This window comes from Engystomops pustulosus, chromosome 1, assembly GCF_040894005.1.
Source record: "Engystomops pustulosus chromosome 1, aEngPut4.maternal, whole genome shotgun sequence".
In the NCBI taxonomy this organism is placed as follows: Eukaryota; Metazoa; Chordata; class Amphibia; order Anura; family Leptodactylidae; genus Engystomops; species Engystomops pustulosus.
The window spans coordinates 32,710,399-32,854,577 of NC_092411.1; the positions used below are offsets into that span (position 1 = coordinate 32,710,399).

At 42.6% G+C, this 144,179-nt stretch overlaps 6 protein-coding genes and 1 long non-coding RNA gene across 12 annotated transcripts; 2 read left to right on the forward strand and 5 right to left on the reverse strand.

Moving 5' to 3' along the window:
• Window positions 1–417: 417 nt before the first annotated feature.
• CENPK (centromere protein K) lies at window positions 418–26,255 on the reverse strand. Its single transcript, XM_072137229.1, has 11 exons — window positions 26,008–26,255; window positions 21,740–21,766; window positions 20,143–20,271; window positions 13,756–13,812; window positions 11,709–11,781; window positions 9,613–9,659; window positions 6,861–6,943; window positions 5,250–5,348; window positions 3,587–3,722; window positions 2,481–2,534; window positions 418–746 (listed from the first exon to the last, which is right to left on the reverse strand). Exons 1-11 carry the CDS (start codon window positions 26,008–26,010, stop codon window positions 588–590), a joined length of 867 nt encoding a protein of 288 aa, XP_071993330.1. The 5' UTR covers window positions 26,011–26,255; the 3' UTR covers window positions 418–587.
• On the forward strand, window positions 9,723–41,215 carry PPWD1 (peptidylprolyl isomerase domain and WD repeat containing 1). 2 transcript variants are annotated; one of them, XM_072137216.1, is made up of 11 exons: window positions 9,723–9,840; window positions 26,891–26,993; window positions 28,805–28,905; window positions 29,630–29,750; window positions 30,959–31,406; window positions 32,825–33,015; window positions 36,383–36,572; window positions 37,888–38,069; window positions 38,220–38,301; window positions 38,517–38,699; window positions 41,023–41,214. In XM_072137216.1, the coding sequence occupies exons 2-11, from the start codon at window positions 26,938–26,940 to the stop codon at window positions 41,164–41,166; spliced, it is 1,698 nt and encodes a 565-aa protein (XP_071993317.1). In that variant the 5' UTR covers window positions 9,723–9,840; window positions 26,891–26,937; the 3' UTR covers window positions 41,167–41,214. The 2 variants fall into 2 exon arrangements, with proteins under 2 accessions (XP_071993317.1, XP_071993310.1); XM_072137209.1 differs by lacking the exon at window positions 9,723–9,840 and adding an exon at window positions 26,013–26,378 and having other exon boundaries at window positions 41,023–41,215.
• Window positions 41,216–50,397: 9,182 nt separating this feature from the next.
• Window positions 50,398–63,140, reverse strand: TRIM23 (tripartite motif containing 23). Of its 2 annotated transcripts, none has more exons than XM_072137245.1 (11): window positions 62,992–63,140; window positions 59,259–59,421; window positions 58,278–58,399; window positions 56,518–56,796; window positions 55,647–55,829; window positions 55,291–55,506; window positions 55,062–55,196; window positions 53,629–53,758; window positions 52,856–52,966; window positions 52,645–52,769; window positions 50,398–50,755 (listed from the first exon to the last, which is right to left on the reverse strand). In XM_072137245.1, the coding sequence occupies exons 1-11, from the start codon at window positions 63,040–63,042 to the stop codon at window positions 50,576–50,578; spliced, it is 1,695 nt and encodes a 564-aa protein (XP_071993346.1). In that variant the 5' UTR covers window positions 63,043–63,140; the 3' UTR covers window positions 50,398–50,575. The 2 variants fall into 2 exon arrangements, with proteins under 2 accessions (XP_071993346.1, XP_071993341.1); XM_072137240.1 differs by lacking the exon at window positions 62,992–63,140 and adding an exon at window positions 62,535–62,606.
• TRAPPC13 (trafficking protein particle complex subunit 13) lies at window positions 63,090–86,391 on the forward strand. Of its 4 annotated transcripts, none has more exons than XM_072137261.1 (13): window positions 63,090–63,241; window positions 68,470–68,538; window positions 69,529–69,628; window positions 71,306–71,390; window positions 72,447–72,574; window positions 72,660–72,732; window positions 73,066–73,110; window positions 76,098–76,115; window positions 81,030–81,163; window positions 81,722–81,920; window positions 83,288–83,388; window positions 84,220–84,367; window positions 85,864–86,391. In XM_072137261.1, the coding sequence occupies exons 1-13, from the start codon at window positions 63,196–63,198 to the stop codon at window positions 85,969–85,971; spliced, it is 1,254 nt and encodes a 417-aa protein (XP_071993362.1). In that variant the 5' UTR covers window positions 63,090–63,195; the 3' UTR covers window positions 85,972–86,391. The 4 variants fall into 4 exon arrangements, with proteins under 4 accessions (XP_071993362.1, XP_071993352.1, XP_071993371.1 ...); XM_072137251.1 differs by having other exon boundaries at window positions 63,091–63,241; window positions 84,217–84,367; XM_072137270.1 differs by lacking the exon at window positions 76,098–76,115 and having other exon boundaries at window positions 63,091–63,241; window positions 84,217–84,367.
• A 7,361-nt stretch (window positions 86,392–93,752) lies between these two features.
• On the reverse strand, window positions 93,753–120,996 carry SGTB (small glutamine rich tetratricopeptide repeat co-chaperone beta). The gene is made up of 12 exons (XM_072137291.1): window positions 120,887–120,996; window positions 116,535–116,666; window positions 108,683–108,786; window positions 105,747–105,825; window positions 105,128–105,227; window positions 103,357–103,461; window positions 101,174–101,312; window positions 97,691–97,753; window positions 96,403–96,440; window positions 96,026–96,109; window positions 95,285–95,406; window positions 93,753–94,570 (listed from the first exon to the last, which is right to left on the reverse strand). Exons 2-11 carry the CDS (start codon window positions 116,632–116,634, stop codon window positions 95,295–95,297), a joined length of 924 nt encoding a protein of 307 aa, XP_071993392.1. The 5' UTR covers window positions 116,635–116,666; window positions 120,887–120,996; the 3' UTR covers window positions 93,753–94,570; window positions 95,285–95,294.
• A 5,211-nt stretch (window positions 120,997–126,207) lies between these two features.
• On the reverse strand, window positions 126,208–127,244 carry LOC140069428 (uncharacterized). The gene is made up of 3 exons (XR_011848793.1): window positions 127,090–127,244; window positions 126,747–126,881; window positions 126,208–126,611 (listed from the first exon to the last, which is right to left on the reverse strand). It is a non-coding gene; the product is annotated as an uncharacterized lncRNA (long non-coding RNA).
• Window positions 127,245–127,359: 115 nt separating this feature from the next.
• Window positions 127,360–140,176, reverse strand: LOC140117637 (microtubule-associated serine/threonine-protein kinase 3-like). Its single transcript, XM_072134987.1, has 19 exons — window positions 139,917–140,176; window positions 132,654–132,755; window positions 132,427–132,526; window positions 132,064–132,131; window positions 131,705–131,790; window positions 131,144–131,349; window positions 130,886–131,024; window positions 130,646–130,778; window positions 130,380–130,545; window positions 129,839–129,940; window positions 129,347–129,469; window positions 129,108–129,199; window positions 128,911–128,990; window positions 128,704–128,792; window positions 128,201–128,323; window positions 127,952–128,052; window positions 127,755–127,834; window positions 127,548–127,636; window positions 127,360–127,379 (listed from the first exon to the last, which is right to left on the reverse strand). The coding sequence occupies exons 1-19, from the start codon at window positions 140,142–140,144 to the stop codon at window positions 127,360–127,362; spliced, it is 2,127 nt and encodes a 708-aa protein (XP_071991088.1). The 5' UTR covers window positions 140,145–140,176.
• Window positions 140,177–144,179: the final 4,003 nt, after the last annotated feature.

The following is a 144,179-nucleotide window of genomic DNA, read 5'->3' on the forward strand; positions in this document are numbered from 1 at the left end:
GAGTTTGTCCCAAGAAAATAGTTCTGTGTGTTTTAGGGCTTTCCTGGACCGAACCTCGTAACGCTAAACTGAACTGACATGGTTCGGTCTGGGAAATCCTGCAAATATATGGAGAACTCACTCATGGGCAACCAACCTAAAAGTGGAAGAGATGGAAAAGAAGAAGGCTCCAGACTGGTCCTTTAGCCATCATTGTAACAAGGGTCCTTCAGCTGTAGCTGCCATTGGTGGTCCTGTAGCAGGCACATCATGGTATAATTTATTAATAAATGTAAAGTACTGACATTTTGGCACTCCAGATAATGGCTACCAGTTCACACGCACTCTTTGTTTGCCTTGTACCATCCTCTAGATGCAGAAATCCTCACTTCATACTCCGGCCCGTCTCATACTTCCATGTAGTTTGTGATGCACAAGTTAAAATTTAAAGAGATCATATTTATTTTACGATAAAACAATTTACAGTCACAAAAATAGGTTAAAATATCACCAATAAAAAATACACTTTCTGTATAAAGACGGTATTAAAAACTTAAAATGAAGGCGCCTGATATATCATTAAAATAAAGTCTATAAAACAGTGAAGTTCACTGATGAAAAGCCTCCAGGCGAATGCGCTTTGCATCTGCTGGATGCCTCAATGCAATTCCATACCGGAGCAACAACTCGATGTAAGGAGGCCAGTACTCGTCCTGGACCAGAATGTACGGGTCGTTGGGTGTGTTCATGAGCTGGTTGATGAGAGTCTGAGATGTAGAAAGGAAGAAAAAAAAGCTATAAAATAATTGACAAGTTTAGAAAACTATTTTTACATTCTTCTGGGGTCTGGTTTCTGGACCCTCAACACTTATAGGGTGTTCCCATTGCAGCAAATTTATGTTATTGTTTGTATAATAAAAAGTTTCTAATATACTTTCTGTATTAATTCCTTGTGGTTTTCTAGATCTCTGCTTGCTGACCATGGTCACACAGGTGCACGCCACATTGGTATCACACAGCGCTGATTACTCTTTGTGATACTAACGAGCCGTGCACCTGTGTGACCATGGTCAGATTTCTGTCCACTGGAAGCAAACACAGAAGCTTAACAAGTAGGGCACGTTACCAGTGTAAATCCTGACAGGACTCTTGGGTGAGTTATGATTACTCTGCCCGTGCAGAGTGACTACCAGCTGAGTGTGAGTTGACAGAAAGCTTTTTATCATTGTGTATGGGACGGAGTAATCAGCGACTCTCCCTGTCAATTACTGTGTGTGGGCAGAGTAATCAGGGCTCTTCTTATCAATCACGTGTTGTGGGCAGGGTTATCAGGACTCTGACTGTCATTCACTGTTTGTGGGCAGAGCAATCAGAGTTCTTCTTGTCAATCGTGTCAATCACTGTGTGTGGGCGGGGAAATCAGGACTCTCACTGTATTGTATTCTGTTTTCAATCAGGAAAGCAGAAATCAGCAGGTTAACATTAAGCGATATAAAGTTACATTATGTATTATTATCTTTATTGTCTTTAGTCGGTCAAGCAGATCCTGAGATTCTGCTCCGATGGTCGACAGTCAGGAATGTAGAACTAAAAGCGACTGTTCCCAATGATTACATGTTTATCAACTAGAGATCTGCATTCTAGAATAACTGGTTTTATATGACTACATCATAAAAGGGCATTTTCCCCTGGAAGATGTGATTACACATTGCATAAGGTTCTGGTGTCCTCCTGTTAATAGGCCCATCACTCTTCTCAGGGTCTATGTCACAGTGACCCAATCCTTGGTGTCCAGGAGATAATGTCTGGAGATAAAGTACTTAGTGACTATCATACTCTATTTGGATGAAGAATGTGTAACGGATGAAAAACCTTCTACAATGAGAAAACTACTCTGCGATAAGGGATCTGCATTTCTACACTACAGGGTGAGGCACAAGTCCCAGGACACCCTTCTATATCAGAAACCAAGCAAGTAACGGTAGGACGTGGCCTATTGTTTAAGCAGTGTCAGGAATGTGGCCGCCATCTGGCATCAAGGACAAGTTTTTATAATGGGAAGGAGGCCCAAGATCAAGATCTCTTGTGCTTCAAAAGTTATCAACACAGAAATTTGCGCCAACAACCGGGAACGTTCCCTGTGATGCACAGCTATGTGCCGCCTTGTCCCTGGCGCTGCACACAGAGCTGAAGGCGCTGGATCCAACTGTTATGAACCCACCTGAGAATTTGTGGAGAAGCTCGGTGTTAATAACTTTTGAACAACGAGAGAAATTACAAATATGACGCCAAGCGATTTCTGGTCTTTGACCTGATACACGACCACCTATTGGAAGAACTTGCCTATGTTTGGCTCTCAAGATGGCAGCCATGTTCCTGACAAACCTCAAAAACAGACCCCTCCCCCATTACTTGCTGTGACATCAGACATGTCAAATTAACTTAAAAATTCTGGGGCTTCTGCTTTACCTTGTATTACAGTGAGACACCATATAACTTACCTCTAAAATAACATGTAGACGTATCCACTGCACACGAGGCTCTTCAGAAACACCCTAAAAGTGTTTTAAGAGAGACGTGGGTAGCATTAATGTGTCATATATAACATATTCCTTCCAAGACGATCACATTACGCATAGGTTTTTGCAATGCATGTATACTTGTATGTTAGGTAACAGGATTTTGTTGTCAAATATTATAACCCCTTTTCCATTCCACAACTACGTACAGGCGATTCTGTAAAACCAATCAATGACACTACTTACACGAAATCATACTCATGCTTTAAACATAACTAAACATATCTTTGAAAACTGCTATTATACAGCAGTGGAACTATCCCTATATTGTTCCTCTCCATGACTGTAGGGTTCCACATTCCAATCGCTGAATCATCATCTATGCAAATGACCCCATGTCTTATCGTCTTTCCTCTTAGCTATGTCCTGCACAGTCACGTCCTTCCTGTTCGGCCACTCCTCCTTCATTCATCCCTCCCTCAGAAATTCTCTTCAGTGAGTCACACAGCCAGAGAATGACTGACGAAGCAGAGACGAGTTAATTGAGCTGAAGAGAAAGCAGCCTCCTTGTAATTCAGGAAGCTGGAGGCGTGGTTGAGCTGGAAGAACATGAATGAATATGTATAGATAGCATAGATGCATAGATAGCCGCTGCTGACATCATAGAATGTGTGCCGGCAGCGACAGGTCTGGTGCTGACTTGAGAATAAGCAGAGTTTGGGTTTTACAGCAGATTTTTTTATGTGAAAAACTCAGTTCCGCTTGATTATACACAGTAATAAAACAAAATTAAAAAACAAATTGCAAAATACCCGTTTTATTTCGTTCCGCTGCAAGAAAAAGTTAAGAAATTTCAAGTATCATTTTATATTTACCATAAAAATTAACACATTGGAAAAATACAAATGTTACCGCAAAAAAACAAGCCCTCATATGCCAATGCCAGATACATTTCTTTTAAAAAGTTATGTCTTTTGCAATTTGAAGAGGGAAAAACTTAAAAAGGGCTGTGTCCTGAAGTGCATTTTAGGCCGTGTCCATAAGGTGTTAACCATAGGAGACCCTGTTATGAATCTTTCCCCACATACCTTTTTCTTCTTGATGCTGTTTTTATGCTCCTCAGGAAGAGGGAAGTGCTCCTCTAAGAACTCTCCAAATGCAGACAGCAGTTCCTCTCTATAGGCTTTCACTTTCTTAAGTTTATTTTTCAGTTCTTGAAATGCACTTGGAAGAAGAAGACAAATGCAGAAAGTCAAGACCAGCTCCGACTTTTATTCCATTGAACATGAGCAGAATGCAAGGAGGAGGATTATACCACTGTACCCCCAGCACCAGGGATATCCTGGAGGACATACAGTGTATGTATGTTATGTGCTGGATATAATATCTATAAAGACATACATACAGTACATGCATGGGACCATCCTATACAAAGATATACATACAGTAGGAGCGAGGTAAGTTACTATATAAAGACATACACTCACCGGCCACTTTATTAGGTACACCTGTCCAACAGCTCGTTAACACTTAATTTCTAATCGGCCAATCACATGGCGGCAACTCAGTGCATTTAGGCATGTAGACATGGTCAAGACAATCTCCTGCAGTTCAAACCGAGCATCAGTATGGGGAAGAAAGGTGATTTGATGCCTTTGAACGTGGCATGGCTGTTGGTGCCAGAAGGGCTGGTCTGAGTATTTTAGAAACTGCTGATCTACTGGGATTTTCACGCACAACCATCTCTAGGGTTTACAGAGAATGGCCCGAAAAAGAAAAAACATCCAGTGAGCAGCAGTTCTGTGGGCGGAAATGCCTTGTTGATGCCAGAGGTCAGAGGAGAATGGGCAGACTGGTTCGAGCTGATAGAAAGGCAACAGTGACTCAAATCGCCACCCGTTACAACCAAGGTAGGCAGAAGAGCATCTCTGAACGCACAGTACGTCGAACTTTGAGGCAGATGGGCTACAGCAACAGAAGACCACACCGGGTGCCACTCCATTCAGCTAAGAACAGGAAACTGAGGCTACAATTTGCACAAGCTCATCGAAATTGGACAGTAGTAGATTGGAAAAACGTTGCCTGGTCTGATGAGTCTCGATTTCTGCTGCGACATTCGGATGGTAGGGTCAGAATTTGGCGTCAACAACATGAAAGCATGGATCCATCCTGCCTTGTATCAACGGTTCAGGCTGGTGATGGTGGTGTCATGGTGTGGGGAATATTTTCTTGGCACTCTTTGGACCCCTTGGTACCAATTGAGCATTGTTGCAATGCCACAGCCTACCTGAGTATTGTTGCTGACCATGTCCATCCCTTTATGAGCACAATGTACCCAACATCTGATGGCTACTTTCAGCAGGATAATGCGCCATGTCATAAAGCTGGAATCATCTCAGACTGGTTTCTTGAACATGACAATGAGGTCACTGTACTCAAATGGCCTCCACAGTCACCAGATCTCAATCCAATAGAGCATCTTTGGGATGTGGTGGAACGGGAGATTCGCATCATGGATGTGCAGCCGACAAATCTGCGGCAACTGTGTGATGCCATCATGTCAATATGTACCAAAATCTCTGAGGAGCTTCCAGCACCTTGTTGAATCTATGCCACGAAGAATTGAGGCAGTTCTGAAGGCAAAATGGGGGTCCAACCCGTTACTAGCATGGTGTACCTGATAAAGTGGCCGGTGAGTGTACATGTCATATTATGAAAGACATAGGATGCTCAGGGTTTTATTACAATCACCTTTTCTGAGAAATATTTTCACTCTGATTCTTCAGTTCCTGTAGTTTTCCTTTTAGTGCTTCCAAAACTTCCTCCTGTTCGGCCAACCAGCCTTGTTCACTAGGGAAGATAGCAGAAACGTGTAATTTTAGATTCCTATTTAAACAGGTCTGCCCATTATTCTAGAAAACCAGGGTAGGCGGTTCCGGTGTTGATCCGTTACTTCCGGTCCATGGCCCTGCGCATGGCTGGTAGTTTCAGTGGTTGATGGGACCTGCTTTTGGCCAATGAGTGGCCTCCTTAGATGTAACGTTGTGTACCAGAAGTTACATTTCGGGGTGCTAAGAAGCCACTTCTTAGCCAGAAGCATAATCCATATGTGAATGTTTTATTTATACCCCCAAAATTTTCAATTTCTAGACCGCACCTCCATTTTGTTTTAACCCCTATAAAACACATAAAGTGTTAACTAACTTCTTAAAAGGTAATTTTCATAAGTTTATGGGTGTAGTTTCCATAATTTATGAGTCTTGCTATTATTTAAGCCTCTCACAGTTCAGCAGGTCCCTCTGAATACAGATTTTTGCGCTTTGCCAAAAAATGGCACCCAAAATTTTAAGCCTCATAACATTGTAGAAAAATAACCACATCAACAGAAAGCAGACATTTGGGAAATGTAGGCTATGAATTTATTTGGGTGCTATGACTATCTGCTTGGGTGTTTGCTGCAATATGTCCGTGAGCCCTCCCCAAACACCCACAGCCAACACGTGACGCAGTGATACATCACACATTGTTAAGGGGTTAAAGAAAATCCATCATCAAAATCCATTATGATAATCCAGGGGCACTCACAGATCTAGGCACCATGACTGTGGTCATCTTCTTATATATGTTATCCACGGCCTCCTTCCATCTAAGATCAACTTTTAAACATTATGTTATCATGCCTGAAGGCCTCTGGGGGTGTTCCCAGAGCCCCTCCATGCTGTAGTTTCACAGACTTTTACACTGTGTAACTGCAATTCCCCTTCCCACTCTGTGCTGAAACTTCTTCTCTTGCTGTAAAATTAGATCATGTAAAGAGAGGGGGGGAAGTGCTGAGGAAGCTGGTGGGAGGGGGAGACAGTGTAACAGCCTGTGGGTTCTCGGGGTGTTAACAGCATAATTTTATAAGTTGAATTTAGAAGGAAGGAGGCCATGGATAACAAATAGAAGAAGATTACCACAGTCCCGGCGCCTGGATCTATGAGTAATGTCCCTGGTTTATCATGATGGATTTTGATGTAAGATTTCCTTTATTTATCATTCTTTGAAAGATAAAAGGGGAACAGTTCATTAATTGAGAATAATGTAAAATATTGATCCACTGAAGCAGAGGACAGATCATAGGATCTCAGTAATGAAAACCTGTAGACACGTGGAGAACTGTACATGTGATGTAAGTGATGGCTGATGGAGGACACGTTCAGGGTATGGTAACCATATGTCCAAGGCTTTTCACAGAAGTGAGAATTTATCATAGGATGAGGCTACTGGATTCCACAGAGATCAGTGGTTTTCTCCAGAGGGGTCTGTAACACATTGTACACAATCTCCATGTTCTCAGAACGACTAGAAGACAATTCTTACTTTTCCAAATCGCTCTTCAGCTTCTTGTTCTCTGACCGAACAGTGGAAAGCATCATCTCCAGTTCTCCATCTACATTCTGCAACTACAAGGAGAGAAGAACGTAAAAATGACATCCAGTAACTTGTATACAACTTCCCTCTGTGATAAACTAACTTATCATTGCACCTTAGAGAGGTATAATGTTAGAAGTGAGTCGGGGATGCCATACACCCATGATCATTGCATTAAAGGGGTTATCTGGAGGTGGAAAAACATGGCTGCTTTCTACTAAAAACAGTAAATAAGCTCCATTCATTACTGACGACCTACAGCAGGGACGGAAAATATTCAGACCCCACGAAAATTTTTACTCTTTGTTTTATTGCAGCCAAAAATAACAAAAATTTTATTAATTTTAATTGAACTCATATACCCCATAGCTGTAAGGATTCGGCCCCCGGCCATAAGGATCCGGCCCCCGGCCATAAGGATCCGGCCCCCGGCCATAAGGATCCGGCCCCCGGCCATAAGGATCCGGCCCCCGGCCATAAGGATCCGGCCCCCGGCCATAAGGATTCGGCCCCCGGCCATAAGGATCCGGCCCCCGGCCATAAGGATCCGGCCCCCGGCCATAAGGATTCGGCCCCCGGCCATAAGGATCCGGCCCCCGGCCATAAGGATCCGGCCCCCGGCCATAAGGATTCGGCCCCCGGCCATAAGGATTCGGCCCCCGGCCATAAGGATTCGGCCCCCGGCCATAAGTAACCCCCCCTTTTTTCTTACATAAAGTTACTAAGGGGGTGCACACCGTAAGTGCTTTCATAATCTGAACACACAACGTTTGTTCACTTAAAAAAAAATTGAAAGGGGTTTGAATACTTTCTGTACCCATCTATAGGTCATCGGTGTATAACATAGATGTACATTGAGTGGAAGCTCCATGTATTGTCAACCAGTGGTGTCTGGGAACGTCAAAAAATACATTGTGCCCACTGAGCTGTCTGCTGTGAGATAGAATAGGAAGGGTGCGTGGCTGAAGGAGGGAAGTAGCAGGACTTGCCTTATCAGACTGAGCTGCCTGCTGTGAGATAGAAAAGGAAGAAGGCATGGCTGAGAGAGGGAAGTAGCAGGATTAGCTGTATCAGATTGAGCTGTCTGCTGTGAGATAGAATAGGAAGGGTGCATGGCTGAGAGAGGGAAGAAGCAGGAATTGCAGTATGAGACTGAGCTGTCTGCTGTGAGAAAGAATAGGAAGGATGTGTGGAGGAGAGAGGGAAGTAGCAGGACTTGCTGTATCAGACTGAGCTGTCTGCTGTGAGATAAATAAGAAGGGTGCATGGCTGAGAGAGGGAAGTAGCAGGACTTGCTGTATCAGACTGAGCTGCCTGCTGTGAGATACAAGAGGAAAGGGGCATGGCTGAAGGAGGTAAGTAGCAGGACTTGCCTTATCAGACTGAGCTGTCTGCTGTGAGATGGAAAAGGAAGGAGGCATGGCTGAGAGAGGGAAGAAGCAGGAATTGCCGTATCAGACTGAGCTGTCTGCTGTGAGATAGAAAAGGAAGGAGGCATGGCTGAGAGAGGGAAGAAGCAGGAATTGCAGTATCAGACTGAGCTGTCTGTTGTGAGATAAATAAGAAGGGTGCATGGCTGAGAGAGGGAAGTAACAGGACTTGCTGTATTAGACTGAGCTGTCTGCTATGAGATGTTGGTAAGCGGCAGAACTTGCTCCAGCGCCTAACAGAGGAGCTAGAGTTTGTTTGTGCAAACTGTATACTGCTTTTATAAGTCCTGCACTGAAGAGAGGCTTCCGTCGGCAAACCCTCCCATAAGGACGTGACTGGTGGAGGCTGCAGTGATAGTTGACTTTGTGGAACTTTCTCTCATCTCCCTCCTGCATCTCTGGGGCTCAAACACAGTGATCCTAGGGTTCTTCTTTACCTCTATCACCAAGGCTCTATTCTACCTGTCCCCTCTATAGAATGTGCATATCTCCTTGTACTCCCCACTTTATAATTTGGATGATTTTTTTTCTTAGTACTGGGTATTTTGCCGTTCCTCTGTTATTCCCCTTGGAAGCACGTCGACCTGTCAACTAGGCATTTCTTTGCCAATGAAACGTGTAGCCGTGAAACAGTTTATTGACTATGGGTCATGGTTGCATCAAGTTTCCCATACAAGTTCCAATAGGAATAACAGAGGGACAACATTTTGTAAAGTTGCAAGACAACACATAGCAGCATTTGTACTGCAAAGCCGAAATGTCAGGGTTGTTGGTGCACTTTATATAACATTTTGGGCATTTCACCCCTTGTTAAACTGCTTCTGTTTACCCCGGGCAGGAGCTCCTGGATCCAGACCCTGCAGCAGGCGCTGGTTTTGCAGCTGGTAAAGTAAAGTAACTGTAGCTAATAGTAAATAAAAAGCCTGAATGTGAACCTACAGGAATGATATCATAGGCGGTGACGGGTCACAGGTTTCATCAGGTTATTTCCAGTGATAATAAAAGAGAAGTCTATTTTTATGAACTGTGACATGAGCTCATGAAACGACGGCATTAACGTGTCGTGTAGCATTGTTACACCGCGGCGCTGACGTCAGCCGGCACAGTATGTTTTCTGGACGCTACAAGGAGAGGAGGGGGGGGGGGATGCGTCAGTTTCTACTTACGGAAAACACAACCTAATCAATAAGTATTTTAGCAGGAAAAAAAAAACCTTTGCTCCGGCTGCCAATAACACAGGCTGCTTATGGGAAATCCAATGAGAGGGTTACCTCTTCTTTTCCAGCGGCGAGCAGAACATCCTGGTTGTTGGAGATTACTAAGAGACATAAAACAAATAGTAGTTAATGTTTGGCCTTTCCATGGCAACATATTGACAGAAGACGACTTCTCAATTTCCTTTGCTGTCTGTGAGGATCAGGGCTGAGCCAAGGATGACAGCACCGGCCGCAGCGCTGGACAAATTAAGGATTTCAATCACCCCCGAGGTCTTTCCTCTGGTAGGTAGCCGAGATTTTCCAAAACCACGGGATTTGTGATGAACCAGGAAAAACTGATTAATGTGATTTCTCGTTTGCAATCGCTTAGAACGGTGGAAGTTGATGAAACCCATGTCTCGATAAAAGCCATTACTGTCTGCAAGGACTTATGTGTATGGCAAACAGGTTAATGACACTGAGGTCATCGGAAGCCGCCAAAGGAAAGGGGGGAAACAAGTCGCCGACCCGCAGAGGATAAAGACACACATGGGGCTAAGAGGAGCCGTCACCTTCCTTATCAAATGATAGTTTGTTGTGTTTACCTCTGTTATTCCTCCTAGAAATGTTAAGATTAATGGATGATTTACACTCATCAGCAGTCAGCATAAGGTTCAATAGGATTCATCAAGCTAAAGAGAAACTGGTGACACTAAATTGTCAAAATGTTCATACACTTCCAGCAGGAATAACAGAGGAACAATACAAGGAAATTATTAATATTTCATAAATACATAATTACGAAATCCATCATCAAAATCAAGCATGGATAAACCAGGGACACTAACTCATAGATCCAGGCCCCGTGCTAATCTTCTTACATTTGTTATTCATGGACTGCTCCCTTCTAAAATCAACTTTGCTCTGGATTTGTTGCCAAAGCCGCTATGTGCTGCACAACACTGTTCAGGAGCACTTTCTGTCTACTACTGTGTGAGATTACAGCAGGTAGAGGGGGGATTGCTGAGGGAGCAGACGTACTCCTGCACAGTGTAATAGCCTGTGAAGCTACAGCATAATTTTAAAGGTTAATTTTAGAAGTAAAAAGGTCATGGATAATAAATTAGGAAGATTACTGCAGTCACAGTGCTTGGATCTATGATCAGGTGCCCCTGGTTTATAATGTTTGATTTTGTTGGTTATCCTCCTTAAAGTTAACATTTCAGGAGAGGCGAAAGGTCTACTTTCAGTGTGTCTTGTCTGTGTATTATGTGGTTGGTTTAGTGCTCTGCGCCTTCAATAGAATAAAGTAGGGGTGCTGGACCCCCACTCCATCCATATGTTATCTATACATATATATTTTATATTCCGAGCAGCTTCATTGTGATGTGGCCTCCTATTTCTTATATGTGTGTATTGAATCCATCTATATAAAATATTGAAGAGATTTTCGTAAAGTCACAGTTAGTAATATGAATCCAATTCCTGCCCTTTTTTCAATGCCTGTTTCTCTGGTTCTGAAACATAAGACTCTTATCTTAAATATAGAACCATATCGCTGTAGGTACCGTAGAACCGAGCATACAGGCATTTGAAGTGACACTTCTCCTGCAGCCTCTAAACTTGACACATCTCCAAAATATGACCTGTCTCTGCTCATTTTCATAGGACTTTGAAGGACATTTATTTTTTTTATAGGTAAATGGACAAGATTTCACTTAAGAGATGGAATTCTATAAAGCGCCTTCATTCCCTACCTGTGGGTGCTGGTAGTTTAGTTTAATGGGGTAAAAATTGGCTACATGTTCCTATTCCAGCACTGTGGCCTGTGACTGGCTGACCTCTATAGAGAGAAACCAGACCATAAGGACTGGCCAAATAAAGTTGGTTACCCACAAGCAAGTTTGTTTCGACCAACGAACTCCATGCACTTGCAGGATTTACCGGACCAAACCTAGAATCACTGAAATGAACTCTGCAGGTTTGTCCGGTTCTGTGATTGTAGGTTCAGTCAAGTAAATACGATAAAGTGTATGGAGCGAGTCTGTTGAACCAAACTGCTTATGGCCACCAAATTATTTGATTTGTACAATTTGTATTCATTTGTTTCTGTTGTTTTATTCCCAGAACCCTTCCATGGGGTCTTGTACATTTCTCAGTGGGACACTTACTCTCGGGTGACTTCTCCTTCCACTGCTCATATTCGGCTGTGAGGGCCTTTGCTTTCGTCATGAGTAGAAACAGCTGGAAAGAAACATTGACATCAAAAATCAATATCAATAAGAAAAAAATAAAAAATTTATAAATATAATATATACACATACATATATATATATATATATATATATATATATATATATATATATATATATATATGTGGTTAGACCTCATATCCATAGGATAGGTGAGAAATACGCAAAAAAGACCATGAGGCCTATACCTATATTATATATATATATATACATACATATACATACATACATATACACACTCACTGGCCACTTTATTAGGTACACCATGCTAGTAACGGGTTGGACCCCCTTTTGCCTTCAGAACTGCCTCAATTCTTCGTGGCATAGATACAACAAGGTGCTGGAAGCATTCCTCAGAGATTTTGGTCCATATTGACATGATGGCATCACACAGTTGCCGCAGATTTGTCGGCTGCACATCCATGATGCGAATCTCCCGTTCCACCACATCCCAAAGATGCTCTATTGGATTGAGATCTGGTGACTGTGGAGGCCATTTGAGTACAGTGACCTCATTGTCATGTTCAAGAAACCAGTCTGAGATGATTCCAGCTTTATGACGCATTATCCTGCTGAAAGTAGCCATCAGATGTTGGGTACATTGTGGTCATAAAGGGATGGACATGGTCAGCAACAATACTCAGGTAGGCTGTGGCGTTGCAACGATGCTCAATTGGTACCAAGGGGCCCAAAGACTGCCAAGAAAATATTCCCCACACCATGACACCACCACCACCAGCCTGAACCGTTGATACAAGGCAGGATGGATCCATGCTTTCATGTTGTTGACGCCAAATTCTGACCCTACCATCCGAATGTCGCAGCAGAAATCGAGACTCATCAGACCAGGCAACGTTTTTCCAATCTTCTACTATCCAATTTCGATGAGCTTGTGCAAATTGTAGCCTCAGTTTCCTGTTCTTAGTTGAAAGGAGTGGCACCCGGTGTGGTCTTCTGCTGCTGTAGCCCATCTGCCTCAAAGTTCGACGTACTGTGCGTTCAGAGATGCTCTACTGCCTACCTTGGTTGTAACGGGTGGCGATTTGAGTCACTGTTGCCTTTCTATCAGCTCGAACCAGTCTGCCCATTCTCCTCTGACCTCTGGCATCAACAAGGCATTTCCGCCCACAGAAGTGCTGCTCACTGGATGTTTTTTCTCTTTCGGACCATTCTCTGTAAACCCTAGAGATGGTTGTGCTTGAAAATCCCAGTAGATCAGCAGTTTCTGAAATACTCAGACCAGACCTTCTGGCACCAACAACCATGCCACGTTCAAAGGCCTCAAATCACCTTTCTTCCCCATACTGATGCTCGGTTTGAACTGCAGGAGATTGTCTTGACCATGTCTACATGCCTAAATGCACTGAGTTGCCGCCATGTGATTGGCCGATTAGAAATTAAGTGTTAACGAGCAGTTGGACAGGTGAGCCGGTGAGTGCATGTATATATATATATTTTTTTTTTTTATTAGGCCTCATGGTCGTAGTACAGCTCTACACCAATGAGTATTAGGTTATTTCTGAGGCCATTGTGGGTTTTTCTTTCATTAAATGAAGGGTACTAACAATTTTGTCCACGTGTGTAGGTAAACGGGTGAGATTTCATTCCCTACTTGAGGGGGCTGGTAGGTTTATGGGGTAAAACCTGGTGACAGCTTCCAATTACAAAAACCCGCACAGTTCTGAATACATATTGCCTTCTTGTTGTCCAAGGTTACGCACGATCAAATTCAGCCGAAACCCAAAGGATTTACTCCTGGCTGCCGAATCTACATAATCATGAAAATAATGGATAGAATGTCTTTGTATGGCAGCTCACGTTCACATTGCTACAAATTGGAAAACCCCTTATCAGTCGCTCATCACCAGGATGACCAAATGCATGTGACTACATATTTATTATTTGTACACAAACACACTGTACACATAATAAAAACAGTCCTAAAATATACATAATATAACCTCACCTGCACATCAGTATCGGGCAAGACCTCGGGTTCCATCACCATGATCTGGTTCTGGCACTGTCCAACAACAGAAACATAGTCAGTACAAGATACTAAAGATAAAAGAGGCAAGTTTATTATTATGAATGTTTTGTTCCAACCTGTAGAAATACTTAACATGTCTAAGGCTCCTTACACGAGAATGTATGTGGGCTGTTAATACGGCCGCATCACAACCCCCATACACATCCAGTATATTCATGTTCCTCCTGCTCAGCTGTGCCTCCAGCTTCCTGATTGGCAAGACATGTGCTTTCTCTTTAGCCGAGTACTTGGCTCAGATTCCTCATTCCCCCCTCCCTCAGGTATGAGAGAGGCTGGCTGTATGTGACTTGCTGAAGAGAATTACTGCGGGAGGGGAATGAGGGAGCAAATTTCTCTTCAGCAAGTCACACACAGCCAGCATCTCTCTCATTCCTGAGGGAATGAGAGCAGAGTACTCGGCTGAAGAGAAAGCACGCCTCTTGTCAAACAGGAAGCTGGAGGTGCGCCTGAGCTGGCAGAAGATGGTCAACTTTACAAATGGACTGTGGAAATTTACAGACCTGGAGAGGAACAATATAGGGATAGTTGTTCTACTGTATAATGGCCGTTTTCAAAGATATGTCTAATAAGCGTGGGTTAGTTTAAGTAAAACTACGTTTGACTTCAAGTTAAAATTATTAACACTGGAATAAAACTTCACCCCTAAACTAAACCAATTTTTCGTTACAGACAAATCAGAAAACTCAAAAAAGAAAATTCTCACTTCCTACAGAATGTAACAGTTCAATCTTTAGTTTTCTTTCCTGCCTCCCTCAAACATATGTATCATTGGTTTGTTCATACGGTATTGTGCAATCATAAAGGAGGATAAAAGAATCGGGGACCCTCATATCTGCCATCAGAAGGGAATCAAGACAGAGTCGGGAGGCCCTGTAGACATAAGGTGTTCAACTGAACGAGCTGGAATCGGCAGGTTTGGTGGGAAGTGTTGGTGGTCACATGACTGTAGTGGCCAACCAGTGAAAGAGAAGAGAAGCAAACCAATGATGTGATCGTTTGCCCTGTAAAACTTCAGCGATCATGTGATTGATACTTTTGGCCCAGCCAGGGGTCAATAGGACAAAGAGCAATGCTGCAAGAACCGTAAGCTACAGCTACTTGTGAATCTTATTCCGTTGGATTTTCCGGCTTGATCCCAACTCAAATTAAAAGGGGTTGTCCACTTTAAGGGCATTACAGCAGATATTCAATATTATTTGTGTAATAAAAAGTTATACAATTTTTCAATATACCTCCTGTATCAATTCCTTACTGTTTTCTAGATCTCTGCTTGCTGTCATTCCATAGGAAGCTTTATTGATTACTTTAATGATAAGAATAAGTGGCAGACTACATTCAGTATGGACACGGGTATTTATTCCAATATTCTTCTGTTATTTAAATTGGTAGAAGTTTCTAAATGTCAACTGGGATAACGCAGCTCAGATTTGGTAAAGAATCCCACTGATTTTATTACATTACATCATTTTTATAGTATTTGGCTCACAATTATTTCATTCTGCTAAAAAAATATTCCAGAAAGGAAATTGGACAGCAACGCACTGGACATATATTCTTTGCAAGAGCCAAAGCCCTTAACCTATTGCAGGCGAACGTCCAGAATGATGACAACTTTACAGTCTTATCACGGCAGGTGTTTTTCTTCCAACAGTACCTTTGTTAAAGGAGTTGTCCAGTTTTCATGACTTAAAGGGAACCTGTCAGGACTCTATATGCAATCTGGTCACCTACTTCTATCTGCAGGCAGCATGTTATAGAGCAGGGGGAGCTGAGCAGATTGTACAGTGTCCTATATGCAGGTAGCATGATATAGAGCAGGGGGAGCTGAGCAGATTATACATAGTGTCCTATCTGCAGGCAGCATGTTATAGAGAAGGAGGTCTGAGCAGATTGTACAGTGTCCTATACGCAGGTAGCATGTTATAGATCAGGAGGACCTGAGCAGATTGTACAGTGTCCTATATGCAGGCAGCGTGTTATAGAGCAGGATAAGATTAGCAGATTGTACAGTGTCCTATCTGCAGGCAGGAAGTCATATAGCAGGATGAGCCGAGCAGATTTTCCTTAATGTCCTATCTGCAGACATCATGTTATAGAGCAGGAGGACCTGGGCAGATAGGACACTATGTACAATCTGCAGGCAGCATGTTATACAACAGGAGAAGCTGAGCAGATTTTATATAGTGTCTTAAATGCAGAGAACATGTTATAGAGCAGCAGTAGCTGAGCAGTATCTTAGTTATTTGGAAGTCTATTTTTTCATATGACAATGTGTCTGTGAGGCTCATTGCATGTTTTGTAAGTTTTTCCATAACAGTCTTTGTTGGATGCATTTAAATAATATGACATACGGACATAAATAAAACCCCCAACATGTAGAAACAACAGAGATAACACACAGACAAAAAATATATAATAAATGAACTGCACATTGCCTCAGTTTTCTGGATAAATCAAGGTTATAGCAGACTTTCAGGGATGGCAGAGGACATGGGCTGTGAATTATCAATGTGCATAAGGTCCACAGCAGACATCTGAGGGAGGGGGGAGAGATGGCACAGGCTGTGCACCAGTGTAGAGAGGGAGGAGACAATCTGGGCCAGAATCTTCTGTGGGAGATAGAAATCAGGCTTGTCCTCCAGTCTATAGCCGGTACAGTGGTATCATCGCACTTGGGGTACTGAGCCATGTTTATTTTCACAGAATATGGCAGGCATCCGGCTTGCCATTATTGAAACCAAAAGGAATGGGTGGAGCCGCACAGCAGTATAGGGGTTTGTAAACAAAATTCGGGTGCAGGCCTCAGCAGACCCGACTCACAGGTAAGCAGACGAAAACTCCAGGTAGCACTCCTGATGTAGAAGAGGTGTTTATTCACCCAAAGGGAAGGTGTAACGTTGCCGCTCCTCACTGGAGATATTTTTGAGCATTCCCTTTATTGGTGTTGGTACTGGAGAAGGCAGATTTCTTTAAAAAAAACTGAGTTTATGGAGGTGGTTTTATATATTCAGTGCCAGAAGATTTGGACAATTTTTCTGGAACCAATACCTGGGATAATGAACATCATCACGAGTGCCGTTACTGACATTTTCCCTCTTTTATATTACAGGGGTTTTCCAAAAAACAAGAAAAAAAAATTGATTCACTCCATCTTTCCGGGAAATGCTCCCAATGTATATTCTCAGCAGAGGCAGTAGAAGCCTATGGGAAGCAGATGCATCGTATTGCATCCCTCCCCGCAGCCTTGCTGAGTGGATACATCACTCAGCAGGAGGGAGGACGCCCGTGATGTCACTGTCCATATAAGGACTACACCACATACATTGGCAGCAGCCAATCATGGGCTGCCTGCACTGTTCATATAGGCCAACAGACTAATGATCCAAGTCTGGTGCAGCAGAAGCAACAACATACAGGGGACTGCACCTGCTACATAATGGCCGCAGAGATTTTCCAAAATGTAAGGAAATCTTCATAAGAGATTGTGTGACTCTCAATAAAACAGACAAGTTAAGTCAATGCGGAGGGAGGGGTTTAGCAGCACTGCCGTTATGTCTCTTTTCTGTCTTCAAAATTGTTTCGGCTGATGTGCAGCAAAATTGTGACTTTTTGAGGCAATCCACATGTTTCACTTCAGGGAACTTAACCCGTTCCCACCGAGGCCCTTTTTCACTCTGCACATTCAATAACTTTTTTTTAATTTTATCCATGTAAAGAGCTGTCTCAGTGTTTGTTTTCTGTGTAGCAAATTGCACTTCACAGTGACGGTACTTAAAGTGGTTATGCGGGTATAAGAAGTTACTTAGGGCCAGGCTGGGGCAGGCTATTTAAAAATGTGTACTTTAACGTGTACTTACCTGCTCCAGCGGTGCCGATGTCCCGCGCCGCGGTCCGTCTGATCCAGGCCCCTGTTTGTTTACAGGGGCACAGAAGCCGTGCACAAGGAGCTTCCGTTCCACGATGTGGCTGGCTCTTCCCATCCGTCTCGATCTTTCAGCATTGTAAGCGCTGGGAGATGGTGTCGGATGGGAGCTCCCGGCCGGCCAGAAGCTCCCTGTGCACCCTTGTAAACAAACTGCCGCACAGATCATATGGACCGCGGCGTGGGACATCAGCAGCGTCGGAGGCAAGTACACGTTTATTACTTTTAAATAGCCCGCCCCTGCCTGGCCCTAAATTATTCCTAAGCTCGGATAACCCCTTTAATATGTGTACTGGGAAGTGGGAAAAAGAATTCTGAAAAAACACATTTGCAAAATTTTCATGTTTTCTTACATTTTTACGTCTTTTATTGTGCTCCCCAAATGACTTGTCTTCTTTATTATTTGATCGGTACGATTACGGGGATACCAAATGTATATCGTTTTCATTGTGTTTTAACCGGTTAAGGACCGGGCCCTTTCCTGTTTTTTCATGTCCATTTTTCACTCCCCACCTTCAAAAATCTATAACTTTTTTATTTTTACACGTAAAGAGCTGTGTGACGGCTTGTTTTCTGCGTAACAAATTGCACTTCTTAATGATGGTATTAAATATTCCATGCCATGTACTCGGAAGCGGGAAAAAAATTCCAAATGCAATGAAAATGGTGAAAAAACGCATTTGCGCCATTTTCTTGTGGGCTTGGATATTACGTCTTTCACTGAGCGCCCCAAATGACATGTCTACTTTAATCTTTGGGTCGGTACGATTACGGGGATACCAAATTTGTATAGGTTTTATAATGTTTTCATACATTTACAAAAATTAAAACCTCCTGTACAAAAATAATTTTTTTAATTTTGCCAACTTCTGGCGCTAATAACTTTTTTATACTTTGGTGTACGGAGCTGTGGGTGGTGTCATTTTTTGCGAAATTTGATAATATTTTCAATGATATCATTTTTAGGACTGTACGACCTTTTGATCACTTTTTATAGATTTTTTTAGATTTTTCAAAATGGCAAAAAAGTGCCATTTTCGACTTTGGGCGCTATTTTCCGTTACGGGGTTAAACGCATTGAAAAAACGTTATCATATTTTGATAGATCGGGCATTTTCGGACGCGTTGATACCTGATGTGTTTATGATTTTTACTGTTTATTTATATTTATGTCAGTTCTAGGGAAAGGGGGGTGATTTGAAATTTTAGGTTTTTTTATTATAATTTTTTTTTTTTAAACTTTTTTTTATTTTTATTTATACCATTTTTCAGACTCCCTAGGGTACTTTAACCCTAGGTTGTCTGATCGATCCTATCATATACTGCCATACTACAGTATGGCAGTATATGGGGATTTTCTTCCTCATTCATTACAATGTGCTATCAGCACATTGTAATGAAGGGGTTAAAACGAAATAGCCTCGGGTCTTCGGAAGACCCGAGGCTACCATGGAGACGGATCGCCGCTCCCCGTGACGTCATCCCAGGTAAGATGGCGGCGCCCATGCGCCGCTATCTGTTTGAGGCTGCCGGCAGCTTTGCCGGCAGCCCACGCTGCAAAAACACCCGCGATCGGTGCTAGCACCGATCGCGGATGTTACCGGTAAGCCCGTGAGCCCTCTCCATGCAGCGCGACGCGACCGCCGCCGTGAATACACGGCGGGCGGTCGCGAACCGGTTAATACACTTTAAAAAATGAAAACATTCTGTACAAAATATCTTCTGGCGCTAATAACTTTTTTTTATACTTGGTGTATGGAGCTGTGTGAGGTGTCATTTTTTGTGAGTTGAGATGATTACATTTTTTTATATGTTGCAAAATGGTGAAAAAGTGGCGTATGATCAAATGCTACAGTGGTGTATGATCAGACCAATAATCAGAAGCTATACAGCCTTGGGCCTTACAAAGACTTGAAGCTGTCATTGCAACAGATCATCGGTTTGTGAGGACGTTACGAGAGCGTCAATCGAAGCCAATAAGGCAGTGCCCATGTGGGTGGCAATGTGCAGCAAACACCCACCTTGTATGGAGAGCGCTCAGCCTGTGAGCCCTCTTCTTACAGCGGGAGCCAACGCGTGACGTACTAATGCATCACACATGGGTAAGGGGTTATGGGTGCAAACCCACTCCACTTCTTCATTGGTGCAGGGAAAATTTTGGCACTGGTTTGTGACTTGATAGTGAAAAACTCACAAATTCTCTTAAGACATTAAGACCTCATGTGCCAAAATGTACAAAGTACACAACAAGGATCTAAAAACAGTGGAGCAAGATACCTGCCCAACAACCTGCCCCAAAGAGTTGAGATCACAACGATGTTATCTCATCCTGATAGTCGTGTCAGTAATGGGATAGTCCCAGGAGTTATAGATTTACATACCTGCCCAATTTGTGCCCAGATTTCTTCACAACGTTGTAACAATTCCTCGCTGCCTTGCATGGAAGACGTTTGTAAGTCAGGGGGGAGGTCATGCTGGTATGAAGACATGTGTCTTGCAAGATGTTCAGTCTGCAAAATTAAGACAACAGTTTATGTGTTGGTTTTTATCAAGCATACCACACAGTACTAAGGCTGTGCGGAGCGTTTACTCTCACAGCTAGTGCCCGCTGCTCATGGCATGTGGCCAGTTTCAGTGTGATGTGTTTAGCATCAAATCTGGTGCCCGGTCTTCATGGTATGTGCACAGCTTCTGTGTGGCATGTTTACTCTATGCCGCTGGTCGTGGCATGGGCACAGCTTCTATGTGGTGTGTTTACCATCACAGGATGGTGCCCGCTATTCAAGGAATGGGAAGAGTCTATGTGTGGCGTGCTTACTCTTACAATTGGTGCCCTCTATTTATGGTATGGGCATAGCTTTGGAGTGGCGTGCTTACTCTCACAGCTGGCACCCGCTGGTAATGGCATGGGCACAGCTTCTGTGTGGCGTGTTTACTATCACAAAATATATGTACAGGTAGTCCCCTACTTAAAGGGGACCTACCACCACGATTCTACCTATAAAGGTAGATCGGGTGGGAGGTGGATGAATGGGACGTGAGGATAGCCCTTTTTGGGCTAATCCTCACGTCCCGGCTATGCTTTAGTAAACTTTAATGCTGGTATATGCAAATTTTGTTAAGCGGCTACTGGGGCATGGAGTAGCCGGACATGAGGCTACTAGTCGCGGCTACTCCACGCCCCAGTAGCCTTGTTCCTCCGCCTACCATGTAATCTTCAGCGCGCAGCTCCTTGTAGCTGCGCGCCCTCGTCCGAATAACCTGCAGGCCTACAGGTGCGCGCCCATAGCTCCGAGGCCGGCGCTACTGCGCATGCGCAGAACGCCGGGTACTCGGTTGATGGCACGCAGCTACGAGGAGCTGCGCGACGAAGATTACATGGTAGGCGGAGGAAAGAGGCTACTGGGGCGTGGAGTAGCCGCGACTAGTAGCCTCATGTCCGGCTACTCCATGCCCCAGTAGCCGCTTAACAAAATTTGCATATACCAGCATTAAAGTTTACTAAAGCATAGCCGGGACGTGAGGATTAGCCCAAAAAGGGCTATCCTCACGTCCCATTCATCCACCTACCTACCGTTCTACCTTTATAGGTGGTGGTAGATTTTCTTTTAAGGACATTCGACTCTTTTAAGGACCTCTCTGCCCACTGTGACCTCTGGTGAAGACTGCTATGATCAGCCATTAGGTGTCTGTAGTGAAGTTTTATTGATAATCCTTGGTCCCATTACAGCAAAAAATGTTAAACTCCAATTGTCACTGGGGCAAAAAATGTTTTTGTCTGGATCTACAATTATAAAATATACACAATTGTAGCTTTCCCTGTAATGTACTGGCGAGTCCCCCTCTAATAACAGCTTATAGTAGGGATGCTGCCATCATCTTCCAGTCTGCTTGTGCCAACCCAACGTTTCCAAGAAGCGGAATACAAGCAAAAAGTGAACGTAACAAACTAGATCTACTAATAACGCTTGTACCTACCTCTTTTAGAAGGTTGTCCAGAGGGTCCTGCAAACAAATAAAAATATAATATCAATGCACAAAAAGTGACTGCCTTCTCATCCTATTGTATTGTGTCTACAGCTCCAATGCAGATCTAAACTATCAACAGCTTCTATATTATAGACTTGTCTACCTCCGTCAACTCCATAGAGATAGACCCTCCGTTCTTGTGATCTGTGAAGGTCACATCACTGAAACCGCCACCAATCAAAAACTTAGGTCCTTACTTTAAAGGAAATAGAGGTAGGACCCCCTTAAAGGAAATCTACCATTAAAATCCGGCATCTGGAAACACAGGGAGTCAGCGGTAATGTCAAAGACATTACAGAGAGTATGTCCGACTATGCGATTAGTGTTAATAAACATCAGTATTGCAGGGTATTATAATAAACAAGCACTGGAACGATTGCTTATTCACGTCCCATAGTGGGACAAGCAAAAACGTTTAAAAAAAAAGTAAAAGAAATGTTTTTAAATAAAAAAATAAATCAGTAAATTAAAAATGCCCCCAAAGCCCCATTACATATAAAATCTACACATACGATATAATCTATATATAAATCTACAAATCTACTGTATCTCGTAGCATAAAGTAAAAATCATCATACAAACCCTATTATATATATATATATATATATATATAGTATCGCCATGTCTGTAATGACCCGTACAATAAAAAAAAATAGTTATTAAACTCACATGATGTACGGCGTTTAACTCCTTAAAGACGCAGCCATTTTATAGCTTAAGGCTCAGTCCCATTTTTTGGATTCTGACCTGCGTCGCTTTATATGGTTATAACTTTTGAACACTTTTACTTATCAAAACGATTCTGAGAATGTTTTTTTCCCCACATGTTGTACTTCGTTTTAGTGGTAAATTTTGGCTGATAAGTTTTGCGTTTATTTACAAAAAAAGAAAAAATTATGAATTTGCCATTTTCGAAATTCAAAATCACCGCGTTTTCAGGCAGATACATTTACCACCTAAATAAGTTGCTGAGTAACATTTCCCATTTGTCTACTTTACATTTTCATCATTTTTGAAATATCTGGATAATTTATTTTGATGTCACGCGGCTTACAAAATTCAGAATTGACCATTTTGGGGATAAATGCCGTTTTGAATGAAATTTTACATATTTAGCATCAAAACCCCCTATGTATCAACCCATTTTCAAATCTGCACCCCTCAAGCTGTCAGAAACCGCTTTTAGGAAGATTGTTAACCCCTTGAGATCTTCATAGTAATTGAATCAAAATGGCGGTGAAATTTAGAATGGTCAAATTTTGTCGGTTATACGATCATTTAGCCCTAAAATTTACACATTTCTAAAAGATAAAAAGAGAAAACCCACCATAAAATTTGTTATGAAATTTCCCCCGAGTACAGAGACCCCCCACATGTGGACGTTTTATGGGCGCACAGCAAGGCGCAGAAGGGAAGGAGCGTCCTGCAGCTGCCAGGATTTTAGTTTCCTCAATGGCCCCCTTTGTAGGCTCTAAAATTTTCGCTTTTCCATTATTGGTGCCATGTGACGGCAATTTTTTGCGGGATGAGATGCTTTTTCCCGTGTTACCATTTTGGGGTTGTTATCCCCTATTGTTCAAAATTTCAGAACTTTTTTTGAGGTCACGAGTAGAAAAGCATCAATTCTGTACTGGATTTTTTACTTTTTAATTTTTTCGTGTTCACCGTATAGCCCAATAATCATGTTATCTTTATTCTATGGGTCGATACGATTACGGGGATACCAGACATGAATATTTTTTCTTATGTTTTACTAAATTTGCCAAATAAAACCCTAATGTGGGCAAAAACCTTTCATTTTTGCTTCGCCGTCTACAGAACATTTTTACTTTTTTGGCTACGGAGCTGGTAGAAGGCTTGTTTTTTGCGGGAGATGTTGTACTTTGCACCAGTATCAATCTGGAGTACATATGTTTTGTTGATCATTTTTTATTGCATTTTTAGTGGGATTCAATAGGTAAAAATCATAATTTTTGGCAGATTTTTAACAGTTTTTTTTTATGCTGTTCATCGTACGGGTTCAATAGTTATTTAGTTTTATTCTATGGATTGTTACGGACGCGGTGATACTATATATGTGGGGTTTGTGTTATGATTTAGACTTTTTTGGGCGTTATATGTCTCTTTATATGTTTTGGGGCTTATGGGCATTTTTAGTGATCTATAAACGTATTTTTTATTGGAAAAACATTTTTTTTTACTTGTTCCACCATGGGACATGAACAAGCAATCATCTGATTGCTTGTTCACGGTAATACTCTGCAATACTGATGTATTGCAGGGTATAGCAGTGCCAGTCTATGCACATGCATAGGCTGACACTGTGCCTTTAAGATGACGTCACAGACGCCATCTTAAAGGCACTGCCTTCAGGCATCTCTGGGGTCCCGATTGGACCCCAGAGATGCCACAGCAATGATCGGCGCCCCCGAAAACGGCGTGGGGGAAAGACCGCGGCATTTAACAGGTTAAGCACCCGCGATCGGAGCCCACTCCGACCGCAGGTGTTAGCCGGGGATGTCAGCGGGAGATTACCGCTGACATCCCGCGACCCCCGATGCCGCTTCGGCTCCTGTGCAGAGCTGAATCGGCATCGTCTCTGCGCAGTAGCTGTACTGCGCTGAGCGCTATTCGCAGAGCGCTAAGGGGTCCAAAAAAAACACCAAAATTTATGAAGGTGATCAAAAAACGTATCCATACGAAAATAGTATCTATAGACCTAAAATTAAAAGAGTTATGGAAAGTTAATTGGAAAATGGCGATGCAAAAAAAATCAACAATATCCTGTAGTCCTGCCATCACATACATCAGCATATGTCTCTGAATTCCATAACGAAAGTCCTCGTTGCTCTCTGTCCATGTACATTTTCAATCCGGGTATGTAATGTAATTAGGCAAATCAACCTCTCCTCAGCTGTTGTGATGTGTTTCAAACACAGACAAAAACGCGGCGCGTTCACATGTTCTGCTAGTGCCGCGTTCATAAAGGGGGCGGAGTTTGGGGCGATCGCATATGCGTTTCCAGAGAAACGCATGCGATCGGGTTATTAATCGCATGCGTTTCCCGGGAAACGCATATGCGATCGGCCCGAGCCCCGCCCACTATGCGCTAGCGGAACGTGTGAACGCGCCCTTAGGGTGATGCCACACGTGGCGTTTTGAATGCGTTTTTGGCCTGTTTTTAAGCAGTCCGTCAAAAACGCATGCATTTTTGACCTGTTTCAATTAAGATAATTGGTCAAATCTTGTCAAAAACAGATGCGGTTTCAAAAAGGCCGAACTGCTTAAAAACGGGCCAAAAACGCCACGTGTGCCAGCACCCTTAGGTTGCAGTCACACGATCGCATATGTGTTTCACAGTTTGAATGGAACGCTAGAGGAATGTGTGACCGCGGCCTTAAGCTATAAACTGGCTGTGTCCTGAAGGGGTTAAATCCCACCTTTCCCTAGAACTGAAACCAAAAATTAAAGAAACATAAAGATGTCAGGTATCCCTAGGTCCCAAACCGCTTGATCCAAGATTTAAAAAACAATTATTCCAGATTGAGGAGCCATTATTACTGAAAATAACGACCAAATCTCTAATTTTTTTTAGCCATTTCACAACACACAAAAAGTTTAACAAAAAAACCATCAAAAGGTCGTACAGTCCCCAAAATAGTAACACTAAAAATGTCCTCTCATCCCCCCCAAAAAAGAGTGACACCTTACACAGGTCCGTACACTGAAGTATGATAATGCTAATGTGGAAAGTAGTTTTTGTACCAAAAAAAAAAATTCTTTTTCTTTTTTTTTTTAAATTTACTTAAACATAATATAACCTATATAAATGTGGCATCTCTGTGTCCGCACTGACCCCAAAGCAGTAAAAACAACCCCAAAAAGCAAATGTCACAAATGCGTTTTTTTTGGTCTATATTATTCAGCAAAAAACTGAAGAGCGATACAAAAGGGGGTATTAATCAAGCTAAAAACCTCACGTATAATAACATTTTAGTGTTTTTCTTTGATTTTCCAAATTTGCCGCATTAACACCCCCGTGCCCCCTCCCTTCTTCCCGAGTCCTCAACATTTTATTGAGCTAAGCACAAATTGGGGTAACAACGACTCCAGCAAAAAAAATAACGCTGCCTCCCTTTATGTGTTTATTCACACTACGGATATAACCGCAGCCCCTGCTCCTCCCACATGTCCCTCCCGCGTCCCCGTATCGTTACCATGGTAACAGCGGCTCCGGTCACCCCCTCCCGGGGTCAGATCAGGGACCAGACCACCCGGGATCTCACACACACGAATCTGGCGCCTCCGGCAGCTATTGGCAGTCCCGGTATCGTGACGTCATCTGCGAGCGCGACCGAGGGGCGTGTCGCAGGAGTGTGACGTCGTACGGCAAGCATGGAGGATAGGAAGCGGCGAGCCCGGAGGAGCAGCAGCAGCAGTAGCAGCTCATCTAGTTCTAGTAGTGAGGAGGAGAAGCGGCCGAAGAGGGAAGAGCCACAGCAGAGGAAACAGGAGGAGGAAGAAGAAGAAGATGGAGGGTGGGTCGGACCGCTGCCGGCTGAGGCGACTCACAGCAAGAAGAGGAGAGGTAAGTCCTGGGCTTCTGCTACAGATGTGCCTCTCATTGCTGCCCTCCACCTTGTCTGTGCGACAAGGAGGACCCACACCCACTCTTATGGGGCCACAAGGAAATCCCCTAAAAGGGGTTCCCCCCGTGGTCCTCCAATAGTGGGGGACGGAGGGGTTCCCCCCGTGGTCCTCCAATAGTGGGGGATGGAGGGGTTCCCCCCGTGGTCCTCCAATAGTGGGGGACGGAGGGGTTCCCCCCGTGGCCCTCCAATAGTGGGGGCGGAGGGGTTCCCCCCGTGGCCCTCCAATAGTGGGGGTGGAGGGGTTCTTCCCCGCCCTGTGGCCCTCCGGTGATTACTAAAACATCTCTGGAATAGTGACAGGTGCTTTGTGAGAATTGCATTAGTTTTGGGCGGTGCGGGGTCTTATACACACTGATTATTTTGGTTACTTTGACATTTCTGGATTTGTGCTTGTTTTTGGACATAAGGTTGTAGATGTTAATATTAAGCTTTTGCTTTTCCCCCTTAGTCCTTGAGTTTGAGAGAGTTTACCTGGACAACCTTCCCAGCGCATCTATGTATGAGCGCAGCTATATGCACAGAGATGTCATAACCCACATCGTATGCACCAAGTAAGTGGAACTATAATCTGCACTTTATAGTCTCTACATCAGAGGTTACACTCATCCCTGAAAGCGTAAAAATACTCCTGTACTCTTATTCTGAGGAGTATTTTGTAGTCCACATCATTGTACATGTATAGTAAAGCAAGGTGCCTTCTCCTTGTTTAAATCTCTGCCGAATGCTGCATCTATAGGACAGGGGACACAAGTTTCGGATTATAAACCCCAGCAGCGAAGGATATGCAGCTAACATATTAAATTATTTCTTTTTCTTCACTTCTTGCTACTAAATGTAGCAAAAAAAAGGCTATGTTCACATTTTAGGGGCTACTCAAATTTTGCCAATTGTTTTATTAAAGCACAGACATAGACATATATAGATATATACTAAGCAATCTATGCCAGAAGTCTTGTTGCACATGTCTTTATGAAGTATTGTGTCATGGCTGCACTATGCACGCTGCAACACAATCCCGGGGTGTTCTGGTGCACATTCACGTCGGCTGCCAGGTTTAAGTCGGACATAATTGTGGCGCACGCGCATTTATCTGACTGCACCAGAAAAGAAAAGGTGCACTGAGTTCCTTCACTTTGGGGGCCTGTGGGTGCGCCATATTCATACAGACTGTGCGCCGATCTTCGTTAATCCGGTGCACTCTGTACGCTAGTGAGGTAAACGTCACGTAGAGCCTTTCTGCCGCACTATTAATAAATGTGGGCCGAAATGTCTCTCTGTTGTGATGGAGCCTTCACAGTGCAGGATTTTATTTGTCTTCGTGTTATGCAACAGAAAACATTTATAGCAGATGTAAACCAGCTTCACAGCGCCACTACATAGTCCAGGACAGGACTCCCAGCATCATAGTTATGTCTTCCCCCACAAAACAGCAATCGATTATAATCAAGATCACAGGGGAGAAGAATGACTATGATATTTGGAGTCCTGTCCTGGACACTGCAGTGGTTGATTCATCAGAGTCATCTTAAACTGCCCTAACTTTGTAGGTAATGATAATCAAATGGTTGTAATATAGGCAAAGGTTTATGCAAAAGATTAGGAAGGGCTGGGGCTAAAACAATGTGAGAGCAAGAACGTAGTGTATGACACAGAGAGGATAGTGTTACATTCACACCAATTCATTATCTCTCCTTTCTCTCAGTATCTGCCTGACCTAAGTCTCTGCTATAGAACAGAACTCTGATCCTTCCCCTCCGCTGCAGGTGCCTACACTACAGATCTCCTGCCGAGCTAGACGCATTAGACACTTTTCAAAGTGTAAAACAAGCGTCTATGACACTTGTACGGGCGTTAATCCAACCTCTGCTCTTCATCATTTAGCAATTCTGCATTCTTCAGAAGCATTGGGGGACGTGCATCAATCTGTCTATGCTAGAAAAGTGAAGTGAACACAGTGATAAATGTGGCAGAAAAAACTTATAAGTAGTGTTAGGGTTACATGTTTGTTAATTCTCATTTACATCTGCATTTCTAGTATGTGTATGCGGTAAGGAGGTGTATGGATATCTCTCCTGCTTGTGGCTTATAAATACTGATCAGAATATGCAAGGGGGAAAGTGGACAGATTGTAATTACAGCTTTAGACCCCTCTACGTAGACTCTAAGGGAGGTTTGACGCTTCCAAGCTGGATGTGTAAATCTCTCTCATATTGGAGGTTCTATGCTGTGTGCTCTCCTCTTTAGTCATTTATGCCTTCAAAAACACTTTGTAAATTGTATAAAGCATAAGAAGTAACAGAAAATGTACAATATGATAAGTTGGCATAGCCGCTCTGTTAGAATACTGCTTTTCTCCTAATAGGACAGACTTCATCATAACCGCCAGCCATGATGGGCACGTCAAGTTCTGGAAGAAAGTGGAAGAAGGAATTGAATTTGTAAAACATTTCCGCAGCCATTTAGGTAAGTACAGTATAGGTGGTGGTGGGTTTTGTGTTGCAGTGAGCTTTGGATAATGTGAGATCACATCTTCCATCCCATTTTCCTTAACCCATCACTGGTTTTATTATTGACGTCAGTGTGTACAACTTGTGATTGGTAGAGCAGTGCGATCTGTGCAGAATGTGTCAAAGAGCAGTGTTTAGGGGTTTTTTTTTTTTTTTTTTTTGGTATGGGTTCGAAACATATGCTTGCTCTTGGATAAATTTTGTAAATCTCTGAAACCTCATTTAATGCCCACCAAATTTTATTGCAACCCATATAGTGGAGAGTGGTAAATATTACTCACAGCACCTCCTGAGAAGGTAGTGGGTAGGGTGCAATGGAGCGATCTCAGATTGCTCCTTTAAACAATGGAGTGTCCCGACTGCTTCTCAACCTGCCACTCCACCCATTAGTGAGTACAGGATCCCCTTTCTCTGGGGTTCCGAATCACCCATCATCACCCTATCCTGATCGGGAATAACTTGTATACTTGAGCCAGCATCATATTGTTGTTATGTAGGAACACATTTTCTTTGCTGAATGTGGATGTGTTCTAGCCTATAACAAGGATTTGGAGCATCACAGATCCTAGGACACTCATTCATAATTTGCACAAACATGAATCTAAAAGTTACTTGAAACTTAGGTGGTGCAATGACATGTGGAGGTAAAATGAGTATTTATATCTGCATCCCTTGTGCAGGAGTGATAGAGAGCATTGCCGCTAGCTCTGAAGGGTCACTTCTGTGCACTGTTGGAGATGACCAGGCAATGAAAGTCTTCGATGTCGTGAACTTTGATATGATCAACATGCTGAAGCTTGGGTATGTATTCCACCTCTTATCCTATTGGTTTTTACTCATTAACTGTTTTTGTTGACAATGAAATACATTACTACATGGTGAGAAACCCAAACAAGAACTAAACTCAATCCATCACGGCTGGGCTTATAATAAAGCCCCCTATGTAAACAGAACCCACTCTAGCTGATATACCAAACCCATAATAAATGAATGTATCAAAGTTCTAAAAATACAATTTCTTTATTATTGAAAACATATAGTCACTGTACCAGCATAGAAATGAAATAAATGAACATGCTTTGAAACCCAGCAACTCGATGCATAGTTGTAAATAAATATACAGGCAGTCCCCGGGTTACATACAAGATAGGGTCTGTAGGTTTGTTCTTAAGTTGAATTTGTATGTAAGTCGGAACTGTATATTTTATCATTGTAATCCCAGCCAGAACTTTTTTGGTCTCTGTGACAATTGGATTTTAAAAATATTGGGTTGTCATAAGAATCAGGATTAACAATAAAGCTTCATTACAGACACCTGTGATAACTGTTATAGCTGTTTATTGTAGCCTAGGACTAAAGTACAATAAATTACCAATATCCAGAGGTCCGTTTGTAACTAGGGGTCGTATGTAAGTCGAGTGTTCTTAAGTAGGGGACCGCCTGTATATTAAAGCCTATAGTGTCCTCTTTATATATAACTTATCAAATGCTATTGCATACTTATATACAGGATCACAACCAGGCTAAAGTATCAGAATCACATCATATCACAATGAAATCTTAGGTCTCACATTATAGGTAAAAGCTATGTTGCTCAGAACCAAATCTCCCCAACCACATTTTGCGTATTCCTGCTTCTTCACGGGGTTGATTACATTTCATGTTAAACTATTAACTGTTCTTCATATCCTTAGTATCACTCTTTGATTTTTAGGCTTAAACTATTAATGGCCTGTTTTATCGGATCTGTGATTTGAATACAGTAAATCACGGCTGTTTTGCATGGTAGAAATTACACCTTACATCAAATGATGCAGGGATTTGCTTACTACGTTTGGACCTAGACATCTGTCCAGCACACAGTTCAGTATTTATGGACTGACAGCAGTTATATGGTTCTGGCTTAAGAGGGTTTATGTTGGGAATACTAGTGTTGACTAAGGATTACTCCCTGTGGACCACTGACGGTGTGACAGGTTCCTCATTCTCGTGTGTTTCCTATATTCCAGCTATCATCCCGGTCAGTCGGAGTGGATCTATTGCCCTGGAGATGCCATCTCGGCGGTGGCGTGTTCTGAGAAGAGTACAGGGAAGATCTTTGTGTACGACGGCCGTGGAGATAACAAGCCGATGCACGTGTTTGAGAAGCTGCACTCCTCTCCTCTAACTGCGATCCGGCTGAACCCTGCGTACAAAGTGGTGGTGTCCTCCGACAAGAGTGGAATGATTGAGTACTGGACTGGGCCTCCCCGCGGATACAAATTCCCAGATAATGTGAATTGGGAATACAAAACAGACACTGACCTCTATGAATTTGCCAAGTGTAAAACGTGTCTGACAGGTGTCAGTTTTTCCCCCGATGGCAAGAAGATGGCGACTATTGGACCTGATAGAAAAGTTCGGATCTTCCGGTTTTTAACTGGGAAACTGATGAGAGTGTTTGACGAGTCGCTAAGTGTAAGTAAAAGGCTTCGGCCAGAAATACATATTAGTAGTGAAGGCTTATATCTATTGTCCTACATGAAGCCCTTTATCAGATGATGATGTCTTGACGAGGGATTTTGTAACAAAGCTGGAATTTATTACATGATGAGACTCGGCCTGTAAATCTGCTCCTAGAGGTGGCCGCATTGCCCTGGACTCTTGCTGTTACTGAGCTGCGGGTATCTGTTCATCCTAAAGGATCCCATATGATGCGGTTTGCACACAATCTGTCAGACACACATCCCCGTGACTTTCTCATGTAACAAAGCCTCAGCAGTGAGTAATAGGAATTGCTTCTATTTTATTTGTACACAAATGTGAACACTATAGAGAGAGCAGGAGGTCAGCATCGCGGCCCGACCCTTTCATGTTCTGCGGCAGCGTCTGCTCTGCAGCTGTTCTCCTGCCAGAGTTTTGTGGTCTTCAGGCGACGTTCCTGATTTCTGCCAGATGTACAACAGTTTTCAGGGATGGATGTGATTTTCTCTTTTTTTTGTTAACCAAATCAACGTGTTCTTGCAATATTCAGGCCTGTTAGTGTGAGGAGGAACGGTCAGGAGTCAGGTAACCAATGTGCAAGAAGTGAACTGGCACCCAAAATTTTTAAGCTCCGTTTGTGCATCTACAGACATTTTAAGCCCTGGACCTTCCAAAAGGTCAGTCTGCTTATAGAGCTGATAGAACATGAAGTTTAAGGGGCTGTCCTGACACATTAAGTATAATTTGGGATAACTTGCTGATCGGTGGGTCCCTGTGGTGGGACACCCACAGATCACACAAATGGAGGGTTCCTTACCCCCAAGTGAATAGAGAAGCTGCTTGGACACTCGCACTACTCCTGTGCTCCTCTCTATGGCACTGAGGGAGATGGCTGAGCTCAGTACTCGACTACCCCCATCAGAGCCATAGACAGTGAATGGAGCGGCAGCATGTAATCTTGACCTGCTGCTCCTTTCATTTGGGGTACAATGGACCCCTATTCTTTTGATCTGTGCAGGTCCCATTGCTATATCTCCATCAGTCTAGCAAGTTGTCCCCTAATCGCAGGATAACTGGTTGTGACCAGATTAGGCCATGAAAGGGGTTTTCTAGAAACCGGATTGATAACCAATCAATGGCATAAGTGATCTACACTAATCAGGTTATTTGAATGCCAAAAGCCTAGGCCATAGTGCTTTTATTCACTTCAGTGAGAACTGTGAAAAGGTGATATAGATCTCCTAACCCCTAGAACTGTGAAACTAGCAAAATAAACAATAGTCTTGTATGTCAGCCCCATAGAGGATGTGCTGCTACTGAACCTCCAGTTATCCCAAATCCGACCCCTTTTGCATCATTAATTTCCGAAATCTGAGGCATAAGATCTGACATTTTGGTGTCTGTCTCGGCAGATGTTCACGGAGCTGCAGCAGATGCGACAACAACTTCCAGACATGGAGTTTGGGAGACGCATGGCCCTGGAGCGGGAGCTGGAGAAGGTGGACGCCCTTAAACTAATTAACATCATATTCGACGAGACCGGCCACTTTGTCTTATACGGGACGATGCTCGGCATCAAAGTTATTAATGTGGAAACTAATCGGTAAGTTAGTGTGTCATATATATAATTTTTCCGTGTATTTCACCCCTGGCTATTGTATTCATCATATGTATACTACAAAAAGTGTTTTATGTAGATATCGACTAGTAATAGTTAAAGCATGCCATAGAGCAGTGATGGCGAACCTATGGCACTGGTGCCAGAGGTGGCACTCAGAGCCCTTTCTGTGGGCACTCAGGCCATCAGCCCAGGACAGAGTTCACCAAACAGGACCAAATTCATTAAATTTTCCCACAGTGAAAGGCAACTTATAAGATGTTGCTCTCAGCACTATTTTACAGCGACACTTCATTGGCTGTTTGGAACTGCTTGAAAAGTGAGAAGGTGTTGACAGAACTGCATTATCTTTGGAGCTCATCCTGCTGGACCTAACATTCTTCCTGTACAGAGATACCCAGGAGGGAAGCTACAATGAGAGTCTGAATTTGCCCTCCTTTCAACTGTATTGTTGGCCTCAGGCGGCTGATACAATTGAAAGAAGTGGAAGAACAGGTAACAGTAAGTTACTGCTTAAAATGGCACGTTGGCACTTCACGGTAAATAACTGGACTTTGGTTGTAGTTTGGGCACTCTGTCTCTAAAAGGTTCGCCATCACTGCCATAGAGCATTGCTAGTGTCACTCCCCTTATCTCACTCGCTACTCCCTACTAGAGGCAACCTGGGAGCCAGGTAGGCATTTTACCCCCTATATGCCGCAGTCCTAGCTACCACAACTTGGCTATGTCCGGAGGCACTTCTTCCAGAGCCCTGTGTGCTGCTCTGAAGCCACAATCCGAATGAAGGACCCCAGGTATGTTATATGCATTTACCCAATCATTAAAAATTTGTAGCATTTTTCTTTTTTTTTTTTTTTGTTCATTAAAGGTTGTATGTAGTTTGCATATTATTCCCTATAATAATCTTTAAATAGCGGCATCATATTCCGTAGCGCTTTTCAAATCATAAAGGACAAATACAAATAGAATACTACAAACAGTCATATGGAACAATAGGAGTGAGGGTCCTGATCACAAGAGCTTACAGTCTATGAGGATGAAGGGGTGACACAAGAGCTTACAGTCTATGAGGATGAGGGGGTGACACAAGAGCTTACAGTCTATGAGGATGAGGGGGTGACACAAGAGCTTACAGTCTATGAGGATGAGGGGGTGACACAAGAGCTTACAGTCTATGAGGATGAGGGGGTGACACAAGAGCTTACAGTCGATGAGGGGGTGACACAAGAGCTTACAGTCGATGAGGGGGTGACACAAGAGCTTACAGTCTATGAGGATGAGGGGGTGACACAAGAGCTTACAGTCTATGAGGATGAGGGGGTGACACAAGAGCTTACAGTCTATGAGGATGAGGGAGTGACACAAGAGCTTACAGTCTATGAGGATGAGGGGGTGACACAAGAGCTTACAGTCTATGAGGATGAGGGGGTGACACAAGAACTTACAGTCTATGAGGATGAGGGGGTGACACAAGAGCTTACAGTCTATGAGGATGAGGGGGTGACACAAGAGCTTACAGTCTATGAGGATGAGGGAGTGACACAAGAGCTTACAGTCTATGAGGATGAGGGGGTGACACAAGAGCTTACACTCTGAGGCTGACACAGAGGTATAAGAGATTGTATAATGGTCCAGGGAGCAGAATAAAATAATAAATAAAAATGCTGCTGGTTGAACCAGTCATCAGCTGCATCTTATATACAGAATCCAAGGTAAATGTGACTGCAGAGATTCGTGGAGCTTGGTATCTGGTGATTGCCGGATAACAGACGAGAGATAGGACACAGGATGGGTTAGTAAAGAGAGAGTTAATATTTCATGCAGTTAGTGAGTGTGATAGGCTTGCCTAAATAGATGGTCTTCAAGAGCATGTTTGAAGCTTTGGTGGTTAGGTATTAGTCTGATAGTACGGGAAAGGGCATTCCAGAGAATTGGTGCAGCTTGGGAGAAGTCTTGGAGACGTGCGTGAGAGGATCGAATTAAGGTGGAGATTAATCTAAGATCACTGGCAGATTGAAGAGCAACGGTTGAGCGACTGAAATGAGAGAATAGAGATTGGGACATGCAGTACAGGCAGTCCCCGTGTTACATACAAGATATGGTCCGGAGGTTTGTTCTTAAGTTGAATTTGTATGTAAGTCAAAACTGTATATTTTATAATTGTAGTTCCAGACAAAAAATTTTTGGCCCCAATGACAATTGTAGTTTAAACATTTTTTGCTGTAATGGGACAAAGGATTATCAATAAAGCTTCATTACAGACACCTTACAGCTGATCATTACAGTCTGGGACTATAGTAACATCCAGAGACTTCACCAGAGGTCAGAGGGGCTGTCTGTAACTATGGGTTGTCTGTAAGTCGGGTGTCCTTAAGTAGGGGACCGTCTGTATTATGAAGAGCTTTGTGAATGAGGGGGATTATTTTAAACTGAATTCGGAAGGAGACGGGCAACAAATGCAGTGACTGGCACAAACTGGATGCCCTATCCAAATTCACGTTCTGACTGCAGAACAGGACCCCCCAGCAATCTTGTGATGGGTGTAGTATCGGGAAGAGCTTGATTCCTGCTTTTCCATTCCATAAAAGGGTGGGCACAGCTCTTGTATCTCCAGCACTCGCATAGACCGTGAATGGCAGCTCCTAAGATAACAGAGATATGTGCTCTCCAGTTTCTGCCATTCTTGAATGGAGCAGCTGGACACGTGGTCAGCCTGCTGCTCCACTCATCAGTGAGAAACAGGAACCGCTTACTCTGGATAGCTGGGGGTCCCTTTCTCGTGATTCATCAGGGTCCCTGACGTCAGACTCTAAGCGATCACCTTGTTATCCTGTGGATGGGGGATAAGAAGCAAACTTGGGACAACCCCTACATAATTATCTTGTTTTATATTTTGGCTGTTGCATTGGTATCTAGCAGCCCTCGCCTGTGTAGTCTAAAGGATTTACAGCAAGAAGTTGGCTACACAAAAGAGTGATCGTCATTCTGTTACCTTCCATTGGGAAACAAATGGAAGTGAATCGGTCACTGTTGTCAAGTTCTCTTATACGTTATGAAAGGACTTGTGGCTCATTAGCATAATTGTGAAAGTTGATATTAGAAGGAAGGAGGCCATGGATAACAAATCTACGAATATTATCACAGTGCCTGGATCTATGAGTAATGTCCCTGGTTTATCATGATGGGTTTAAAGTTCTTAGAATCCCCTGCTGTTTCTAGCTCTGCCCGTTACGTTTGTTCTTCCTGGATTAGATGAGATTTATTTGCTGCAATAGTCATTTTATATGTTTATAGCGCTGAAAGACACGGATCCTCCCCTATGTAGTGACTGTATATAATATTCTCCGGACAGGTGTGTGCGTATCCTGGGCAAGCAGGAAAACATCCGGGCCATGCAGCTGGCAATGTTCCAAGGTGTGGCCAAAAAGCACCGCGCCGCCACCACTGTGGAGATGAAGGCATCGGACAACCCCGTCCTCCTGAGCGCTCAGCCTGACCCCACCATCGTGTGCACCTCCTTCAAGAAGAATCGTTTTTACATGGTTGGTATAGTCCAGACATGACATCACGCTTACTGCCACAACCCATGTTAGCATCTGGTCAGCTCATAGTCTGACTGCTGCTCCGTACACACCCTGCCATTCTTACTAATGCAGACCCAGGGAGCTTGTGCAATTAGCTTGGTGAATCAGCATGTCAGAGGCATGGATTGTAGACCTGGCATGAGCTGCTGCCTTGATCTTCCCGTCTGCCACATCGCACTAGTTAGCGTTCATTACCTGCAGATCTCTCCCTGGGGTCCAGATGTTGCTTGACTGCAAAGTGTATGAAAAAGCAAGTGTGCAGGGCTAGCTTCATATGACCAAATAGCATTTTATTGTCATCTTGGGTGTGGAATAATTGTGTGAATTTTTTTAAATCCTCAAAGGGGTTCTTCACTTTCAGTAAATAGTTGCTATTTTTTGTGCAATGGTAAGTTCTACAATTTTCCAATATACTTTCCGTATCAATTCTTCAGTTTTTTAGATCTCTGCTTGCTGTCATTCCATAGGAAACTTCATTATTTATTTCTTGTGGATAAAAACGGTCCCTGGTCATGTGATGTCACACAGGTGCATGGCTCATTATACCCCTGGTCATGTGATGTCACACAGGTGCATGGCTCATTATACCCCTGGTCATGTGATGTCACACAGGTGCATGGCTCATTATACCCCTGGTCATGTGATGTCACACAGGTGCATGGCTCATTATACCCCTGGTCATGTGATGTCACACAGGTGTACGGCTCGTTATTTCCCTGGTTGTATGATGCTACACAGGTGCATGGCTCGTTATATCCCTGGTCATGTGATGCTACACAGGTGCATGGCTCGTTATATCCCTGGTCATGTGATGCTACAGAGGTGCAGAGCTTGTTATATCCGTGGTCATGTGATGCTACACAGGTGTGGGGCTTGTTATATCCCTGGTCATGTGATGCTACACTGGTGTGGGGCTCGTAATATTCCTGGTCATGTGATGCCACTCTGGTGCGGGGCTCGTTATATCCCTGGTCATGTGATGCCACTCGGGTGCGCAGCTCGTTAGTATCACAGAGAGTAATCAGAACCATGTGATATAAGGAGCTGTGCACTTGTGTGACATCACATGAACAGGGACGGATTTCTATCCACAGGAAGAACATAAGCTTCCTATAAATTGTCAGCAAGCAAAGATATAGAAAACCGTGAGGAATTGATAGAGAAAGTATGTTGGAAAATTTTATAACTTTTCATTACACAAGCAATATCAATTGTTAGTTGAAAGTGGACAAAACCCTTTGAAATGTCAAAAACCGATATATTCTAATTCCAGTTCACCAAGCGCGAACCAGAAGACACCAAGAGCGCCGACTCTGACAGAGATATTTTTAATGAGAAACCATCTAAAGAAGAAGTGATGGCAGCCACTCAGGCGGAAGGACCGAAACGCGTTTCTGACAGCGCCACTATACACACCAGTATGGGGGATATTCACGTGAAACTCTTTCCTGTTGAGTAAGTGTCTTCCTTGTATTCAGATAAAGCCCCTGCCCTCCCATGGCTGTAGTAATAGCTGCTATGGATGCAGATACACAGTATACTGTATGTGAGATTGTGATGGGGGCTCATGCTGACTGTTGGATACGTTGACTTATTTTAACACAGGTGTCCTAAGACGGTGGAGAATTTCTGTGTACACAGTCGTAACGGGTATTACAATGGGCACGTATTTCATCGGATCATAAAGGTAAGTGCTGGCTGTTATTGATTCGAGTCACTGCCTATGGGGTCTGCGCTCTGCTATCTCCTTCAGCGCCATAAAGATCAATAGAGCGACCTGCTACTTAACAGACCCCACTGATAAGCAAGTTATATATACTTTACAACATATATATATTATACAATGTCATGGTATTGTGTGTTTGTAATAATCTTTTTTTTTTTTTTTTTTTCCTGTCTTAGGGATTCATGATTCAGACTGGAGACCCTACGGGCACAGGCATGGGTGGAGAGAGCATCTGGGGTGGAGAGTTTGAGGATGAATTTCATGCCACGCTAAGACACGACCGCCCCTACACACTGAGCATGGCCAATGCTGGTGCCGGTACTAACGGCTCCCAGTTCTTCATCACCGTAGTACCCACCGTAAGAACACTTTATACCTTATGACTTGCCAACACCTTTTGGTCCTGTTTGCTTAATGTTTTACTTTGGGGAACCACTTTGGGGAAATGGTGTGGCAAAAAGTATTTGGTTTTTTTTTCAAATATGATTTTACTGCACATCAATCACAAGTCTGCAAAAACATTTTTATGGTGTCTGGTCCTTTAAATTGTGCATTTAAAGGGAATCGGTCACTGCGGTTACTTACCCAAACTAACTTCTATGTTATGTAGAGTTACATGCCAGCCGAGCTACATGCAGTATACTTATTGTTTGGCTGCTCTGTCCATAACCTCACTTTAGAAATAAGCAAAGCTCAGGGCTCTGCCTCGACATCTAAATGGACCCAGGAGTCTTGTAGCTGAAGAGGGAGAAAGATGGATGAAGGAGGTAGAACTGTAGCTGGGGACTGCGTTATTGCTGTGGAGTCAGAGATCTTAGGTGCTTTACTAATGCCCCCAAAAAGCACTCTAGCCTTATTTGCATATTTATAAAGGGAAGTTTTGGCACAGAAGGAGCAGCAGAAAAATAAAAACAAAGTTATGTGTCTGTATAGACCCACATAACATAACAGGTAGTTCTGGTAGGTAATTCATGGTGGTGGTTTCCCATTAAAGGAAACCTGTCCCCAGGTTTTGCCCCACAGTTGGTGTGAAATTTTTTGAATTCCCTCTTTTATGTGAAATTCTACCTAAATTTATACTTAAATTTTACGTATAAAAATCTCTGGCAAAGTGTGTCAAATATGACTCTTATTTCATTTTCACATGAGAGGAATCAAGTTTTTAGTGGTTACAGGGTAGTTGTCACGTCAGGTACCTCTATCTTTGGTTCTATTAAGAAACATGCGATTTGTGTCATATTAAAGAAACTGATGTGATCTTTTAGGCTATATTCACACTGCCGTTGCCCTACCGTACCGTAGCGGGCAACGGCAGTGCACGGGGAGAGGAGGAGGTGGTGAGCGCAGCTCACCGCCGCCCCTCTCCATAGGAAGTAATGGCGCACGGCGCCGTATTACGGCAAAAGATAGGACAGGGGCCGTGCGCCCATTGACGACTATGGAGGGCGTATATCGGCCGTATATACGTCCTCCATATGTTAGTGTGAATGTAGCCTTAGGCTTATGGTTCTGTGCAATACAGAACTGTAGACACTGTCAGACAAATATAGGTGGGAACTGGGTCTTCATATGCAGCTTGCATTTACAACTTTGTGAGCTACAGAACCGGACAGCTAAAGACAAAGCCATAAGCCTGACGTTTCTTTAATCTGACAGACAAAAACATGTTCCTAGGTGCTATAGAACCGAAGATGGGGGCTTCAGAAGTGACACTACCCCTGCAGCCTATATATTTGACAAGTGGATGAGGTGAGAAGTCATATTTGCTTGTCTTTGAGAATTTTTTAAAGGTAATTGGGTGAGATTTCACATGAGAGGGATTTCTAGAAAGGACATTTCATACCCTTCCTCCGGGGACTAGTAGATTAGTAGTAGTCCCTTTTAGGGATTTTGGGATACAATGATATTCATTCATAAAATGACTCCAGGAACAAGTCTAAAGGACGTCGCACAGAAAATGGAGCTGGACCCCTGACTTCTCTCTGTTATCATCTGATCGCATAACTGGGCAGTAGTTTAATTGTGCCTACTTATTAGCATTGCAAATTGTGGCCCGAGTACAGAGTTTAAGATTGTTCTCTTAAGCGTAAGGGCTAAAACACACGTCCGTCATTGGTTGGTGAGTCCCAAAACGCGCAGTGGTTGGATTTCTTGGGCCGAGTGCAGTGCAGAGGAGGCTCGGAGTAACATAGTGATATGTGATAATGGAAGCTCCTCAGCTGCTCTGATATATGATTACGAGTTCTTGGTCGTGTGCTTCAGCCTTGATACTTCCATATAACATATTTGTTACACGACAGAAACACAACCCTGATGTACAGCAGGACTTCCCATAGTCCTGTCTGTCTTGGCTCACTAATATACCGACGTTAGTGAACGTCACTAACCCGTGTGTATGTCTGGTCTTCATCTGGAATGAATGATTTAATTAATGAAGTCACCGGCCGCCGTCAGGATCACTTCCATTAACTATAAAAGCCTCACAGCGGGGCCTTTTCTCCTTAACCTCGCTCATCTTCCCAGAAACCTCTCCCGCACATGTATGTAATTCCCCCCCATGTGGGTGCCCGTTATAGGGTTAATGCCTCCTCCCTGTGCTGTATGTAATGTGTTGTCCTGTCACAGGAGGGTGTAAGGGCGCAGGTTCTCTGGTGTAATGGTCTCTCGTCTGTTCTCTTCCAGCCTTGGCTAGACAACAAACACACAGTATTCGGGCGGGTCACCAAAGGAATGGAAGTGGTCCAGAGGATCTCCAACAGTAAGGTTAACCCTAAGACGGATAAGCCCTACGAAGATATCACCATCATAAGCGTCACTGTTAAGTAATGTTCTGCAATGTGCGTTTGGGTTTTTTTTTAACAATTGTACAAATCTGATTGTTGTTTTTATAAAAAAAATTAATAAATAAAAAAATCTATAAAAGTAAATGTCAAGGATTTTCAGCAGAAATACAAATAACAAAAGAAATACTCACTAGATTGTAAATAATGCTCGTGCAGATGAACAATTGCAGGAATGAATCAGCCCGGATTTTACAATAACTCGGGCTTGGAAAGGTGCACTATTTGTTGTAATGAACATCAACTAACAATAGGGAAAGAAGATGGGAACATGAGGGAGAGGAAGGGGGGATGAAGGAGAGGGGGGGAGACCACATCCCCCTCTACCTGGCGCTCAGAACCGAGAGAACCGAGCTGTCTGATAGCTGTAGAGGGATCGCTGCTGTCCATTACAGGTAGCGAGGAGAAGCCACAAAGGAGTCCAAGGGGAACCAAGTGTTCTGAGAGCCAGCGGCCTGTTTTGGATCTGGTGCAATGAGGGGAGCTCAGTGGAGCGGCCGCCAGCTGGAATGCATTCAGGAGAAAACACGACTTTCTATACATGACCAGGGATATCGCATGGTGGTGTAATAACACCCGAGCAGGATTATCCTGTCGCCTCGGAAATCTCCTCCAACTTTCCAATAGCAGAGTATCTCGGGGTAACTCCAGAAGGGGAGGGTGCCCTCCCCGGATTCACAATGCCTGCAATTGGATGTAATTTCTTGGTACATTTTATGGAGTACATGGGGGTGGGGGCCTGTACCATGTAGTGAGCAATTTATAATTTGTCTCCTGATAGGTGGTACTTATGGTAGATTTATCCGCTACTGTAAGTACTTTCTCCCTTTGTTCCATGGTGAGGGTGATCTGCAGGTCCTGCTCCCATTTAAGCAGGTATTGGCATGAATTTGTCGGGGGGGGGGGGGGGGGGGTGTCAGAAGGCAATAAGAGGACGAGTAGGTCCCCCTGACATGGCTCATTTGGACACAAGTACCTTCAAAGCCTGTAAGCAAAATGATGAACGCTGAGGGGAGTCCTATGGAATTTAGGTAATGGGAGAGCTGTGGCCCTGCCAGAGGGGCGCTCTCAGTGAATCCAGTGTAGCTTTTTTGCACCAGTGACAATTAGTAGTTTCAGTTTTGTTTTTTTTTTTTGCTGTTATTGGACCAAGGATAATCAATAAAGCTTCATTAGACATCTTACATCTGATCATTGCAGCCCGGGACTGAAGTAACATCCAGAGACTTCACCAGAGGTCACAGTGGGCAGAGGGGTCCGTCTGTAACAGTGGTGTAACTAGGCTACTGCATTGGGGCCCCCCTTCCCACTTAAAAAAATATTAGTATACTCACACATGCGACTTATAATCACATGTACATACTCATGTGCATATACACATACATACAGTGTATACAGATACTGCATATATACATTGCAGTATATGTTTATATACATATTATGCTGGACATGTGCAGTGTAATATAGATATAATGGTGCACATCCTCCATTCTTTATTGTGTCAGGTCAGATGGCGGGGTTCCCTGACACTGTGGGCCCCATAGCCGCTGCTACCGCTGTAGTTACGCCCCTGGTCTGTAACTAGGGGTCGAATGTCCTTAAGTAGGGGGGAATCGCCTGTTGATTAGGGATGAGTGTTTTCCCCCTCCTATAAAACCCAAGAAATCAGCAGACGCCACACATAGTTGAGACAGTTTATTAAGTTTGTCATGAGAAGCAGGAGATGGTTAGATCTTCACAACGTAAGCAGAAAGTTGTGTCTAATTGGACAACATGCTGCCCACAACTCAAAAAAACAACCCCCACAGCTAGCAGGATGGCGCGGCTTCACAAACATGCAGCCTTACAGTAAGGAAGGAACATCACCCTCCAGACATCCCCACCCAAACACACGAAAAATAATATCTATCTACTGCTACATTGTCACTACATCAAGACCTTGTGCAACATCAATAGTTTTTATTTGTCGTTGTCTGTGCCCAATGCAAAAAAAAAAAAAACCATAGCAGCCGGTGACTACAGAGATCCCATAGCCAACACAGAGCAAGTGCGATAATACTAGTGCGACGCGTGCCTATTGTATATACACAGCTCGGGAGCGGTGGCTTCACTTTTTACATAGATTATTATACATACACTTTATAGTATTACTGTTTTTTCACTTATTTGAAGGAAATCTAATGAGTCTAAGCAGCTACCCCAGCCCTTCTGTGATGTAGCTTTACAGGCTGTTACACTGTCTCACCGTACCCACTGCTTTCTTCAGCACTTGCGTAGTGAGCTCTTCCTGCAACAGTGGGTACGGTGAGACAGTGTAACAGCCTGTAAAGCCAGATCACAGAAGGACTTGAGTAGCCACTTAGACTCATTTGAATAATATTAAAAGTTGATGTTAGAAGGAAGGAGGCCATGGATAACTTATACAAGAAGATTACCACAGTCACGGTGCCTGAATCTATGAGTAAGTGTCTCTGGTTTATCATGATGGATTTTGATGGAAGATTTCCTTTAAAACCTCTTTTTGTAATATATTTTATTAGGGTTTTTTGTCAGCTTTTATTCAAAAAAATCTACCTTGTAAGATTCCCCCTTCCTTAAATGTCTGTTGCTTAGAAAATCAAGATTAATTCACTCACTGTTAAAGGGATTGACTACTTATCCTTAAGTTTTACATAAAACCTTAAGAAGGTCACACATATTTTTTGTCATGAACATTCCCATAGCGGTAGTGGCACATCCCTCCAACCCATGATATGGGAGGGGTTAAGATGGAGGGGGCGGGCATACAGTAATGAATGCACTGCCCCCTCAATCCACCAGCAGACAACAGGATGTCACTGGAAGTCCAAGGTCCTGCTGCCAGGGGAGGGGGACACGTGAATCTCAGCTCCAGGGGTGAGCGCCAATATTTATTAGGATAAGTATAATATGGGTGACCTTATTAACCTGATTAAAGGTTTCTATAAGTGGACAACCCCTTTAAGGTCTACATATTAAATCATGAGTGCCTGTGTATGGTGCAGTGCACAAGAAATTGTGATGACTCCATTGCTTCTACGCCAGAAACTGGCATAGAGGAACTGATACATGTCCCCTATAATGTCTGTAAGAGGGGTCACCTCTCAGATACCAGGCACTAGATCAGTTACATGTGATATGCAGCTTAGGGTGCATTCACACACAGTTTTTAGATGCAGTTTTCGAAACTAAAACAGGTGTGGATCATAATGGGTGAGAACATCTCGAGGAAAGCAGCTGCTCCTCTTCTTTTTTTTTTTTTTTTTTTTACTCCACTCCAGGTTTGGACATCAAAAACTGCATCTGAAAAACGGAATGTGTGAACGCACCCCTAGTGTACATGCAGTATTTATTCCTGGAGATGTGATTAGTCCCCTGAGCAATGATATAATCATGCAGTAATACAGTAACAGTTACTTCCCACTAATATATATATATATATATATATATATATACACACACACACACACACACCAGCGCGGGCACTCGCATGCTTTACAGCATCTGCCAATAAAATAACACAAAAGACTAAAATGTGGTCAGAATCCATCCAAGAAATCACCAGTCCAATATACAAAGTGACTAGAAACTCTCCACCAGGAAAAAGTGACATCTAATAGAAGTTTCTTTTATTCTATTCACAAAGAGAATAAAGTTTTTCTAGTTTACTACAACCCCTTTAATAAACCTCATCTTTCAGGTTACTGTATCACTGGGTTTAGGATATAGAGAGGCAGTTCTGATATGTGATTGGCTTGTCCACCCCCTAAGGGTGATGCCACACAAGGCGTTTTTAGTCCGTTTTTTAAGCATGCGTTTTCAGTCTGGTAAAACGCATCAGTTTTTGGCCATTTTTGTCCGTTTTTCCCAATTATAATAAACAGGTTGTAAGCAGCCAAACGCATGTTAAACGGTCAAAAACGGATGCTTAAAAACAAACAAAAAACGCCATGTGTGGCATCACCCTAATAGCAGCACTGATGGCCCCAACCAAATATTATTCGCTATCACACTATTCCTTATCCCCGTATTACCCTGGGCTGTTACTTATATCAATAGAAAGATTCCATATGAGGTAAAGCCGCTTATACACATAACAGAAGGGTCGGCACAACCCAACAATTTTCCGAAGACTAGCCAAACATCAGGGATTGGCGAACCGTGTGACCCAACCTGCCATATGGAATTAAGTGCATATATAAGCCTCAGAATAGGATGCAGACTCTCTTAAAGGGGTTGTCCGTTTGCAGCAAGTAACTGGTATTCTTTATGGAATGAAAAGTTATACAAAGTTCTAATATATTTTGTGCATAAATTCCTTTCTGTTTTCTAGATCTCTGCTTGCTGTCATTTTACTGGAAGTTTTGTTGTTTACTTCCTAAAAACCAGAGCTATGTGTTATATTGAGCCGTGCACCTGTGTGACATCACATGACCATGGATATAACGAGCCGTGCACCTGTGTGACATCACATGACCATGGATATAACGAGCCGTGCACCTGTATGACATCACATGACCAGGGATATAACGAGCGGTGCACCTATGTGACATCACATGACCAGGGATATAATGAACCGTGCACCTGTGTGACATCACATGACCATGGATATAACGAGCCGTGCACCTGTATGACATCACATGACCAGGGATATAATGAGTCATGCACCTGTGTGACATCACATGACCATGGATATAACGAGCCGTGCACCTATGTGACATCACATGACCAGGGATATAATGAACCGTGCACCTGTGTGACATCACATGGACAGGTATATATCTCAAACTGTGCAACTGTGTGACATCACATGTCCAGGGATCTAACGAGCTGTGCACCTGTGTGACATCACATGACATGGTGTTTGTTTATGTACAGGAAGTAAACAATCAAGCTTTCTATAGCAGCAAAGCAGGCAGAGATCTAGAAAACCATGAGGATTTGATGCAGAAAGTATATTGGTTTGTGTTTTTGGCAGTTTTACCTCCAGAAACCTTTGAAAATGCTGGGCCTAGCGGGGTGGGGGTGGGTCCATATTTTCTCTAGAGGGAAGATGTGAGGGAGAGAATTTTAATCTACCTGACCATGTTTTCAAAAGATGCCATTATTTAACCCCTCGCCCTATTGAGGACACATGCAATGGAATCAAGAATGCAAGTATATAAGGTGAGTGCAGAGGAATAGCTGAGGCTGAATGAGCATTTGGCTGGCAGCTAAGGGTGGATTCACACCTTTCTGCTATACATTGTAAGGATACAACATATGGCACAGACATATCCCACTGTATGCTTATACAGTGGGATACGTTTCCCAGTGATACCCCTCCTGCTGAATGTGGGGGGTGGAGTGTACAACAATGTCTGGGGTGTTCCCCAGGGACGTCCCTGTCCTTATATGGACAGTGACATCACCAGTGTCCTTTCTCCTGTTGAGTGATGTATTCACTCCCCATGTCGCTCAGCAGGAGGGAGCAGGATGGGAAGATGTGGCTTGTCAAGTCTTTCTTACAGGATACGTCACATACTGAGCAGACAGAGACAACAACTATGCCTCCGCCTGCCAGTATGTGTGAATGGGTACCCTCAGTGTATCCGTCCGGAGCTCTCCCGATGTATACCCGGAGTGTATACTAAATACAGAGAGTGAATCCACCTGAAGGTGTACGACAACCTTTAGCGCAATTTCAGTTATCTGCGGTTGGACCATGAATCGTGGACTGTGCTGCGTCCGGTTTGAGCGTCCGACCACAGTGCAGCAGACAAGACTTGGACCTTGCGGGCGCTTTCACACGATGCATAACGTGGCGGTTTTTGATGCGTTTTTTACGCATTCCAAGCCTTGATCACATGCTGAGGTTACATTGCGTTTCCACTGCATCTGATAAAACGCAATGTCACCTCAGCATGTGATCAACGCTGAAACCTTTGGAATGGGTCAAAAACGCTTTAAAAAACGTGACGCAACGCATCGTGTGAAAGCACCCTCACAGTGTTATAAGATACAAAGAGTCACTTCTAAACAGCAGCTCCAATCTGTAATCATGTCCCATCCTTTGTGATCGTTCCGTGAAACAGGACCGCGCGTCTGACACTGCCATTAGTCTCTGACTATTGCTCATTAAAAGAATACTTATGCAAATGCAGAAAACAAACAGACAAAAGTGCCCGGAGCTGAATAACCAAAGACAAAGCTGAAAATCAAATCAAGAAAATAACAGGGCGAACGCGTTTTTAAGAAGCTGTCAAGTGCCACTATTTACACAACCAAAGACTCCAACGTCAAAGTGTCGCTAAACAAGAAAGAAACTGCAAACTTTGCACAGTCGAGGTTTAATAACGGTGGTGCAGAAAAGACAAAAATATATAAAAGCCCGGACTGTATGTACCGCTCAAAAGACATAATAAGGCGCCACAGCCATGGAATAGTTAAATATTAAATTAAGTCATGTTAATGCGACAAACATGTCATCTACTAGAAGACAAGGCAGCCGTATGGGGAGCGGACACTGCACCAGGAAAAGAGAGGGATGGATTATGACTCTTGTGTAATGTAACAAGTCCCCTCCAGGGTTCAACGCTGTCATTCTGTACAAGGCTCCGGCCACAGGCGACATGCCGTCACTCTGTACAAGGGTCCGGCCGCAGGCGCCGTGCCGTCACTCTGTACAAGGGTCCGGCCGCAGCAGATGTCCCGTCACTCTGTACAAGGGTCCGGCCGCAGCAGCTGTCCCGTCACTCTGTACAAGGGTCCGGCCGCAGCAGATGTCCCGTCACTCTGTACAAGGGTCCGGCCGCAGCAGATGTCCCGTCACTCTGTACAAGGGTCCGGCCGCAGCAGATGTCCCGTCACTCTGTACAAGGGTCCGGCCGCAGCAGCTGTCCCGTCACTCTGTACAAGGGTCCGGCCGCAGCAGCTGTCCCGTCACTCTGTACAAGGGTCCGGCCGCAGCAGATGTCCCGTCACTCTGTACAAGGGTCCGGCCGCAGCAGCTGTCCCGTCACTCTGTACAAGGGTCCGGCCGCAGCAGATGTCCCGTCACTCTGTACAAGGGTCCGGCCGCAGCAGATGTCCCGTCACTCTGTACAAGGGTCCGGCCGCAGCAGATGTCCCGTCACTCTGTACAAGGGTCCGGCCGCAGCAGCTGTCCCGTCACTCTGTACAAGGGTCCGGCCGCAGCAGCTGTCCCGTCACTCTGTACAAGGGTCCGGCCGCAGCAGATGTCCCGTCACTCTGTACAAGGGTCCGGCCGCAGCAGATGTCCCGTCACTCTGTACAAGGGTCCGGCCGGCATCAGATGTCCCGTCACTCTGTACAAGGGTCCGGCCGCAGCAGATGTCCCGTCACTCTGTACAAGGGTCCGGCCGCAGCAGCTGTCCCGTCACTCTGTACAAGGGTCCGGCCGCAGCAGATGTCCCGTCACTCTGTACAAGGGACCGGCCGCAGCAGATGTCCCGTCACTCTGTACAAGGGTCCGGCCGCAGCAGCTGTCCCGTCACTCTGTACAAGGGTCCGGCCGCAGCAGATGTCCCTTCACTCTGTACAAGGGTCCGGCCGCAGCAGATGTCCCTTCACTCTGTACAAGGGTCCGGCCGCAGCAGATGTCCCGTCACTCTGTACAAGGGTCCGGCCGCAGCAGATGTCCCGTCACTCTGTACAAGGGTCCGGCCGCAGCAGATGTCCCTTCACTCTGTACAAGGGTCCGGCCGCAGCAGATGTCCCGTCACTCTGTACAAGGGTCCGGCCGCAGCAGATGTCCCGTCACTCTGTACAAGGGACCGGCCGCAGCAGATGTCCCGTCACTCTGTACAAGGGACCGGCCGCAGCAGATGTCCCGTCACTCTGTACAAGGGACCGGCCGCAGCAGATGTCCCGTCACTCTGTACAAGGGTCCGGCGCTCATGAAATAAATGAATACTGTGACTGTAGTGTAAACATTAGACTGTCATATACAAAGAATGAGCGTCGTCTGTCCGAACCGTAATCTTCACAGTCTTACAAGAAGTGAGGATGGAGACTTCACTGTTACTATAGTATCCAGGATAACATCCTCCCGTACCAGCAGATGGGGAAGTCTGTGCACGTCCACAATTCTGTACCCATTCACTTCTTACTGTATTGTCCTGGTACAAAGCATCATATCCCCTATATAGATACAGACCAATTACAAAAATGTGATTACCTGCAGCCACCACTAGGGGGAAGCAATTATAATTCAAGCACTGCATATGCAATTAAAGGATGTTCCATGTCTACATTTTCAATGTCAATTGCACTGAGAGTGCTGAGCCGCACACAGGTCACATGACGAATGTCAGACACCATCAGTAGCCAAAGGATATGTAACAAAGCCCACCGCAGCGCTGCAACCTCTTAAAGGACGGGTGCCAGGACTTGGAGCCAGTTCTGAAAATTGATCACTTATACCAAGGACAGATGAAAATGTAACAACACCTATAAACTTGAGCTATACGCTCCCCCTAGTGGTGGTTGAGGACAGTAACTAACTGTATGGCTATGCAGGAGCTTGCACAGCTATGAAGGTAATAGTACTGGGAGATGAACCTAAAACTGTGGTGTTATAAAGAGTATAAACACCTCTCTCCTTTCTTCCATGTACAGCGCCACACCTATCCACAGGTTGTGAGTGGTATTGCAAGACAACTCTTTAACAGCAATACCAAAAACAACTCATGGTCAGACCTGGCGCCGATTCCGGAAGAGACAAGATGTGTTTATGGCGCCCCCATAGAATATAAATGATGCAACTTTATTTTATACCTTGTGTTTTTATAACTCCATCTCAAACCTGCTGTCTTCCAGTGAATAGAAACCTTTGCAGGATACAGAACAAACTCTACACAGCTGAATACTTGCTACAGTGTGACAGGACAGGCAACACTCTCAGCTGGGAGAAGGAGGTCTGTAAGCTTTGCCATCTCTATTCAGTGACAGCAAGCAGAAATCTTAAAACGGAAGTGAAGCACAAAGGTATAAGTTTAAATCTGTTTTCACTGTACAAAGAGCAGACCACCCCTTGTGCTGTAGGATGTAGTAATAGCTTATAAGTATATACATGTAACCCGCTCCACCCCCTCTAATAAATGCTGCCTGCAGCATTGCTAGGACCACCTACCGGCCCTGTACTCCCCCCACTCCATCCCTTGTTATGTGCAGGTGAATGTGGCGCAGTGACACCTAATCGCATGTAAGGATGGTTATTCCTAGACGTTCACATTGCATTGAAATACACGGACACTGGAGAAGCCCGTATGATATTAGCCGCGATGGACGCTTATAACGGCACGACATTCAGTAAGAAGCGAGTTACTGACGTAACACAGATATACACCTAAACAAGTGCCACCGGATCATCACATTTACGCCACATCCAGTACACCCGCAGCCACCAGCTGCCTGGAAAGCCAATCCAGGCCATCGTATAGCCCCATGCCACTGCGGGCATCACAGCCCTGGATGTACCAGCTGCGCCCACAGCACAGTTTGTGAAGACTCAAGAGCTCCGTCATTTCTTCCACCGACAGGGCACCCGCTACATCCTACAAGAAAGCACAGAATGGTGGAAATCACTACAGATGCAGATGCAATGAATATCATGAATTAAAGGGGTTGTCCACCTACAGTATATTTGCTAATAATAATATGTATTGTTTGTGTAATAAGAGATCTACTATTGTCTAATATACTTTCTGTATCAATTCCTCACAGATCTCTGCTTGCTGCCATTCTATGGGAAGCTTTATAGTTTACTTCCAATGGATAAATCCGGCCTTGTGATGTCACACAGGAGCACGGCTCGTTATATCCCTGGTCATGTGATGTCACACAGGTGCACGGCTCATTATATTCCTGGTCATGTGATGTCACACAGGTGGATGGCTTGTTACATCCATGGTCATGTGATGTCACACAGGTGCACGGCTTGTTTTATATCCATGGTCATGTGATGTCACACAGGTGAACGGCTTGTCATATCCAGGGTCATGTGATGTCACACAGGCTCACACTTCGTTATATCCCTGGTCATGTGATGTCACACAGGCTCACACCTCGTTATATCCCTGGTCATGTGATGTCACACAGGCTCACACCTCGTTATATCCCTGGTCATGTGATGTCACACAGGCTCACACCTCGTTATATCCCTGGTCATGTGATGTAACACAGGCTCACACCTCGTTATATCCCTGGTCATGTGATGTCACTCAGGTGAAAGGCTTGTTATATCCCTGGTCATGTGATGTAACACAGGCTCACACCTCGTTATATCCCTGGTCATGTGATCTCACACAGGTGCACGACTCATTATATCCCTGGTCATGTGATCTCACACAGGTGCACGGCTCAATTTTATCCACAGGAAATAAACAATGAAGCTTCCTATTAGAATGACAGCAAGCAGAGATCTAGAATTGATACAGAAAGTATTTATTTTTCGCTGGCAGTAGACAACCCCTTTAAAATACTAGAATTATGGGAAACCATACTCATAGACCCGACTTCCCCCCTCCAATCTGGTTCCAACATTGTTAGCCCTGCTAATTTAACACAATTTTAGTGTGGCAGAGATAGTTTCTTTGTTTCCCTGCAGACTGCTGAGTGCACGGCCTCATGTTTTCTGGAGCCCTAGAAGATTCTAGGGCTCCAGCAACAATTATAATGACGCATGCGCAATGCCCTTATTTAAAGTATTACATAAAAGTGAGTGGTGCAGACATATTTGCCTGTTCAACTTCTCCATCAATGTTGGCAGTACAAGGGGATCCCAAATATGTGAAAAGCGTTAATAAGAATCTACCATTAATTTCAACCTTATAAAGCGGCAGACAGTATTAGGTATTGTCCTTGGAAGATTTGTGAAATGGTACCTTTGTATGAAAAATGCAATAATATTCCAAGATTGTAGCTGGAAATGGAACACTGTGGTGCACTGGTGCGTGAGAGGTCTTCACTGAACCGCTTCATACTCCTTCCCCTGTAATTGGAGTCACTGCTGCTGGAGTTTCTGCTTGAATATTACAGATTTTACTGCCTATACTGTGTTCATTGAAGATATCTCACACGACCAGTCCAGCTACAAACCTGGAATAAAAATGCATTTTCTTTTTCCACAGTCCTAGTGCTACTAACAACACACACACACACACAATGTATGGTTACACAACTCTACAAGTCCAATACCTAACACTGTGTGTAGCTTTGTATGGTCAAAAGGGCTGACAGATTCCCTATAAATAAGGCTCATAATAGGTGGTCATACACAGTCATGCTAACACCTGCCGGAAAGGCAGCAAACTATTGGCCTTCGTTCGGTTTATGGGGTGTGTGGATATTTTCTCTTAGCACGTATAGTTATATGGCGGCATTATTTATGGGTGCACAGGCAGTATAGCGGTATTACCCCTGAAACTACGACACGAGCAGTTACCTGTTTATTAGCGAATATTAAAAGCAGGGCGTCACGTAATTCCTTCTCAGTCAGGAGCTTTGCAAGTTCACTATGAGCTTCTGTCACACGATCTCGGTGGCTGCTGTCTATTACGAATATTACGGCTGAAAAGACGGGAATAAAGTATAACAATACTCAGGATCGTTTGTCACTTCTCACCATCTGATCTCGTGACCGCGGGCGCACTCACCTTGTGTGTTAAGGTAATAATGCTTCCATAGGGGTCTCAGCTTGTGTTTGCCTCCGACATCCCAAATAGTGAACTTTAAGTTTTTATATTCAACGGTTTCGACGTTAAAACCTTTAAAAAGAAAAGAAAAAAGTATTTTCAGTCCCTCCACTAAACAGGAAAGGGAATGATAACCCAACCCCTTTAAGGGTTTAAAGGAAATCTACCACCAAAATCCATCATGATAAACCAGGAACACTCACTCATAGATCCAGGCACTGTGACTGTGGTAATCTTCTTATATTTCTTATCCATGGTCTCCTTCCTTCTAAAATCAACTTTTAAAATGATGCTAATGAGCTTGATGGGCTCTGAGGATGTTAGCAGAGCTCATCAGTACAGCAGATTCACAGGATAATACAATGAGCAGATATTGTCTCCTTTATTCCCCTGTTGAAATGTATCATCAGCAGGGGGAAGGAGACCTGATCTACTAATTGTAACAGCCTGCGAAGTTTCCGCATGGAGGACCCCCAGGAACCCTTCAGGGTCATTAGCATACTTTGAAAGTCATGGAAGGCGGCCATGGATAACAAATATAAGTAGATTACCACAGTCACAGTGCCCGGATCTATGAGTAAGTGTCCCTGGTTTATAATGATGGTAGATTTCCTTTAATGGATGTCTGTACCTACTTTTTAGCTGATTTTCTTAAATGTTTTGCAAACTTCCCCTGCAGAGGTTGACCCGCCCCGCCCCACCCCACACCAAAACAGAACTATACTACTACTAACCAATTGTAGGGATGGGTTGCATGAATTCATCTTGTTTCAGCTTGAATAAGATGGTTGTTTTTCCTGCTCCGTCCAGACCTAATGTTACGACGCGGATTTCCATTTTTGGACCAATGTGAACTCTGTTGTCCTGGAAAACAAAGATTATTCGACTATACAGAATAATCTACATACATTCAGTGAGTAAATGCTTCATCCCATAAAGATAAATCATAAGACTTGTAAGAATCCATACTGCTCATCACCCTGATCCTTATCAACAGCTAATGAATGAAAATTCTTTCCGTTCCAGAGTGTCCTGCCCAACCCGGATACATTTCTGGATAGGCAATCTGGCAAAATACGCCCCTATCTACCAGCCATGGCTTTGGTTGGCCAAGGAGACACCACTGGCCAATGAAAGCCATGGATATTTGCCAGGGGCATTCGTATGTGTCCAGTTTGCGGGGTGCGCATCTGAACCCAAATGGGAAGTTCGGGTCCACTCATCACTACCTACTGGTCTTAGTTCTTTTGATAACTGGGGATTGGACAGTGGGAAAGGGATAAGTGTACAAAGTCTTACTTAACATTTTTAATAAAAAATTTTAGAGGGGTCACCCCATACCATATATGAAAGTGGGATTTTCAAATAGGAATACCTATTTTACCCTTACCAAGCCCAAGCATATCATCTCGGCGTGCCAAGCGTAGTGAAAACAAGCGCTGGGAAAGGGGTGAATAGGAGGGTCGTGAGTATTTGTAGCGGTTTTTAACTTTTTAGAAGTGCTGTGCCTCTGTGTGTTCCTACAGTGGGATACGTCTTCCTTTTCGTCCCCCTCACCCCTGAAAGCTTAAGGAGGAGTGAACATCAGCAGCAGCCAGTGATTGGCGTTACCCCCTTATATGGACAGTGACATAACTTGGGTCCTCCCACAGCATATGCTCAGCGTTGGCCAGGGGAGGGATACAATACATTGTATTCTATGAGAAACAGAGGATGGGAAGACATATCAAGCTACAGGCAGCAGACTCAGTGGAGGTAATTGGAGCCTATGGGGGACGGATGCAACATATTGCATCCCTGCCCCGGCCACTGAGCATACACTGTGGCAGGTCCCAAATGATGTCGCTGTCCAGATAAGGAGAATGACATCACTGGGGCTAAAACCCTGAACATTGGCAGAAGCCAATGGGTGTGGTGGAGAGGAGGAGAAGCGAGTGCTGCTCGCCCCTCCCCTCCCCTTACAAAATAGTGGCGCACAACGTGCTTACGGCCAAGAGACAGAGCAGGCTTTTTTGCGGCCATGGCACAGTATGGAGAGCACACGTTGAGCTCACTGTACCCAGCCCGGGCGCCATAGTGAACTATAGGGGACGTATATGCGGCCGTATATATGTCCCCCATATGTTCGTGTGAATGCAGCCTAACCGTGTCTTAGGTCAGACCTTACCTTTGTGAATGTGACGGGAATACTGGCATCCAGCTGGTTGTGATCGGCCAGCTCGGTGAACTGCTGCTGCTGTTTCTGAAGGGTCTCCAGTAGTCGTGTGATCTCCTGCTTGGCCAGGACCACCCGGCAGTCATCCTGTGTGACAACGTGTGGCAGCAGAAGTTAGCAACTTAATACAATGACACCATGTACACAGCAGCATATGCACTGGCTATGCACCGAGACATACCTGCTGCAAGGCCTTCTCACAGTGCAGACAAGCGGTGGACACCTCCGATAACAAGATGGTCATGTTCTCTTGTTGCTGCCGCAGCCAGATCAGCTGTTCTCTCACTTGAGCGTCCACTACACTGAGCGCCATTTCTTCTTGACGGCAGAGCGTTTCATGCAGGTCTGAAAAATATGCTCGCACACAAGAGCGGGCGTTCTCTGCTGTACCGGGGACCTATTGGAAAAGTAATGGGGTATGACATATGTCATCATATTAATCATTTATATTAAAATCAATAATATAATGATACAGGCTCATCTTATACACAGGTAATGACTCTATATAATAGTGAAACCACACAATATATCTCCTACATGTTCAGTGTGGGCCATTCCGATCCCATCTTCCACTATCTGTTCTCCGCCTTCGATCTGCTGGACGATGCCAGTGAGTTTTCTGGAATACTCGGAGATCTCTTCTGTGAAGCTTCTTATACAATGCGCCATGTCCAATATGGAGGCGCGAATCTGACTCGCCTCGGTCTCCAGCACGGCATGCTAAATGTAAGGGGACAGTAAAATTAGATGAGTTTCTATCCAGTTTCCTCCTGTGATATGCATGGATGTAGGTTTCTATGTAATTCATACATATTAAATAAATTGGATCAAATTATTTAAAGAGTTGTCCGATTTAAAGCTGATGAAAAAGAGTAGATGTATACCATAGTAACCCTATTACAGCTCATGGTAGAGTATTATCGGGTACATTATGATACTGATCTTGTGTTATAACCCATCATAACAGCTTTCCATGTTAATGACAGGCTCTGGTATTCCCTTCCCTTTTATTTAGTTTTGAGGCACATCGGGGGTTTGTTCTCAGGCATACAAGGCAAGCTTCAAACCTTGAGCCATCACTATTTATTGTCGAAACTTTGGTTAAACGAGTTTTCTGTCCCCCCCCCCCCCCCAAGTTTCCATACTAAGGATCCACCCAACTTAATCACTGCACAAACACAGTTCTGCTTCACTGCTGCACATCCACAGCTTTTCATCATCACTTTTTGCCAGGTTTTCCGATCCAAACACAATTTTTTATTTTTTTTTTTTAAAGGATGGGCTTGTCCCAGTAATGTTACAGTCTTGGAAACCCAAATAAAGAAAAATAATAATTTTATTATTCTTTATTGCCACCGTGCTGCACATAAAGAATGTAACAGCCGCCTCCACAACGATTTCTTATTACCTTGTGACCCTGATGTTTTCCATATTCCTTGCAGACGCAGCACATCAATGGGCTAGTCTGACAGCCATCTTCTAAGCACACAAACTCAATGGCGTGAACTTGATGTTGGGTGCACAGGGTCTTCTCGTAGGGTTTGTCAGCTAAGGGCACACGTCTGTGTTTGGCGAGAGTCTTTGTGGAGTGGGTGTGAAGGGCACAGTCGGCACAGAGGTGGGTGGCACACACGGTGCAGTAGACTGATGCCACATGGCCCTCATCTTCATCACAGCGCACCACACTCTGAAACAATAAAATTAGCTGAAATATCACAAGTTTTATGTCCTTCTACTAATGATCTGTATTTCAAATCTAGACATGACAGTGGATAACTATCACTGGGAGCCTGAGCATTGTTACCCCTATTGATCACAACATCAGGGGCCCCCAAGTTCTCCCCAATAAGTGATCATTAATGGCAGGTCATTCGCAAAGGAGCCAGCACAAAGAGTCGCTTCATCTGCGTGAATGACGTGAGTCGGCTCACTAAACCTCGCACCTAAACGTCTACCTACTCCCCCTTTAAGCCAATATAATCGGGTTGAAAGTGGTGTGGGGTGACTGACTGCCCTGCCCTATCATATATTTAATAGGGAGTCGTTCAGGAGCCAGAAGTGCCGGCTCTTCTTAGTGAGTGGAGCCTAATGAGCCAGCTCGCTAAGAAGAGCCGGAATTCCCATCACTAGTGATCATTGCTTTATTCATAAAGTTACAACCCACATTGTCCGTCACAAGAAGCCAATACGATTTAAAGCTACAGCAAACTTTGTTTAGAGTCCAAAAACTAGCCAATCTTGGCACATTTTTTAGCACATTATTTATATTAACATGATATCCTGGGAAAAATCTGAAGATTATTATCTATTCACCTCTATGGTGCTGACGGAGATAGTTGAGCACGGTACTTGTAATCTTTGCACTGCAATCCTTGCTGCATCTGCTTTTAACAAGGCTCAAATCAAAGAAGAAAGTCTTTATCTTAATTTCCTTCCCTGCTTATGGTCTGTGTGTGGTGCTGGAAACTATCAGTGTCGGGACTACTGCGGTGCACGTGGGACTAACAAGCTGAGTCTGCACGGGGTAAGCTGAACAATATTTGTTAGGACACTCGTTTGCTCAGTACTCAACTACTTCGGTCTGTGCCAAAGACGTCAGCATGCCTTCTCGACCTGCTGCTCGATTTATTAGGTGGGGGGGGGGGGTAGGTTGGAGGACTGTTGAGCATCCTTGAGGAATTCACCACTTTAACATCTTCTCTTCAGTTCTGTTAGACATCTGAATGAGATTGTTATCTTGTGTATGATACTAAAATCACATATAGAACCTTAGATGAGAGCACATGACCTGACCTTCCCCTGCATTCTCTAAACTTGACTCATCAAAATATGACTCTTCTGTGCTCATTTCACATAACTTTAGAGGTGCATTTTAAGAGATAAATAAGGACATTTTGTACCCTACATGTAGTGGAAGGAGCTGTTAGTTTAGTGGTAACGATTCTTGTTACTCTTAGTTATACGTCTCCGATAGACCCCAATAGAAGTCTTCAGGACATATTCCTCCTCTGCCCTGAATCTCAGCACACTGTACCTAACACCTCGTACAACAATGTATTTTATTCTTCACTTTGAAACAGAATGGAATATATATACTGGTAACACAAGTCTCCCTCCACCACGTTAAGGACCCAAGTTTCTTGGCAGGAACAGGTCAGGCACATGTACCTCTCCATATCCTCCTACAGACTCTTCCAAGGATCCGGTCTGGCCACTCGCACCGTTCTGGAGTCGTTCAAGCAGTTCGAGTAGAGCAAAATTTTTCTTTAGACCCCAAACTCCAGAGTCTCCTGTATAGTTAAGAAAGTGTCAGGGGGAGAGAGAGAAAGATAAGTAACCTGCATTATTTTTTAAATTTTGACCCCCCCCCTCCCCAAATACAAAAGTAAAGATAAAACTTTTATCAATGAACGAGCCAATCCCCTGTGAGCTGATCCCAAGTAGTAGACATTGGATTTAACCCATCAGTTTATGAACTGTATCACAGACATGTATGGTCTATTTAGAGGTGAGTACATGAAGGTATGACCCTATAGACATCCAGGAACACTTGCTTTTATTTTTAGATGGTTTCTTAATCGAAAAAGACAAAGCACCAGCTTTTGAAACCAGAGTCTCCACCATTGGCTACTTCTGACCCGGGCTTTTTATTTTAATACTTACTACTACCATCAAATTACACACTGATTATGTTATAGTTCAACCTTAAATCCATCATGATAAACCAACAGCACTCTTCTTATATTTGTCCATAATCTTCTTTATATATATCCATGGTCTCCATCCTTCTACTAGTTACTAGTGCCCCTCCGTGCTGTAGCTTCACAGGTTGTTACACTGTCTCCTCCTCCTGCTCTGCACTTCTCCCCTCACTCTGCCGGCTGAAATCTCACACAGTTGGAGGGGGATGTCCTCCTGCACAATGGAACAGCCTGTGAATCTGCAGCACAGAGGGGCTCTGGTAATGCCCTTGTGGCTCATTAGCATAATTCCCGGTGCCTGGATCTATGAGTCAGTGTGCCTGGTTTATCATGATGGATTTTGACGATAGATTTCCTTTAAATCTAGATATACTATACGTGATATTATCCTTTAAATAGCACCAATTTCTTAATTTTATTTTTTTACATAAAATCCATATTTTCTTACCTAGTTCAGTAACCTGTCGGTCAAATGGGCAGCGTATTGCTCTGCCATGTAGAGGAAGGCGAGTCAAGCAGTCATGGCAGACCGTGTGGCCACACAGCAGAAGGCGAGGTACTTTGTCTCCTTGTAATGTAAAGACGTCTTCACAGACACCGCACTCCAGGACCTAATGAGGACACAAGGAAACAGGTTACTAAGAATAATAGAAGATGCCAAGGGGAGCCCAAAGGCCAGAGCCACTAAGAGAATATATAATGACCTACATTACATCTCCTCGCATCCCATGCCAATGTGCAGAGGGCATCAGCTCAAGTAAGGGCTCAATCACATTGCCTTTACAGTGCGGGAGGGGAGGGGGCAAAGCGGGATGTTCCTTACCCACAAATCTTCTTTTTATGTACCACATTTCGTCCATGGGGGCTGTATATAATTTAACCACGAGGGGCCAAACACAAAATAACCACGAGGGGCCAAACACAAAATAACCACGAGGGGCCAAACACAAAATAACCACGAGGGGCCAAACACAAAATAACCACGAGGGGCCAAACACAAAATAACCACGAGGGGCCAAACACAAAATAACCACGAGGGGCCAAACACAAAATAACCACGAGGGGCCAAACACAAAATAACCACGAGGGGCCAAACACAAAATAACCACGAGGGGCCAAACACAAAATAACCACGAGGGGCCAAACACAAAATAACCACGAGGGGCCAAACACAAAATGACCACGAGGGGCCAAACACAAAATGACCACGAGGGGCCAAACACAAAATGACCACGAGGGGCCAAACACAAAATGACCACGAGGGGCCGAACACAAAATGACCACGAGGGGCCGAACACAAAATGACCACGAGGGGCCGAACACAAAATAACCACGAGGGGCCGAACACAAAATAACCACGAGGGGCCAAACACAAAATAACCACGAGGGGCTGTTTGGTATGATAAACTAGTGAAGATTTTAGGGTTTAATAGGGAGTAACTTTACAACAATTGGGAGTGCCCTGCTAGGGACAGTGTATTTTTAGAGGCAGTTTGTCAACATCCAATTTATCTGTAATCATCCAGTTACTAAAAAATATACAAAAATCCAGAACTAGTAAAAAACTCCCATATAAAAGCCCCAAACTGTACTATATCTGGATTCATTGTCTAAAACTTTGCCTTACGTGGCTACTTTTGAGCGGTGAGTGAATCGTGGTTACTTAGTGGGTCATAATGTATGTTGTATTATAAATGATGCATCATAGTTGGGGATCTGATACACATTGTACATGGGGCCCAACAGCTTTGATGGAAACCTACCATTTAGAATGGCAGGGGTAAGCTGTAAGTACCGAGCACCAGCTCAGGGTGAGCTGGTGCCGGTACTTACTTTCGTTAGTGTTATAAACCGCGGTATCGCGGTTTTAACACTTTTTAAACTTTAGAGCAGGAGAGGCTTTGGCGCCGCGCGACCGTGCGCGGGGAACATCTCCGCTATTTCCTATGGAGGCGCACGATCGTGCGCACGCAGCGCCGAAGCGTCTTCTGCTTTAAAGTTTAAAAAGTGTTAAAACCGCAATACCGCGGTTTATAACACTAACGAAAGTAAGTACCGGCACCAGCTCACCCTGAGCTGGTGCTCGGTACTTACAGCTTACCCCTACCATTCTAACTGGTAGGTTTCCTTTAAGTTTACTGCTCTAAGACTGTGAAACATGGGACTGTTTTAGTTTCTGAATGTCTAATGCCGCTACATGAAAAGGGGCCCACTGAAACCTGGAGCCAGCCCTGCTTCCCCTGTATAGTGGCCGTGCCAAGGTATTGCAGCTCTGCTCATATATAACTAGAATAAGGGGCCAGGTACTCAAACTTGAAAACTTGGAAATTCTCCTTTTATTCCCAATCATTTAAAGGAAATCTATCATTTGATTTGATACATTATGAAGCAAACATACCTTGAGAATGCTGTAGCTATACTGATGCAGAAACATATCTTGTTTAAATCCTGAGCTGAGTGGTTTTGCTGAAAGATAATGAGGCTGTGTCACTCCTGTGCCTGGACTCAGTGCTTCTCCTGTCACATTAATTATGCACTGCTCCAGAGAATGATGTAATCACTGTGTTGTGCCTCACAGGCAGAAGTAATCAATCGGTGCACCATCCCCCTGCTGCTGTGTATGAGTGATCTAGCTCAGGTTGATAAGTCCTGTCTGGACAGTTCAGGAAGCTCGATGGCTGAATCCAACCCAGCTTTTCCAGGGTCTTGAATGTTATCATTATTTTTTTCAGCAAAACTACTCAATTCAGGGATTAAACAAGATATGTTTCTGCATCAACGTAGCTACAGCATTCCCAAGGTATGTTTGGTCCATAATGCATCAAATCAAATGGTAGATTTCCTTTAAAGAGTATCTAAACATTTGATGCATTATTCATTCAGAAATTAATAAAAGCAGGTGATAACAGTAAAATATCATACTAGGAAAAGCAGCTTCTCTGTTCATTTTTCTGATTTTTCTCCTGCAGTGAATATGAAAGCCTTCATAGGTCCCTACACTTCAGACAGATAAGGAGGCCAGTGATTAACTCTTTCCATACCTTGAGAATATTACCCTTGACGATTGATCTCTCTAAGCAGATAAGACTATCCAGGAATTAAAAGGGTTGTCTAGGTATACACATATATATATATATATATATATATATATATATATGGCTAAGAAAACACAAAAATAACTTACCTTCCCCCGCCCTCCCATTGTCGCGCACTGTTGCTCGTCAGTGCTGTGCCTCGGTTCCGTTGGCAGGCGTTTTGATCTGATTACTTCGGGTCGCTGGATACAGCATTGAATCTAAGGCCCTGACTATGTATACAAACAGAGGCACAGAACCGACAGGCGGTGATACGGGACAACGGGACCGCCAGAGAAGTCACGGACTGGATATATTTTAAACCAAAACAACCCCTTTAAGTCATTAGACCCTGATCTCTCAGTTGTCAGTGGATACAGGACAGAAACTGATTTAATGAACATCCACCACCAGGATGAATGGCTTTATGCAAATGAGCCTGAGAGGCTCCTGTCTCCATTAACACCTATGGAGCATGGAGCCCCTCAGGCTCATTTGCATACAGTCCTTCATCCCTTTAAATAAGGAAAAAAAAGAGCAAAAAGAAGGAAACTGGAACAGGATTCATTAATAAAGTATATTACACAGTTTACTATTATCATCTACAATGTGTTTTATAACATTTGGCTAAAAGTTTGGTTATTCTTTACGTATTCTGGATCATCTTTTCTTGCGTTTCCGAGTTCTACCATTTCTCCGTTATTCATCCTAGAAATTTAAGAGAAATTAGCCAAGTAGGCGTTACTAGAGGCGTGTGCCTGCAGTGTGTCAGCTCTGATTGGATATTATTATGCTGTGTAAGGACACGCCTCCTACGGGTAACACCCATTTGGTCTTCTACGCAAATCCACAACAGAGCAATGCCCAATAGACAACATTACAATAAAAGATGAGAATAAATCTGCATATATTATGAGAGTAATGAGAATAAGTAGGTTTTGCATCTCCCACCCTGCAGCGGACACCGCACTAGACGCAGTGACACCAAAACACAAGTACAAGTCGCCTGGTGACGTGTGAACAGAGCCCAGGCCCTCATTGCCGCATTACAGTCAACCCCCAGCAGGAGGCGCCCACCTCTCCGTCCATTACTGCCCCTGTACTCACCTTGACTGCCCCTCCTGATACCCCCCGGCTCTGCCTGCTGGTGCCCTCCATCCTGCCAGCTGAGGGGAGCAGATATTTCCTTAGTGGTCTAAAGGACCTCCGATGACGTCATGACCACGTGAGGCGTGTGTGGGCGGAGCAACTCTAGAATTTACACCGGAAGCAGGAAATAGCATCTACTCCGCTACAGACTGTGCAGGCGCCATGGACGTGAACCAACCTAAGCAGGAGCACCTACTGGCCCTGAAAGGTACAGAGTCCGGGGGCCTGGAGGTGTCATGTCCGACCACGGGAGCCATAGAAAGCTCTGACACTGCTATAGGCAATTGTTTTAGTAATAATCCCTCCCCTCCTGCACCTTCCCTCTAGGATCAGGACCCCCATCATCTGCTAATTTCTGCTGTAAACCTTTAAGGGAAATAATCTTGTGTGTGTTTTTCCCATATAGAGATATGACACTAATGATAAAACCCCCCATCAAATTGCAACATTGTTTCCCTCTCCTGCAGATCTATTGGTGTATCCTAGTCCCCCCCCCCCCCGTCCCCCCATCCCTTGTTTATCCAAACTTTCCACATTTCCTCCTCCATCCATGGAGAAAAAGGCAGGCACTTTATATGCCGTCACATGCTGGAAAAAGGAAGGTATGGGGTCTATGTTGGCAAAGGGGTTATAGCACCCTAAGATGGTGCAGGGCGTAGAGGAATTGGGATTTGGATATACTTTGCAGCGTGCACCATATACTAGACTCGTGCTGCCCAGGTCCAGTGTATGATTTCATTACGTGAGATAAGCCTGGACACGCACCTTTACGGGTGTATTGGCCAAATTTGATGTGACAATTATATAATATGTTTAGGGAGTTCCCAGGAGTTGTGTTCTCTCTGAGGTTTCCAGCTGAAATCTGTAGCCAGCATGTTTTAAAGAAATGTACCTTTATTTTTTTTATGTCCATTAAGCAGTTTTCAACATAACACCAGTTTAATCCGTATGCTAATGAGGCAGTTGGTGCACCTGGGCATGTCCTTGCGGCACTGCTATTACTGCCTGGACCACTACCCTCTCTATTGGACAAGAGGGAAGCAATTTATACAGGAATAACAGTTCTCCAGGTGCTGAGGATAGTGTCTCATTAGCATATGGATTAAACTGGGAACATCTTGAAAACCTCATAATGGTTGTCAAACTGTAGTTACAGTTGGTTCCATTTTCCTTCTTCCATGTCATGTCGGCACGTCTGGCCCAACTGGAATTGCTAGGGGTCATGCCTGCTTGTATATCACTGACCCCAGCACTTCCAGCCAGACAGAAGTATGGGTGCGATGGAGTAGCAAAGCAAGTTTTTTTTTTTTTTTCTTAGCGACCCTCTAACGGCACTATGGATTTTTTTTAGAATTTTAAAGAGAGAGTATTATTTTTTTTTCTGAATAGTGTCAGGGGTTTCTCTAACAAACCCAAAAAAACATATTCTCACCTCTATCTTTATTTCTGCCCAGTGCGACAGCTTCCCTCATTAGGTCATATTGATTTTATGCAGTGGGTTCCTTCGTTGGCACCTCCTAGAACAGTGGTACTCAACCTTTCTAATGCTGTGACCCCGCAATACAGTTCCTCATGCTGTGGTGACCCCAAACCATGCAACTCACCGTAAAAACACAGTAAAATTGCGGCTCCGATGGCTTTATGCGACCCCCGGTTTTGGCCGTTCGACCCCCGCTGGGGTCCCGACCCACAGGTTGAGAACCACTGTCCTAGAGTGAGAGTGAAAAGCTGCTTTAACCTCAGCTCGGTGGGCACAAATTGGTAATTATTACTGTGTCCTGCAGTATTCGGACATTGGGGACATTTATCAGGACTTCTATGTCAGAAAACGGTTGTAAAAGTTCTGAAATAGTCACAATTGGTAGCACAGCTCCATCAAATTGTGATGATTATCCTCTTTACGCCATCTCTCCGCCGAAGGGGCGTAAACCGGGTGTAGGAACACCAGCTGTGCCTGGAGATTCCCCGCAGTCTTATGCTGCGCAGCCTCCCTGCAAGATACTTTAGGAGGTCTAAGCCTCTTAATGTATCTGGCCGGGATATCTTGCACGCACACAATAACTCTCCCCCATCATGCTCTAGAATTTTAAAAAATATATGCAATTATTGGTACATTCCTTGCCAAATATAAATTGGTGCTACCCATTTGTGACCTGACCCAAGACGTAAGTGACCCCATCTATATTGTGCCGTACTTCTGCTTCAGGTCTACGTCCTATGTGATAAGAGGACATGGAAGACAATGATCTGTGGTCGGGAAGACGTCCGGACAGCTGTAACGTTATTATTAACCTCTTCCAGTACAAGCCCCACAATAGACAAGACCCCATGCAATCAGTAGAACTTTTTTGGCTTGTACGGTGGCAGTGATGACTTCTTCTGGGATGGAGGTCATCTTACATTGCCGGCCTACACAAGTCAACTCGGAGGATTTGCAAAAGATAGCCGCTGGCTCACTGGAAGAATTTCCACTTCGACTTTTACCAAAGTTTGTACCATGGTTTCCATATCATTTGCGGACGTTTACCCTTAAACCGCAAAAACAACCTCCGTTTCTTGAAGTGGATCTCTCCTCCAAGGTCCACCATGACTCCTTTGATCCTATTAATGTGGAGCCACATATTTATCATGACCCTGCGGCAGATCTATTAGAGTTCAAGGCAAACACAAGGAGTGACGACAGCAGAAAAGTGTCATGTACAGAACAGGACAAAGTCGCATGTGAAGCGCCGAACATAAAGAAGAACACACACGTGCGGTCATGGAGCGTATGTACCCAAATAAGTGGCATCAGAGATTCCATCGTTCCTCCATCTCCAGAACTGAAATGTATCTTGGAAAGACTCAAGCTGAATCTTTACCACAGGGGGAGATGGACTATCCAGCCTTCTGTCTGTGGGGACCTGAGTCTGGAAGAAGTTTGGGATAAGTTGAGCAGACTGACCAGACATGGAGATCTTCCCAGCTGTAACGCCACATTGCAACGAGACCTCGGCGAAATATGGATTTTCTGTGACCTGCGCTATTCCGAATACGTTGGAGAATTATTGAGGTTAAAGTTAAAACTTTCTGGAAAAATTGACTTGCTTGTTCACAAGCATGGGGTCATTTTATCTGTGTAATTTTTCTTTTTTTTTTTCTTTTTTATAAATTTATATGTTTTTATAAATTTGTACTACAAAAAATGTCTTAAAGGCATAAATTGGGTTGTTCATGAAATCTAAGACAAACTAAAAAGTAGATGTACAGGCAGTCCACGAGTTGCATACAAGATAGGTTCTTAAGTTGAATTTGTATTTAAGTCGAAACTGTATATTTGTATAATTGTAGATCTAAACAATTTTTTTTTTCTGTAATGGGACCAAGGATTATCCATAGCTTCATTACAGACACCTTACAGCTGATTATTGCAGCCTGGGACTATAGTAAAGCATTCAGAAAGCTCCACCAGAGGTCACAGTGGGCAGAGTGGTCTGTCTGTAACTAGGGGTTGTCTTTAAGTCGGGTGTCCTAAGTTAGTTGTCCATAACAGCTGGTAAAGATGTTGGTTCTATCTGGCAAATATTTGGAATTCTGCCTTCAGGGGTAGTCTGGTGACCATCGTACAAGCCAGTTCCCAGGAGCTGCCAATAAGCAAGTTTGTTCCGAAACACTCGCTCTGTGACCATTTGGGATTTATCAAGCCGAACCTAGAACCTGCAGAACTGAATGGACCTGCTGAGTGCAGTTCAGATGTTCTAGATTCTTTGTGGTAAATCCACAATACGCACCAAATAGAGAAAGTGTTTGTCTGTCAGCTCCCTCCTGGGCAGCCGTTTTAACCCAACAATTACCTATTGTGTATGATGGGCACTTTTGAGGGGATTTTGGAAAAACCCCATATGGACAGATTTTCGTTCAAAATATAAAAAAAAAAACATTCTGTGACATTCCCCCTTTTAAAGGGATATTCCTGATAACTGATATAGTATGTTCACTAAATGATAAATGCCATTCTGATAGTGGGGAAAAACCCTTTGGTTTCTTCAGCTGTAATTATTTCTATGCTGTATTTTTTATATATAATTTGTTGTAGAGTTCAGTATGAATTTATAAATGTTTGTTTATTCAATAAAGTTTTGATCTGTTTTTAAACTTGATGGATAACTTTTAAAGTGTTTTTTCTGGTTTATTTTTATTGATTTCATATTGCCGACATCTTAGCGCTCCTCTTGTTCCTGCAGCCTCTTTACAGATCTGATGCTGCATCGTTCCCATTGGCAGGATAAATCTAAATATGATGGCTAATTTTACTGTGTATTGATTTTGTTAAATGGATGCAATATTTTACATTGACCACTGGATGTCACTATAATAATCTGCAAAAAGTAAAAAGGCGCTCTGCCCACCCGCGCACACTATAATGCCATCAATGGCGACACCACCTCATCCTAGTGTGTGAACTTTTGAAGAACACTGTAGCTGAAATGTATGTTTCTCACTGTTAGTGAATAAATCGTCTGATAGTCCAGGGAAGGGCATTCCAGAGAATTGGTGCAGCTTGGGAGAAGTCCTGGAGATGTGAGTGAGAGGTTCGAATTAAGGCACATAATAGATCACTGGTAGATCGAAGATCACGGGATAGACGATAGAGTGAGCAGAGAGGTAGGGAGGTCATCATGCAGAGCTTTGTGGATGAGAGTGATTTATTTTAAACTGTATATGATAGAAGACGGGCAACCAGTGCAGTGATTGACATAGACTGGAGTCATCCGTGTAGCGTTTGGTCTAAAAGACAAGCCTGGCTGCTGCATTAAGAATAGATTGTAGAGGAGAGAGTTTAGTGAGTGGATGAATGATTAGTAGGGAGTTGCAGTAGTCTAGACAAGAGTGAATCAGAGAGACAATTGGCATATTAGAGGTTTAAATTGTAAGAAACCCGATTTTAGCGTCCTATAAGATAAGAATCTCATTGTTCAGATCGCATCAGGCTCTGTGGCCTACACAACTCGAAATCCAGATGGTTAAATACAAAGTTGTAATTCTTTTCATACCCTGGTTGAGGGGACTGGTTGTTTAGTGGGGTTAAAGCTCTTTAAAAAAAAAAAAAAAAAAAAGTATAGAGGCCCTTCTGTCGTGAACTGCAAATGACAGTATCGATAACATTTGGTACTATATAGACTTCCACATGGAAGTGGCTTTTAAAATGTATTTTTTCTGCTGTTATTTCTACTTTTCATGGTAGAAGAGAAGTTCTCTTGCAGGTTTTTTTGTCCAGATGTAGATGCGGATTCGTTACATACATTCGTCTACATCTATTACAGACAGGATCAGTCAGTATACCCCATGTGTGCAGAGTCTTACATGAATAGATTTTGGTGATCCTCCTTGGGTGTGCTCCCTGACCTGATGCTCAATCCTTGAAGTGTAATTCCTGTTATTTTTCTTCCTATTCAGTAATGCGTCTTACGAAACCAACTTTATTTACAAATATCCCGGTGACATGTGAAGAGCGGGACCTTCCAGGTATGTATGGTAATTTTGGACTCTATAATGAAATGGTGGAGATAGTAACATATGATTATATGTTGACTTGGTTACGTAGAGAAGGACTGTTGGGTTCTGTTCTAGAAACTCGCTCCGTACCGCTGAATTCAATGTAAGAGTTAGAGATTCGGTCTTGGAAATCTTGCCAGTGCATGGAGCGAGATTCTCAGGCTCCGCTCACTGGAGGGTTACTGGCCTTCTAGGAATTTTTCCGCTTTTATCTATATACATAATTGTTGCAACACTAAAGGGATCCTGCGAACAATACCTTGTCCTTCCGGTGTACAGGAAGTCTTTCTATATCATTTCAATGTTACTGCATGTCTAAAATAAAAACAAACTCCTTTTATTCCTGCCTAAGAAGCTGTCAAGGAAGAGGGGTAGCTCCACCAAGCAGTCAAGCTACCCCGCCTCCTAACTGGAGTTTGCTCTGCCCACCCGCCAACAGCACTTTCCGGCATTCTTGCACATGCACAGTGAACACCATATAACCTGAGAGTGACTCTGGCAAGAAGAGGCAGGGGTAGACCGTTCCAGATGTCAGCAGGAGGGGGAGTGAGCAGAGCAAACTGCGGTTAGGAGGCGGGGTTGCTCGACTGTTTGGTCGAGCTACCCTTCCTCCTTGACTGCATCTTAGACGGGACTAAAAGGCAACATTTAAAGATCTAAAAAGACATCCTGTACACTTCCAAATGGCAGAACAAGGTACTATTTGGGGGGTCTAAAGAGGTGACGTGTTCCCTTTAAAGGACTCCCGTTCTTACAAATATTGGGAGAATCTCCTTCATAAAGAGATCGCGGGAGGGATCTTATATTCTTATCCAAATTGGTCAACCATGTCCAAAGTGATAACAATCAATTCCCAATGGCCTATAGGAATAGACTCTAACAAACACCCCTTTTATAGGTAAGGTCTTTCATGCCCTGGACATGTTATTACTGATAATATCTTGGCGTTTCTGCTCTCAGGTGATCTTTTTAATAATCTTATGAAGGAAGACCCTTCCACAGTAAAAGGAGCGGAAATACTGATGCTGGGAGAGATGCTGACGCTACCACAAAACTTTGGGTAATGCCTTCTACTTCCTATTTCTTAGTTATTGTGCTTTTTATGTTTAGTATAACTTTCTAAAAGTGTATTGTGAACTGAACAGATTTGGCTTTTACCTGTGGACACTTTTCTCATTGGAGCCAATCAGATGGATGAAATATAACTAAAGATGGTAACACAAAGAACTAGATGGTAATCGCTACCAGATTTCAGTGGGATCAGACTGATGACAAATGTTTTGGGGAAAAAAAGGATGTTGGATTACAATATGCCTGATCCATTGTGGGAGAGCAGAAGTGCCCGACGGTCTCTCTCTTCTTATTGAATACTCCTCATCTTACAGACCCCTCCGGTCTATTAATCCCCATGTCCCATGCCTCTTCTAAGTATTCAGCACTTCATGTCATGTGACCAGGGTGATGTCATCCATGGTCCTTTCTTTACCCTGTAACATTTGCAAAGTCTTCTCCATGTATGAATATGATAACATGAAATCACAGCAGCCTTCTTGGAGGATGGGGAGGAGTAGAAGTCCAAGGAGGCTGCTCTGATTTCATGTGATCAGATACAAACATGGGGTAGACTTTGCAAATGTTACAGGGTAAAGAAAGGACCTTTGATGACATTGGACATGGGGAGTAATAGACAGGAGGGGTTAGCCTGGTATAAGATAAAGTTGATTCATTGTAACAGCCTGTGAAGCTTGGGCTCATTGGCATAATTTTAAAAGTTGATTTTAGAAGGAACGAGGCTGGGCATAACAAATACAAAAATTACCACAGTCGCTCGGCCTGGATCTATAAGTAAGTGTGCTTGGTTTATCATGATGGTTTGTGATAGTAGATTTTCTTTGAAGGGGTTTTCCAGAAGTTGAAAAACATGGCTGCTTTCTTACAAAACAACGGCTCTTGTACTGACCAATGGTGGTAGGTGGAATTGCAACTAAGCTCCATTGATCTCTCTACAGCTGAACTAAAAAATTGGCACAAATCTTGGTAAGTGGTGGTGTTTTTGGAAGAAAGAAGCCATGTTTTTCACTGAATTCTTCATGCCAAGTTACATGCCAAGAGTGATCCTTTTTGTTATGGGAAAAAATAAACAAATAAAAATGTATTTTATTTTTTACATTTTTTATTTATTTTACTGTCACTTCCATGTGCAATCATTTGATTGCTTTAAGGTTTGTCCCACATAAATAAAAACCTTACTGGTGGGCTAGGGTGCGGGGGGATCTGTGATAAAAAAACAAACAACAACTTGTACCTGCTTCCCTCTGCGCCGCGGCACAACGCCTCCGCTCTGAAAATACCGCCCCATGGCTGTAGCAGGTGATGGGATAGGAGACATGTGGGAGTGTAAACTCGCCAAAAGTTATCAGTATGAAGGCGCTGTGCCCCTGTAAACAAAAGGGCACGGAAGCGATGGATGCTGAGTGGGACACCGGGAGCGACGAGGGAGGTAAGTACAGGGTTGGTTTTTTTCACGTACTCTGAAATCTAGCAGCTAAGCTCATTAGTGAGTGACGTAGATCAACTTGTGGTTGTTCACCAAGGGGTTAATGATCAACCCTGTAGAATATTCATCAATATCTGAAAGGCGGAAAACCCCCTTTGAGGTAAAGACAAGTTTCTTTCACCACTGAAGATTTGGGTGATTCTTCTTATCAGGTTTGTAAACTATTTGCTTCTTACACAGAAATATTTTTCTGGGTGAAACCTTTTCAAGCTACATCAGCGTACACAACGACAGCAATCAAATAGTTAAAGACATACAAGTTAAGGTAAGTCCTCCACCCCTTACCCTCAAGCACCTGCCACCAAAAGATGCCCTCCAGTTTTATAAAAGAATCTATATAACATTTAGTATCCATAGGTCATTTAGTGGAGAAATCCCTTCTATTCGTGTGCCAAAGAGTCCAATGAACGGTTCTTATCTGTGACTGACAGCTCTTGGCTATGAGCAGACACGCTAAGATAGTAACCACCCACTGGACTCCTAAGAATGTCAATAACTGGGATTTCAATGAATACAATGCAAGCAATATGGATTGTAAATCCCTGAAATGCATATATTGATATTTTGTGCTCATCCTGCTCTATGCTTCCTGTAAATGGAACACTATGTACAATGTGCTTAGCTCCGCCTGCTGTATAACATGCATTTAAATGGGTATATCATAGAGCAGTGGTGGCGAACCTATTGCACGGGTGGCAGGGGTGGCACTCTGAGCCCTTTCTGTGGGCACCCAGGCCTTCACCCCAACACAGAGTTTGCCAGCTAGGACTCAAGGCTTTCTCCTGTCATCCAATACAGCCCAGGACATGCCATGCTCAGAGCTATTTGGCTGCCAGGACTACAGGAGGAGCAAGAAGGCGTGGATAGAGATGGATTATCGTTGGAGCTCCTGCTCTGGGAACCTTGATTCTTCCTTTTCATGGTACCCTGGAGGGAAGCTACAATCCAAGTTTCTCCATCATCTTTCTAATGTATTGGTGAACTCCGGACACCAATATGATTAAAACCTGTGCTACAGTAGGGATCTATAAGTTACTGCTTAAATTGTCATGTTGGCACTTTGTGACATATAAATGGGTTTAGGTTGTAGCTTGGGCACTCTGTCTCCAAAAGGTTCTCCATCACTGTTATAGAGGATATATACCACCTATCCACAGGATACTTGATAAGTGAAAGAATCCATGTAGTTTGGAGGACTTTGAGGTCACATGGTGAGTGTTTCTGTGGGTCGGTGCTTGCTTTCGCCTCTGACTCTCAAGTGATTGCTACATAAACAGAACCCACCACAGGACTGAATACTGAAGTTTCTTCTTCCTTCCAGGCAGATCTCCAGACAAGCTCACAGAGGCTAAACCTGTCCGCATCCAGTGCGGTGGTATCTGAACTAAAACCAGACCGTTGTATAGATGACGTCATCCACCATGAGGTCAAAGAAATCGGCACACACATGTGAGTAGCGGGCCACCGAGGCTTTCCTAATGTCCTCCGTACCAGATACTATGCTTCTTCTATTGTCACATTCTCTCACTTTCAGACTCGTCTGTGCTGTGAGCTACACCACTCAGACCGGGGAGAAGATGTACTTCAGGAAGTTCTTCAAGTTCCAGGTGAGACGTGCAGGACTGTACATGATGGGGGTAATACTACCTCAGCAGCTGATGGAACAGGAAGGAAACAGCGTCTTTATCTGTGTAGTGGGCAGACCAGGTTACTGAAGATCTTTTCCTATTTATTGTTTTTATGAGCTAGACTGCAGTGACACTGTTCAGCCACTACAGAGAGAATGGAGCGGTCTGCTTCCTGTTTTATTAGCTGTTCATCTACTGACCAGTGGGTGCTTAAACTTCGTCAATGTGATCATGATAAGCTATCCTTGGTGTTGGCTCTTTTGATGAGCTGGAGTCACTGTATAATACAATATATCTTATCTCTTCATGCAGGTTCTTAAACCTCTTGACGTCAAGACAAAATTTTACAACGCAGAGGTGAGGGAAAGCCCTGAGATCTTCTCATGTGTAACGTGCATGTGACCTATGACTATGGTATTATAGGATCCTACATGGATAAAGTCAGGTTTCATCTGGAAAAATGTGTTGACTTCCCAACTGCAGAATTTATCCAATGGATTGGGAATAACTTTCTAATTGGTGCTAAGACCCTCGTATTGAACATTATAACTGGTCTCCCAGCAATTAGTAGGAGGAGGATTCCTTTCTCACTAGTTTCTAACTACTGGCAGGCTCAGCAGGCAATCTGCCTCTCCATTCAGTTCTATGAGAGCGACTGTAGATTGCCAAGCACATGATAAAATTAAACGGAGCAGCAGCACATGCGCTTGGCCTGCCGCTCCACTTATCAGTGAGAACAGGATCCTCATTCCCCTTATTCCTGGGAGTCCCGTTCTCATTCTCTTGTTATGCCCTATTCTGTGAATGGAGAATAAATTTCGGGTTAGGACAACCTCTCTAAAGGGAACCTGTGGGGTCGGTTTCGGACACTAATCCACCCACAGGTCCTTATGGTTTAGTGTCCAAAATAACCCTTTTTGGATTTTTGAAGTGTACACCCCCTTCCCAAATTAAAATTATGCTGGCTTCATTTGCCTCACCGCCAGGGGAGGCGCCGGTGCAGGATCTTGAGATACAAGTCCGATGTGCCTTATTGGACTCGCCTCGAGGTGAATATAAAAGGTTTTTTTTGGCTTTTTCTCCACACACTGCTCTACTAAAGGTCGATTTGGGACCCTGAACCACTGGTCCATAAGGACCTGTAGTTTGGTTTAGGGTCCCAAATTTACCTGACAGGTAGTCTTTGAAGAAAATCTTCCATCAAAATCCATCATGATAAACCAGAGACACTTATTCATAGATAAGGCACGGGGACTTGTTATCCATGGTCTCCTTCTCAAATCAACTTTTTAAATTATGCTAATGGGCCTCACTCTGCCTATGTGATCTAGCTGCAGAATGAAGTGCAGGGGGAGGGAAGACCTCCCCTGCGCATTTTAACAGCCAATGAAGTGGCTCTGGTCACACCCCCAGGTGCCCTTTGGGCTCATTGACATAATTTTAAAAGTTGATTTTAGAAGGAGGGAGGCCATGAATAACAAATTTAAGAAGATTACCACAGTCGCAGATCCTCGATCTAGGAGTAAGTGCCCCTGCTTGATTTTAATGGTAGATTTCCAGCACTGTTGTAGTTGTTTGCAGTGTTATTGGTTATAATGCCACAGTTTTGTTATAGACTGCTTTTATGTCCTCATCCAGATGCACAGATGGACATCTGGATAGGTAATCCCTTTAGTGTCTTTTCTTGTATATCAGTTTTTTCCCATCAGTTGATCTATTTTGTGGACACCTGGATATTACTCATCCATTTCTCACTCCTCCCAATGGCTTTCATATAAAGACCCAGCAGCCCTCCTGCTTAAAGGGGTATTCCGGGAATATGAACGTCTGACACAAAAACCCATGATGCTATAAATAAATAAATACAACAATACTCAATGTCATTAGTCACAAAACGGAGCTTAAATAATTAGATTTTATGATTTACAAAATTTAAAGTAGGTGGAGTTATCACTAAGATGGCCACCACTGGAAACTACAAGTCCCATGATCCTTTAGTTCTCAGTAACTCCTCCTCCCTCTTATGCTCTGCTCCCAGTGATGATATAACAAACTTTCTTGCTCTGTTACCATAGTAATGATGTGTAACTGCCATCACCACAACACTGGCCATACTGAATGCACTGCAACCAACCAACTACAGCCAAACGTAGTGGTGATCACATGACCCTGCCCAGGCAGGTGCAGGACATGTGATGTGGGCATGTGACCAGCAGCCATCTTCTGTCCTGCAACGGACCACGCGGAGGAAATTAACGGACTGATTAAAGGGCCAGTAGCATTTTAATTCTTCATTACAGTCTATGTCACCAGCATTTTTCTGCTAAGGGGAGCAACATTTTAAATAACAACTAATTACACACTAGTTTATATTTTGAGTGCCCACTTGTATATGATTTATGCTGATTCCTGGAATACCCCTTTAACGTCAGGCTTAAACCTACAGTAGAAATCAGCAAACTGTCAGTTCTGTGATATTCTGTCATTGTCTGTATGATGATGGATGTATATATCACGTCACACTGTGTATAATATGACCCGATAAGCCCGGTGCATGCTTGTCTCTTTACTAATAGAGTAGCATCCTCTTCCTTTGCAGCCAGGGTATGTAAAACACTAAGTAACTACTAGTAACCTGCTTATGTGTTCAATGTGGTGGTGGGTGAACGACTAATTTATATCATCCAGTCGCAATTTTGTTGTTTTTGTTTTTTTTTCTTATCACTGTTACATTTAATATTTAGAGTTTTTGCTTTTAGAGTTATTAGAAATAGTCCGTATCTGTAGTTGTGTGTGTACATTAAGAGTTACGCTCTTTCTGGTCATTATGGGACTTGTAGTCTTCATTTCCCTGCAGTTCTTATTTCTATAGTCTGTCTGTAAATTTGCTGTCCGCTTAAAGCAGTTGGAAAGGGACTTAGCTGCTGCGACTCACTACCCCCCCCCCCTCCATTCTGCATAGACTACTGTGTAATCAGTGAGCTGCTTTCTGAGCGCTCTGCAGAGTTTTGTGCTGTTAGCAAGACTGATAGAGAAATAGATAAAGTGGAGAGGGCAGCAGTTTCCCTTGATAAGGTATAATACAAAGTTTCTGCCGATTTATGCAAAGTCTGTTGAAAAGTCGATGACCGTTTTTCCATTTTCATGAATAGATTTTTTTTGTTTTATTTTTTTCGTAGTATAAATATTCCTGAAAATACCGTAGTAGTGGGATTTAGCTGTGACCCGTCGTAGCTTGTACTAATGCTATGTGAAGCCGTAGTTTATGTTCCAGCATTCCTGTTCTTTAACATTTTAACCCTCCATTTCTTTCTCTAATTTTTTGTTTTATTTCTCCCCATTAGAGTGACCTCAGTTCTGTGGTAATTTTTTATTTATTTTTTTTTCATCATTTTATTTAATCCTGAAGCGCTGCTTAAATCTGCCGTTTGTGCCTGTCTAACCAAGAAATCTCATCCTTAAATTGCTGTACAGTGGGAAAGCAAGCTCACCATAAAATATTCTGAGTATTTTTTTTTTTTTTTTTTTTTTTCAGATTTTTGATTTTTATTAGAAAATCAATTTTATATTCCTAAATTCTCTTAAAATCTACATAATCCACAGAATGTAGTGCTAAGCATAATGGATAATGTATTTATTCTAATGAATATATACTGGAGTATAAGCTGAGGCATCTAATTTTAACACATAAAACTGGGGAAACCTATTGACCCAAGTACAGGCGGTCCCCTACTTGAGGACACTCGACTTACAGACGGACCCCACTGCCCCGTATGACCTCTGATGAAGCTCTCTGGATGCTTTACATTAGTCCCCGGCTGCAATGATCGGCTGTAAGGCGTCTGTAATGAAGCTTTATTGATCCTTGGTCCAATCACAGCAAAAAAATTTGAAACTCCAATTGTCACTGGGAAAAATAAAAATTTGTCTTGAACTTCAATTATAAAATATACGGTTTCGACTATCTTGTACGTAACCCAGGGACTGCCTTCATAAACAGAGTATATAGCCTGCCCGCACATATGCCCCCCCAGTATGTAGCCTGCCCGCACATATGCCCCCCCAGTATACAGCCTGCCCGCACATATGCCCCCCCAGTATGTAGCCTGCCCGCCCCTTGCAATATATATAAATATATATATATATATAATTATTTTTTTATTATTATTTTAAGATTTACTATTTAAGGATTTGTAGCTCCTACATATTTTGTTGGGGAACCTGCTTTTCCACGTTGATGCTAACTTTTAACTCCACTTTTTTGTGTTCCACTAATGCCTTTCACTTTACGCTGAGAACCGCTTCATTGATATTTGCCCGATTGCCAGAAAATTTGATTCAACAATTTTGAAAGTAATGGATTGTGGGATAGTACGCAGGATTCACCAAGTATCTAAGTATCCATTTTTTTAGAGTTTTTTTTTTTTTCAATGATACAAAACCAGGCAATTTGTCTCTTTCTATCCTTCCTTAACGGTCTCTACTCTTTGAGGAAGGAATTTCACTTCTTTTTAAAAAAAATTAAAGGAAATCTAACATCAAAGTCCTTCATGATAAACCAGGGACTCCAGGCAACTGTGGTAAATCTTATATTTGTTATCATTCCTATAAAAATTAATGAGCATGGAGGGCTCTGGGGAGGTGTTACCAGAGAATTTCCATGCTGCATCTTCGCAGTCTCACCCTGCTCCCTCAGCACTCCCCCCTACCCTGCCTGATGTAATCTTACACAGTGGGATGGGGGAAATGTTCCTGCATAATGTAACAGCCTATTAGTCTGCAGCACAGAGGCTCTCTGGTAACACCCCCTCATTGGATGTCAGGCTCATTGGCATTTCAAAAGGAAGAAGGCCATGGATAACAAATATAAAAGATCACCACAGTCACGGTGTCTGGATCTGAGTAAGTTCACATCTCCCTCCGGCTGAGCGATGTACACTCACCGGCCACTTTATTAGGTACACCTGTCCAACTGCTCGTTAACACTTTTCTAATCAATTTCTAATCAGCCAATCACATGGCGGCAACTCAGTGCATTTAGGCATGTAGACATGGTCAAGACAATCTCCTGCAGTTCAAACTGAGCATCAGTATGGGGAAGAAAGGTGATTTGATGCCTTTGAACGTGGCATGGTTGTTGGTGCCAGAAGGGCTGGTCTGAGTATTTCAGAAACTGCTGATCTACTGGGATTTTCACGCACAACCATCTCTAGGGTTTACAGAGAATGGTCCGAAAAAGAAAAAACCATCCAGTGAGCGGCAGTTCTGTGGGCGGAAATGCCTTGTTGATGCCAGAAGTCAGAGGAGAATGGGCAGACTGGTTCGAGCTGATAGAAAGGCAACAGTGACTCAAATCACCACCCGTTACAACCAAGGTAGGCAGAGGAGCATCTCTGAACGCACAGTACGTCGAACTTTGAGGCAGATGGGCTACAGCAGCAGAAGACCACACCGGGTGCCACTCCTTTCAGCTAAGAACAGGAAACTGAGGCTACAATTTGCACAAGATCATCGAAATTGGACAGTAGAAGATTGGAAAAACGTTGCCTGGTCTGATGAGTCTCGATTTCTGCTGCAACATTCGGATGGTAGGGTCAGAATTTGGCGTCAACCACATGAAAGCATGGATCCATCCTGCCTTGTATCAACGGTTCAGGCTGGTGGTGGTGGTGTCATGGTGTGGGGAATATTTTCTTGGCACTCTTTGGGCCCCTTGGTACCAATTGAGCATCGTTGCAACGCCACAGCCTACCTGAGTATTGTTGCTGACCATGTCCATCCCTTTATGACCACAATGTACCCTGTAACATCTGATGGCTACTTTCAGCAGGATAATGCGCCATGTCATAAAGCTGGAATCATCTCAGACTGGTTTCTTGAACATGACAATGAGGTCACTGTACTCAAATGGCCTCCACAGTCACCAGATCTCAATCCAATAGAGCATCTTTGGGATGTGGTGGAACGGGAGATTCGCATCATGGATGTGCAGCCGACAAATCTGCGGCAACTGTGTGATGCCATCATGTCAATATGGACCAAAATTTCTGAGGAGCTTCCAGCACCTTGTTGAATCTATGCCACGAAGAATTGAGGCAGTTCTGAAGGCAAAAGGGGGTCCAACCCGTTACTAGCATGGTGTACCTAATAAAGTGGCCGGTGAGTGTATCTGCTTAGCTCATTGGAGCCTAATTAGGACAAATCTCAATGTTATTGATATATTAGAGAAGTGGCTACCATTTGGTAGGGAGCATTTCCTCCTGGCAAATGCCAATTATTATGGGTTTAGAATCTGCAGTATATTAAAGGGATTCACTTTAAAAAAAAAAAAAAAAAAAAATTATATTATTTGTGCAATTTAAAAGTTATAAAATTTTCCAATAAACTTTTTGCATTACCATATTTTTCAGACTATAAGGCGCACAAAAAAAATCTATTGATTTTCTCAGAAATCCAAGGTGCACCTTATAGTCCAGTGCGCCTTATATATGAACCGTACTTGCAGACAACAGCTGCCTTGAACTGTGCACAGGTCTGCCACCTGCTGGTCATTCATTCTTATAATCAGGTGCCCCTTATAATCCGGTGCGCATTATATATGAACCTACACGTTTTAGCAGGCATTTGTTGATGGTGCTCCTTATAATCCTTATAATCGCCTTACAGTACGAAAAATACTGTAATTTCTGTTTTCTAGATCTCTGCTTGCTGTCCTGCTATAGGAAGCTTCTATGTTTAACCTCCAGCGGATAGAAATCTGTCCCTGGTCATGTGATGTCAAAAAGGCGCAGGAGCCGTTAGTATCACACGTTTCTTATTACTCTCTGTGCACCTGTGTGGCATCACATGACCGGGGACAGATTTCTATCCACTGGAAGTAAACGTAGAAGCTTCCTATAGCAGGACAGCAAGCAGAGATCTAGAAAACTCTGGGGATTTTATACAGAAAGTATATTGGAAAATTGTATGACTTTTCATTACACAAACAATATCAATTATTTGCTGAAAATGGACAATCCCTTTAATGCTGAGGATTTTTCAGGTTTGAAATTCAACCTTTTTAATTCGGGAGTTTCCCTTCCCTGATAGCAAAACAGCAACGATTCCAACCACAGCAAAAATAGCCTAAAGCTGCAGAGTATCTGATGCAAATATTCCACAGTGATTCCATATTCCATGTCACAAGCCGAAGTCCAAGGTCACTTCTTCAATTATTTGTATCATTTATTGTGAGCAAAACCAGCAGTGAATGAAGACACAGACAGGTACAAGTCTTTCCATTGAATCTGAGAACTTCGCCTGCACAGAATTTTCCTCTGTCCTTCCTGGATGAATTTTTCTACAGATTTTAATTATCTGAATTATAAATTGTAATTTGTATAATAAGAAGTGTTCCTGGAGTTGGACTTTGCGTCGTCTTCTGGGAACTGCAAGTCTTTCCATTACACCTTCCGTCTGTATAGACACTGGAAAGACTTGCACCTGTTCTGCTGGTTTTGGCTCTTAATAACTGATACAGATAACTAAAGACCTAACAATAATGTGAACTGCGCCTTAGGCTGGTAACGCAGAATACTGAATCACTGCAGAGCATGACCGTTCTTCTCCATTCATCTCTATGGAGCTGACGGAGATCAGTGAGCACTGGGCCCGGCAATTTCCATCGGCTCCATTGTGCGGCCATCTGCTCCATTAATCTCCCGGAGCGAATAGGGGGTACGACTGAGGTACCTGGGATCCCATTGGACCCCCCCATTTTTGTTATATCTGGGGGTCTCATCACTGAGACCCCCCACCGATCAGCAAGTTAGGCCCTAACTTGAATTTGTGGGAAAACCCCTTTTGCGTGGCCTACAAGTCACATTCTGGGGATCAGGGGGGTCCCAGCAGTTGGGGGTTTCCTAACATATTGTAAGATTTATAACTTGGTGTCCAGACCCCTATTAACTTAGAACTTGTATTTCTAGCTCTGCTAAATTATATGGATACACTTTATATAATCCAATAAAACGTTATACTGGAAAATGATCTCCAGGTAGTAAGAATGTGATCCTATCCCGCATCCATCGCTTGCTCCTATTTACCACATGACTAACTTTGCTTCTGATTCTTAAGTTTGGGAGGCCGGTTGGAACGTCCATTTTAATTGTGGTAACTTTGATTTTTTTAGGCATGACTAATCACATTGAATAAAAATGATGACGCTTGTATGATGGCATTGTCTGCCTCTAGTATAGTATATCATCTCCATTTCTAAACCCTCCCTGGTTTTATAGACAGATGAAGTGTTCCTGGAGGCCCAGATACAAAATATCACCACGTCCCCAATGTTCATGGAGAAGGTGTCTCTGGAACCATCCATCATGTACAATGTGTCTGAGTTGAACAGTGTGGTCAGAGATGGTGAGGGGTAAGGATCTCCATGTTGATGCTATACTATGCATAGCTATGGTTGGACTTGATAATCCAGGAATATAAACGTCTGAAGGATGCTATAAATAAATGAATGTAACATAACTGTGTTTCATTAGTCACAAAATGGAGCTTAAATAGTTTGATTTTATGATTCACAAAATGTTATGGCCTCTCTTATGTATGAGGAGTTATCACCAAGATGGCCACCACTGGAAACTACAAGTCCCGTGACCCTTTAGTTCTCAATAATAGCTCCTCCCTCTTATGCTCTGCTCCTTTAACCAACCACCTACAGCCAAACCGAGTGATGATCACATGACCTGTGATCTGACCTCTAACAGTCTAATTACTTGGGGTCTTACAAATAGGGAGTGCAGCCACCTCATCAGCCTCATTAAAATTAATTAACCGTCTCCATTATTAAGGGGTAATTTAATGGTAACTCCCAGCCATTAATTGGAGTTTCTAAGAGAAATAACAGAGGAACAGAACAAAGTGAGAACAAGATTAATAAGGGAGGGGTTGTCTGTGACTAATGGTCTGTGTAACGCAGGTTGTCTACATTTGGATCAAAGACGTATTTGCAGCCCCTGGACACGCGACAGTACTTGTATTGCTTGAAACCCAAGCCTGAGTTTGCTGAAAAAGCCGGTGTAATCAAAGGGGTCACCGTGATCGGCAAGCTGGACATCGTCTGGAAAACCAACCTGGGGGAGAGGGGACGACTCCAGACCAGCCAGCTCCAGAGAATGGTACAGACTTGCCCCTGAGCCAGAGCTCTAATATAAAGCTCTCAGCTGTTCTAAAACATTATAGATACAGTATATACTTGAGTATAAGGCGATCCAAATAAAAGCCAGAGGCACCTAATTTTACCACAAAAAACTGGGGAAACCTTTTGACTCGAATATAAGCCGAGGGTGGAAAAGGCACTGGTAACAGCTTACCCCTCAGTAGTACCCGCTCAGCCTGCCCCTCCCACCAGTGGTCCGTGGCTAGCCTGCCCCCTCCCACCAGTGGTCCGTGGCTAGCCTGCCCCCTCCCACCAGTGGTCCGTGGCTAGCCTGCCCCCTCCCACCAGTGGTCCGTGGCTAGCATGCCCCTCCCACCAGTGGTCCGTGGCTAGCCTGCCCCCCCAGTGGTCCGTGGCTAGCATGCCCCCCCCAGTGGTCCGTGGCTAGCATGCCCCCCCCCAGTGGTCCGTGGCTAGCATGCCCCCCCCAGTGGTCCGTGGCTAGCATGCCCCCCCCAGTGGTCCGTGGCTAGCATGCCCCCCCAGTGGTCCGTGGCTAGCATGCCCCCCCAGTGGTCCGTGGCTAGCATGCCCCCCCAGTGGTCAGTGGCTAGCATGCCCCCCCCCCCCAGTGGTCAGTGGCTAGCATGCCCCCCCCAGTGGTCCGTGGCTAGCATGCCCCCCCAGTGGTCAGTGGCTAGCATGCCCCCCCCAGTGGTCAGTGGCTAGCATGCCCCCCCCAGTGGTCAGTGGCTAGCATGCCCCCCCCAGTGGTCCGTGGCTAGCATGCCCCCCCCAGTGGTCCGTGGCTAGCATGCCCCCCCCAGTGGTCCGTGGCTAGCATCCCCCCCAGTGGTCCGTGGCTAGCATGCCCCCCCAGTGGTCCGTGGCTAGCATGCCCCCCCCAGTGGTCCGTGGCTAGCATGTCCCCCCCCAGTGGTCCGTGGCTAGCATGTCCCCCCCCCCAGTGGTCCGTGGCTAGCATGCCCCCCCCAGTGGTCCGTGGCTAGCATGTCCCCCCCCCAGTGATCCGTGGCTAGCATGCCCCCCAGTGATCCGTGGCTAGCATGCCCCCCCCCCCAGTGATCCGTGGCTAGCATGCCCCCCCCAGTGATCCGTGGCCAGCCGCTCGCCCCCCCCCCCCCCCCAGTGGTCCATGGACAAAAATTTTTATGAAAAACTTTGCTTTAATTTACCTTATACACTCAAGTATATCACAGTAAAAGCTGCTGATAAATGCAGGGATATAGACATTGTGTGAATGTGTACAGCTGGAAAGTCTCACTTTTTTAGTCCTTGTTGTAGGGGGACAGTCATATTTTGAGGGTAATTTTTATATAAAATGAAATAAAATAGAAAATAATGTGTCCCGCTCTCCTTCTTCAGGCTCCAGGATACGGGGATGTGCGGCTTTCTCTGGAGACCATACCGGATACTGTCAGTCTGGAGGAACCCTTTGATATCACATGTAAAATCACTAACTGCAGGTAACCTCGCTATGGGTGGCCGCGCTTCTCACGGGTGCAGATTCTGTTGGGTGTTCTAGTCAGGGTGCGTAACGCTCCTTATCCTCTAGGAAAATTCTGTGCAGTACTGATCAAAGCCCAAGGCCTCATGCACACAATTGTGTTTTTATCCTGTTCTATATATACAGGATGTTTTTCACCCGTATGAATATGTATAAAATACAGTGGGCTGGCAGAACGCACCTCCCACTGGTTCTGTACGTATATACGGCAACATACGGTGCACAACTGTATGCAACCCGTGTTTTATCCATTCACCTTGACTTCTATGGGGTGTACGGAATGGAAATACTGGAGAAACTAGGGCATGTTTTATGTTTGTTTTTTACGTCTCGCTTACGGTAGTACCTTGCACAATACGGCCATTAAATTGGATGTCTGTATTGCCCATTGTAGTGATCGTGTGAACTTGCCCATAGACTAGAGCTGTGTTTATCTGGGGGTCCTAACTTGTCCCCCAGGGATCAGGAGCACCGGAGACCTTGTACATCCTTATAGAAGTGAATGAAGTGGCAGTGACCCTGGTGCTTTATACACAGCTGGACTCCTCTGATCACTAGGAGTCCCAGCGGCTGGACACTTATCCTCTAAGTCACTTTCATGAGACCACTCTCAACACTGTGGTCCGTAAGCGGTGTCTGGTATTTCACATTTGCCCATTTCGCTTGAGTGGAACGTAGACCTAGAACTACACACTCCCCATGGAGAAGGGGGGTACTAGACAAAATAGGATCTGTACTTCGAGTTCGGCAGTGAAAGGATTGATACATCCCCTTCCATTTCTTCTAGCAGTGAAAGGACGATGGACCTGATTCTGGAAATGTGCAACACAAACTCCATTCATTGGTGCGGAGTATCGGGAAGACAGCTCGGAAAACTCCATCCCAGCTCCTCCCTGTTTCTAACGCTGACGCTACTCTCATCAGTGCAAGGACTGCAGGTGAGAAACCTGGAAGAGGTGGCATTTAATCAATGTTGGTTATTGGTAACCCAGAAACCCCTTTTAAGTGTGTCATTACCTAGTAGTTACCATGCTATACTATATTGTAATACACGTGTATTCCAATACTGTAGGGTCTGCTCCGGTCATAGTAGGGCCACAAGCTTCTTCTGATCTGTTTTAGAGGGACTTTTAATGGGTTGTTTTAGGCTTTAGTTGGCATTCTGGTTTCAAAGTTTTTTTTTTTTTTTATTCATGTCTTAAATTTTCAGTATTCCCTATTATATGCCAGTTCTTTAAAATGTAACTAATGAAGTTTGATAAATCAGTAGTTCATAAGAAAATGGTAAACTTTATAATATGCTTTATTATGGATACCTGTCCCTCAGTCCTTCTTTTTCCTCTGCCTTTCTTATTAAAAGGAGCTCTACCATCTGGATCATGGATTGTAAACGAAGCACACTTACATGGAGGTGTGTTCCACTTCTGGCAGGATCTGCTCTTGTTTTTGCCCTACTTTTTAAGAAAAAAAAGGCTTTAAAATTATGCAAATTAGCCATAGGGGCTCTGCGCTCTATTTATGTTAATGCATGTTAAGCCCTTTTTCTTAAAAATCAAGGGCATTTGAAGCTGAAAGAGGAGCAGATCCTGCCAGAGGTGCAACACACCTCCATGTAAGTGTACTTTACAATCCATGATCCAGATGGTAGAGCTCCTTTTTAATAAGAAAGGCAGAGGAAAAAGAAGGACCCAGGGACAGGTATCTATAACAAAGTATATTATAAAGTTTACCTTTTTCTTCTGAGGTGGAACACGCCTCCATGTAAGTGTGCTGGGTTTACAATCCTTCATCCTGGTGGTAGAGGTCCTTTAAGCAGTTTGTATAAATCAGCTTTCTGTCCTGTGTTCACAGCTGAGACATAAAGAAACCTAATAGTGTCCAATGACTATCCAGGGACTGTCTGCAAAGAGTTTAATCTCCTCAGAAAGCTGAATCACCAGGGAAAACATTTTGTAGATGTGTAAAGTAAAGATCCTGTCCTTATTTGTCTAAAGATAACAGACCTCCTGATGCATTCAGATACACTGCTCACTACAGGAGAAAGAGCAGGGAAAAAAAGGCACAGAGATGCTGCTTTATTTAATGAAGTGTATTACAAAGTTTACCAGTAAATTACTGCTAATACTAAAGGTCTCCTATTGGCACAACAAAAGAATGTATCATGGTAAAGTTACTTTTAAAAAATATAATATAGGATTTTTTTTTTTAATTAACATGTAAAACAAATGATAACCTTGTCATAATTTCATCCATAAATTATAATTAAAATTTTAATCGTTGGGTCAGATGCCCTTAGTAAACCCCACCCACTTGTGAGAGCAGTATAAAATAAGTTTCAAACTTTTGCACTAAAAAGTGCTGCAAAATGAACATTTTAATGCCAGAAAACTCTCATATTCCCTAAACTTTGTATATCTGCTGTTTATCTCCCCAGAGCGTTTCTGGCCTGCGTCTTACAGACACCTTTCTGAAGAGGACGTACGAGTACGATGATATCGCCCAAGTCTGTGTCGTGTCTTCCACCATCCAAGTTGAAAGTTGAATCCTTGGGCGTTTTTTTTTTCTCTAATTCTTGGAAAAATTTTTTTTAGACCAAAGCCTCCAGTTTTGCAGATAAAGCCGTCACTATCTCCGCAGATATGACCTCAAGCACGTTTTATTATTTCACGTTTTCCACATCCAGTGCAGTTTTTATTTTTAAATGGGAAATTTTGTGTTTTTAACACATTTGTATTTTATCCGATATCTTCCCAAAATAAAGTGTAAATAGGCATTTATTTATTTTATAGAAATTTAAAGAAAATTCATTATACAAACACAAATGTCATGGTTGATATTTGGTGATGTGGATCCATTTTCCAGCATCTGTGTCTTGGGGGGAAGTTTGTGGTCTGGGAATTATTTTATGCTGTATAATTTTTTGTAAAAATTTCATGTTCTCTGTCTGGTAGATTTTCTTTTTTCTTTTTTAATAAATTTTTCTGTAAGTTTCACAATATTCACTTTAAAGGGCTCGTCTAAGATCTGCCATTCTTGTTCTTGCGCTGTGTCTAATATAACCAAAATTATTATTCAACCCTGGCTAACCCCTCGAAACTATGTTTAATGAATGTTTGTCATCCTCCATTATTGTAAAGTGGCTGTACCAAGTTTGAAAGTTACCCATTTGTAATCCGAATGCTCGGACTTCCTCCGTTCACAAGAACAAACCCCCTCGCAATCACAAGAAAGGGGTCTCGTTCTTACTAATGGGTAGAGCAGCAGATCCACATGCGTCTTTTCACCCCATCCAATACTATCGGAGTGTAGGAAATTGCAGTGCACATCTTTGTTATCTTTGATAGTCACATGTTCAGCGAACGGGAGTGTCGGAGATACCTGAACGCTGTGCTCAGCAACTCCTGACACCCCCGCAGTATTGAATGGAGCGTCAGGATGCATGCTTGACCTGCAGTTCCTCCCATTTGTGAGAACGAGACCCCTTTCTCTAGAGTGCTTGCAGGTCTGTTCAAGTGATTGGTGTGGATAGCACAAAAACTTGGCGCAACCCCGGTTTCAAAGGTATTTTTCTCACCTGGAATATTCACAGTGCCTTGCAGTCGGTGGACAAGTCGAAAAAAACATGTCACTATTTATTCAAGCCTACAGATGCGCCACAGTGGGGATAGCCTGCTTTTTTTATTTTCGGCATTCCAGTAGATATAAATGGAGAAGTTGTGCATACCTAACCTCTTCTTCTTTCTGCCTTGCAACAGGAAGGGGGACAGGGGATGGGAAAATGCCTTTGATTCCCCTCCAGAGTAAGGGCCCTGTCACTTCAGCTGTCAGACCAGATTTGCATTAAGGGGGTATTCCCAATTCTGTGATGATCAATGTAGTTCTGGCCAGCAGGACCCTCCCTGGTGCAGAGGATGAACACTGAGCACATCACTATTTTACCCTGCACCGCCGCCCAATAGCCACCCTGACGGGCAGGAAGCTACTGCAGCCCACGGGTTAGTTGACCATGTCCCGTTACCCGCAGTGGTGGGAAAACCTAAATGGAGACACAGCGCTGGGTCTTCATCCTCTGGATTATGGGGGCCCCAGAGATCATACTATGACATATACCATCATGTTATAAGATGCCAAGTCCCTTATTACTGCTGTGTTTCCATTTGGTTATTTCAATATTTTAGCTGCAGTTTTCTTATTCTCAGTAGATATGTTGCTTGTTGTGGACCAATTATTCTGTATTGCAATGGCCAGAGACCTCTTCCCCAATACACCCCCTCGATCAGAATAACCCTGCTACCTTATATGTAAGTGTCATTTTATTTGTAAATAAAGAAATAAAAGAAGAAACCGTTTTGCAAGTTATTTCATTTGTATTTTGTATAAATTTTGATTATGCAAACAATATTAATCCCCAATTTTCCAATATACTTCCAGTATCAATTCCCCTAACATCTCTGCTTGCTGTCAATATCTGGGGAGCTTTGTTTGCTTCCTGTGAATAATAAGCAATCCCTGGTCCAGGGGCGTAACTAGGACTGGCAGGACCCCATAGCAGACCTCTGAATGTGCCCCCCCCCCCTTCCCACTTATATATATTTTTTATTTGTATACTCACACATTTATACACTCATGCGCAAACATATATCAAGCATATACAGGCACATAGAGTGCCATATACAAATGTACAGAATATACACACACATACAGTTTATACAGACCCCTAACACCATACACATACAGCATATATACATGCAACAGATTTTATATACATATGCTGTATGATGTGCAGCATAATAATATGTATATAATGTATATAATAATGGTGTGTCAGGTCAGATGACATGGCCCCCTGACACAGTGGATCCCATAGCAGCTGCTACCGCTGTAGTTACACCACTGCCCTGGTCCATGTGATGTCACACAGGCTTGTGAATCACAAAAAGTAATCGGAACTGTGTGATATGAGCCGTGCACCTTTGTGACATCACATGACCAGGGACCTTTGTCTTTCCACAGGATGTAAACAACGAGGCTTCCTGTAGAATGACAGCAAGCAGAGATCTAGAAAACTGTGAGGAACTGATACAGAAAGTATTTTGGAAAACTGTACAACTTTTCATTATGCAAATTATATCAATTATTTGCTGAAAGTGGACGAACCCTTGAACCCTTAACCTTGCCATTGTATTGTATGCTTGGGTAGAGATGTAACAGAATCCTGAATGAACATCAGCACTTTATTATTACATTTACTTGGCGCAGATCGTGAAAGAATTTATATCTTTTTTCCTATATAAGGTATATACACAAGTGACTTATATGGAGATTTATCAGAAGTGTCTGAGGTAAGACTGATCTAGTTGCCCGTCTAAACCAATCAGAGATCAGCTGTAATTTCATAAACCACTGTAGGAAAATGAAAGCTGAGCTCTGATTGGATGTTATGTGCAACTAGAGCAGTTCTGCTCTCAGACACTTCTGCTAAATCTCCTCATATATGCAGCCTCATAACTGTGTCCTGCTCAAAGTACAAACTCCGTTACATTTAGGGGTACAGAAATCTATAAGATCTACAATATTTTTTATTTTGTTTTTTTTTTTTGTTTTTTTTTGCATCAGTTGTCATGAGCTAAAACCTAGTGTGGCCAAACTTACAGCACATGTGCAGACCTAATCGCTGTGTAGTCTCCTCACTTGGCTCACTACTGATGTAAAAAACTGGAGATATAACTTTACATTTTACAATTGTAAAGGGAACCTGTCATCAGAAATTCATCCAATACAACACCACCAATGTAGTGAAACAGCCTAAGGCTACGTTCACACTACTGTTGACCCGCCATACCGTAGCACGTCGGGCACACGGCAGTGCCGGGGGAGAGCGCCGCTCAACCCCCTACAGGAATATATGGCGCACAGCGCCACATTCCGGAAAAAGATAGGTCATGTCCTATCTTTCTACGGGGTACGGTACCGCACGTTGGGTGCCGTGCGCCCATTGCGATGTATGAGGGATGTATATCAGCCGTATGTATGTCGGCCATATATACGTCCCCCATACATTCGTGTGAATGTAACCTCATACCTTCCAGATCATTTTTTTTTATGGCCCAGTGTGATAACATCATCCAGAAAATCAGCTTTGAAGTGACATTGGTTGTATAAAATCATGGAGGTGGAGAGCTCGGCATTGAAGTTAAAGGGGTTTTAACATTTCAGAAAATTAACAGTAATGTCTTTATGACAAAAAAAAAATTATACAATTTTCCAATATACTTTATGTATCCATTCCTCACAGGTTTTTAGATCTCTGCTTGCTGTCATTCTATAGAAAGCTTCCATGTTTACTACTATGAAAATACGAAAAAAATGTGTTTTCAGCTCACCATACATGTTCGAGCAGATGCCGTCTTGTTTTTGCAGCCGGTGCATGGAAACACTGTGGGGGCCAGTCAAAAGTCCAAAAAACCAAAAGGTAGAGGATCAAGCATCCAGGCAAAAACAATGTCTTAATCGATTAAAAATCCACTTTATTTAGAAAAATAGTTATAAAAACATATAGTGACATCCTATAGCATAGAGATTCTGACGCATTTCGGACCAATCCTGGTCCTTAGTCGTAGCCAGTTACTAAGAACAGGATTGGCCAGAAATGCGTCAGAATCTCTATGCTATAGGATGTCACTATATGTTTTTATAACTATTTTTCTAAATAAAGTGGATTTTTAATCGATTAAGACATTGTTTTTGCCTGGATGCTTGATCCTCTACCTTTTGGATTTATGTTTACTACTAGTGATGAGAAATCTGACCATGGTCACACAGGTGCACGGCTCATTAGTATCATAAAGAGTAATCAGAGCTGTGTGATATAATGAGCCGTGCACCTGTGTGACCATGGTCAGATTTCTCTCCACTGGAAGTAAACATAGAACCTTTCTATCGAATGACAGCAAGCAGAGATTTAGAAACCTGAGGAATTGATACAGAAAGTATATTGGAAAATTGTAGAACTTTCCATAATACAAACAATAACAGTAATGTGCGGAAATGAGAACACCCCTTCAATCTGACCCTGTCTCTGAATGCCTTCTCCCCTGTCATTGACATCATAATTGTGATTGTCTGGATGCAGGACCATGAATTACAGTGGAATTACATTCTGAGGAGAGGAGAGCTTGACTTCAGTGTTAAAATCTTGGCCTCCTTGACTTTACACAACCAAAATCTCTCTTCAAAGTTTATTTTCTGGATGAAGCCACCACCCTGGGCCATGAAATAGACCTGATCTAAAGGTGCTTAGCTGCTTGATGACCTACTGGTAGTAGTTCATTAGGTCAATTTCTGCTGACAGGTTTCCTATAAAGGACTTTTCCAGGGACACTTACTAGTAGACCCCCCTTCTCTTTCATCACTTCCTCCTCCATCTGCCTCAAGTAATCTCAGTGCAGTAGAGGAAGCTTCAGCACACGGTGGGAGGGGGGAAGTGTTCATGCACAGTGTATCAGACTGCGAAGCTGCAACACTGAGCGTCTATGGTAACGCCCAAAGAGCCCTTCTGATTGATTAGCATAATTTTATAAATTGATTTTAGAAGGAAATAGTCAGCCATAGTGCTTGGATCTATGAGTAAGCGCCCCTGGTTTATCGTGCTTGATTTCCTTTGACATAAAATTCATTTCAACAAACAAGAGGAATAACTTAAAGCTGCTGAGACCCAATGTAGAAACTGTACAAAAGCCCCACAACTATAATGTATCATTAATGGTACAGAGAGGCAATATCCACTGCACCCCCTACAGTTACACCCCGGAGAGCAATCCTTCTTTGAATTCAGTAACAAAGAAATTCTTTTCATGGCAACTTTTCAATAATTTCAAGAACATATTCGCATCCACTGTGGTTTTATTAAATGAGTAAAAGATTCATGAATTTTGGGATACATGATCCATATCATATTGGTGGATTCCTTACCCAGAATTCTCAGTAGATGGTCTTTAAGCAATCTCCATTTAGAGGGTCTATAAATCCTTTCAGGGCATGGGGGATGTAACTCTATGGCAGTTTGGAAGGAGCTTTATCTTTTATTAAGGCTATACCATCATCCTTAAATTTTACAGGAATATTTTAAACCTTTTCACCCCTTTTAAGATACAAAGGATAAAAGCTATTCACCACCCTACCACATATAATCAGGAATAATAATGCTAAATCACTCTACGTGAAACTCTATTATACATAGCGCTTTTATACATAGGATTTTGCAATCTTCTTGAGCACCAAGGATTTTACCAACCCAAACCTGGTTCAGTAAATGCAGTTAAAGTAGTTGTGCTGTTTGTCAGGAGCAGATTAAGATTGCCCTGACCCTGGGTTGTATGAATATTATTGCCCCTACAAGTCTGGAATCACTACCTACATATGGTACTATGTAGGAATGGAGTATGTGTCCCTTCTTCCTGCTTTCAATCTGCAGTTTCAGGACCTTCAAAGGTCCTGAAATGGATCTTTTGTACATGTGTATATAGAGCAGGAAGAGATGTACGAGGATTTCATAGGATGTAGGTCCTTCTCTTTATAAAATTCGGTGTGTGTTTTGGGTGGCCTTGAGCCCTGGGTTACTTCCCAAACCCCCTATATTATAATCCACCACTGCTGTGTGCATTTGTAAATTAATGTCAAATTGTTTAAAAAGTAACAAAAAAATACCAATACTCTACTCTGCAATCCACTGTGTATACTGGCGTATAAGTCTCAAATGCATAAAAAAGTCCCAGCACATAGACCAGCAGGGGCTGTACTACTATGAGACTTTTTGCCAAACTCCCAAGTCATGAATCTGGCTTTACATGATGTTGCACTTCCAGTTGTTCTTTGTTAACACCAGATTAATGAAGTCGCGTAAATAGTCCTGTGTAGGACTTTTTTGTAGTGAAAAGTCTCAAAAAACCTCTACTGTGACAACTTTATGCCAAAAAAAGCCCAGGAAAACCAATGCTAAATAAATAAATGTTTTGTGAAGGGGTGGGAGGGATTTTTGACTAATTTATTCAGAAATATTAATATGTATTTTAGACATTTATTTATAATATAGTAGAGATTTATCAGAAGTGGCTGAGGTAAAATTGGTCAATCAGAGCTCTGCTTTCATTTTATAAACAGTTGTGGGAAAATGAAAGCTGAGCTCTGATTGGTTGCTATGAGCAACAAGAACAGTTCATGCTTTTAGACACTTCTGATAAGTCGCCCCCTATCTACATGTTGTTTTTTTTGTTTATATCCCCCCCCCCCTTGAGGTTATAAAAGACCTCTGGGACATTTTTATTTAGGTATTTCTTTTTACAAGTTTTCCTCTATAACTGGAGTATCTATAAGACCCACAGTTACATTGGAAAACTACCCCTTCTAGGATGACAGATGTCTTGATCAGATCTGTCCTGGTTTGGAATTACCAAGTCCATAGAGGCATTGGCACTGCTGCCTCCTCTATCACCCTATGTAGCAACCGTACAGTGCTATCAGGGGTGAACCTTTACTTTCTGCTGCCTCAGGCGACCTATAACATGCTGCCCCCCTTTTGCCCCTTCCAGTAGTAATATATGAGGTACTTGCGTCTCCACTGACATTCTATGTGAAGAAACACTACCCCATTTTTAGCAGTGATAAACTGCTAGCTTTATCAGAACCCTCCGATAAAAATAGCAGAAACTGCAGCGCCGTAGTTTTAGAACACCGGACCGAGCTCGAAGTGGTCGGCTGTATTCACTGCCAGCCTATGACGTGGGAGGGGCAGGAGGGGAAGAATTACAGCCTCGGACCGCCCCTACCACATCATAGGCCGGCAGTGACTGCCGGGCTTCAGACGGCAGTCACTGCCTCCTCAGACCGCCCCCTCATGAATATGCCAGACCGTTGTGAGCTCAGTCCGGAGCTCCTAGCAGCTCCTAGTGCATTTTTTATGGGGTGACAGGTCCTCTTTAAGTGTCACATCCTACTTTATAGCAGGTGCGTGTGTCCCTGATGCTGCCCCCTCTCTTGCTTCAGGTGGTGCTGCCTGAGGCAAGAGGCTCAATTGACCTCATGACTGGTGCACCACCGAGTGCTATGCAGTGAGGAAAAGGGAAGGCAGAAGCGGTAATAAACAAGAGCAGGAGGAAATACTGCAGCGGGAAACACTGAGGAAGCCCACTTAGCCTGTCACTTGATGGAGTGAAGTGCAATGGAAATGTCAGTAACTAAGCAACAAGGGAGTGGAAAATAGTAATTAGTAATTTATGATTTTACTGCCCTTATGGGTCTAATAATGGTCCTGCAGAGGGTGCTCGATGATGTGTAATTTTCTGCTTTATTTGTGCAAATAAGAAGCCAAATAAGTAGAAGGAAACCGTATAATCTGTGCCACCGAGATGAAACTCCAGTACAGGGGAGTATACCCAGATGTAGGACATGGCTATAGGGAGAGTATAAGCCGTCTCACCAAAACAAAGTTTGGGTTGAGCAGCACCATTTCTCTTTCCTAGGTGATCGGAAAGATGATGAGAATGTTATATTACTAACAACTGATCCGTAGGAACAGGCAAATCGAAGGCAAATCACAAGACGAATAAACTTGTCACAAAACATCCTGTGATATGCGGATAACACTAAGAATCACACCAGGAATTTAAAATACTAACAAAATATGATTTGCAGGATTCAACTTGAAGTCGTAAGATGCACATCCTCCACTATGTAATGAATTCTGTGCCAAGACGCGATGAAACATGAGCAAATCCATTACCAGAATTTCTCTCTCCAAGGACTTTGTCCACCGCTAATAGTCCATAGCAACCCATAGACGCGCTGCAGGCATGAATTCCACCTTTCATTAAAGCTCTGCCAGATTCTGTAGCGTAGCACAATTCTTCTTCATTCGCAAAAGATACATAAAACTGAAGATAGAATGCAGGTGAAGTTGATATCCGTCCTACATATCATGAACCGCATTATACCGTGTGGCGTGTAACCATGCTCTGCTGTAGTTACATGTGGGTGACAATGGAGCATATACTGGAGTAATGCAGTCTGGCGGGAGCACAGCCACTCCAGCCTTTCCCATTAACGTGTGCAGTGGGTGGTTAGTATCCAGTTGTCTGCCTGTCCAGCTGAAAAATTAAAAATAAAGTTAAAGGGTTTTTCCAGAATTCCTGGTAAACGGAAAAAGTACTTACCCTGCTCCAGCTCCCTGTTGCTGTGTTACCTCGGTTATTTTAGTTTTCAGGCTTGTGCCTGCCAGAAGTCATAGGTCATAGTATCCACTTTGGTCAATGAATGGCCTCCTTGGACCATAGGACATCACTTCCTGCATTGTCCCAGGTCCACTTATTGGCCCCATGAACCCCCTCCTCTCCCCTGAGAACAGGGAGAAAAACCAGAAGCATCAAAGCCCCACAGGAGCTGGATCAGGGCAAGAACATTTTATTTTTATTTTTCTCTCCTGGCCGGCAACTATGAACTTTCCAGAATTCCTAGAAAGGGAAACCGTAAAAAAAAATCTTCCCTTCAAAAAAGGCTAGTTCCGTATGATGAAATTTACCATAGAGTCTAATTTATATTTATGTGACATAAGAAAACAAAAGAAATTTATTTAGAGGAAAAAGTGGGGATGGGGGTCACCATGTTGCCCTATATGGAATAGGGTGCTGACCATGCTTGAGCTGCACTTCCAGATGCTTCCACAGGCTAAAAATCTGCATCCTTTCTCTATTCCTTATGGGAACTTCTGGAAACTTTAGGTCCCACATTATCTCAACCCCCTGATGTCTCTGTGGTTGGCCCTAGGGCAGAACAGCACATCAATGAAAGTGCAGGGTACATACCTGTTGAGTGTCATGAATGTTCCTCAGTGGTTCCACTAAAAGATCTGCTCCGGACCTGATTCCGCAATTGTTGGATAAGCTCAGGATTTTGCTGCTGGATCTGTTGTGCAAATTGTTGTCCGCTGCAAAACAAAATATATTTGAAGTAAATACAACTTTTTCTAGAACTTTTTCCGTACAAAGTCCAGATTTATTGCTTTCCCAAGTTAAAATCATTGATGAAGTGAGGTTTCCGTCGGTAACACCGACCTTGATCAGTCGCTTTGCTGTGGATTATGCCAAAGTGTTTAAAGGAAATCTACATCAAAATCAAGCAGGGAAATTAATCAAAGAAGCAGGCACAGTGACTGTGGTAATCTTATATTTGTTATCCATGGCCTCACTCCTTCTAAAATGAACTTTTCAAATTATGCTAATGAGACAGAAGCGCTCAGGGGGGTTCTTATCATAGCCCCTCCGTGCTGAAGCTTCACTGGCTGTTAGAGTGTCTCCCTCATCCCCTTGCTCCCACGCAACTTCCCCTCTCGCTCTTCTTGATGTAACCTCAAACAGTGGAAGGGGGGAAGTGTTCCTGCACAGTTAGCATAATTTTAAAAGTTGATTTTAGAAGGAAGGAGGTCATTGATAACAAATAAAATACTATACTACAGTCCCGGTGCCTGGATCTATGAGTAAGTGTTCCGGTTTATCATGTTTGATTTTGATGGATAGATTTCCTTTAAGATGGGAAGAAATACTTACGCTTGAATGAGACTGGATAGATCTGTAAGGCCGCCGACGCCTGCAGCTGGCCCCCCACCAGCATTAGACATCATACCAGACATACTGGAATGAAGAACATAATCATTTTAGTTACTATAATGTTCTGCTACAATACAACGCAGACTATGATTGTCGCTGCTACAGATCTAGATGCTATGTGATACTATGTGGCTTGCGCTATGGCGGAAGATTAGGACAATTCATATTAAGATTTCTCTAATTCAGTTCTATACAGCCTAATATCTTGCTAACTACATCTACCGTTTCTCAGTTTTGAGGGTCTGTATCTATGGCCCTTTTAATCTCACACATTCAGTTTTATAGTGAAAGAAAACAAACTATAGGTAACAACTCACAGCTGTTGTACTTGTGGATCCTGCATTAAGCCGGCTGCCTGGGAGATGTAAGGAATAAAAGGCACAGTCACTGATCAGAGTCATTACAGTGGAAGTTTCTTTAACTGCAACTCTTTGCATTGGATTCTGGTACAGTTGAATATTTTACTGTAGCCCCCACCTTTACTGAACAATCAATGCTGTTAATTTGTATAATTAGGCTCCTTAATGCCAGATGGGAGGCCCTGGGCTGAGGCAAACAACCAGACAATGCCCACTTGGCACTTATTAAAGGACGCAAATAGTCAGATTAAGCCAAAAACGCATGAGTTTTTTGAAAACGCATCCGTTTTTGACCAGTTTTAATTAAGATAAATGGTAAAACATGTCAAAAACGGATGCGTTTAATGGACTGCTTAAAACGGACCAAAAACTGGTTCAAAACGCCATGTGAGGCTTCACCCTCAGGCTACACTCAGACGACCGTTGTGGGACATATACACGGCCTCTGTATATATTCCATAGGCCAGCAATGGGTGCAAGGCGTGGTACGGAAGGGTACGGTGCTGCACATGTGCGCCACTGTACCGTTCTGTACCCGAGAAAATATAGAACATGTTCTATCTTTTCCCTTATTACGGCGCCATGCGCCATATATTTCTGTGAAGGGGGCGGGGGAAGCAGCTCTCACCCTCTCCTCCTGAGTCGACGTGTGCCCGCCATGCCGTAACGTTCGTCTGAATGTAGCCTTAGTAGAAGTTTATCGCTATTCTCGACATTTTCTTTACTATCAGGCAGGTTTACATAGATTCACCCTGTATACACTCATTTGGTGCCTGGTGTCAATTACCACAAGATCCTCTGTCCTTATACATTCACTTATTTTTTATAATTGAAACTTTTTCTATTTTTCATTGTCTTGAATTTAACATGGAAATTTCCCAGAAACTGCATTCAATGAGGAAGAGTAGAAATAAGTTACAGGCCATAAAATGGGTTAGCTGAGCCATCAATATTTCGGCCCAAAATTGTTAGACTCTCATGGTTCAGGCAAACCGAACTTGTATCCCTCTAGTATTTATGGTGGAATAAGCTTAGTTCACTTAAATCTCTAGAATGTCAGTTTTTTCTGCCATAATACAGATTCTTGTAATTACTACTATTAGTAGTGAATTGATACAGTCTGTGACAACAAGCCCCTGCATCAGGTGGTCATGGATGGACCTGGAAATGCAGAGCGGTAGGAGCCATATAGTTCTATATATATTAGGATATTGGACCCACTAAATAAAGTAAGGAAGTGTCTCACCATGCTGACAAACGCCGGGTTATTCATCAGACTGGCCATGTCAAATCCCCATCCTGCACTTGTCTGCAAATTAAAAAACAATGTAAATCTATGCAGAGAAGCACAATGTATGGTCTTCCCAAAAGATAACGAAGATTATGATGTACTGCAGAAAAGGTCCGAATGTAAAATGGATAAGAGAGTGAAAGAAGTAATTTCCAGCCCAATCACTTTCATTTATTAGTAAAACCCAATATACTGTATCCCAAATATATTAATATATTACATGTCAATAAGTAACAATTTGCAAGTATTGGCATAACATTATTGTTTGACCTTTGAATATAAATCTGGGAACATTTATCTTACAGCGGCTCTCACTGAGGTGCAGCGTACAGGCATATGTTAGGCCCTGATCAAAGATCACAATTACAACTATTGGTTCTGGCTGACGAGAAGTGCCGCCAAGCACGAGACCTGCTGCCACAAATCAGTGGGCCCTGATGATGTCACATGTTATAAGACACCACTGATCAGCCGCAGTAGGTCCTGCAACTGGGTCAGCCAGGACCAAAAGTTTGGGTAAGCAGGTGGCAGTAGCAACTCCCATGGGGTTTACCAGAATTATTAGAAAACTACCTGTCCCCTTCTGAGTAAAATCTTTACAGTTTTTATGTACAACTAGCTGTAGATCCCGACGTTGCCCAGGATAGTAAAAAACTGCTCTTAACTATAACAAAATAGAATTGGTTAACAAAAAATATTTTATATCTATGTATCTATCTCTCCTTGCCTGTCTCTCACTCACTCTCCCTGCCTTTCCCATACTCTCCATGACTGTTGCTTTGTCTGTCACTGACTCAATTTCCCTACCTGTCTCTCACTCACTTTCCCTGCCCCTCTCACTCATTCACACTGCCTGTCTCCCTGTCACTCACTCATTCTCCCCACCTGTCACTCACTCACTCTCCCTGCCTGTCTCTCTGTCACTCACTCACTCTCCCTGCCTGCCTCTCTGTCTCTATCCCTATCCATATTCCCTCATACATGAGCTGTCTTATGCTCATTGCCTATACTAACCAATCAAAGCTCAGTGCTCATATTGATGACCTCTGCTCCATCCTATCTTTGGATGCTGCTAAAGCATTTGAAAGGGTGGAATGCAGTTTCCTATGGAAAGTTATGACCAAGTTTGATATGGGTAATAAGTTTATCTGTTTAGTGAAAAGCATGTATGATAGCCCTATGTCAAGAATTAAAATATAAGATATTTTGTCGGAATCGTTTCCATTATCTAGTGGGACACGCCAAGGCTGTTGATGCCACTATGTCCACAAGTTCTGGAGTTTTTTACAAATAATAGTCTACTGTTATGCACTGATCAGTTTACATATTTAGGTTCTGTTGTAACAGGAAGCTTAAGGAATTTCTAGTTTGTCCTATTTGGATTGATGAAGATTTTTTCAAGTTGGTAAAGACGATTTTGAATGATCTACTACTGGGGAGAAAAATGGTTAGAATAAAGATGGCTTATCTATAGAAGGTTTGGGCTTACCGTTTTTTTAAGGGATATTACTTGGCAGTTCAATTTGGTAATTTGGCTAAATGGGAAATGAATCCAACATTATCCAATCCAGTACAATCTAGTAATGTTTTTGAGTTATTGGAATCTTCCATATTGCTAGACGAACCATTTTCCAAATGGGAAATGTGTAAATCGTTGGCTAAATCCTGGTTAACAGTTAAAGCAATATTAATAGTGCAAGGATTTCTAGAGGAAATGTTGTTTTGGTTTAATGACAACCTGCCTGACATGAAACTGATACCGAGAGAGGGTCCTAGATGAAGAAAGGGGTCAAATATTTATCACAGGTGGTGCTGGAGGATAAAGTAGTTGCGTTTGAGATTTTAAATGGGAAATACAGGTTACTGAGAGGTGATTTTTTTAGGTGTATGCAGTTATCACATGCACTTAAAAGGGGTAAAAACTTGATTAAATTAAAAAAAAAGAAAAGAAATGAGTGTATAGAGTTAATCAACACAGTTACAAGCACTAAAGGAATTGTGCCGAAAGTGTACAAATATATTGTGAAAGATAATTCTAAAAAATGTTCTCATTACTCTAAAGGTAAATGGGAAACGGAAATTGGAAGATTTGATAGTAAGGAATGGGGAAAGTTTATGGGAATATTAAGGGCGGTTCACTTAACTGGAATTATAGGGTTGGACACTTTAATATGGTATATAGAATTATTTACACATAATGAAAGTTAGGGGGGGGGGGGTTAGGGTGTTATAAATGTAACATGATAGAGGCACATTTTCTACACGTTGCATGGGAATGTTTGATGATGGGAAATTTTTGGAGGGAAGTATTTGGACACGCGTTAGGTATTGACTGTACTCCATCAGTGAAAATTGCCGTTTTTGGTCTAGTGGAGAAGGGTAGGGTAACTAAAAACCAAAAACTTTTAATAATGAGAGTTATGAACCTTGCATTAGTATGTGTGGCACGCAAGACCCACATACTAAAGTATATAATAGGTTATACAATAGTATAATCTATCCCTGAGAGTGGCTCAGTATGAAAAATGCATTACAGACCAGGCAGATATCTAAATGGGACAATATTAGGTCCAATTGGCATTAGGCTATTAGTTTTTTGTGGGTTTTTTTTCCCTCTCTGCTGGGAGGGAAGTGGGGTTGGAGATAGGGTAAAATGATTACATGTTTTTTAGTAATACAATTTTAAGAATCATAGAAAATAGTGTTGATATCTGTGATAATGTTGTAATATATAATCTTTTATTGCAATGTGTGCATGGATGGCATGCTTTAAGAAGGAAGCCAACCCTATATATTTGGCTGATTATGTTGCAACATTAGACTTATTCTACAGTATATTGTCATTTTATTTCGGCTTTTTTCTTGACCTTAGACAGAAATTTAGGTCTGATTTTGACCTTTTCCTGCAAAGCTTCTTAACTTAAACCCTGCAGGAAGCACCCCAAGAAACCTGTATAGATGAGAGATTAATGTGGCCAGTATAGCAAAGCAGTGTTTTTCGCATTATGCCCTCTCCACAGAAAAAAAAAAAATGACCTGTGGCAAAATAGCAACCATCATCATTTTGAATAGAAATAAAGTCTATGACATTCCCCGAGTCACAGAGAGCGGCTGTGCTAAATTTGGTGATTGTAAACACAACAGTGCAGATCACTTTAGCGGACATACATACATACACTCAGCTTTATATATTATATACAGGTAGTCCCTGGGTTATGTACAGGATAGGTTCCCGAGGTTTGTTCTTAAGTTGAATTTGTATGTAAGTTGTTACTGTATATTTTATAATTGTAACCCCAGAATTTTTTAGGTCTCTGTGACAATTGGATTTTAAAAATGTTGGGTTGTCATGAGAACCAGGATTAACAATAAAGCTTCATTACAGACACCTGTGATAACTGTTATAGCTGTTTATTGAAGCCTAAGAAGATGACTTACTGGACTGGGTACTTGTCTGACTTTTTGTTCTGATATCTTTAGATACGACTTGTAGGACTCATTCTCAGGATCAAGATCCAAGGCCTTCTGGAAACTGCCGATCGCCTCTTTATACTTGCTCATTGCAGCCAGGGCTCGACTATGGGGACAACAAGGATAGAAGTAGATCATATAAGTCAAACTGTATACTAAATATTAGGGCTAGTTTTCCAGCTTTCCCATTCTGGTTCTTACAATAATGCTGGATTATGTAAAGTGGAGATGATGATATGTCTACTCCACAAGGCTAGAAATGAATTCAGTCTAATTGTCTGTCAACCTGATCTGTTTGAGCAATAAGAAGTTGCATTGTCTGACTATAAAGCATTGTGCCGCAATTCACTAAGATCGTGCGTCCGACATCCTGCATGTGTCGCTTCCCCGCCGGAGTTCACTTTCTTCTTCCTGGTGCATATTAGTGCATTGCCTTGCGACAGAATTTGAATCTTAAATTCCGCTCTCAGACCAAATCAGTCGGATCGTCCAAAGGCATGCCCCCCCGATTTCTGTCGCATGAAATCCAGTGGAGCTGCGCCAAAATCCAACAAAGTGTGACACAATGCCAGCGCAAACCCCAGTTAAATACCTTATATACTCGAGTATAAGCCTAGTTTTTCAGCACAAAATTTGTGCTCAAAAACCCTAACTCGGCTTATACTCGAGTCAACTAAAAAAATAAAGACAAAACTCACCTTTCTGACGTCACCCGTAGGTCTGAGACAGTCTGAGACAGAAGAGGACCTATGGGGGACGTCGGAAAGATGAGTACAGTGTTATTTTTTTTCCTACTACAGGGGCTGGGCAGGCTGTATGCTACAGGGGCTGGCAGACTATATACTGGGAGGCTGTAACCAATGCATTTCCCACCCTCGGCTTATACTCAAGTCAATAGGTTTTCTCAGTTTTTGTGTTGAAATTAGGGGTCTCGGCTTATACTCGGGTCGGCTTATACTCGAGTATATACGGTACCTGTCAAAGCTGCACAAATGCCGAAAACAGCAAACAGTCTCTGTGATGGGTCAACCTATCCAGAAGTGTGTACCAATGGGATCCCTATGTGGATATAGGTGTTATTGCACTCAGGGACAGTTTTAGACATAGTGGGGCCCGGGCAAAACTTAAAGTGGGGCCCCAAAATAACAGTCACAGTCAGTAAGAGGCTCATTTAGCCCTGCACAATGATAACACTTTGTAGTTACACACAGTAGTAGGTAAGTATCTATGATATTAGGCTGCAGGAGAATGTTATAGGAGATGGACAGTTGATAGGGAGATGGATGATAGAATAGAAATATGAAAGATGATAGAGATTTATAGTTAGAGCTTCCACTGTGTGCCCCAAATGACATTATTCTTTGTGTCAGTACGATCTTGGGGATATCACATTTGTATAGGTTTTATAACGTTTTCATACATTTACAAAAATTAAGACCTCCTGTACATTTGTTGCGACTTTTGATGACTTTTTCAAAGCTTCCATCTTGAGGACTGTATGGACTTTTGATCACTTTTTATAGAATTTTTCCGATTTTTCAAAATGGCAAAAAAGAGGCATTTTCGAAGGTAGGTGCTATTTTCTGTTAGGGGTTAAACCCTGGAGATGACCGTTATTATATTTTGATAGATCAGACATTTTGGGATATGGCAATACCTGCTTATTTAGGGAAAGGGGAGGCGATTAGAATGTTTATGTGAGTTTTATAATTTTTTTTAACTTTTTATAATTTTTTTTACCCCCTAGGGTACTTTAACCCTAGGTTGTCTGATCGATCCTACCATTAACTGCCATACTATAGTATGGCAGTATATGGGGATATTCCACATCATCTATTACTACTGTATGTGCAAATCACACAATGTAATTAAAGGTGTGAATGGAGACGAGGCTGTATGCTCTTTCAGTCTATATCCTGAGTGTTTACCACCCCTTATTGTGTTTTTCCGTTTGCTTGTCTTGCTACGTATCTGCACAGTAGCCTAGGGAGGGATTGTCTTAGTGGTTGGCCCATATCATTAAGCTACACAAAGGCAAGTAGGCAGGGCTGTTGATGGGCTAAAGTGTATTGCTCACTCTCCTTTCTGAGTCTTGAGTCCCATTACTCACATCCTAAATATGGTTAATGGCATTATATAGAATCTCTTACCCCATTCTCCCATAGGCCTTGCTGTACTTGGCATCAATAGATATGGCTTTCTCACAGTCTGTGATTGCATCATGGTGACGGCCTAACTGACTGTGTGCAGCAGCTCTGAAAACAGAATTGGTAAATTTAGTATGAAGATACTGAAACAACGTAATATGAAATGAGCTGTCTCTATGACAGAATTCTTTAAACCATAAAAGTTGACATCAGAATATCATTAATAATTGGAACCGAGACAGAGGCACAATTTTGTACTTTGGTAAACTTCGACTACCTACTCAAAAAACGGATGATAAGTTGCAAAAACCTTTCATGCCTACAGAGCTCTGCCTCTGTTCTCTGTGTTAGTTCTGGTATAAGTACCTGATCCCATGTTGGCCATGTACTGATCTGATCCTCACATCCAATATGGATTACTGATACAAAGGACAGATCAATATTTTTAACCCAGAAATCCCACCAGAATTCTCAATTTTTTAACATCTTTGATTTGAGAAAATTGTCATATCCCCTTGATTACAAATCTCCATATCCTGTGATCCTGCTCTGAATGTATGTTAACTAGGAATAAGTGTAACTAGGCTAAATAAGCATCTATTATTTTTTTCAGAAATTAATAGTATTAATGAAAAAAAACTTCTCTGTCCCATTTTTGTGCTCCTTTCTTCTCCTGCAGTGAACAATGTATCTGAAAAGTTTCTCAGTTCCATACAGAACAGATAGGAAAGGAGGCTAAACACACCTGGAAAATATTTCCCTTGGTGATTCAGCTCCCTGACTATGTAAGAAGTTAAGTCATTAGACACTTTATCAGCTTCTCCTTATCTATCAGCTATCAGTGGGAGTACACCACAGAAAGCTGATTTGTACACACTGCTAAAAGCAGGAAGAAAGGTAGAAAAAACAGCACAAAGAAACAAGTTTCATTAATAAAGTATATGAAGAAGTTTACTATTATCATCTGCACTATTAGTTTATGCAATTTAGGTAAAGACTTAGTTCCACATTAGGACACAGATAATAACGAAAGTGGTAGTTTACATGGATGTTAAAAATAATTTTTTTGTTAAAGAAAGACCTTTCAACAGCACTTCCATTACCAATTAAAATTCTCTGCATCCTTCAATAGTCAATGCCCCACTGATTCCTGCACTTTAGATTTTTTTTTTCTCTCCAGTTGTTACCATTAACACCTCTCCAGTGATGTTACTTTGTGCACCCAATATGCTAATTAAGCACTATATATGCCCAGTGGCCACCCCTGGTGCAGATAGACTTGTACTGCCCATCTGACAGTAGAGAAGCTGAGCATATAGGGGCACATTTATTTACGCGGCCACTGGAGTTCACTGAAAGTGCATTGTCCGACAATAACGCACTGTGCCACGATCCACTACGATTGTGCGCCCGATATCCTGCGTGTGTTGCTTCCCCGCTCTGGTCCCACAGAGCTCACCATCTTCATACTGGTGCATGCAAGTGCATTGCATTGTGCACCAAAATCCTGGCGTAGACACCTGTTAAATACCTGTCCATACCGTGTAATCCCTGAAAAAGGTGCAAAGTCTGACGAAAGTGAGCAGCACAACACTTAGTAAATGAGCCCCATTGTGTCCTGAAACTGATGACTCAGGAAATGAACTGCGGGTGCAGGTAAAAAAATTGTGTTGGAATCATTTGATCGGGCTGCAAAGAGTTGGAGATAATGTAGGGGTCGGATCGCCCAGCCAAAAACAATAGCACCCCTGGATAAAATATAAAACACTACTACCTGTTACAGAAATACACAGCATTGTTTGGATCCAATTCCACAGCTTGTGAGTAACAATCTAACGCAGCCTCGTAGCATTGCTCCTTCATATAATTATTTCCTGGAATTAAAAATAAAAGATTATTTTGAATAAAATCTTGTAGACATTTTTAATTGGTTCTACTCTATAGGTAATGTATTAAGATGGCAGAAACTATGAGGAGATCCTGAGAATGTTCCCAGATATGATTTACTATTAGCAAATCTAGTTCCTTAATAAAATGTTAGTCAGAAGTGTTCTGGGGTGTGTTACCTGAGACCCTCCGTACTTTGGCTTCACAGGCTGTTACATTGTACAGGAGCAGGTCTCCCCTTCCCCTGCTCCCTCAGCACATAGCGAGAAGGGGAAGTGCTCCTGCGCAGTCTAACAGCCTGTGAAGCTGCATGGAGGGGCTTTGGTAATGAACCATCTGGCTCATGAATTTTTAAAAGTAATTCAATTTTTTAAAAAAAGGAGGCCATGGAAAATAAATATAAGAAAATTACTACAGTCACGGTATCTGGATCACAGTGTCCCTGGTTTATCATGATGGATTTTGATGGTACATTTTCTTTAAATATCACCAGATAAGAAAGTTACCTTCATCTTTCAGCTGTTCGGCTTTCTCCATGGCAGCTGGTGCTGATGAAGGGGATTCTGCTGGTGTAATATCATCTTTCTGGAGGGAACAAATCATATACATCATGTCTGATCTGTACGAATATAATATACAGAACTGTCCTGTTACATCTGTGCCTGTGTTATCTTTTGACTGTACCTCTACCTTGTCCTAGTCTGAACACTAGTGTATTCATTATCCTGGCATCTCCTGCAGACTCGGCTTGGTTCGCTACTAGTTAACCTGCTGTAATTGACAGAATCTCTCTCCACTCACATTGCCATTCTGGTGTCAAAGTACTGATCTAATCACCTCTCATAACAAGGCTGTGGATTCTTATAAAATATCTTGTGGATCAGTGCTCTGTGCCTGGCTAGTCTCATAGTAGCTTTGCTCTGCTGTCTATCTCTATTCTGGTATTTTTTTTACCCTTTGTCCGTGTTCTTGACTATCCGTATGCCTAGTGATTTTGTACTGCAACTGGTTGTCTACCTACCAACTATGGTCTGTCTATCTACTCTGTTCCCTGACATTGTATAAACTGCCCTTTATACTATACTAGCTGTAGATTCTGATGCTGCTGGGGATAGGAAATAATTGCTCTCAACTAAAAAAATAAATAAATAAATAAATTTTATATGTCTCTGTCTTTCAGTGACTGTCTCTGACCGTCTCTGTCTTTCAGTGACTGTCTCTGACCGTCTCTGTCTTTCAGTGACTGTCTCTGACCGTCTCTGTCTTTCAGTGACTGCCTCTGCCACCGGCCTAATGCTGGGTTAGCTAAGGTGATATAAGGACTTCAGTAGAGCTACAGTACCCTGAACACTAGGAAGAAGACCATAACCTGCCTTCTGTATTCCCCTCAAGAGGAAGAAAATGTCATTATAAATTTAAAAGGGGCAGATGATATCAAATTCAGTGAAAATTTTGCTTCTAGCATCTGACGGTTAAACTTCTCATCATTTCATATTCCAAAACGAGATGTGACATTTCGAGGTTTCCCTATAAGCTGAGAAGAAGAAAACCTCAGGCAATTGGAGTTTACTTAAGATCAGTAGAATAGTCTGATCAGAGAATATTTCAATGTATGTAAATTCCATATACCAGAAAAATAAAAAAGCAATACAACCTTATAGGGTTACATTTTTTAAATATAAAAGTTATCGTTAAAGTGCCCTTGTGTGTTTGTGTGTTTGCAGCGCTTGCTTAAGACTACCTTGGCAGCTCTTGGACTCCAAACAATGGATCTGTGGTCCTTTATTTGTGTGGTTCATATGTGATCCAAAAAGGATCATATGATTGTGTTAAATAGCATCTGATACACAAAAATATATATTACAGCCACATTTTTACGGACCTACTGTATAGTCACCTATTGATCAGTGAAAATCACATTCATATGCATGGAGGTAATTAAAATTGATGTCATCCGCAAAACACAAAAAAAACGGTACAGCACAATTCTGACGAGTGCACAATGTTGTATCAGGTACAAGATTCTTGCTCAGAGCCCTCCACTCAAATGGGGGGATTTTTGAGAGCTTGTGCGATAGTTTTCTGGAATACAAGTCCTGAAATAGGTGCACCCCCTCAATGTCAAGAGGGCATGAAGGGGAGTGGAGGTGGCATTCCTGAACCGTATAGCCTGCAACAGGCCTGGCCTGAATGGTCACAGGTAATAGCACAATTGTGTGCCAGATGAAGCCTCCTGGTATATCCGGTGCAGAAGAGGGACGGGACTTATGTTATATGATAAATGTCCCACAAAGTTTCTATTGCCTATTGGTCCTTGATATAATTGTTCTGTGCATTATTACGCTTAGTGACATAGAAGGGTTGGTTTCATGCTCTTCACTTATTTTAAATGCTTGACAATACATTTTTGGACAGGTCATCAATGTCCAAACTAGGGGAGTCACACCCATTACCTACACTAATTAACCATTCCTTGGAAACTAGTTGGAAATATTCTCTTCAATGGCCACTACACATAGCATGGAGCCATCTGCTGGATGGTGCGTGCATCCCCAATGTTAATATATCCTTCAATTCATGACCATGACCTTTAGATTGAGGTTGGGGAGGAGGCAGACAAGCTATCGGATCATTACTAACGGCAAAACAGAACATAATAATAATTGTTCTATCAATAAATAATCCAAGTAATATGTAAAATCTGAAACCTGATAGAGACTATATCTGCATGACAGTGGATTTAAACTGGTAACAACTGCGAACCTGTGATGCCTCAAAGGCAAGTATCACATGAGTAAACAATGATCCAGAATGGCAATGTGCAATTTTTGTGCAATTTTTAACACAATCTGTCATCACTCTGATTATTTTTAACAATAAACTGCACCTGAACCTGTCAAGAAAAATGTCAGGACCAAAAATGTAAAACTAAAGCGAGAATTCCCAAAGTTGCGTATCTAAACCATATAAAGCAAATGATCAAATGATTGTAAGTATTAAAAGGGCAAATCTCAATGGACTTGTAATGCTATGGTAACGGATATTTAGCCAATACATTTGGGGTAATTAAAGGGATAACGAGATATGGGCAGGTCTACAGCTCTGTTGTTCATTGATATCGGAGACTTTGTTCTAATTATTTGTGAAACTCAATAACGTAATGGACTTAAAGGGGATGGTCTGACAGTCAGTAAGCTGTATTATAAATAGGGTTGATGGATTGTAAGTAGGATTCAGCATAATGTCACTTTGGATATGAATAGAGTGCAAATCAAAAGCTTGAAAATCAATAAGAAATCTATTAGACAAGATGCGCCAATATGATTTGGCCGCAGTTGGAAATCGGAGGCGTCTCTTTGAGACTTTCTGTCATGGGAAAATCTGGTACAACTAACATTATTTTCTCTACTAAATTCACAAATACCAAAATATGTCAAATTACCTGTAAGTGTGCCTGTGAGAATACTTCCTCCAACGTATAAGGTGCTGCAAGTTGAACATCTTCAGAACGGATTTTGAAGACAGTCTCCAGACACTGGATTGCAACTGAACAAGAAAAACAGATGTAAAACCAAAAGTGGCTTCTTCAGCACTAAGTGATTAGAATTTGTATATGTGAAGAATATAAAGGTGCAGATGTGGGTCAGGTCATCTGGTCTCAGCAGTGAGGTCCAGCCTCTAAGGTTATGGAGGATACAGGCGGTCCCCTACTTAAGGACACCCGACTTACAGACAACTCAGGGCGCTGTCCCACGTTGCGTTTGCAGACGCAGACCAAACCACGCCCACTGGGGCGGTCCGCGGTCCGATCGCATCGGCGATTTCCATAGAAACATAGAGAAACGCCGATGCGATTGGACCGCCGACCGCCCCGGTGGGCGCAGTTTGGTCTGCGTCTGCGTTTGCAAACGCAACGTGTGACAGCGCCCTCATAGTTACAGACGGACCCCTCTGCCCACTGTGACCTCTGGTGAAGCTTTACTATAGTCCCAGGCTGCAATGATCAGCTGTAATGTGTCTATAATGAAGCTTTATTGATAATTCTTGGTCCTATTACAGCAAAAAAATTTGAAACTCCAATTGTCACTGGGGCAAAAAAAAAAATTGTCGGGAACCACAATGATAAAATATACAGTTTCGACTTACATACAAATTCAACTTAAGAACAAACCTACAGTCCCTATCTTGTATGTAACCCGGGGACTGCCTGTAATTTTCACACCTTGGACAAACTAGTGGGAAGCAAATGTTTACGACTAAAAGCCCGAACTGCATAAGGGAGTTATGGTGCATCCTAGACTAGTATTCACAGAATTTCCAGGAGTGAGACAAACACCCACCTAGGTCTCAGGGCGCGTTCACACGTTGCGTTTTGGTCGCGTTTTCATTGCGTTTGAAACGCATATACAACAGCTGATGAGAGGTGATTTGCCTAATTACATTACTGTTTATGTTTGTAAATGCAATGTTAACAAACCGCATGCGTTAACACATTGTTAACACATGCATTATCATTGCGTTTACAATGCATTTTGTAAACGGAAATGTTAACAGTGATGTAATTAGGCAAATCACCCCTCCTCAGCTGTTGTATATGCGTTTCAAACGCAATTAAAACGCAAGTCAAAACGCAACGTGTGAACGCGCCCTCAGGCCTTCCTAGGACCCCAGGATAGGTAAATAAGTGGAACTCCCAATGGAAGAAGGCCATGTTTGGTGTCCAAATGTTGTTGTGGCCCAGCAAGATCTGATGGCACCAGTACCATCACTCTGTGATCTGTGCTGTTCTGACCCTTCCTAGGTTTGGAAAGCTCCATTGATGCGACCCAAGAGGGAGAAACCCTAGCGCCTGCCCAGGGTCAGACAGGGAGTGTCCAATATTGAGGCTTAAAAAACTCAGGAGACATAAGGGGTCTCTTCCACAATTCACCACTCAATGTTAACACATGCGTTTACATTGCATTTATATTGCGTTTTGTAAACGCAAATGTTAAGACTAATGTAATTAGGGAAATCTCCTCTCTAAAAACGGCCCAAAAACGGCCTAAAACGCCACGTGTGTCTTCACCCTTAGGGTGCGTTCACACGTTGTGCTTTGGTCGCGTTTTCATTGCGTTTGAAACGCATATACAACAGCTGATGAGAGGCGATTTGCGTAATTTTTGTAAACGCAATGTTAATGCGTGCGTTAACATAGCGTTTACGATGCGTTTTGTAAACGGAAACGTTAACAGTGATGTAATTAGGCAAATCACCTCTCCTCAGCGGTATATTAGTTTCAAACGCAATGAAAACGCAGGTCAAAACGCAACGTGTGAACGCGCCCTAAGGGTGCGGTCACACGTTCCGCTAGCGTCACGTCCGGGGCTCAGGCCGATCGCAAATGCGTTTCACGGGAAACGAATGCGATTGATGACCCGATCGCATGTGTTTATCTGGAAGCGCATATGCGATCACCCCGAGCCCCGCCCTCTGTGCGCTGAATTTTCAAAAAAGAGGTTACTGTGCATTTTAAACATATAAAGCATGTGAAATACTTCCAATTTACTGAACCAGGTGCAGATTTGCACCTAAGGGCGCTGTCCCACGTTGCGTTGCGCAGACAAAACCGCGCCCACCGAGAACGAGCCACCGGTGTTTTGCATTAATTAAACGCAAAACACCGGCGGCTCGTACCCGATCGCAGGCGTGTCCATAGAAACGCCGATGCGATCGGACCGCGGACCGCCCCGGTGGGCGCGGTTTTGTCTGCATCTGCAAACGCAACGTGGGACAGCTCCCTAAAAAGTTGCCAAAAAAGTGATACATAAGTGAAAAGTCGCATGGAACCTCTGGAAAACAAAAGATACATAAGGTACTGCACAGACCATTTGACTAGCAGAAATAAACATACATGTCCCCCTCTGAGTCTATAGGGTTCAGTGAAAACTCACTGATGTTAAAACGGGTCAAAAACGCATGCATTTTTTAATGGACTGCTTAAAAACGGGTTCAAAGTGCCACGTCTTAGGGTGAAGACACACATGGCGTTTTTGGTCCATTTTTGGGCCGTTTTTACTAAGTGCGTTTTCAGATCGTTAAAAACGCATGCGTTAAAAAACGCATCCGTTTTTTGAAAACGCATGCGTTTTTGTCCGTTTTTCATTGCGCAATTTCGGGAAAACGGACAAAAACGCATGCGTTTAAAAAAAACGGATGCGTTTTTAAAAAACGGATGCGTTTTTTAACGCATGCGTTTTTAACGATCTGAAAACGCACTTAGTAAAAACGGCCCAAAAACGGCCCAAAAACGCCATGTGTGTCTTCACCCGTGAAGACACACGTGGCGTTTTAAGGCCGTTTTTAGTTAGTGCGTTTTCAGATAGTAAAAAATGCATGCGGTTTTTTCCGATCTGAAAATGCTCTACTAAAAACGACCCAAAAACGGCCTAAAAACGCCATGTGTGTCTTCACACTGAGGGCGCGATCACACGTTGCGCTTTGGTTGCGTTTTCATTGCGTTTTAAAACGCATTACAACAGCTGTGATGAGGTGATTTGCCTAACTACATTACTGTTAACGTTTGCGTTTACAAAACGCATGCGTTAACGCATGTGCTAACAATGCATTAACGCATGCGTTGACATAGCGTTAACAAATGTAAATAGTAATGTAATTAGGCAAATCACCCCTCCTCAGCTGTTGTAACGCATTTTAAAACGCAACCAAAGCGCAACGTGTGAACGCGGTTTTGTAGCAGGTGTGGATCCTAAATGGGTGAGACCATATAATGGAGATGCTGCTCCTTCTGTTATTTTTTCTCCATTTCTGGTGGGGACATTAAAAACTGCCCTCTTTGACCAACCCACCCATCCTCTCAGGATTTACATTTAATTTATCTGCTATATATATACATTTCTACAATTATATTTTATTAAGAAAATGTCCATGTGTGAAGATAGTAACAGCTGCAGCTTAATGCTGGAGGAACTATCTTGGCCGGGCAGTAGATGGCGCTGTACTGGTTGTTCCTCAGGTATCTATATACACTCTGGTGTTGTGTTCTCTCTGGTGTTCTCCATCTTGATGATGATGATGCTGGTGTTACATATAACGGTTGCTGCTTGTTGTGTGCTCACACAATTTTTGGCACACACCTAGAGCAGCTGGTCTACAGAGTTATAGTTCACCTTCATGTATGTGGAGACAGTTATATACTTGGTATATACAGTACTTGGTTGTGCGCCAAATCAATAACCCCTCACGCCTTAATCTAACATCCCAGTGTAAATTATAGCACAATTTGTGCGGCAAAAACATTGACCTCGGGCCACAAATGACAAATGCCCCCCAATTTGAATGAAAAGTGTGTGAATGCAGGCTACTATGCTGACATACAGCTCACGTAGATGCAGTATATACATTGCAGTCACGTTGCTTTTACATAAATTTGGTTTAAATCAACGCAATGTTAATGTGAACGCAGCCTAACATTGAATCTGAATTGTTTTTACGTAAACACACTTTAAATATCTTGTTCGCAAGACCAGGGGAAGTTTCTGGCAGGGTGTAGATGGATGGGGTGAGCACTCCTCACCTCTCCCACCTTCATAGTGAGCCGTTGTAGGATTTACTCCTGGGTGTATTCTGGTCCGGGACCAAACTATACTCGGGCTCCATATATTCTGGCCTGGGGGTATACTCTAGTCTAGGCTACATTACACCCCAGCGTACACTATGGCCTAGGCCAAACTATACCCGGGTATAATCTGGGACAGGGTTATTGTGGCCGGCTACACTGGGTCTGTATCTAACAAGTAGCTGGTGGAAGTACTGCTGGCTAACAGGTTTCTGTATCACTGAGCCTTGTGAAAGTGTTTTCTCAGCCTCTCTAGTTCATGGCGGTTGTTGTACCACACCAGAGCTACTACTACTCTGGTAGTAGTCTACTACTTTCTTCCACTTCACTGAATCTGTGTGTCCTGCAAGGTGTCTGTGAAAATGATAATTAGCTAACTTTAAGGCCGTTGCCACACGCACCTGTGTTTGAAAACGCAAATGCAGATAAAGCCGCGCCTAAGGGGCGGGCCGCGGCCCGATCGTATCGTCATTTCTATGGAAACGCCTGCGATTGGGAACAAGACGCCGGTGTTTTGCATTAAATTAACGCAAAACAACGGCGGCTCCTTCCCGATCGCAGGCGTTTCCATAGAAACGCCAATGCGATCGGGCCGCGGCCCGCCCCGGTAGGCACGGCTTTGTCTGTATTTGTGTTTTCAAACGCAGGCAAAGCGGTGCGTGTGGCCTGAGCCTCAGGGGTGGAGAACATCACCGTATAGTTTATATCGTATTACATGATGACTCACAACTCGCCATATGACATTATGTACTGTGAATCTGTCCACGTTATTCAGAGATTGGATCATTATATACGCATATATATACAATCTTGTTCACAGAGATGAATATTTAAATGCACTTATTAGGATCAGTTCAGTAAGTATATAAAAGCATGAGACTACTATTGGGCCAGTTTGTAAACAAAGGAGTGGGTCATTGGTCCAGGGGTCATGGAAAAGGTTTTTTTTTTATGATGGTTCACGTAAAAGACAGGCCTTGGTGTGTTTTACCTAAACCTTAAAATTGTTCTGCTTTTCAGATATTTATTAGACACACTAGCCAGTCAAATTAATCATAAGTGAGTGTGCACAGAAAGATTTTTTAAATCAAATTCAAATAAAAGTACATTTTTTTGACTTTTTTCCTCACCTGGACATCAATTTATAGTTGTTCACTTAAGGGGACAGTATTACTGTATATACAGGCAGTCCCCGGGTTACATACTAGATAGGTTCCATAGCTTTGTTCTTAAGTTGAATTTGTATGTAAGTCGAAACGGTATATTTTATGATTGTAGATGCAGACCAAATTTTTGCCCCAGTGACAATTGGAGTTTCAAAATTTTTCATTACAGGCACCTTACAGCTGATCATTGCAGTCTGGAACTATTGTGAAGCAACTAGAGCAGTGGTTCTCAAACTTTCTAATGCTGTGACCCCGCATTACAGTTCCTCATGTTGCAGGGACCCCAAACCATGCGATTTGCAGTAAAAACGCAATAAAATTGCGGCTCCGATGGTTTCAGGTGACCCCCGTTTTGGTCGTTAGACCCCCACTGGGGTCACGACCCACAGGTTGAGAACCACTGATCTAGAGAGCTTCACCAGAGGTCACAGTGGGCAGAGGGGTCCGTCTGTAAGTAGGGGTCATCTGTAAGTCGGGTGTTCTTAAGTAGGGGACTGTCTGTATTGTTATTTTCTATTTTCCAGGGTATTACATTTTTCAGGTTTCAAACTTATACAAGGTGAATATAAAACATGCATATAAATAGCATTATAAATCCTGTAACAAATGGGGTCACCTTTACTGTAAAAAAAAGTGATAAAGTCAGCAAGTTGCTATTAAAAAGCAAGAGTAAGCATATAGTACTAAATCAATTACATATGTTTCACAAACAGTAAGGTAAACTCATGGTGATGAGAAGCCAGGGGCAAGGATTATGTCAGGGCACACAAGGCAAATGGTTACAGTTTAGCTGCTGCAGAATCTCAGATTTACAGACTTTGCATAATAATTTATGCTGCTGGTGTTGAATCTCCAGGCTGGCAATGATTGCTGCAGAGGATTTCAACTTTTGCAAGGAAAAGGTTTATATTTGGGCCAGCTGCTGGGAAATCGTGGCTGATCGCTTACTGCATAAAATCATTGAACTCAATAAGGTATACAGAAAGAGCACCACCTAGTGGCTTCTGCAGGAAGCCAATATTTGTATAACTTATTTACCGTATGCTGTGTATTGGATTGTAAATGAAGCTGTGGTCAAACATGAAGCTCCATATGAAGCATGTTAATAATAATAATTCCTTTTTTTATATAGCGCACACAGATTATGCAGCACTGTACAAAGGTTACCAACATTTTGCTGCTTACTACAACTTATATAGCCCCTAAATGAAAGGATGTTCTGATAGAGTAAAGCATTGTATAGGTCAGTGGTGGCAAACCTATGGCAAGGGTGCCAGAGGTGGCACTCAGACCCCTTTCTGTGGGCACCCAGCACAGAATTTACCATATAGGACTCTAGGCTTCCTCCTGCAGTCCAAGGCAGCCCAGGGCGCGCCTTGCTCAGTGCTATTTTAAAGTGAGACCTACTTGGCTGCCAAGACTACAGGAGGAGTGAGAAGGTGTGGACAGAGATGGGTTATCTTTGGAGCTCCTGCTTTGGGTCCCCTGATTCTTCCTTTTCAGGGGACCCTGGAGGGAAGCTACAATCCAAATGTCTCCTGCCTTCTATTGTATTGGTGTCCTCTCAACACCAATACGATTGAAACTTGTGATACAGCAAAGATCATTCGGTTACTGCTCAAATTGTCATGTTGGCACTTTGCGACATAAAAGTGGGTTTTGGTTGTAGTTTGGGCACTCTGTATCTAAAAGGTTCACCATCACTGGTATAGGTTGTAATTATATAAGGCAAATGGTTACAGTTTAGCTGCTGCAGAATCTCAGATTTACAGACTTTGCATAATAATTTATGCTGCTGGTGTTGAATCTCCAGGCTGGCAATGATTGCTGCAGAGGATTTCAACTTTTGCAAGGAAAAGGTTTATATTTGGGCCAGCTGCTGGGAAATCGTGGCTGATCGCTTACTGCATAAAATCATTGAACTCAATAAGGTATACAGAAAGAGCACCACCTAGTGGCTTCTGCAGGAAGCCAATATTTGTATAACTTATTTACGGTATGCTGTGTATTGGATTGTAAATGAAGCTGTGGTCAAACATGAAGCTCCATATGAAGCATGTTAATAATAATAATTCCTTTTTTTATATAGCGCACACAGATTATGCAGCACTGTACAAAGGTTACCAACATTTTGCTGCTTACTACAACTTATATAGCCCCTAAATGAAAGGATGTTCTGATAGAGTAAAGCATTGTATAGGTCAGTGGTGGCAAACCTATGGCAAGGGTGCCAGAGATGACACTCAGAGCCCTTTCTGTGGGCACCCAGCACAGAATTTACCATATAGGACTCAAGGCTTCCTCCGCCGCAGAATGTGCAGTACCATGCCCCTATGTACTAAACTCTTACTACAGCCATGGTAATAGTAACTACACTGAAGTGCTGATTAATGTATGAACCTTTTAGGAAATCCATTAACATAAAGGGTTGTACTTAGCATATCCTTCAGCTTTATGACATTTTGCATGCTCTGCTCTGACTCGAGCTATTGACCATGTTAATTATTTACCTTCCAAACTTTCTTGCTCATCTGAGGTGTAAACATCCCGCTGACTCTGCTCTCTCAAGAACTGGATGACGGCGTACACCAGATGCTTGATGGATGACATTTTTGTTCAGTTGACCGGCAATTCCTAAATCTCTATGATGAGCCCAAAAAGTGAGAGAATTCTCAGTATCACACATTACCAGACAATATAAAACCATGCATCAGAGTATTATAAATCAAAAGTTCTTTTTTATGTTTATCTTTCAATAATATTCATAGATCTCAAATTATTCAATGGCAGCTCCATTTTAACAAAATGCAACCTGTGCATTTACTTGGGGCTCCCAGAGATGAGGGTTCCCCTACACAATGTAGAAGATATTCCCGAGTCCTTTAGGACCTGCTCCCATCTCAGGAATGGGTGACCCCTTCCCACAGCTGAGACTAAACAAAAAGTGCACATGCAGCACCAGTTTCTTTTCAACAGTTGAGCGTGTTAAAGATATTACACTGGACTCAGACGCCATCTTACGTATTGTCGGACATTTTAAAGATTCAGCATTATTTCACATAACTTTGTGTACTGATAACTGAAGTTTGGGTGGGTTTCATTCCTCAGCAAGCACACAAAGACTTAGTGCTCGCTAGCACCACCTAGTGGAAGGTATCCAGGTGGACATCTGGACATTTGGTTTATGTGAAGTTTCAGTATTTGCATGTAGCCAATAGTATTAGACTCCTTTGTGTGCTTACATCCAATAGTGTTACATTTCCTGGGTGAGAACACCCAATTATAGTTGCTGCTTTCCTAATTACACGCCTTATGTAAAGTACCTTATGGTTTTCTATAAATGTCAGTCCCACAATAAAGTAGTAGTCTTGTTGCTAACTTCCTGCAAGGACAGGTCTTGTCTTTTCATTCAAGTTAGTCAATTCCAGCGCTGGACACAGACTCATTTAATTTGAAAGTCACCTTACAATGATTAGGGGTTTGAGCTCCAGATATAAATCTATAAGAAGCGCAATTTTTGTAGCTCCCATAGAGTTGCATGCCTGTGCACGCACATGTGAGTATAGATTAATGTCAAAAGGAAGCAACATTGACTGATATGTACTCCGCACAGCTCCAGTGTGAGACTTGCTTTGTCTCTGCAGCTTAAGAAACTGCTTTGTCCTTCTCACATTCTTAAAGAGACGCTCTCAATGCTCGGTTTGGCTACTTACAGTATGTATTTAATGGATTGCTTCATGAAGTCTTATTGGCATAGGACATGACAGTCCCCATACTGCTGGACTTGTGTATTAGTCATTTGAGTGGCCACAATACAAAACTACATTTCATCCACAGTGGCAACTGCATGGGATTTGCTTTTCCAGTGCAGCGATTCACTAAGATCCTGCGGCTGAAATCATGAATGTGTCGATTCGTCGCTCAGGTCCAACAGAGTTCCCCAACTTTTTCTGGTGCATTTTGAACATGAACAGGGCTTGCAACACAATTTAAAAGTTAAATCCCGTTCTCAGTCCGAATCAGTCGGACCGTCCAACATCACGCTGCCTAATTTGTATCACATGGAAACCAGCCTTTATGATGTAATGGGGGGGGGGGGGGGCATTCATTATTTGTATTGTAAGGCCCATTTTTTTGGAACACAAACTGTCTGGTTTATGAGACTTTTTTAACTGTGCAGCAAGGGCATTATAAAGTGTGGAATGGCCGGAAGTGAAGTGAACTAGAGCTTAATTCACTTTCTTTTGGTTGGTCTTATTTTGCACTAAAAATTGCACCATAAAAAACTGCCAGAAGTCCAATAATAAATAACCCCTCATGTTTTTAAATAACTGTAAGAATGTTTTTGTGCATTAACAGTGAGCCACAGGTTCCACTGGTGTCTATGGCTGTATACAGCTATGGCTGTATTTTCACTATTGTGCTTCCTTACAAGTATATATAGTATAGTATAGTATTCAGGCAGTCCCCAGGTTACTTACAAGATAGGTTCTGTAGGTTCGTTCTTAAGTTGAATTTGTATGTAAGTCAATCTTCTTCTAGACTTTTTGAAATAAATTCACCTTTGTAGAAAAAAGGACTGGGTATATTGAAATTCAACATGCCCAATCCTGCTTTCCATCAGTATCATTTATCAGGAGACAGTCGTCCTCACGCTTATACCTATTTGTCAGACTTTGTTTTTGGCTCTATAGTTCTGATGTTTTTTTTTGTCATGAGATGCCATCAGACAGCAGCATTTTCTCTCTTCCATCCAGAATATATTGATGCTTGATCGAGCCAAGTGAACCTGTCGCTATAAAGAGGATATGTCACCTCTCCTGTCTTGTCTGCTTGAGTGATTATTTGTATCTCCCATTTATTCAACAGTAACAGTAAATCTTCATTTCAGTTTTGACATTCTTCTGTTATTCCTCCTAGAAATGTCAATCATGAGTCAATAGCAAATTGGGCATTACCAGTTAGGGTAGCGCCCTAACATCTTATCGGGCGCACAATCTTAGTGAATCGTGGCAGAGTGCATTCTTGTTGGACAATGCCCTATCGGGAACTTTGTCGGACGGATAAGTAAATTGCCCCGTTGTATTCACTTCTATGTTTACTTGATTTTTTTCCTCCATTCAGCCTTTCTTCTCTTCCTCATTCAGTGCATTATGTTGTTAGCGAACAGATTCATAACTGGCTGGATGAAATATACTTCTCTAATGGGAAGAGTGAGAGGACCGAGTCCAAGACTGAGATTAAGTGATGAGAAGAGGACTCTGGAGCTGCATCTGCTCAGTGTTCAGGAGAGGAGTCAATTATGGAATCCTGTTATATAGGCAGCAGAGAAGCCTCCAATGAGTTAATCTATGGTGTATCCGAGCCAGGATCAATCCAGGCTATTTATTTTGGTCCCTGGTGCCTAAATACACTGAATCACCACAAATTGTTGGGCTACTAGTGTCCCAGTACAAACATATACACAATTCTGTTCTGTTGTTCTGTTCAACAGGATAAAAGGCCCCACACAAAAATGCACAGTTCACCTAAATACTAACTAATACTAAACTATTAAAACTAAAATTGGGACCCTAAAATAAAACTATTTTATGAGCAGTCACAGTCAGTAAGAGGCTCCTTTATCCCTGCACAATAATAACACTTTGTAGTTACACACAGTAGTAGGTAAGTATCTGTAATATGGAGCTGTAGGAGAATGATAGGGAGATGGGTGATAGAAGAGAAATATGAAAGATCATATAGATAGAAGATAGATAGATTTATAGATGCAGAAATATAAAGTAGATTACATATAGAGAGCTAGATAAATGATAGATAGAGATAGATAGGTAGGATATAGATAAGTACATAAAATATATAGAGAAATAGATAGAGAAATAGCTATATAGATAAATGGTTAGACAGACAGATATATAGATAGGAAATAGATAAATTATAGGAGATGGATAACTAGACAGACAGATGATAGATATATAGACAGGAGGTAGATGATAAGCATCTTCAGCCGGGCATTCAACCAAAGGGTATTAAAGGAGGAATACATCCTCTGCCCACAATAGTCCACATGCAGGGGGTCTTTCTAGGAAAGGGGGCCCTGGGCAAATGCCCAGTTTGCCGCCCCTAACACCGGGCCCAGATTGGGTTGACAGACTTATAATGCATATAGGTGGCCAGACCCTTATTGCATGAAGGTGGCCGGATACATATAGCTGAACTGAACTGCAGTCCATATACCTCAGAACCTCCTGTACATGAGGCCTGAGGTCCATTATAGCCAAGTAACCTACTCCGACCAGAACAAGTCACTTCAAAATCAGCAACATTACAATATAATTCACTCAAGTTAATTAGTAACAAACCCCATAAGTTATTCAGTGCAAACCTCTCATATGTATAGATGTAGAAGCAGCGTCCCGGCTTTCATGTACTTGACATTCTGCACACAACAACCTTGCAACAACAAAAAAAAAAAAAAGCAGGACAAGGCTTTTCTTATGCAGCGCACAGTCACTTTCTGAAAAAAAAAACCTGAAGCAGGATCCCTGCAAACCAGGAGCATAGCCGACATGTATCCTCCAATAATGACATCATACATCATCACATGCATCCCCAATCATCAGCACCACCACCACTGGGATATGAGGGGAGAAGAGCCTATATGACACCGGGCCCTCATCACCCGCTGATATGTCAGGCACCCTGGAAAGGAATGAGTTAAAAGGACAATATAATGAGGATATCCCTCTAAAAAAATGCTGTCACTGCTTACGAGATCTAGAGTTTTTTTTAACGGTATCATTTTCTAGCTTTGAGGGTATGAACCACACACAGCAGCATGAATAGCAGCAGCAGCCCTTACCATACACCTGCAGCAGCCTGTGGAGTGTGCGGAGCTGACGCTGTCAGAGGGAGGCGTCTCGCTGACAATCACAACCCCTTAGTCACAATAGGTCCAGTGTGAAGACTTCCCTCCCTGCTGCTATCCTATTAGTCGCGTCTGTTAACCTTTTATTTGCCATTACCTGGCAGTTCATTACCAAATCCATCACTCGTTGACTCCACACGAGGCTATGCCCATTCATATACAGCGGCGCCATTCATTCTAGATTCCCAGCTGCCGCCGCAGTGTTTCCAGTATGCTGTACATCATACCTGTTCCTTTCCTCTTGTGCTTCTTACACAATTATTAAAGGGATTATTCTTTGCAATCTTCTAATATACTTTGGGGCACATGTATCAAAGTTTGGTCTCTTTGAGGTGCATTTTAGAGACTTTTGGCGGCTAGTTTTTGCACCTTATGTATGATCCTATCTTTTTACTTGTGATACATGTTCAGTTTTTCCAATCCTGGCAGGCGCACATTTTGGCTTCTTTTTGAGACTTTTTGTTGCAAATGTCTCAAATCCACATGGACACAAGCCACGTGAGGGGTTATATGCAGGAGAGGACACATGCCATGTGAGGGGGTTATATACAGGAGAGGACACAAGCCATGTGAGGGGGTTATATACAGGAGAGGACACAAGCCACGTGAGGGGTTATATGCAGGAGAAGACACATGCCATGTGAGGGGGTTATAAACAGGAGAGGACACAAGCCATGTGAGGGGGTTATATGCAGGAGAGGACACAATGCATGTGAGGGGGTTATATACAGGAGAGGATACAAGCCATGTGAGGGGTTATATACAGGAGAGGACACAAGCCATGTGAGGGGTTATATACAGGAGAGGATACAAGCCATGTGAGGGGTTATATACAGGAGAGGATATAAGTCATGTGAGGGGTTATATGCAGGGGAGGATACAAGTCATGTGAGGGGTTATATACAGGAGAGGACACAAGCCATGTGAAGGGGTTATATACAGGAGAGGATACAAGCCATGTGAGGGGTTATATGCAGGGGAGGATACAATTCATGTGAGGGGTTATATGCAGGAGAGGACACAAGCCATGTGAGGGGGTTATATACAGGAGAGGACACAAGCCATGTGAGGGGGTTATATACAGGAGAGGATACAAGCCATGTGAGGGGTTATATGCAGGGGAGGATACAATTCATGTGAGGGGTTATATGCAGGAGAGGACACAAGCCATGTGAGGGGGTTATATACAGGAGAGGACACAAGCCATGTGAGGGGTTATATACAGGAGAGGATACAAGCCATGTGAGGGGTTATATGCAGGAGAGGACACAAGCCATGTGAGGGGGTTATCGACAGGAGAGGACACAAGCCATGTGAGGGGGTTATATACAGGAGAGAATACAAACCATGTGAGGGCTTATATGCAGGAGAGGACACAATGCATGTGAGGGGTTATATACAGGAGAGGATATAAATCATGTGAGGGGTTATATGCAGGGGAGGATACAAGTCATGTGAGGGGTTATATACAGGAGAGGACACAAGCCATGTGAGGGGGTTATATACAGGAGAGGATACAAGCCATGTGAGGGGTTATATGCAGGGGAGGATACAATTCATGTGAGGGGTTATATGCAGGAGAGGACACAAGCCATGTGAGGGGGTTATATACAGGAGAGGACACAAGCCATGTGAGGGGTTATATACAGGAGAGGATACAAGCCATGTGAGGGCTTATATGCAGGGGAGGATACAAGTCATGTGAGGAGTTATATGCAGGAGAGGACACAAGCCATGTGAGGGGGTTATATACAGGAGAGGATACAAGCCATGTGAGGGGTTATATGCAGGGGAGGATACAAGTCATGTGAGGGGTTATATACAGGAGAGGACACAAGCCATGTGAGGGGGTTATATACAGGAGAGGATACAAGCCATGTGAGGGGTTATATGCAGGGGAGGATACAATTCATGTGAGGGGTTATATGCAGGAGAGGACACAAGCCATGTGAGGGGGTTATATACAGGAGAGGACACAAGCCATGTGAGGGGTTATATACAGGAGAGGATACAAGCCATGTGAGGAGTTATATGCAGGAGAGGACACAAGCCATGTGAGGGGGTTATCGACAGGAGAGGACACAAGCCATGTGAGGGGGTTATATACAGGAGAGAATACAAGCCATGTGAGGGCTTATATGCAGGGGAGGATACAAGTCATGTGAGGAGTTATATGCAGGAGAGGACACAAGCCATGTGAGGGGGTTATATACAGGAGAGGATACAAGCCATGTGAGGGGTTATATGCAGGGGAGGATACAAGTCATGTGAGGGGTTATATACAGGAGAGGACACAAGCCATGTGAGGGGGTTATATACAGGAGAGGATACAAGCCATGTGAGGGGTTATATGCAGGGGAGGATACAAGTCATGTGAGGGGTTATATACAGGAGAGGACACAAGCCATGTGAGGGGGTTATATACAGGAGAGGATACAAGCCATTTGAGGAGTTATATGCAGGGGAGGATACAAGCCATGTGAGGGCTGGTCATACATACGACAATAATTATGTAAAATTACACATGCTTTGATGACACAAATGACATTTTGTGGAGATTGCTGCATTGATGATTGAAAAACCCTCCATCTGCTAGCTAAGATACCAAATGCGCACTCCACAAAACGACGAGCCCGGCCCAGACGTACATTAAAATTTCTGCGCCTTAAATCCAACCCACGGAGTGGGAAAGGGCGCATAACATGATATGAGAGTGCAAATCCCTCATCTGCCACTATAACAAATGGTAAAGAGGGCCCAGAACATGCCAAAACACGGGGTTCAGGAATGTCAAGCTGACGGTCTGATAAACGCTTCTATTCGAGAAGCACGGAATATACCAGCATCCGCAGCAGAACCATGGACTCACCATATTTCTGTTATATATACCAACCAAAAATTACATCTTCCAAAGTATCAGAATCAGACATGGTTCAACAAAAACATGCAACAAGCAAAAACACAGAGGCCAAGCCAAGCAACAGAGACCATGTGCAATCATGTGACTCTTTAAAAAATCCCTTTTTATGTGGAATTCTGGGACAACTGGGTACCAAATTAAAAGAATCATGCAATTTAAAAACGCACGTGAAAAACGCACCAAAAACACAACGAAAACGCAAAAAAAAACGCGGACAAAACGTGCGTGAAAAACGTAAAACCGCTAATGACTCCAAGGAAAGATGGAACAAAAACGCAGCCAAAAACGTCAGTTTTTCACGTATTGCACCCTGACCTGAAATGCAACGCTAGTGTGGAAGGGGCCTAACTGTTATGGTGGTGCTTCTGGGGCAAGTATGTGATTGCAGAAAGAACCAGAAGCAAACTCCACAGAGGTGATTTGTAGGTGAAAGACGCATTCATGGTAGTCTGGGCCAAATGAAGAAATCTTTAAAAGTGTATATCTATAAAAAGAGATGTGACTTATTAGGTTTGTTATTGCCTGATAAATACTTTTTTCATCCGTCCAATCTTTTATGCAATGAAAAGCTTCTGAATGCTTATATTGTATTGTTATAAAAATATGGCCTGTGTGCAGTTTATTCCTTTTGTAAATTGAACCTGTCAGCTGGATTTCATACAGCAGCACTTTACTGACTCTGACATCATGTTCTTCACCTGTGATGTGACCCCCAATATATCTGACTGTGCAGTAAGTGTGAACAAGGCATCGGAGATCACTGCTGGTTCAGAGAACAGGAGGGAGGCAAATTCTGTTTCTCCCTGGTCTGTAGTCACTGACCCCCTTTTAAAGCTGACACTTTTACTCTAGTAATTAAAATCCAACAAAGAATCTAAAAAGTCTTAACATTTAATGACTTCTGTATGAAATACATTCATGGTGTGTAATGTAGATGCTAGAATTAGAAGCCAGGGCACAAGTCTTATATGTGGCCCTGATGATAATTTGCCCTTCTATGTCTTTTGCAGCAGTAAAGGATTTATGTGATTAGAAAGAGCCAAAGATATCTTCGTGGAAAACTCCACAGAGGTGATTCGTAGCAGAGAGAAGTAGTCATGGTAGTCTGGGCCAGATGATGAATAAAAGTGTATATCTATAATTACAGATATAACCTGCTATTCATTAGCTTTGTCATTGCCCGGGACTAATTGTGATAAATACTTTATCCATCTATCCAATCTTTAATGTCATGATAGATTGCGGAATACCTATTGTAAGGCAGTGGCTGGACAGGTCATCAATGGCATCTATATTCCAGCTAGGTTTTTCTCTTATGCTTGGTAAAGGGATGGCCACTGATGAGTAATCCAGGTTCTGGGGCAGCCTTAATGCAGCTCGTTAGCCCGCACCTGGACCAGGGCTTTATAAACCCCAGCTGCACCATGGGAGCTCTCTCTGACCAGAGCTAAAGGTGATGCTATGAGTGAAGCAGGTCTGAAGGTAAAGACTGCCATTGCTCCGAGACGGGCAGGTCTTTTTGTTTTGTATTTTATTTCTGTCAGTTATGAGCCTGTACAAGTTGGATTGGTGTCCACAACTGACGATAAAGATTGGAAGTCAAACCAGTGTTTGGAACTAAAAGTCGGACTCTGTGTCTCTGTGAACTGTCTTGGCTCTCACCAGTGAGCTGAACCCCTACAGTGCTATATTGTATATTATAAACACATAACCCAAGTATTTCTATTATGACCGAGCTGGGGGTCATATATACAAGTGTATGCAATGTTTTATACATGGATCACAATCTTTTTGAGAGGTGATCAATATTATATAGATGGGGCCGACACCTGTAAGCCCTGCTGATCAGCTGCACAAAGTGATTGTGGCAACTGAGTGAGCGTCACTTCCACTTCAAAACCCAGTGACATCACCATCATTCTCTACAGGGCCTGTGTCCAGATTATTCATTCTTTTAAAAGAAAGCTGTCAGCAGGAATTCACCTAGCAGCTCCTTACTCACTCTCACATCACGTTCTTCTTTCTGTCATGTGGCCCCGAAACCTCCGTCCGTGCAGAAAGTTTTAACAAAGTACTGAAGCAGCTCAGTGCTGGACAGGAGACAGACAGGATGGAGGTAACTTCCGTTTCTTATCAATCCTCCTTAATGTGTTGCTATGAAATGGCGTAAAGGTCATCGACCCCCCTAAAAAGTACTGATTTCACACTTTCACTCTACTAATTGACACACCATAAAGAATATACAGAACAATATCAATGAATATTCAATGACATTTGTATTTAATACATGTTTTTTTGTGGGAGGAAACCGGAGTACCCGGGGAAAACCCACGCAAACACGGGGAGAACATGCAAACTCCATGCAGATGTTGTCCTAGGTAGAATTTAACACCAGGATTCCAATTCTGCAAGGCCACAGTGCTGAGCACCGAGCCACCGTGCTGCCCTATAGATGAGGACAGAGACCGAGCCCGGAATCTGCCTCAAGCTGCAGCAGATAACTAAGATGTCCTGTGAAGTCATCTGACTGCAGAGCGTCACATCCAGTAGGTAAAGACATGTCCGGTAGTAAAGTCATATCCGGTAGGAGAAAGCCATGTCCAGAGGTGACGGCAGAGACCGAGCCCGGAAACTGCCTCTTCTTGCTGGAGTGAAGGTCATCTGATCTTAAGATGGTGGCCACCATTCTGATGACCTGTAGTAATGTGGTCCATTCAGACCTCACTCTGGAACAGCAATCTACAGAAACAAGAAATATAACTGATTATGGCTGAACATGGGACGGCATAATATCACATATAAGTTACTCACAAAACTGACTCCCAGTAACTGGAGATATATCGCCAGTCAATGGATCAGAGAGCTAGTACTTACCTCAGGGTGCACCATGTGTCTAGGTGTCATCGGTGTGACGGCGACTACATGCAAAGAAGCAGCCTCCTCCAATGGCACGGGCAGCCCTGGATAATCCACGCCGGCAGGATGATAACAAGCGGCGGATTCTAGAACCTGTGAGAAGAGAAGAAGATATAATGTAAGTAATGGACGCCATATTACAGGATACTACTGTGCTGTCACTGTAGTAGGACGGCAGAGGCATCTTCTCCATACAGGGGTCAGGGGTCACTGTCATTATACATGTGACTGTCCCCATCACTGACAGCAAACATCTGCTCCACATGAAGGAGTCTCACTGACCGACATTACTGTCACTTACCTCTGGCTCTGCTTCCTCTCTCTTCTGTATAGTCTTGTTTCTCTTCTCTTCTCAGATTTACTGCAGATTTTCTTCTATTCTGAGCTGGAAATTCTTATCAGAAAGTCAAAAATTATGATTATTTCAAGATTTCCAATGTTTATTTCTGTTGTGGAATTATCGTAATCTGACAATCTATAACCCTGATAACCTGACATGGCACTAGAGAATTAGACATCACTACACAGGAGGGAGTGGAAAATCTTACATATAAAGAATAAGGACAGGACCTCATAGACTATAACCGGATTCTGGAAGGGAGGTTGGGATTTCATTGAACGGAGCCTCCAAGACTCAATATAGACTAATATATATGTCCATGTGTATGATGGAGATTACACAGAGAACCGGGGGAATATCTGAGCACATTATACCTTCTACCATCTGCTATACAAAGATGTACATAGACCTGCACTTACCTGACAATGGGGATGAGGATGACAAACTGCTTATAGCATCGAGTCCCTGATTGTCTCCATCAGCTTTTGGAGAAGTAGATTCTTTCTGCCTGTTTTATAGGAAAATTTGGAAATTATAAGTAAAAAGAAAATCCAGCTAAGTTTACTGCATTGTCCTGCATATATATAATCCTGGAGGTCCCAGTAATAACCCCACAATCTACTCACATTTCTGAGATTTCTTTATCCCCAGGGGAACATCCTGGAGGGGACTTGGGATCCTCATTGTTCACCTTCCTGCTAGATAACTATATACACAAAGGGAAAGAGAAGATAGAAGATACATAAATATAGAGTTTTACATTCATAAAGTGCAGATTTTCTGTATTTTATGATTCTGTAGCTGATATAGATTGGTCACTTACAGAAAGCCTTGGAGATGATACCACCATTTCTGGTTGGTTCTTCTTCTCACTTGCATCTTCCTCATCGTCTGAAGCCATATGGCAGTTGTTATAAGAGCGAGCTACAAGTCATAAGAATATGGAGATTGTTAGTATACGGCATGGTCACCGTCATGACCAACATTTTATCTCTTATTCATTATTCAAACTCATATAAATGAGGACAAGACATACAGCAGTTTGGTCTAGATGAGACGTCTTTCTACTTACAGTCAAAGCAGCTGGTGTCCATTGGTGATACAAGCTGAGGAACATACTCCGGCTTCTGACTCAGAATGTTCTCAAGATCTAAGTCACTCAGGAATGGTTGAATCTTGATCTCATTTGCTCCTTCTACAAATGGAAGACAAAGCAATGATGTAGCCAATGTCAGAGATTGATCGATATCTGTACATTGCACCTTAAAGGACATCTACCACTAGGATGAAAGGCGGTATGCAAATGAGCCTGAGGCAAATGAGCCTGAGGGGCTCCAGCCTACATTAACACCCCCAATGGACCTTGTAGACTATAACCAGATTCTGAAAGGGAGGTTAGGATTTTATTGAACGGAGCCTCCAAGACTCAATATAGACTAATAAATATGTCCATGTGTATGATGGAGATTACACAGAGAACCGGGGGAATATCTGAGCCTCCATCTACACAGTCACATTATACCTTCTACCATCTTACCATCTGCTATATGTAGATCTACATAGACCGGCACTTACCTGACAATGGGGACGAGGATGGCAAACTGCTTTTAGCAGCATGTTCCTGATTGTCTCCATCAGCTTTTGGAGAAGAAGATTCTTTCTGCCTGTTTTATAGAAAAATTTGAAAATTTTGATTAAAAAGAAAATCCAGCTAAGTTTACTGCATTGTCCTGCATATATATCATCCTGGAGGTCCCAGTAATAACCCCACAATCTACTCACACTTCTGAGATTTCTTTATCCCCAGGGGAACAACCTGGAGGGGACTTGGGATCCTCATTGTTCACCTTCCTGCTAGATAACTATATAAGCAAAGGGAAAGAGAAGATACAAGATACATAAATATAGAGTTTTACATTCATAAAGTGCAGATTTTCTGTATTTTATGATTTTGTAGCTGATATAGATTGGTCACTTACAGAAAGCCTTGGAGATGATTCCACCATTTCTGGTTGATTCTTCTTCTCACTTGCATCGTCTGAAGCCATATGGCAGTTGTTATAAGAGCGAGCTACAAGTCATAAGAATATGGAGATTGTTAGTATACGGCATGGTCACCGTCATCACCAACATTTTATCAATTATAATGATTGTCACTCATATAAATGAGGACCAGACATACAGCAGTTTGGTCTAGAAGAGACGTCTTTCTACTTACGGTCAAAGCACCTGGTGTCCATTTGTGATGCAAGCCGAGGAACATACTCCGGCTTCTGACTCAGAATGTTCTCAAGATCTAAGTCACTCAGGAATGGATGCATCTTGATCTCATTTGCTCCTCCTACAAGTGGAAGACAAAGCAATGATGTAGCCAATGTCAGAGATTGAGCCATATCTTAAAGGACATCTACCACCAGGATGAAAGATGGTATACAAATTATCCTGAGGGGCTCCAGCCTCCATTAACACGTTTGGACCCTGGAGCCCCTGAGGCTCATTTGCATACATGCCTTCATCTTGTTGGTAGATGCCCTTTAATATTGAGGGAGGACGTATTAGATCTGACTTGAAGGGAAGTATTAGATCATCATACGCAGTGGATGTCATATTATGGACATTCTCAGTGCTGATCCTCATGGACACGATCCTTATGTCTGGTCACATAGTGCTGGGTGTAATACGCAGATATTCACATTATTATATACATTACCTGTCCCAAGTCTATGCGCAGGATTCTTTCTCAGTAGATCATTGATGAGATCTTGGACATCAGGGGGAGGAGCGTTGTTGTTAAAATCCCAAGTTATATCATCTATTACATAGAAAAAAACAGAAAATAAAAGTTGTGGAATGTAATATAAAGTTTATATTATTCTGAGTTTCAAAATAGTGGAATCTTGGATTACAAGTAACTCAGTCTACAAGTTTTTTGCAAGATGAGAATTTTACAAAAATTTGCATTAATTGAGCCATCAACCCCGTCAAATGTACTGTCCCCCCTAATGTACTGTCCCCCCTAATGTACTGTCCCCCCTCAATAAAAATGTATAACACAATCTTGAAGAAAAATAGAAATTGAAGGGCTAAATGTTAATGTACATGAATATTTTAAAGTTTGATGTACGAGTAGATTGGATTACGAGAATAATCCCAGAACGAATTATGCTCAAAATCCAAGGTTCCACTGTAAAACAGAACATCCAATCACACATGACAATTACATTACATATCACCCTGATTATTACACTCACCATTGACTATGCTGTTATAAAGCTCCTCCTCGTTGTTCCCTATGAATGGTGTATCTCCTACAATAAACTCGTGTAGGATGATCCCTAATGACCACCAGTCTACAGGTCGTCCAGAGCCTTTGTTCAGGAGGACCTCTGGGGCCAAGTAAGAAGGGGTGCCGTAAGCCTAGAAACAGCACAAAATAAAGATGAGGAGGATTAGAAATAATAGTAGAGAAGGATAAATAAATGAGATAAGAAGAAGCAAAGTTGTTAGTGAAACAGACCTCATCATCACGGAACTCTCTGGTGATCTCCTCAATGGACGCCTTGTGCTTGTTAGATGCAGGTCTCATAAGGCCAAGCGTTGATAATCCAACATCTGTGACTTTAATGTGTCCAGTGGGTGTTATCAGGAGACTGTGAGAGAAAAGATGGGATTAGATCCAGTTGACAATCCATAGGCTGTATGGTTACAACCTGGAATGTCCTTCCCACTGATTATAGATAGTACAAGGGTCACCTACTTTTCAGGCTTCAGGTCTCTGTGCACCACACCATAGCTATGGAGATATTCCACCCCAAGAACCACTTCAGCAAAGTACATGCGGGCCAAGGTGACAGATAACCATCTTCTGGTGTTTAGAAGATTCCTGCAGTCTCCTCCTACAGCAGAAAGGAAACAGACATTGATACAATGAGGATCACACTTGCTACATAATAGATACACTGAGAAATTGGGGATTCATATCACATGCAGGGATATATAGTCCCTTATGTCTTACCGCCTACATACTCCATGACCATACACAGATGAAGTTTGGTCGCAAAAGAGCCGGACATGGAGACTACAAAGGGACAGTTTGCAAATGTTAGGATGTCCCTCTCGAGGTAGGCCCGGGCAAGTCTTTTTGGGTTGAGCTGCTGCCTGTCCATTTTCTTCATAGCATAGATCTTGCGAGTCTCTCTATGGCGCACTAAGTAGACGGCCCTGGGAATAAGGAAAATCCATGGATTACAATGAATTCTTACTACCTGTCTCTCTATACTACCCATGAAATGTTCTTCTAATGTTTAATACTAGATGTAAAAAAAATCCATGTTTAGAAATATGTAATGGAGCTCTATATAAATGATGACATATGGGAGGTCTGTACAATGCCATGTCCACCAGCGTCCTCCTCCATGTCACATTGTCACTGATCTGAATGGTGACAATTAGATGTGGACAGTGATGTGGACGTATATCATTCCTCTATGGTAACACTAAACAATCAGAGGACACAGGCAGAAGCATTGTCATAAGGAATCCTGGGAAATGTATATTACACCAACATAAAGCTCACCCAAAAGATCCGCTGCTGATAAGTTTAGCCGTTCGGAAGTCGCTCTTACAAGGCTTTTTCCCATCTTTCGATGATCTGATCAAACCCTAAAACAAGAATAAGTGATGACAGTAAGACACAGAAGATGTAAGACAATATAAGCTCTAGATGTAGAAACTTGCCCCTTATATATTATGTCACTACTGATTTATACATAAGCAGATATAGAGAAGGTGATAGTAGCCGGACTCTGGCCTAACATTATTATAATATAAGAAATATCCTCCATACTCTATATCACTGTATTAGTGGATATAGGGACATCACACAATGGAGACCTTTATATAAAACCTATAACCAGACCCCTCTATGACACTTACACTGGCAAATGCTGAGGTCTCTGCTGGGTCACATTCTCTATTTTGAGAATTTGGAGGTTCAGTGGTTTCTAAATAGTAATAAAAAACATAAGAAACATGATGGATGTAATGTAAGTTTCTATTAATCTTAAATATATAATGTAACAATACAATAAAGTAAATGACAAGGCAGAACTTCTAAAAAAGTTATCAATATAAATTATATGACCAAATGTATGATATACCATTATATATAGATATATGTAAAGTAGATCTCGATAATATACTGTATAGTAGACCTCTATACTGTATTCTGTATTTTGGTACAGTGACACTATCCAGAGAGAACCACCATGTAAGTAGGATATTGGATGAGCGACTTACCTCTAATCAGATCACTGTTTGGCCCCGGCTGACTAATATTGGGGTCAGGGAATGCTGAGGTTGGATTTTGCCCATCTATGGAGTCACCTTCTAGTTTTTCCTAATAATTTCAATGTAAAAAAAATATATATTTAGATTGTGTATCTGATGTTCTAAAATATATAATTAGAAATCGGCAGAAAAACATTATATAAAGACAAATCACATAGAAGATAATGGATCCTTACCTGGTGCTCCAGTGCATGGGCCGGGGGTTCTACTACATCCAGAACTTTTTGGCCCAGTTCTTTAATCAAGGCCAGATCTCCAAAATGGGATCTTTCTTCAGCCTATAAATATTGAAACAAACAGCTGATTTAATAATTAAAATCTAAACATTTTTCATAAAAGAATGTAGTCTCTAAAATAAGATTCTATTCTATTAAAGCTTTATTGTATAATACAGAACACCACATCTCCTGAAGAGACAAATATTAAGAAGATACATTTTGAGTACATGAAGTCTCCACTAGAGGGAGCTCAGGAGCACACTGCATACTGTTATAGGGAATTATTTTTCATTTTATACTGATTCTGATGTATCAAATCAAATGTTCAACATTTACTAATCTCTTAATTTTAAAGGAAATTGTGTGAGGATAAAGCTCTCATTGGTAGATGCATTGTTAATATAAATCAAGCATCTTTTATCTGTGAGTACAATTATATTTATTTATTATTTATATATATTTATCATTGAATTAATATTTGAAAAACAATACTATGATACTATGATTCATTGTTGTATAAAGAGTCTGCTATTAACCTGTTGTAGTAACACGCGGATGTTGCGCTGTAAATCCTCTATATAGTCAGAGGTTATAAGACCTTGTTGGCATTTGGTCTGGCAGTCCTTTACAAGCCCCACTACCAGCCGGTAGGTGAAGCTGATGACGCCATTGGGTAGTGGAAGCACGGTGTCAGTGGAATAGTTGATAAGAATCCCCTGTAGTTGTGCTTCCAACTGAACATTGTCTAGAGCAGGTCCAGACATTGTAGAGCGCGGTCAGTAGGTGTCTATCTCTAGAGCCCAGCACTGACAACTGAGACCCTGAGCCTGTGACCGCTGCTTTTATAGTGTTGGGTGTGATGATGTCATAATAGCCCATCTGTGATGTCATAATGGAAGGTTGTTGCCTAGCAACTCTTAAGGTGACAACACCATAATAAAATACTGTGTTATTGTATTCAATTTAATGCCAATCAATGGGTCAAATGCTTAGTGATGCCTGTATGGGTACAGCGGCCTATTCAATGTATGTAAGTCATTTATACAGGGACCATGATACAGAGTGTTATAGACCAACACTACACAGATATGACATATTACTGGTGTGTTATATGTCCGCGTTCAGTGGGCTGTCAGTGTGTGTCAGTTACAATTGTGTAGCTATGTGAGCGTTGGAGTTATTTTTTCCAGTTGATTTTTAGCGAGATAGCTTCCCATAGGCTTGAAATATATCCCTCACTACTTATGGTCACTGATGGGTTGCCGAGGAAAAGCTCCATATCGTCCGCATATAATGATGTTTTCTTTTCTGCCATCCCCAATTTCAGCCCCTCTATCTCTTCATCCTTCCTATTCATAGCTGCCACAACTTTAATAACTAGTGAAAAAATGAGCGCGACATCCTTGTCTTGTCCCTCTCATCAGCCGGAATGGGGTGGACCTCTCCCCACGGATACACACACAATCTCTGGGGTTCCTATACAAAATTTGGACCCATGTAATAAAGCCAACAAATGTCATTTTGTCCAGCACCTTCTACAAAAATTCCCACTGTACTCCATCAATCGAGAGGATTGCTCCCCCACCCCGGCCAAGTTGAGGGGTTTCCATGCAGGCATAAAGTCTCCTTAGATTCTCTGAGGTAGTTTTACCTTACCGAGTGATCACTGTTTAACTACCTCTCGTATTACTTTTCCCAATCTTCTCACCAGGCCAATATCTTTATGTCCACATTTAAGAATGATATAGGCCCATATGCGTCCGGGTCCACCCTTTCTTTTCCTAGTTTAGGAATCAAAATAATATCTGCTTCATACATAGAGCCAGGAAGCTCTCCCTCTCACATGCCTGCTCATACACTTTTAATGAATCTTTAGATAGTACCCCCTCATATCTCTGGTATACCTCCCCCTGCAATCCGTCAGGTCCTGGTGCTTTATCTTTAGGTGGGGCCCTGATAGCTTCTTTTACCTCCTGTAAAGAAATCAGGTCCTGCAACCTCTGTCTAGTCTCTTCCTTTAGCTTCCCCACCTCTAGTTCCACCTCTACCCGAGATCCCTCCCGTTTTGAGGTATAAATTTTCTTAAAGTATGCCTGGAAAAATTACATGATTTCTTCTTCTTTATTTAACAACTTCACATTCTTGTCCTTTATAGCGGCAATAATTGTACCTGCTCCTTTTTTCCTTAACTAACCAGCAATTAGTTTACTAGGCCTCTCTCCTTCTACAAACCATTTGCTCCGACTGACTAATGAGGAGCTATATATTTTCTGTAGAATGTGAGCCTCATATTCCTCCACTGCCTTCTCCCATAATTCTTCATTTTCATTTGTGGTTGTGAGGTGATAATTTCTTTCTTTCCTCACTGCCTCCTCCTTTAAGGCATCCTCTTTTTATTTTTCTTCGATAGCCCTTCATCTTGTCCCATAAGTACGCCTGGCCCGGTCCCTCCCTCTCACTGTACAATATCTCCCTCACTTGCTCTTGAATTTCCTTATGATGCACAAATTTGTTCAACCAAAAACTATTTATTCTCCATTTATATTGTTCCTTCTAAATTGTTCAATAACTGGAGAATGGTCTGAAAAACCACAGGTACCATATTTCACATCTTGAATACACTGAAACATCTTTTCGTTTTTCCAAGGCAGGATCTATTCCAGAGAAACTACAACGGGTTTTGGAGTGGCAAGAGTAAATTCTACTTTCTGGGTATTTAAGACACCATACATCCAACCATCCCAGTGCATCACACCATGTATTCACATTGACTGGCCAACCCTCCCTGCTCTTTCTACTGCCGGATTGCACCGGTCTAAAGGTGGATTCATCACAACATTTCAATCTCCAATAAGCAGAAAGCGCAGGTCATCCAGTCTATTAGCTCAGAAATTTCTTCACACAATCTATAATCAAATGGAGGGGGATGTATATTGTAGCCACCACATTCTATATCCTGGATTATACATTGTAGAATAATAAGTCTTCCCTTCTTGTCTATCCACTTATTACAGCAACTAAACTTACAAGTGCTCTTAAATAATATACATACCCCGTTGAAAATGTTGAGCATCCAGAGACAAACATCTTGTTGACTTCAACTAGAATATACATCTCTTGAAGACAAACAATCACTGCATCATAGCATAGCAGGCTCTAACCTCTGCCATCCTCTTTACCCTCATTCAACGAAACAACTTTAACCATCCAAAAACATGGAAGGAAGAGATAAAGAGTAGAGAGGGGAAAGAGGAGGGACATACGGGAGGAGGAGAAAAAGGAAAAATAACAGCCCAGTGTCTTCCACATCCCCCTTCACCTTTAGTCCTCTGTTATATTATATGTTCCATTGTTGTGCTTAGAGTCTGCTTTTTACCTGTTGTAGTAGCGCCTGGATGTTGCGCTGTAAATCCTCTATATAGTCAGAGGTTATAAGACCTTGTTGGCATTTGGTCTGGCAGTCCTTTACAAGCCCCACTACCAGCCGGTAGGTGAAGCTGATGACGCCATCGGGTAGTGGAAGCACGGTGTCAGGGGAATAGTTGATAAGAATCCCCTGTAGTTGTGCTTCCACCTGAACATTGTCTAGAGCAGGTCCAGACATTGTAGAGCGCGGTCAGTATGTGTCTATCTCTAGAGCCCAACACTGACAACTGAGACCCTGGGCCTGTGACCGCTGCTTTTATAGTGTTGGGTGTGATGATGTCATAATAGCCCATCTGTGATGTCATAATGGAAGGTTGTTGCCTAGCAACTCTTAAGGTGACAACATCTTATGTATTCAATTTAATGTCAATCAATGGGTCAAATGCTTTTAGTGATGCCTGTATGGGTACAGCGGCCCATTTAATGTATGTAAGTCATTTATATAGGAGCCATATGCACACAGATGTTAAACAGATATGACATATTACTGGTGTGTTATATGTCCGCGTTCAGTGGGCTGTCAGTGTGTGTCAGTTACAATTGTGTAGGTAGGTGAGTGTTGGAGTCACATTTAACATAAAGACTGTACTCTATGAGTGTTTCAGTTCTAGTCATGGTCTATGCTCTGTGGTTGCTTATATGAATTGTTCCCTTTTTTATAGGAAAGTAAACTTTATTAATTCCAAGTATCAAATTCTATATAAAAACAATATGCTCACATTACAAATATAAGGCCTGCATATCATAAACAATTCATTGAAGCATACAAGCGTATAAATATACATTCATAGAAAATGATGTCTGTACATACGATTTTACCTCCCTAAACCCACTTCTTCCCACCACCCCTCTTTTTTTTGGGGGGGGGGGGAGGGGATTGCACACAGAGCAAACAAAAGCAGAAAAGAAAAAGAGAAAATTAAAAAAAAACTCCTCATTCCATATCCCTCTCACAGAATTTCAACCATTTCTACCATTTGTTATTAAAAGTTTCCTCGCTCCCTTTGATCCTACCCCAGCATTTTTCCAGGTTTACTACCTCATTCATTCCTTTACTCCGAATCTCAATTGTCGGCGTTCTTTCAGATATCCATAATTTAAGTATAGTCTTCCTAGCACAGCATTTGTGACAAAGTCTTCCTTTCTTTTTTCGTTATCTTCACATTTTTATATACCCTAGTGTCCCCACCCATACATCAGGTTGCACAGTACCTATGAAGCTTTGGACACCTCCAAAACAAATATATCCATCCTGCTCCATCTTCTCCACACTTTAGGTACATATCATTCTCCCTGTATCCAATATTGTGCAACCATTTTGATGTTCTGTGGAGTCTATGAACAATAAAGTACTGTGATGTTTTATGAGACCCATTATTAGAGATTAGTGGCAAAGTGTTAAATATATAATCCCAAACTTCCTCCCCTTCCGGATGTGAACCTATATCTACTTCCCAATTCATAACACACTTATATTCCACCCCAGGAGTGTTTGCCTGCAACAGTAAATCTCCTAACCCATATTCTATTTTCAGAGATTCAAAAGTTCTCATAGACCCCTCTTTAAATATCTGATCCAGATATCTTATCCCTTTACCTATCCACTCTTTCTCCCCCGTTGAGTGCCATATTATCCCATAGGGGAGGTGATTCTACCCCTTCCATAACATTTCATATATTTTTCATCTTCTACCAACAAAACATAGAAGTGTCAATCACCCTAACTATTTTAGTTTCCAGAGAAAAGCCTGTCTCCATAAGCTCTACTATACTTAATTCCTTGTCTTCAAACTCAAAATGGCCTACAAAACCCTTTGCTATTTCTTCCGGTCTATTCTATAAAATCACAGCAACTTGAGCAGCCACGAAATACAATCTGCAATCTCCTTTATTCTTTGGGCATGTCAGATATCTGTTACCAATCCTTGCCAAAAAAAATAAAAAATCCATACAGACTCGATCCATGACCTTATAGATCTTTTTAGGAATCTTCACTGGAGAATTCCTAAACAGATATGAAGCCTGTGGCAAAAATACCATCTGTATAAGAGACATCCTGGCAGCATCCGATAGTTTTAATTTTGCCCAGATTTTCACTTTAGATCTCCAGCTTTTCAATAAGGGTAGTATATTTAGTTCCACAAATCTGTTCAGGTTGTTTAACATTACAATCCCCAGGTATCCAAAAATTTTTCCCCATCTATTATTTCCACTGGCAAATATGTATCAATGCTATCGTACCCCAAGGGCATTAGTGATTCCTTTCCAGTTGATTTTTAGCCGAGATAGCTTCCCATAGGCTTGAAAAATATCCCTCACTTTACCTAAGGTCACTGACAGATTGCCAAGGAAAAGCTCCATATCATCTGCATATAATGATGTTTTCATTTCCACCATCCTAAATTTCAGCCCCTCTATCCCTTCATCCGTTCTAATCATAGCTGCCACAACTTCAATAACTAGTGAAAAAATGAGCGTGATAGGGGGCATCCTTGTCTTGTCCCTCTCATCAGTCGGAATGGGGTGGACCTCTCCCCATCGATACACATACAAGCTCTGGGGTTCCTATACAAAATTTAGATCCATCTAATAAAGCCTTCACCAAATGTCATTTTGTCTAGCACCTTCCACAAAAATTTCCACTCTACTCCATCAAATGAGAGGATTGCTCCCCCACCCCGGCCAAGTTTCCATGCAGGCATAAAGTCTCCTTAGATTCTCTGAGGTAGTTTTACCGTCACTGTTTAACTACCTCTCCTATTACTTTTCCTAATCTTCTCACCAAGACTTGTGCAATCTCTTTATGTCCACATTTAAGAATGATATAGGCCTGTATGCGTCTGGTTCCACCGTTTCTTTTCCTTCTTTAGGAATCAAAATAATATCTGCTTCATACATAGAGCCAGGAAGCTCTCCCTCTCACATGCCTGCTCATACACTTTTAATGAATCTTTAGATAGTACCCCCTCATATCTCTGGTGTACCTCCCCCGGCAATCCGTCAGGTCCTGGTGCTTTATCTTTAGGTAGGGCCCTGATAGCTTCTTTTACCTCTTGTAAAGAAATCAGGTCCTGCAACCTCTGTCTAGTGTCTTCCTTTAGCTTCTCCACCTCTAGTTCCACCTCTTTTCTAGATCTCTCCCATTTTGAGGTATAAATATTCTTAAAGTATGCCTGGAAAAAATTGCATGATTTCTTCTTTTTTATTTAACAACTTCCCATTCTTGTCCGTTATAGCGGCAATAATTGTACCTGCTCCCTTTTCCTTAATTAACCGGCAAGGAGTTTACTAGGCCTCTCTCCTTTCACAAACCATTTGCTCCTACAGACTAAGGCTGCATTCACACTACAGTATGGGGGACGTATATACGGCTGACGTATATGCGGCCGATATACGTCCCCCATACACTTCTATGGGCTTGCGGCGCCCTATGGGAGTGGTACGGTGCAGTACACATGCGGCACCGTACCGCTCCGTAGCCCGGGAAAAGATAGGACATGTCCTATCTTTTCCCATATTACGGCGCCGCGGCCACACATCGCTTTGGAGAGGGGCGGGGGTGAGCCGCGCTCACCTCCTCCTCCTCTCCCCGCGCTGCCGTGTGCCCGCCGTGCTACGGTGCGGTGGGCTCACGGCAGTGGGAATGTAGCCTAAGGAGGAGCTATATACAGGAGGAGGAGAAAAAGGAAAAAACAGCCCAGTGCTTCCACAACCCCCTTCACCTTTAGTCCCCTGTTATATTATGTTATCATAACATATTATGTTCCATTGTTGTACAAAGAGTCTAGTGTTTACCTGTTGTAGTAGCGCCCGGATGTTGCGCTGTAAATCCTCTATATAGTCAGAGGTTATAAGACCTTGTTGGCATTTGGTCTGGCAGTCCTTTACAAGCCCCACTACCAGCCGGTAGGTGAAGCTGATGACGCCATCGGGTAGTGGAAGCACGGTGTCAGGGGAATAGTTGATAAGAATCCCCTGTAGTTGTGCTTCCACCTGAACATTGTCTAGAGCAGGTCCAGACATTGTAGAGCGCGGTCAGTATGTGTCTATCTCTAGAGCCCAACACTGACAACTGAGACACTGGGCCTGTGACCGCTGCTTTTATAGTGTTGGGAGTGATGATGTCATAATAGCCCATCTGTGATGTCATAATAGAAGGCTGTTGCCTAGCAACTCTTAAGGTGGCAACACCTTATGTATTCAATTTAATGCCAATCAATGGGTCAAATGTTTAGTGATGCCTGTATGGGTACAGCGGCCTATTCAATGTATGTAAGTCATTTATATAGGAGCCATGGTAGCACAAATCCTATTCCCGCAATAAATAAAAACTTAATAACCAATACTGTAAACAAAAGACACCAGACAATGATTTTGTGGAATAAAAAGGCCGCGATGCTTTATTATGGGGTAACCAAAATGAGATAAACATTTAAATTAAACATAAAATTTTATTCATAATAAAACAGAATAATTCAAACACATAACTAAATATATAAAATGTAAAACTAATTCTCCCCAGCCTGAGCTGGGAGACAAACCCCCACAAGGCCTAGCCGAACTAGGCAACCCCCCCCCCCATAGCACCGCAGCCGATTCTCTAACACATTCTGCAAACCTAAATTGAATATATCCAACCCCACTTCCGATAAATGCACCGAATCAGATCTATACAAACCTTCTAGGTCCACATGCCTACAAGAGAAACCCCCTATACAAGGTAAATATTTTTGCATCCTCCTGTTAATTCTTTTCCTAATCTTGTCCATAAAATCCCATTCCCCCCACCAAAAGGCGTGGGATAATTTCTGAGAAAATTAGCACTGTGTCAGGAAGGATGCATTTGAGAATTGCTAAATCTTTCTTTAATTCCCATAAGAACTCCAATGTCCTCACCTTACCAATATTGTTCCCACCCACCTGCAAAATTAAAGCATTGGGGGTAGGCCAAACCCTATCTAAACTTTTTACTTCCTCTATTACCTTTTTCCATTTTATTCCCCTGAACCCAAACCAAAAAACATTTACATGCTCCGGATCAAAGTTAAAATTCTCGGTGTAACAACGACTTCCGGCTCTTTTCTTTGCCCAAAAAATAAACGAGTGGCCAACAATCCAAATCACTAAAGGGCAACCTAAAAAACGAAATAATTAATTTACAAGTAATAAGTTAGGCCTTACATACAATTTGAAACGGCCCGATTCCCATCTGCCAATCCTTCTTATTACAGCGTCACTTAAACCTAAAGGCGCAGCCTCTGTCGCTGCCCCAATCCAAAAAGAGTGAGAGGAAATTTTCAAATTATCCAATCCTAACTGACTTAAACACTTTTTCAAAACAGCAATAAATTGAAAAACTGTCACATGAGATAAATTTTCATGTACCATTAAAGGGCCATCTACCTTTGGCCTCAAGCAGAGCCATCTTTGTAAATTAAAAATGGGACATAAAAATTCATCACCTAGTCTTGATAGATAAATCCATTTTCCCCTCCCCAATTGATCAGTTTTGCATCTCCTTAATAAAATGGCCACAGAACTCTGCTCCAAGAACACGTCCTCAAACAAAATACCAGAACAAGCCTTTCTTCTCTTACATACAAGCTCGCTAACCCTCAAGGCTTCAAAGAAAGCTAGAATAAAACCCACCCTAAAAAGTCACGACTCAAATTCATCAAAGCAAACACTAGGTAATGTCCGAATAATCTTGCAAAGCAAATCAGTTGAGATCGGACGCCTAATATCCCTCAAATTCCTTACCTTCCTATGACCCTTCAGCATCTGCTTAACCGGAAATTAATCCGTAGGGGGCGACCTTCCCGCTAGCTTGAAGAAAAAAGCAATACCTGCCAGTTTCTTAACAATGGAGGCATAACTTGCACTATTTTGCATTAAATCACATACGAATGAAAGACCCAATGACAACTCATTCTGAAAACAATCAACATTAACAGAATCACAAAATGCTGTCCATTCTCCCCATGCAGCTGAATAACCAGCCCATGTACTCGGAGCTAACGAACTTTTAATTTTTCGAGCCATCAGTCCCAAATAATGTTCCTAAGGTCGGGAGGACAAGGAACTCCTTCTGCTTCTGCCTCTGGAAACAGCTGATGGAATCTCTGAAACGGTAATCGAGATAAAGAATCCGCTATCACATTAGAAGCACCTTGAACATATCTCGCTTTTCACCAAATATTATGCTTTAAACAACAAAGAACCAAGTGCCTCAACAGCTTGACCACCATATCACACTATAGGACAGAGTATTTATTCCAAAAACTACACCTTGATTATCCGTATGTAACATTATTCTCCTATTAGCGAAATAACCACCCCATATAACAATTGATACAACCACTGGAAACAATTCTAACAACACAATATTTTTTACCAACTTATTCTCGACCCAACTTACCGGCCACTTCTCAGCAGACCACCTACCATTCCAAAAAGCACCATAGCCTACACCTCCTGCCGCATCTGTAAACAAATTTAAAGCTGTGGAAGCTTCAAAATCATCCTGCCAACAGCTCCTACCATTAAATTTAGACAGAAATTCCAACCACATAGACAGATCGTCCTTTAAGGATTGTGCTAACCTAATATGAGCTCTCGGGGACTTAACCCCTCTCGTAGCAAAGTAAAGACGGCTATTAAAAACTCTTCCCATAGGAATCACCCTAGTGGCAAAATTCAATAGGCCTAACAATGACTGCAATTCTTGTAACAAAACTTTCTTCCTAGACAAAAACAAAACCAACAAAGATCTAATCTTATCTAACTTAACAACTGGCAATCTAAATTCCATATTTACAGTGTCAATCACAATACCTAAAAACTCAAACTCATAACACGGCCAAACAGTTTTTTCTTCTGCTATTGGCACACCAAATTCTCGCATTAAAACTTGAAAACTTGTCAGTAAATTAGCACATACTGCCGAATCTTTGGGACCGATGAACAGAAAATCGTCTAGATAATGCAAAACATCACCCATACCGACCTCCCGTTCAACCGTTCATTGCAGGAAGGATGAGAAGTCCTCAAAATAATTGCAGGACGTTGAAAAACCCATTGGTAGACACATGTCAAAGTAGAATTCATTATCAAATTGGAAACCTAAAGAATTAAAACCGCAAGGGTGAACAGGCAGTAGTCTAAACGCTGATTTTATATCTGCCTTGGCTAGCAGCGCTCTGCAGCTTTGCTTCCTCAAAATAGCTACAACATCCTCAAAGGACGCATACACCACTGATGACAGATCTTTGTCAATCTGATCATTTAATGATCCTTTTTCAGGATACGACAAATGGTGAATCATTCTAAAATCGCTTGGCTATTTCTTTGGGACAATCCCCAAAGGAGACAACCTAAAATTTTTAAATGGGGGTGATTTAAAAGGTCCTGCAATCCTTCCCAATTCTAGTTCTTTTCTAATTTTCTCCGCTACCACATCCCTATGCAAATCTACTGATTTAAAATTTTTAACTAAACTACACCCTTGGCCGGTGAGTTCAGGAACATAAAAACCTTCTGAAAACCTGTCATTCTAAAAACTAGCTTTCAATTGATTTGGATACATTTTTAACCATGGAAGCATTTTTTCCAGATTCACCGGTGTCTATGCTTTTGGAAAGCTGTTCCTTGATTGACAATTGCTGTTGCGGTGTTTGACTATTTCTTTTATAGCATCTAGAGACAGGATGAGTACCCGCACAGAATGCGCACTCGTGTTTGTATCTACAGTTTGTCAGCCACTTACAAGATGATTCATTAAAAGTGAAGCAGACACCCTTTCTCATAGAGGTTTGACTGGATGATGCCTGCTTTACAGGCACCGCTCTCTGTGGCAACATTAAATTTATCCATATACCCACATCTTTAACACCCCAATGGATTGATGGGTACAGAGCCAACTTTTGTCTGAAAGTTTCATCATAATTAAACCATGCCATACCGCCAAAATTACGGTACGCATCTAATATAATTTCCTGATGCTGAAATAATCCCATCGCAGCCTCAGGAAACTTTTCAGTGAGCACGGCTGAGTATGTG

What these genes read in the sequence shown, in the direction of transcription:
- CENPK (XM_072137229.1), bottom strand. An exon ending in CTGAAGAGCGATTTGGAAAA is followed by an intron (nt 5,349 to 6,860) that starts GTAAGAATTGTC and finishes TATCTTCCCTAG; the next exon opens with TGAACAAGGCTGGTTGGCCG. An exon ending in GTCTACATGTTATTTTAGAG is followed by an intron (nt 747 to 2,480) that starts GTAAGTTATATG and finishes TCTACATCTCAG; the next exon opens with ACTCTCATCAACCAGCTCAT.
- PPWD1 (XM_072137209.1), top strand. Translation starts at nt 26,186, where the DNA reads ATGGAGGATAGGAAGCGGCGAGCCCGGAGGAGCAGCAGCAGCAGTAGC. An exon ending in TCACAGCAAGAAGAGGAGAG is followed by an intron (nt 26,379 to 26,890) that starts GTAAGTCCTGGG and finishes TTTCCCCCTTAG; the next exon opens with TCCTTGAGTTTGAGAGAGTT. An exon ending in GTGAAACTCTTTCCTGTTGA is followed by an intron (nt 38,070 to 38,219) that starts GTAAGTGTCTTC and finishes ATTTTAACACAG; the next exon opens with GTGTCCTAAGACGGTGGAGA.
- TRIM23 (XM_072137240.1), bottom strand. Translation starts at nt 62,591, where the DNA reads ATGAATAACGGAGAAATGGTAGAACTCGGAAACGCAAGAAAAGATGAT. An exon ending in GAAAAGATGATCCAGAATAC is followed by an intron (nt 59,422 to 62,534) that starts GTAAAGAATAAC and finishes TGTCCTCATTAG; the next exon opens with GTCCTGGAGTGCGGTGTCTG. An exon ending in GCAACCCATCCCTACAATTG is followed by an intron (nt 52,967 to 53,628) that starts GTTAGTAGTAGT and finishes TTCTTTTTAAAG; the next exon opens with GTTTTAACGTCGAAACCGTT.
- TRAPPC13 (XM_072137251.1), top strand. Translation starts at nt 63,196, where the DNA reads ATGGACGTGAACCAACCTAAGCAGGAGCACCTACTGGCCCTGAAAG. An exon ending in ACGCTACCACAAAACTTTGG is followed by an intron (nt 69,629 to 71,305) that starts GTAATGCCTTCT and finishes CTTCTTACACAG; the next exon opens with AAATATTTTTCTGGGTGAAA. An exon ending in TGTAAAATCACTAACTGCAG is followed by an intron (nt 83,389 to 84,216) that starts GTAACCTCGCTA and finishes CATTTCTTCTAG; the next exon opens with CAGTGAAAGGACGATGGACC.
- SGTB (XM_072137291.1), bottom strand. Translation starts at nt 116,634, where the DNA reads ATGTCATCCATCAAGCATCTGGTGTACGCCGTCATCCAGTTCTTGAGA. An exon ending in GCTGTGTATTTCTGTAACAG is followed by an intron (nt 103,462 to 105,127) that starts GTAGTAGTGTTT and finishes TTCTGTTTTCAG; the next exon opens with AGCTGCTGCACACAGTCAGT. An exon ending in CTATCCAGTCTCATTCAAGC is followed by an intron (nt 95,407 to 96,025) that starts GTAAGTATTTCT and finishes TTTGTTTTGCAG; the next exon opens with CGGACAACAATTTGCACAAC.
- LOC140117637 (XM_072134987.1), bottom strand. Translation starts at nt 140,144, where the DNA reads ATGTCTGGACCTGCTCTAGACAATGTTCAGGTGGAAGCACAACTACAG. An exon ending in AGAGACCTGAAGCCTGAAAA is followed by an intron (nt 130,779 to 130,885) that starts GTAGGTGACCCT and finishes TTTCTCTCACAG; the next exon opens with TCTCCTGATAACACCCACTG. An exon ending in TATCATCTCCAAGGCTTTCT is followed by an intron (nt 127,835 to 127,951) that starts GTAAGTGACCAA and finishes TTGTGTATATAG; the next exon opens with TTATCTAGCAGGAAGGTGAA.